Source organism: Vombatus ursinus, unplaced genomic scaffold (assembly GCF_900497805.2).
Source record: "Vombatus ursinus unplaced genomic scaffold, bare-nosed wombat genome assembly UNPS02007284.1, whole genome shotgun sequence".
Classification (NCBI taxonomy): Eukaryota; Metazoa; Chordata; class Mammalia; order Diprotodontia; family Vombatidae; genus Vombatus; species Vombatus ursinus.
The window spans coordinates 15,265,346-15,397,255 of NW_020947062.1; the positions used below are offsets into that span (position 1 = coordinate 15,265,346).

Below are 131,910 nucleotides of genomic sequence, written 5' to 3' on the forward strand. Positions count from 1 at the left end.
TGTGTGTGTGTGTGTGTGTGTGTGTGTGTGTGTGTGTGTGTGTGTGTTGGGATGGAGAATACTCCTTCATACCTTCCCTCTATAGCATCCCTGTCATCTTAGGAGTTTGGCATTAGCTTTATCATTTTGGGCAAGTCACTTTATTTTTCTCAAGTTCAGTGTCCTTAGCTATAAAATGGGATAATAATACTCAGACTACTTACCTCACTGGGTTGTTGTGAGGAATGTGCTTTAAAGTTTAAGAAGTTCAACAGGAATGTAAATTAGTATAATTATTATCTGGTTTTTGTTTGAATACTTCCAGGAACAGGGTGCTCACTAACTTATAAGGCAGCCCTTTCTGTTTTTGTGATGATTGTTAGGAAGTTCTTCTTTGTTTTAAACTGATATTTTTCAATAATTTGTCTGACTGATCCTAGTTCTCCTTTGTTCTCCATTGACTGAATTATTTTTTTTTTTTAACCAGGTTTGATGTAGATGAGGAGGCACCAATCTTAGGAGCAGTAGTGCTTGGGAATAGCCTTCTGCTTAGGGAGGGCTCTTGGCTTAGACACATTTCTGTTCCTTTTCGTTCTAGGGCTCCAGGATTCTCAGTGTGAAGGTAGTAAAGAAAAGGGAGAAAAGTCTTGAATGAAAGGCAGAATCCAGAGCAGAACTGGAAAGGACCTTAGGGATCACCTCTTCCAGTAGTTTCATTTGACAGATACAGTCTTCAGTCCCAGAAAGAAGTGACTTGTCCAAGGTCACAAAGCAAATTGGTATCAGGTCAAGATTTTTTTTTTCCTCCACAGCTTACTGGTAGAATTAAATGGAATAGAATGCTCCCAGAGGAATAGGTCTGGCTTTAAAAATCTTATTTGCAAATATATTTTAGGGGATTGGTTGGCAGCTATCTGAGAGTAAAGGCCTTTGGAATAGGTATGTGAAGAGCGTGAAGGAAGGCAGTCCACAGAAACAAATATATATATTTTCCCTAGTTGCCCAGATGCCCAGAGGACAGAACTGGGGCCATCTGGAAAAATCCTCCCTCTGACACTTGCTATTTGTGTTCAAATTCCTTAACTTCAGTTTCCTCATGTGAACAGTGAAAGATTTGGACTAGATGGCCTCGAAGTATCTTTAGCACTAAACTTAGGACACTAAGTTACAGGGAGGTGGAATAATAAGGAATAAACTTCCTAACCATTAGAGCCATACGAGAGTAGAAAGATTGCTTCATGAGGCAGTGGATTCTTCTCTGTTTGAAGTCTTTGAGGAAGATTCTGGATGGCTTTGTGTAATGGAGAAGAGATTCCTGCTCTGAGAAGGGGTTAGATTAGATGTCTTCTGAAAGCTTGGCCATTCTGAGGTGCTGTGCTTCACTGGCCTCTGAACCAACACCATGTGGATAGATCTGTGCTGAGCAGTATAATAAAATTTAAGTATTTGTTAAGCACCTAAATGTGTGCTAGATACTGGGTATACCAAGATAAAAACAAAAGTCTTGCCTGCCCTCCAGATTACATTCTGGAGTGAGATGCTTAAGATGCAAAGCATATATATGATTTGAGGTAATAGTACTAACAACTAAAGACTTCATATGAGTTCAGTTGTTGTTCAGTCATTTTTCAGTTGTGTCTGTCTCTTTGTGACCTCATTTGGGGTTTTCTTGGCAAAGGCACTGGAGTGGTTTACTATTTCCTTCTTTAGCTCATTTTACAGGTGAGGAAACTGAAGCAAACAGGGTTAAGTGACTTGCCCAAGGTCACACTGCTGGGAAGTGTCTGAGGCTGGATTTGAACTCAGGTCTTCCTGATTCCAGGCCTGGCCCACTATCCACTTCTGCCCCCTGGCTGCCCGTTCCTATAGAGGATAGAACATAAACTGAACCTTGAAAGAAGTCAGAGATTGTAAAAAGTAGAAGTGAGCCCTGGGGGACTGCCTGTGCCATGGCTGGCTCAGAGAACAGCAAATTGGCCAGTTTGGCTGCAACATGGAGTGTGTAAAGGGGTGGAATGTGTAAGAGTACTGGAAAGGTAGCCTGGAGACACATTGTGATAGAAGAGGAAACCTAGAAGGAGTGGAGAAACCTGGGCTTTCCCTGGGATCCCCTGGTCTGATTAAGGCCTGCTCTGAGTGGCCCTTTGACCAGACCCTGAAATTTCAAATAACTTTGTAAATCTAGCCTTTAAGCTAACATGCCTAGATTTACCAAGTGTGTCACATGGTATATTTTCCCATGTAGCATGATCTTGGCATTTCTGTAATGCTTTGTAAATTACAAAGAATCCAGCTTCACAGAGATGCCTCATGGAGTAGTGAATATTGAGTCAGTCAGTCTGTAAGCATTTATTAAGCACCCACTACATGCCAGGCACTGTGTTAAGTACTGAGGATACAAAAAGAAGCAAAAAGAAGGTCCCTTCTCTCAAGGAGCTCACAGCAAACAGATAAGTAAAAACAAGCTATATCAAGGTTGAATAGGAAATAATTAACAGAAGGAAGGCACTAGAATTAAGAGGGATCAGGAAAAGCTTCTTGTAAGAGGTGGGATTTTAGCTGGGACTAAAAAGAGAAAAAGAGAACTGCCCTCAGAGAGCTTATATTCTCTTAGGGGATGTGACATGTGAACAGAGAAGGTGATTTGAGGGTGGAGAAACATTAACTCCCATGGATATCAGAGAAAGCTTCCTGGAGGAAGTGGAACCTGAGATGAGCCTTGGAAGCAAGGAAGTGCTATTAGAGGTGAAGGAAGTCTGGGGCACTTAGGAGGCAGAAATAAGGAGGGAGAGCATTCCAGGCATGGGGGACAGCTAGAGATGCAGGGATGGACTGTCTTGTTTTTGTTTAAGCTGGCTGTAGAGCCAAGTCCTATTTCTGACCCACAGTGGCTGTATGACTCTGGACAAGTCACCTAGGATACTATCTAGGATTATAAACTAAAAAGGTGGTGCTGGCCTACATGGTAGAGGGAGTTTCCTCACCAAGGTCAATGAAATAAGTCCAATCCTTATTCTATCTCCTTTATAATCCATAAGGCACTGTAGAAATGTCAGCTACTCTCATAATATAGTCAAGTCATCTGTGGGTCCTGGTTGGACTGGAGCCAGGAAGGAGTCTTGTTAATTTAGGCCAGACTCATTGTCCTAGTGATGGAAGAGCAGCATTGCACTCTGGACTAGGGTCTTGGCCCCTAGGAAGCTTGGGGTGGGCTGGGAATTTTCCTGGTCCCCAAATGATCAGGCAGCTGAATTGGCAGGCATCACAAGGCTGTTGTGATGATTTCAGTGCTTGCTACTGTGCCTCTCCTGGCTTTTCCTGGAGTGAATTATCAGACGGTATCAGTACAGAACCGTTCACGTTAAATAGGAAGGCCTGTGTTCAATGAAGCTGTGTTCTTGATAACCTCCAACCCACTCCCCCTCCTGGACAACAGGCCTGACCATGCTTATCAGCTGATGTTCCATGGCAGGAGCTAGAGTTACTCCAGCCCTTGGCTGGCTCATGATGCTGGGTGTCTCTGAGGCTCGAGGCCCTTACCCAGGGTATGTGGAGGGGAGAACAAGGTGGGACCAGGCTCAGGGGCCTTCAGGGAGGAGCATGCCCCTCCCCCACACAGGAGATCTGAATGAGAGAGAACTAGATGCTTCCTTTGGTCAAAAGGAAGAAAGAGGCCTGTAGAGGTAGTATTTGGCTTTAACCAGGGTTTTAAGACAACTCTTTTCCTACTGAATCACTTTCTTTTTTAAAATAAGTTTTTATTGATGTTTTCTGTTTCTTACATCACCGTATATCCTCTGTCTTGCTGAATCAATTTCTAATATGCCTAAATGTGAGAGAGGCAAGGGCAGAAACATGACCCATAACCCAGTCTGGTGTGTTGGGTACCAGATTGGACCTGGAGTCAAAGCTAGTGATGATCTAAGAGCAGAAGAGGAGAAAAACTCTAGGCTTGAATCTCTCTCTGCTATTTTCTGTATGACCTGGGGCAGTCATTCACCTTGTTGGGCCTCAGTTTACCTACATACTAAAAGGGGGAAGCGAGAAACAGTGGAAAGAGCACTACATGTTGGACCATTCTGGACCTCTGTTTCGTCATCTGTAAAAATAGGAAGCAGGTTTAGATCAGGAGTTCGGCAAACTACAGTAAAAGACATTGTCAGGTTAAGTGCTATACAAAAACAAATGGTAGGATATGGTATTTTGGTTGAAGCTTACTAACTCCTGCTCTAGATGGCTTCTAAAGTCCTATCCAGCTCTAAATCCTAGGAGTCCATGATTAGTTAATTTCTAAGGCCCCTTCCAGCTCTAAATCCCCTCTATGATCCTATTACTGAATTAAGATTGTCTGGTCTCTTTACAATCCTCAAAATTAGGGAGACTCCCCTACTATCATCCAAGACATACACTGGGCTAGAATGTGGTTTTTCTGCTTCCAAATGCTGACCTTCATTCAAGAAATAGCTCAAGTCTCATTTCCTTTCAGAATCTTCCCCTGCTTATCCCCAGCCTCAATGATCTTTCCTCTAACCCTCTATTCAGTTACAATTACAAGGCATACCCACTCCCCTCCTTTCCTCATGAATTGTCCATTAACTAGGGTGTTTCCTGAGGGTGAAACCTGGATCCTTACTCACACTGGGACCACAATCCCCAAGGGCAGAATTTCAGTCTCATGCTTCTCCTCCTCCCTCAATTACGAGCTCTCTGTGAGCTCTTCTTCTTTCATAGCAGAGAACAGGGTGAAACATGTCTGAGGGTCCTTGGCCTCCACTCTATGGCCTCATTTGGGGACTGGCAGTCCCTGAGAGAGTAGGTAAGCCCTAGGCAGTGGTTCTACATGAGTTTGTCTTGATCAAAGATATACATCCATACATATATACATACATACATATATACATATATACATACATACATACATACATACATACATATATATATATTTGGTGCTACTGGAGAATAAGGTGTATTAAGGAGTGGAAGGCTTTTTTCTATATCATACATAGGATTTAGAGCTGAAGGGACTTTAGAAGCCATCTAGCACGGGGGTTAGTAAGCTGCAACCAATAGTCCATATCCTACGATTTGTTTTTGTATAACATTTAAGCTAAGAATTGCTGGTTCTCATCTTCCCTGCTGGCCTCAAGGTATACATCTAGCTATGAGCAGAAGCCTTACTCATTTCTGTCCCTATGCTGGCCCTGCTTCCTCCCTGGCAGGAAGCCATCCTGGGTTGTAGGAATCACATAAGATCCCTATAATGCACTTATCATGTAAGATTGTTTATTATAGTGATCAGGGTTTGTGTCCCTACTGGATGGTGAGCTCTGTGAGGGCAGGGAGCTTGCTTTATTTAAACTTTATGTCACTTTGAAGAAGGAGGCTTTATATGCAGCAGGTGCTCAATAAATATTTGTTGAATGAATGAATTATAAGGTTTTGAGTTGGAGGGGACCTTAGAGATCATTTAGGCCAGAGATGTCAAACTAGGGGCCCTCCAGGACTGAAAAATACTGCAGTCATTGGGAATCAGATTAAGATGTAATTGAGAATTTAAAAAAAATACAATACAACATGTTGTTATTGTTGTTCAGTCATTGCAGACATGTCTGACTCTTTGTGACCCCATTTGGGGTTTTCTTGGCTTACTGGAGTGGTTTGCCATTTCGTTGTCCGTCTCTAGATGAAGAAACTGAGGCAGACAAGGTTAAGGGACTTGTCCAGCATCACACAGCTAGTAAGTATCAAATTTGAACTCATGAAAATGAGTCTTTCTGACTCCAGGCCCAGTACTCTATCCACTTTGCCACCTAGTTGCCCATAATACAATATAGCTAATGTTAATCTGTGGTTTTCTAATTCAGTGTAAAGTCTGCAGGGATCTATTTTTATTTGAGTTTGACACCACTAATTTAGGCTAATCTCATTTTGTAGATGAGGAAACTGAGATTCAGGTTAAGTGATTTTTCTCATGCTTTCACAAGTAGTAAGTGAAAAAACCAGGATTTGAACCTAGGTCTTAAGGTCCAATATCTCCCCCTGCCCTTTTTTTATTTCAGAAAGCTCAAAGAGGAAGTGACAGCTAACAAGATGAGTGTGACATCATGGTTTCTGGTGAGCAGCAGTGGCACCCGCCACAGGCTGCCAAGAGAAATGATATTTGTTGGCCGGGATGACTGTGAACTGATGCTTCAGGTAAGTGTGACTTGATGGAAGGGCTGGTTTTCTTGAATGGAATGGGTCTTTCATTGAAAACTCAGCCTTCCGATGCCTCTTGTGTCAGCTGACCCCCTGAGAGTGCTGATCAGTGTGCTCCCATGTTTAAAGGAATGGGGTGAGATGCTCCAGAAGGCAGTGATTACCTTATCACTTGGAGGGCTTCAAGCATATCCATTTGTCTAGTATATTATTGGTGGCACTTCTGATGTAGTGTTGGTTTGGGGTGGAATCTCGGAGGTCCCTTCCTGGTCGGAGATTTTGTGATTTTGGTGCCTGCTGATTCTAATTCTCAGTCTTTTAGCTGCTGTCAAAAGGGGCAGTTACATACTGACAGTTACGGTAACCATGGCTGTCCCTACAGAATAAAACACAGATGCATTTTCTGGAGGGGAACTGAGTTAGAGACTGGGGCAAGAGAGAGAATGAATAATTAGCTTATCACATAATTTCTATTAGATAATGAAGTCATGATGCTCAAGAAGTGCAAATTTGAATTGGGAAAGCTAATGGAACTGCATTGGATTGTGAAGCTCATTGAAAATGGGTTCTAGAATGGACCATCCTTCTAGTTGCTATAGAGACAATCTAGCTTAACTCCCTCATTTTATAGAGAAGGGAGGAGGCCAGAAATTTAGTACAGCTATCCTAAAATGCCAGCTCAAAGAGACCTTGGAACAAAGATCATGGAATGTTAAAGCTGGAGGGACCTTTAGAATATGTAGTTTATATAATGTATACTATATATAGTACATAGGATTTGTATATAGTATATAGGAGATATATATGTAGGAGATATGTGTATAGATGTATATAGATGTATATATACATATAAACATATGTATAGATGTATATATATGTATATATATGTATTGAGAGAGAGAGAGAGAATATATATAGGATATCAGAAATGGGAGAGCCCTTAAAATGTAAAACAAAGAATGTCAGAGCTAGAAGGAAATTTAGACCTTACAGCTTAAACTTTTAAGGTTCTAATGATCCTTAGAAGAAAGAACACAGAATGTTGGAGATGAAAAGGATGTTTGGAACATAGAATGTTGAACATTAAAATAGGAAAGGCCTTAAAAACCATTTAGTGGAGTCTGACCCCTTCATTTATAGATGAAGGAACTGAGGTCCAGAGAGGGAAGGACACTTGCCTCAGGTCACACAGAGGTAGTGGCAGAAATGAGATTAGAACCCAGGTCACTTAATTCTCAGACAAACAATCTTTTTTAACCTAATTTCTGTCAGTTCCTGACTTTGGGCCTGGGTTAGATTTGCACAGTATTCACACAGCTCATGCTCTCCCATTATGTTTTACCTTGGCAGTTCATCCTAGTTTGTGGCTGGGAGTCTGTGTTTGTGTTTTTCACAATGAGTCATGCCAAGGTACTGGCCTGCCCAGCCTAGCTCAATCTGCCTGGGGAATGGGTGAAGCTCAGTGTGTTGCTGCTGGTGGTTGAGACCTGGGCATCAATTCAGTTCTGTTCAAAACAGTGAACATTTATTAATTACTTATTATGTGTAGGGAATACAAAGATGGGGAAAAAAAAAAAAACCCCTCACATTGCCTGCCCTCAGGGAGCTTATAATCTAGTGGGGGGAAAGGCCATGAGTGGTGTACAAATAACTATGATACAAAGAAGAGAATAGAGGCCCTGGTGAGATCCAAGCAAAGTGCTCTAAGAAATTTTGAGAAGGAAGAGCTGGTTTTCAGCATGAGGCAGTGGTGTTTGAGCTGGGCCTTGAAGGAAGAATATGATTTTGAAAGGAGTGCATTCTAGCCAATGGGGAAAGGGCAACATAAGCAAATACATGGAGGCTGGGAAAGTCAGGATGAATTAAAGGAGTGGTGAGCAGGCTAGGTGGGTCAGAATATAGGGTGTGTGAAGGTGAGGAATGTGATAGAAGGCTGGAAAGGTATGTTGGAGTCAGGTTGTAGAGGACCTTGAATAGCAGGCTCAAGAAGTTTTTCTTTAGTTCTGGAGGTAATAGGGAGCCACTGAAAGTTCACTTTAGTTTGTTTTTTTTTTTTAAATTTTTATAAGAGAATGATGTGATTAGAGCAGGGGGTTTTAGGAAGATTGTTTTGTCAGCTCTGTGAATAATATCCTGGAGAGGGGAGAGGCTAGAGGCAGGGAGACCAGGTAGGAGGCTATGATGATGATGATGATTCACATCCAAACTAGAATGAGTTAGAATGATCAGTCATCCTATAGAATGTGTTCATTTAACAAAATTTCTAAGTGTCTTTGGTTTGCTCATTGTCAGTGGCAGGAAGTCCAGTTTCCTGTCCTCCAGACTAGAAGGGACTCCTGATTTTACAGATGAGACCCAGTGACTTACCTAGGGTCACATAGCTAAAGTTCTCATAGGGCTACGATCCAAGCTTAGGTTTTCTGATGTCAACTTCAATTCTCTTTCTGCGATAGGCAACAGGGAATACAGATATGGCACTGGATTTGGAGCCAGGAAGACTTGAGTTCAAACCCCACCTTGGATACTTATTAGCTGGGTGACTGTGGGCAAGTCAGCTCATCTTTGTGAACCTAAGTTTCTTCATTTGTGGAATGGGGATAATAATAGCACCTATCTCCCAGGGTTGTTGTGAGGATCAAATGAGATAGTATTTGTAAAGTGTTTGACAAACCTTAAAGTGCTATATAAATGCTAGCTATTATTATTGTTGTTACTATTACTTCTACTACCACCATCGCCACTAATACCACTACCACAAACCACTGCATGATGCTATTGAATAAGGACAGTGGTCTGCTGGTAAATGTTTAACATCCAGCTCTCTAAAAATGTGCCACATACTTTTAAGTTTAATATGCGTTCTTAGTGTTTTCTCCTTCACTTTCTTAAGTCTAGATGAGCAAACAAGTACTAAATCAAGCCCTGATTTGTAGCTTTTGCTAATTTCCAAGGTTTCAGTGCTCCCAGTAAAAACTTAACAAGATAGCTTCAGGACCCCCCCTGAATAAGGGGGAGATCAAACATGGGTACAGATGAGTGTGATACCAATCAGAATGTGATACGTGCACAAGAGTTTAAAATGCTAAGCAAGGTGGTGCAGTGGATAGAGCACTGGCCCTGGAGTCAAGAGGACCTGAGTTCAAATCTGGCCTCAGACACTTGACACTTACTAGCTGTGTGACCCTGGGGAAGTCACTTAACCCCATTGCCTAGCAAAAATAAAAACAAACAAACAAAAAATGCTATTGAGATCAGGTGAGGGAGACATCAAGTCTCGCTGGTTAGGGTGAGCTCTTGAGAATGGAATGAGTCATCATCTTTTCGAAGAGCATTTGGGCCCTGCCTATGGAGATGGCCCAATGCAGATATCAACAGGACAACCCAAGTGTACAGTGTTGGGACACAAATACAGACACATAGCACGTCTGCTAGCCCCTTGGCATGAAGAACTCCAGCCCAGGAAGAGACCTCAGTGGGTTCAATCCCTACTTTGTTACAACTTCCCTCTCAAGTGGTGATCCAGCCTTCATAGTGATGGGAAACTCATTCTTCTGAGTCAGCCCATTCCACAGTTGGTTATCTCCAGTTGTAAGGAATTTTTTTCTTATATTTAGCTGATTCTGCCTCCCTGTAACTTCTGTCCTCCCACACACAACATTATTTCTAGTTGTGCATTGGGAGGCCCAACTAAGCAAGTCTAACCCTTCTGTGATACAGTAGCCCTTCCAACGCTGGAAGGCAGATATTATGCCCCTCTCAGGCCAATTGTTAAATGTATCTAGCTCCTTTAATTGATTCTCATATGGAAAAAGTCTTCAGGTTCCTCCTATCCTCTTCTGGATGCAATACAGCTTCATTTAGCAAACATTTGAGGCAACAGATAATGCGCCCCAATTCAAATCTGGCCCTGGGGAAGTCACTGACCCTCAGTTTGCCTCAATTTTCCCATCTGTAAAATGGGGGATAACTGTAGCGCCTTCCTTTACAAGGTTGTTAGGATCAAATGAGATAATAATAATTGTTACAGCGCTTAGTGCAGTGTGGTACATAGAAGGCACTATGTAAATGTTAGGTATTTGCTAGTATTGATGATGATGATGATGATGGCTGCTGCTTCTCTAGGCAGATGAGACAGTCCCAATGGATGACCAAGAGATAACGAATGGATCTGTGATTTCATTGACGTAGGGGATTTTCAGATAAGGACACTCCCTCTCCTCCTGAGGGTCATCTTCTCTGCATCCTTGTGGTTTTAGAGTATTGCCCAGAGCGATGCCAGGTTAAGTGATTTGTCATACAGCCTGCATGTTTCAAGGGTGGCGCTTGTACCCAGATCTTCCTGGGATCTGAGGCCAGCTCTGTATTCCCTAGTGAATCTGGAATTACTCACTGCTTGTCTTATTTCTGCTGTCTCTGCAAAGGAAAATGATTTTTGACTAGAAAAAATTGAAGAGAAATGGACAATAGAGAATTGAAACCTTCAAAGAGTAGGGAGATAGTAAGAGCACCTGGCCGTTTTTGATAAGTTTCAGTGCTCAGACTCTAAGGTAGTGAGTGCCCCAGGAATCTAGCCTTAGTCCCGTGGTGTTTGACAGTTTTATCTGTGGATTAGATGAAGTCCTAGAGGGAATATGGTAGAATATAAGGCCCCAGAGGCCAGAAATTGTTTAGATTTTGTCTTTGTATCACCAGAGTTTAGCTTGGGTGCCTTGTACAGTATAAACACTTCATAAATATTTGTTGAATTAAATTGGATCAGATTTGCAGATGATGTAAGCAAGGAGGGTTTAGTAACATGTTGGGTCATAGGATCCAAAAAGAGCTCAACAAGATGGAATGTTGGTCTGAATCTAGTAAGATGAAATTTAATGAGAATAAAGGTAAAGACATACTTAGAATAAAAAAAAAATTCAAGTTACAAGTACAAGCTGGGGGAGGTGAGAATGCATACACATGTAAGCATATACAAAGTTTATGAAAAAACAAATATAAGGTAATTTTGGGGGACACTAGTAACTGTTGTGAGGATCAGGAAAGACTTCATGCTGGAGGTGGTATTTGAGCTGAATATTAAAATAAAGTTCACAAAAATAATAATAGCATTTTTATGGCACTTTGTATATGCTGTATCACTGTATCCTCACAGCAAACCTATAAGGTAGTGTTATTATTATCCCTGTACCACAAATGAGGAAACTGAGGCTGAGAGATGTTAAGTGACTTGTCCAGGGTTACACACCTGGTTAGTGTCTGATTTAATCTCAGATCTTCTTTACTTCATATGCAGTGCTTTAAAACTACCTAGCATTTATATAAGGCTTTAAGGTTTGCACTGCCTTTTACAAATATTCTCTCATTTAATCCTCACAAGAAACCCCATTTTATAGTTGAGGAAATTGAGGCAGCCAGAAGTTAAGTGACTAGCCCAAGTGACTATCAAATAAATGTCTGAGGTAGAATTTGAATCCAAGTCTTCCTGACTTTAGATCCAGAACTTTAACCACTTTACCATCTCAATTGCACATACCCATCCTCACAGGTTTAGTGCTTTGTGCTTTGCTTGGGGACTTCTAACATCTGACAGGTTCCCAGTTGATTTTAGGCACATTGTCTTCTGAGACCTGGCTGAGGTTTTGCTTCAGGCTACCCTCACATAGTAGGAGAAGGGCTGACCCCCTAGGCACTTGTAGCAACAAAATATCAGTATTAGAAGGACAGTGTCAGAGCTCATCAAATCCAGGTCAAGGCCACATTTTAAATTAGTGGCAGATCCTCGCCAAGGGCCTGAGGCTTCTGACTCCTGGTTCTGGGCTCAGCCACTGTCCCTCTTTGAGCTTCTCCTTCATAGGGCTGTTAATCTCTGTAAGTAATCAAAGCATTCTAATACATCAGCTCATCTCTCAGATGTGATTTACAGTTCAAGAATCTCTTTAAGTATCTCCCTGCCCCTACCTTTTTTGTAAAAACAAATAAACAAAAAAAACCCCTCAAACCCAACAAACTCAAGTTGATTGCTAATTTAAAACAGATTTGACTAAAAAAAAAAAAGCATTCCATTCCTAACCTAATCTCAGCATTCAAGGAATGGTGGTGATTGTTTAATATTGGTGTCACATGGGACAGGACATATATTGAGGTATGACTAGGGGGCACAAATACCAATGAATACTCCAGGATTGTCTCTTTCCACAAATAGTAAAATATGTGCCATTTTCCAGATAAAACTTAAAATTAACAAAAAAAGAAATACATAGTTTTCTTATGAAACGCATAGGCATAAAACTTTACAATTTATACCCTCCAAGCTGCCAAAAAAATTTTTTTTTAATATTGCTGCTTTTCTCCAGGATACCTGGGTCTAAAATATCTTAGCCCTCTGGAGAGGAGGGGTCAAAATCCCTTGCTTCCCCAACTTGACAAAAATGGCAAGCGAAGTTGTATGGTAGTGTATTCTACTCCTTAAAAATGACCAAAACCCAGTGTTATCATTGGTGCCACCACTGGTAATGTATACTATTGGGGACACTCCCTGGGGTTGTTATAAGGAAACCTGGGAATGGTAGTGTGGATGTTCTGAAGCTTCCTTTGGTGGGGCTGTATACTTTGGTGAAGGGGAGCTGGGTTGACGTTGGCTGGCGCAGATTCCCTCCTCCACAGAGGATCCTTGGGTATGGCTTTTTGTCTGAGTCCAGGTTTTATAGAACAAATTCTTTTATTAAGGGGATTTGTTCTGTGAAGCTCAGATTCAGTCAAAGGGCTGCACTTGAGGACCTGGAGGGCCACATGTGGCCTCGAGGCCACAGGTTCCCCACCCCTGGCTCAGGCCAAACCACTAGCTAGGTTGGGTTTGGGAAAAGGCCTTAGGCTTCCCAGGTGAGGCTTGGAGGAGTGGGCAAGAACAGGAGGAAGGGGCGCTACAGGGCCTGGGGAATTCACACCTGTCATAAGAGGAGCCAGTATTTCTTGTTTCATGGTGAATTTGTGGTGGGGGAGACTGAAGGAGCCAACATATTGGCTCCAGTGGTGGGAGAGATCTCATCCTCTTTCTCCACACCCTTCCAGAGAACAAGACAATTATTTTTATCACAGGCACAGACACAGTCAGCCTCATCTCCTCCTTTTTTCATTCTTTTGTTTAGCAATTGTTTATTAAGCACCTACTGTGTGGTATTCTGGGTTGGGAACTTTGGATAATAGCTTTGTCACTGTGAGGGACTTCAGAGATTATGCAATACCAACTTCTCATTTTACAAATGAGAAAATTGATGCTCAGATTTAAATGACTTTCCTAGGGGCAGCTAGGTGATACAATGGATAGAGCACTGGCCCTGAAATCAGGAGGACCTGGGTTCAAATCTGGCCTCAGACCAAATACTAGCTGTGTGACCCTGAGCAAGTCACTTAACCCCAATTGCCTAAAAAATAAATAAATAAATGACTTTCCCAGGGTCACACAGGTAAGTAGGTGGCAGTCAGGATTTGAATCAGGGCCTTCTGAGGATGCAGAGATAAGTCCTCAGAGGACTCACTTTCTACTGGAGATAATAAGAATGTCTGCAGATCTTATCCACGTGGGATTTGGGAGGGGGATGTCTTTTAGAGGAAGGACCTCTGGGCTTAAGGGATCGAGTTTCTTTGTGGAGGTCTGGTTTGCACTGAGTGTGGAAGGATGAGGAGAAATTGGATGGGAGGAACTCAAAGAAGGGAGGCAGGACATTCCTAGGACATTTCCCAGCTTGGAGTTGGGAAAGCACAAAGTGTAGATAGAGGTTCAGGATGTCCAGTCAGCTGAGCTTAGAATTTTGGAGGGGCAATAGTAAGAAAAAGTTGGGAAGTTCAGTGAGACCCAAAACTTGCAGAGCCTTGAATACCAGGCTGAAGGATTTGGACTTTATCCTGTAATAATAATATTAAAAATAATAATGATGATGGTGATAATTTAAATTTCTACAAGTCTTCAGTGCTTCCTTCATCTCAAGCCTGTTAGGTAGATAGTGTAAATATGAGTACCCCCATTTTGCAGATGAGGAAACTGAGAGCCAGGGCAACAAGGTGATTTGCTCATGGTCCTGTGGACCATGTAACTTTTAGAGCTGGGAATTGAGAGTAGGTCCCCTGATTCCTGAGGCCAGGACTTTTCTCTTGCCTTAGCTTTGTAGCTTCTATATCTAGGCAGTAGAGAACAGATCTTTGCATAGAGGAATGACTATGTCAGCTTTGCACATGGTGTGTTGAAGACACTGGAAAGCATGCTGGATCTAGAATCAGAGGACTTGGTTTTGAATGCTGACAGAATGAGAGTATAATCTGGGCTATCAGGGCTAACCTTGTGAAGTAGAGGGGTACCTGCCTTACCTTCCAAACCGGGCAGACAGCTGTGCCATTTCTCCCTTGCAGTTGTTGGTTGATCTTTTGAGAATATGGTTGCTCAGTGGGAGCTGTGGCCTGGTTCCTTTGGCCTGCCAATGAGCAGACCTCCGGTGGATTGGGAGTGGGGGGTGCTGCCCCTCCTGTCCTCCTGGGCATGAGAGAGAGCTGCCTGGGTGGTGGTATTCATTCTTTCTCTATGAGACCATCCCTGTTGTCAGCCATCTGGCTGGCTGAGAGGTAGCATCTGCCAAAGTGCATACTGAGGGGTGTAATTTAATCTGCCCGGAAATCCTCAACATCTCTTTAGGAGATTAGCCACAGTGAAGGAGCTTAGGTGCTTCCTAAACAAGAGAAAGAGGTGCTGTTTCCACCAGGGCTCCTGGGTCAGCTGTTTATCACGGCACCTAAAAAAAAGGCCTGTACAAAGAGCTCTATTAGCTCTCAGAGTCTGTGCTCAAAGGTGGAGACCTGTAGAGTGTTAGAACAGGAAGAGACCTTAGAACACAGAATCTCATAGATCATGGAACATAGATTGTAAAAGCCAGAAGATACCTTAGGATGCAGCATGGCAGAGCTGCATGAGACCTTAGGACATAGAATCACAGATTTAGAGCTGAAAAGAACCTCAGATGTCATCCAGTAGAACCCCTCATTTTACAGATGGGGAAACTGAGGCCCAGAGAGGCTAAGATTTGTCTAAAGTCACATTAGAAGGGTTAGAGCCAGGATTTGAACCCATGCCCTCTGACTTCAAATTCAGTGCTCGTTCCACTGAACTACTGTGCTTCTAATGTAGAATGTCAGAGCAAAAGGTCATTACACCCTCTTTATTTTACAGAAGGAATGGAAGCTTTTAAGTATTGTAGAAATGTGGGGAAATTACTATTAGTAAGTAGCTTGGGTTAATTAATTAACCTTAATTAATTAGGAAGCTAGATGGTGAAGTGGATAGACCGCCCACTTTGGAGTCAAGAGGACCCAAGTTCAAATATGGCCTCAGACGTTTACTAGTTGTATGACCCTGGGCAAGTCACTTAACCCTGTTTACCTCAGTTCCTCATCTGTAAAGTGATCCGGAGAAGGAAATGGCAAACCACTCCAATATCTTTGCCAAGAAAACCCCAAAACAGGTCACAAAGACCACTGAAAAACGACTAAACAACAGCTTGGGCATTCTCTCTAGACCTCAGTTTATCTTTTTGTTTAGTGAGAGAATTAGACTAAACGGTCTCTAAGGTCTATTACAATTCTAATGCTCTGACTATCTCCCCTCCATTCAGCACCAAAGTGATCTGTCTTCTACAAGTGCAGCTCTGACCTTGTCATTCCCATACTCAGTAAACTCTAGTGGCTCCCTATCATCTCCAAGATCAAATACAAAATCCTCTGGATGGCATTCAGATCCTTCCTAACCTAGTCCCTACCCCCTTTCTGGTCTTCTTGCACTTCATCCCCTCCCTCTACCCCAGATGTACCGTGGAGTCGGTGACACTGGCCTCCTTTCTGTTTGTCCTTGCATACAACATGCTGTCTGCTGACTGGGCATTTTCACTGGCTGTCCCCCCTGCCACAGTGCTCTCCTTCCTCATCTCTGGCTTTCCTGGCTTCCTTCAAGTCCTGGCTAAAATCCCACCTTCTGCAGAAAGCCTGTTCCAAGCCCCCTTCGTGCTAATGCCTTCCCTCTGTTGATTACCTCCACTATATCCTTTCTGTAGCTTGTTTGTACATGGTTGTTTGTACATTGTCTCCTCCATTGGACTGTGAGCTCCTTGAGGGCAGGGAGTGTGAATGAGGTAGAATTTTAGAGCCTAACCAAAGAAGACCAACTTTATAGATGCTACTCACAGCTAAGTGGTTGGAGCTAACAACAGTTCACATGAGAAAGATCTGAGGGTTTTAAAAATAATAATAGAGACAGGGCCTGGACCTATGATTTCATTGGTATAGGGAACTCCCAGGTGAAGACACTTCCTCTGCCCAGGCAGGTGGGCACTTTCTTTGCAACTTAGAGTCCTAGAAAGCTAGCTGGGGGGGAAAGGAAGGGGACACTCATTTTTAAGTGCCTGTTTTGTGCCAGGCATGGTGCCAAGCACTCTACAAATATCTCTGATCCTCACAGCAACGTTGGGAGATAGATTTTGCAGTTGAGGAAACTGGGACAGGTAGGGGTTAAATGGCTTGTCCAGGGTCTTTCAGCTAGTAAATGTCTGAGGCTGGATTTGAACTCGGGTCTTCCTGACTACAGGCTCAGCACTCTCCACTGTGACACCTCACTGCCCCTTGAAAACTTTAGCTGCATTAGCCAGAAGTAGAGTGGTCAGAGGGAGAGGAACAAAAGCCCTGCTCCCTCCTATCCTGGTCAGGCCACATCTGGAATATTATTTTCAGCTCTGGAGATGATGTCTTAGGAAGGTCGGTGAGACACGAGGCTGTGCCCAGAGAGAATGGGAGAGGAAGGAACTGGGGTTATTGATCTTGGAGAAGATGTGATTGTCTTTTTCAGAGTTTTGAAGGACCCTCTTGGAAGAGGGATTAGAATTCTATTTGTTTGCCCCTAGAGGGGCAAACTAAGAGCAGAGGGGAGAGATAAAGGGAGACAGATTTCAGCTCACTGTAAGGGAAAAAGAGTCTTCTTGGGGCTGTCCAGCCGTGGCATGGGTTGTTTCAGGACGAGTATAGTTTGATGCAGGGGTAGGGAGCCTGCATCCTTGAGGCCACGTGTGGCCTTCTAGGTCTGTGGATGTGGCCTTTTGACTGAGTCCAAGTTTTACAGGACAGATCCTTTCATTAAGGGGATTTGTTCCGTGAAGGGCCACACTTGAGGACCTAGAGGGCCACATGTGGCTTTGAGGCTGCAGGTTCCCCACCCCTGGTTTGACCACTACTGGGGGTCTTCAGGCACAGGTGGGATGGCCTCTTGGTGGGGAGATTGCTGATCTTCCTCAGATTAGATGAATGTCCTCTCACATTTCACCCAACACAGTGAGATTTGGTGGTTCTGTGACTATTCTTAGTCTCAGTGAGGCTTAGGCGTGATGATGATGTCCTTGGTCTGCATCTTCCTTTCAGGGAGGGTGGGGATGGGTGGGTGTTCACGACAGACTGTATCCTGTGTCCACATGATTTCTACAGATGATTACAGCACAATCACAGAGCTTCAGAGTTAGAAGAAACTCATCTATGCCATCTGTTCTCATAGAATAATAGCAACCACAAGAGTAATAATAGCTCACATTTATATAATGCTTTAAGGTTTGAAAAGTGCTTTATATATATTATCTCTTTGACTTCTCACAACAATCCTTTGAGGTATGTGCTATTACTAGCCCTATTTTACAGATGAGGAAAACTCAGAGATGTTGAATGACTTACCAGGGGTCACACAGTAAATGTCCAAGATGGAATTTGAACCTGGGTTTTATACACTCCAAGTTCAGTGTTCTGTGCGCTACATTTTATTGTTTCTAGGTTCCTTTTCACTTTCCTTACAGGTTTGCTTCCTATGAATAGAGACATGTTAACCAGAATCCTATGGCCATGGGTCCACTTGTCTGTCAGCATCTTTGGGATTTGTACTCTCCTGGCTCTGTTTTGATTGGCCACATTTAGGGTTAGGGTTAGGTGAGTCAGTGGCTGGACCTAAAAGATCTTGCCAATGACTGGGTGGTGATGGCAGCTTTGGTTGTCTAGAGCCCTGGGGTGCCTTTGCTGGTTGTGGAAATACCTGTTTGTTTTGTGTCCTGCCCTACAAGATGGGCAAAGGGACCCTGGGCGGGACAGGGCAGAACTAGTGGCACATGAGGTATGTTGTGGGAAGGGAATATTAGAAATCCTTGGGTGTGCTTTCCTCTAATTCAGCTTTAGTTTTCTCTATAGTTTCCTTAGACTTTTGGCCCACTCCAACTCTCTCTGTCTCTCTGTCTTTCTCTCTGTCTCTGTCTCTCTCTTTCTTCCCCTCTTCCCTTCTCTCCCTCTCCCCTCCCTCCCCCCTCCCCTTTTCCTTTCTTCCCTCCTTCCCTTCCCTATTCACTCCCTCCTTCCCCTACTCATACTCACACCCACCTCCTAGACACAAATGTGAAAAGGGAGAGACACTCACACAAAGCCTTTGGGATATCCAGCATGTTTGTTTTTCTGGTTAATGCCAGATCCCTTTTAAATAGAGTAGTTACGTGGAAAACTTCCTGGATTGAGCTCTCTGTGGACAGTTTCAACCTAGGCTACGCTGACTTTAAAAATTTTCTTTCATTAAGTTCTAGGAGAATATAGAAGGGGATGTAATATTTTCCTACCTTAGAGAGTTCTTGGTCTGAGGCGGAGCCAATATTCTGCCATAATAATAATAACAATAACAATGAAGATGATAACTGGTATTAGCATTTATATAGTGTTTTAAGGTTTGCAAAGTACTTTACAAATATTATTTAATTTGATTTTTACAACAGTCTTGGTAGGTGGCCTCATGTTACAGATGACTGGGGCGGACAGAGGTTAACTGACTTGCCCAGGGTCATACAGCAAATATCTGAGGTTGGATTCGAACTTAGGTCTTTCTGTCTCCGGTCTCAGCACTCTATCCACTGAGCTGCCTTACAGCCATTAGGGAAGTGTCCGGTGTACTAGGGAGAGCCAGAACATGTATGATGTAAAATATACTGGAAACATGCCAACAAACACAAAGCATATACATAGAGTCTCTATATATAGGATCATAGATTTAGAGCTGGAAGGGATTTTGGAAGTCACCTGGTCCAGCCCCTTCATTTTACAGATGAGAAAACTGTGGCCCTGGCAGGTCAAATGATTTATCCCAGGTCACATAGGTGGTACACATCAAAGCAGGAATCCGATCTTAAGACCTCTGACTCCAGAGCTGGGGTTCTTTTCTGCTGTAGCTCAGTATATGCTGGTGGTGTCTGTACTTTTATGTACACTTATACTTCTAGGTCTCTGGTGTGTGTGTGTGTGTGTGTGTGAGCATGAGTGTGCACACGCGTGCGAATGAGAACATCTATCTGTACGTGCTTTAATGATGTGTGATACAATTGGTGTGGATACTTTTTCCCACAAACCCAGTTTGCACCCTCTCTGTCACTGGAGAGGTGGGCTTTGAGATGTGCTGTGTCTAATCTGTCACCCTGAAAGTGACCCAGCCTGGTGAGGAGCCACTTTATACTTGGACCACGTGGTACATGGTCCTCGAGGCCTGTCCAGCTGGGTCGGACCTGCTGGGCTTGTTTGTGTCTTCGATGAACCTTTAGAAAACCAGGCTTACATGCATGCTGTGGTGGGCATGAGTACATACATACACATGCATACATGGTCATATAGAGGTGTGTGAAGTACAGACATTTGCAGGATACACTGAGATACAGAGGAAAAGAGCCTGGGCTCTGGATTCAGAGGGTTTTTTGATGCATACTAACCTATGTGACCTTGGGTAAGGACTTTGATAGAGGATAAATATTTTATATATAACAACATATATGTATATAAGTATATGTATATATACACATAAGTTGTATATATATAGTTGTCATTGTATTCAGTTGTTTTCAGTCATGTCCAATTCTTTGTGACCCCATTTGGGGTTTTCTCGGCAAAGATACTGGAGTGGTTTGCCATTTCCTTCTCTGGCTCATTTTACAGATGAGGAAACTGAGTCAAACAGGGTCAAATGACTTGACCAGGGTCACACAGCTAGTAAGTGTCTGAGGCTGAATTTGAACTCAGTTAAGTCTTCCTGATTCCCAGCCCAGTACTTTATAAGGGCAAACAGTAGGTTTACTGTGAGGGAGTGAAAGAGGTAGCATGGGACGTTGGAGTAAATGTTGGATTTGGAGTCACAGAAACTAGGTTCAAATCCTAGGCTTGTCATTTACTGTCAGTGTGACCTTGGCTAAGGTGCTTAAGTTTTCTTGACCTCAGTTTCCTCATTTGTAAAATGAGACGGTTAGATTGGTTCTCTTCCAGCTCTGAATCTATGGTCTCATGATGAGAGAGATGAGATTAGGCGGTGTGGTTAGAGAGAATTTCAAAGTTCAAGGTGTTGGAGGTAGTGTAGTTCTGGTGTTCAAACAACTGCATATGTGTACATGTGTAATATATATACTGTAGATATATATAGATATGTATTTACTTGTAAGTTATGTTTACATATATGTATAGGTATATACTTATACCTGTGTTTATATGTTTATATATGGTTGTGTAACTCATCCAGCTCTATGTATTAGTGTGTGTTGAGTCACATGTATTTATCTGTCTCTTTACTTATATGTGTAGATAGGTATATGCTAGGTAGGAGGCTATGATTTACAGTTACCAGACTGAGATAGGGGTTAAACCAGGAAAGCCTTCTTGAAGGAAGTGAGTTAGAAGTACAGAGTTTGAAAGGTGGGTAGAGAGACTTTTTGGCAGGGAGAAGCAGGGTTCCTCAGGCTCACAGTCTAGGAATCATCTTGGATTCCTCACAATCTCTCAATCCACTCCCCCCCCCCCCCAGCCATATCCAAGGTGTTACCAAGGCCTGTTGATTTCACCTTTGTAACATCTCTCCAATACACTCCCTTCTCTCCTCTACCATTGCTACCACTCTGATGCTGGCCCTCATCACCTCATACCCTGGCTATTGCAGTAGCCTGATGGTGGTCAGCCTGTCTTAAGTCTCTCCCCACTCCAATCCATCCTTCGTTCACCCACTAAAATGATTTTCCTAAAATACAGGTTTGATCATGTCACCTCCCCCAATAAACTCCAGCGGGTTCCTATTGCCTTCAGGATCAAATTTTAAAATGCTCTATTGGGCATTCAGAGCCCTTTATAACTTAGCCCACTCCTACCTTCCCAGTTTTTTTATACCTTACTCTCTGAGATGTGTTCTCTGATCCAGTGACATTGGCCTCTTGGCTGTTCAGACACTCCATCTCTGCTCCAGGCATTCTCCCTGGCTATCTCCCATTCCTGGAATGTTCTCCCTCCACCACTCTGACTATTGACCTCCCTAGCTTCCTGTAAGTCCCAACTAAAATCCCACCTTCTATAGGAAGTCTTCCCCAATTCTTCTTAATTCCAGTGCCTTCTCTCTGTTAATTATTTCCTATATATCTTGTGTATATAGCTTGCTTTATATGTATTTGTTTGCATCCCCCATTAGATCGTAAGCTCCTTTAAGGCCGAGATTGACTTTTACCTAGACTATCTTTTGCCGAGCTCTTAGCACAGTGCCTTATACATAGTAATACTTAATAAATGTTTATTGATTGATTGAGGCAGAGATTAAGTGACTTGCCCAGGGTAACACAGCTAGTAAGTGTCTGAGGCTTGATTTGAACTCAATTCTGACTCCAGACTCCTCTTAACATATTTGAAGAAAATCCATTGCTTCTTGCTCTCCCTCCTCACAAATAATCATGACAGTAAGGACTGTGAAACCTACTAGCAAAGAAAATGGGTTGTCTGAAGCTAAAAAATCCTTTCATCACTTCAGCTGCCTTCACCAATAGTGGTCCTGGGCACTATTGCCAGTCACCCCATTCCCCTCTGCCCAACCTGGCCATATTTTCCTTTCTCAATCAGTAGTATATTCTGATGAACTGATATTTTTCCTGTTCTGCATCAACCATGGATCATCCCCAACATCCATTTTCTACTCTCAAACTCCTCAGGTGCTATATGTTACTGAGGACAGTCATGCCACCATGTTGGCTGGGTCTACCACAGATTCATGGTACGAAATCTCAGTTGGGCTCTCAATTCTGCATGGAAATATTTGTTTCCTTGACTGATTCTCCAGGATGCTTCCTGTAGGGGTCATTGCACACATTCTCTTCAAACCCCTAGTGTTTTCCCCATCCCTCTCTTTTACAGCAAACATCTGCTTTACTGAGAAGACAAAGACCATCCAGTATGAACTCCCTTACCTCCCTTGCCCTACACTTCAAATTCTTTCTACAGCACCACCCATCCAATCCTCCTTTCTTCCAGTCTCTGAGAGAGGGATGGCCTTTCTCCTTCCCAAGGCTAACCCTGCTACCTGTGCTCTTGGAGCCCACAGCCAACCTGTGCTCTAGGAGGCAACAACTTCTTGTGCTCCAAGTAGTGCATCCCTTGTGTATTGGAAAGTATATTGGGTTTACAGCTAGAAGACCTGGCTTTCAATCCTAGTTTTAAATATTTACTGTGTGACAATGGAAAAAGAACTTCATTCCTGTAGGCTTCAGTTTCTTCATATTTTAAAAAGGGGGTTGGATTAGGTGCCCTGTGAGGTACATTTCATTTCTCTATATCAAGATCTATGATCCTATTCTCTTACTATGAATATTCCTATGATAGCATTAGGAGAGGGTAAGAGATGAGTAGTGATGATTGGTAACTGGCTTCCTGCTAAGCATACTGATGCAATTGTTTGTCAATCTGATGCTAATATTGGGGAGATCTGTCTTCCCAGGCCATGTAGAGATAAGCTGTGACAGAGAGTCTCCCTAGATTTGAGAATTCGGACAAACACCACCCACTTTTGGTGGATGTATTTGAGACCAAACAATAACACCAAAAATACCATAGATAATAGTGTTAGAAATGATGAAATTCTGAGCAGCGAATTGAAGAGCTTAAGGACCCAGGTGATGCTGTAATTTTTGTTGCCAGTTGAAAGCAGGGGCTTTAGAAGAGTGATTAAGGTTTTGGAAGCAAACAGCTGGTTAAGAAGATCTTGTCTATGAATGGTGAGAGCTCTATTGAGGTCAAGAGGAAGATCACAGACAAAAGACCCCTGCTTGGGGTAGAGGCAAGGTTGGCTGGTGGATGTCAGAGAAGGCAGAACTACTCAGCTGAATAGAAAAAAAAAATGCCTAACTCAAGAGAAATAAGGAAATTGTAAGAAAGCTTTCTGCAGCTTAGTTGTCAAACACATAAACTACAGCTTACTGAGAAAAAACAAACAAACTGGCAAATGTGATTGCTGAGAGGCTGCTGGTGATTTTGGAAAGTTCACAAAGAATGGAAAAACTGTTGAAGAAATGGACAAAGTCCAAATTTTCAAAAAAGTAAAAAAATCAACCAGTGAGTTTGACTTTAATTTCTGGCACAATTCTATAATATATCATTAAAGAGAATTTGTGTGCATTTAGAAAGGAAATCAATCATCATTAAGAGCTAATATGGCTACATTTTTTTTTGACAGGTCTACTAGATGAGTAGATCAGGAAAATGTGGTAGAGATTATATACCTACATTTTAAGAAGGCTTTGAGAAAGTCTTTCATGCCATTCTTTTGGCCAAAGTGGAGAAATGTCTGCTAAATGATAGTTCCCTTCGAAGACTTGGAAGCAGTTGAATATCAGAGCCAAAGAGGAATCGTTAAGGACTCACTGTCAACTTGGGGGGAGGGAACTGGTGAAGTACCTTCCGTGGCCATATGTTGTTTAACATTGGGTAAAAGCATAGATGGCATACATATCAAATTTCTAGATTGTATAATGTTGGGAGGAATAGCTAATCTCTAGATCCTAAAAGATATTGACGAGCTAGAACAACGGTTCAAGTTTAATGAGATAAAATTTATTAGTAATTGTGGTAGGAGCAGTATTTTAACTTCTCTGCCCATGCAGGTTAGGCTAGTTTGTCTTTAAAATGTATTGAGACATTTCTGGAGACTTGGTTGGCTGAGGGGTCTGAGGGCTCAAACTGTTGATGTCACTTCTTCATTACCTAAGTATGAAGCAGCTATGAGGATTTGAGGTGGGGGGTGGGGGTGGGGAGTGTATCAGAGTTTTTTCCTGGTTGGCCTATGTGGATAATGCAAGCAAGGAGTGCCTCAGTGCCTATCCTCCATTGCATATCCTCCAACCATGGCTAAGTAAATCTCTTTTTGTTAACTACTGAATGATCTATGAGTGTCTCATTTTGTTCCAGTATTCTGTACCTAAACTGTGACGGGTCTGGCCAGAGTCCAGCCCAGCCCAGAACAATTGGTATGGTCTTGCTAAATTGGAACATAAAGAGTTTGTTGAAGTGGTCTATGGGCAGTGCAGAAGAAGGTGAGATGGACTGGGCTTTCTGCGTCTGGTGGTGCTTTTGATGATGCCTCTAGAAATGTGGTTCTTCACTGTGGGATACTCCCACTCCTGGGAAATTAGAGAGTAAACTTTCTGTGACTGTTCAATGAGAAAAGAACAATGTGTATATTCTCTGTGTCCTTTAGAACTGTACCTTGAAGATAATGATTGTGCTAGTTTAGCTGGCACCTGCCCTCTTATACTTAGGGAAAGACACAACACAACACAAAAAAACAAAAATCGCTCTTCCTGGCCAGTACCTGTGCTCTATCTCCCATGCGGAAACTAATCATTTACATTGGATTAGGGAAATGTACCTGGGACCCAACATCATACTATCTAGAAACTTGTTAAGTATGGCACCTATGCTTTTACCCAAATCACTGATAACAATGTTGAACAACATAGGGCCAAGGACAGGTACTCCAACAGTGCCCTCCTTCCAAGTTGACAGTGAGTCATTAATGATTCTTTTTGGGTCTGATCCTTCAACTGCTTCCAAGTCTCCTGGCAACTATCAATTAGGCAATGTTTCTTCACTTTGACCAAGTGAATGGCATGTACTAGCCTAGCGCAATTATCTTCAAGATACAGTTTTAAGGGCACAGTTTTGTGGGTCTTTAACCCAGCTTCAGGTTCTACTATCTCATCAGAACTCAGGTTACCTTCCAAGCAACCTCATTAGAAAAAGACAAACTCAGAAGAACTAGTTGTGCTCTGCCCTTGCTAAGACTCCATACCTCTGTATAGCTAATGGTCATCATCACCCAGTTGCCTTAGGAAAGGCCACCTGTAAGAAAGACTTTACCAGCTTGAAGGAAGTTAAATCTGTATAAACTGATTTTAAATGGCTTTTTGGAAATGACAATGCGATTGAACCAGCCTTCCTTGTATATGGCCATAGCCAGCTAGTGAGGGGTAGGGTACTATGAAGGATCCTAACAGTAAAAAATTACAAACCAAGGCAAGTTCCTGGACTTTTAGTAATGTATAACAACTGTGCTCACAAGACTGTTGGAGTTTTGTTCATTGTTTATGCTTTTTAATTTGAAATTTGAGAGACTAGTCATAATTTAGTCACAAAGATTTGGTTGTGATTCTTTGGTGCAAGCCATGGGGAGGCACTTGACAGGACAATGCCAAATTCTCTCCAGGAGCCCAGAGACGTTTATGGTGATATGGATGGACGTGCCATTTGCACCCCATTTAATTAATTGCAGATAGGCTAGGGGTGCTTCATTGGTTGAAGAAGTTTGCACTCTCATCACCGAACTGTGAAGTGTGAATTCTAATTCTCTTTCTGGAACTTTCAATGAGGGGTCCTTGAAGAGCAGAGAGCTCAGGTCCCAGGTGCATTTCCATAACCCCAACATGAGTGACTACAGTTTTCACATGGGAGAAAGAGCTCATATACTAGCTTAGAGGAGGCTCTGACTTTTTGCTTTTTTATTCTGTTGTATTGTATCTTTCCCCCCAGTGTAGGAGGACAGTCAAGTACCAGCAGTAACAGCACCTGAGCCCCTGCTAAACATGGGAGGGCAGTAACAATGAAGACCGGGAGCAACCTTTTGTATGGGTTGGGGTGGGGGGGACAATCAGGCCTGCCATAGTGGGGCAGAAATCAGCAAGGCCAATCCAGCAGGGGCAGGGCCATTGTGCTCGGGCCCATAACAACACTGTCCCAGATAGGGCTGAAGATCTCAGGCCTCAGTAGTAGCAGTTGTCCTTCCCTAGAAATGGGAGTAGCAGTTGACGGAGCTGGCAGTAGGTAGAGACGTGACCCTGGGGCATTGACTAAGGCCAGTGGGCAATGGGCACTATCAGTAGTGGACATTAGATCAGCTCCTAGAAACAAGGGTAAAAAGAGAGCTTACTGGAACATATGTTACAAACAAAAGGCAAGCCCTCTCATTGCTGAATGTAAAACTGATGGGCTCCACATTGCTGCCAATAGCTACTCATTGAGTATTGTATGATTACTACCTAGGGAGGGCTTGAAGATAACCAAAGGGTGACATTATTGGGAGGGTGCTGGCTTCGTGGCATCAAGGGAGAGGTATCTTACCAGAAGAAAGGGGGGCAATCCGTTTTTTCAGAAGCCTCTCATGGGATTCTAAACCCTTAGGGAAGGGGAGGTCCTAATTGGTGGGTTAGGGAACACTAAGTAGTTGGTGGTATGTTTGTTAACTGACTCACTGATTGGTACAGAGCAATTGTCCTTCAGGAAATGCCATCATCTTTGCTATAGGTACTGCTCCTCTTTATGGTAACTTTTTTTTTTACATTGACAGACCCCCTTTGAACTGCAAAGATTTAGCATCATCCACCATGTGGATCTGGTCATTTAGACATGGGATTCAGTCCTCCCTGAGATTTCCAGATTCAGTCACCTTTTCAGGGAACTATTACATTGTTTCATTAGTTTGATAAGCATTTATTAAGTGCATACTATTTGCATGTACTGTGTTAAGTCTTGAGGATACCAAGAAAGGCAAAACAAAATAAAACAACTCCAAAACCTAGTTCCTGTTTTTAAGGAGCTCACAGTCTAGCAGGGGAGGCAATATGCAAGGAAAACTACATACAAACAAGATAGAGACAGGATAAATTGGAGATAATCACTGGGAAAGGCACTTTGGGGAATCAGGAAAGGCTCCTTGCAGAAGCTGAGATTTTAGCTGGGATTTGAAGGAAGCAGGGAAGCCAAGAGGTAGAAATGAGGAAGGAGAATATTCCAGGAATGGGAGATGACAGAGGCTGGAGATAGAGTATCTTGACAGAGGAACAACAAAGAGGCTGGTACTGGTATCACTGGATCTTAGAATTTGTGCAAGTGAGGAAGGTGTAAGAAGACTGAATAGCTTTAAAAACCAAACAGAGGATTTTCTATCTGCTCCTGATGATAATGTGGAGGCACTGGGATTTATTGAATAGAGGGATGACATGGTCAAACTTGCACTTTAGGAAGATTGTTTTGACTGCTAAGTGGGGGGTGGACTGGAGTGGGGAGATACTTGAGACAGGGAGTCCAACCAGCAGGCCATTATAATAGTCTTAAGGGTGAGGTAATAGAGCCTGAACTGAGGTGATGGCAGTGTCAGGGGAGAGGAAGGGGTGTAAACTAGAGATGTTCTGAAGATAGAATTGTCAGGACCTGACAGCTGATTGGATTTGAGGGTCAGAGACAGCGTGAGAAGTTGAGGATGACACCTAGATGAAAAGAACTTGTGTGACAGGGAGAATGGTGGTACTTTCTATAGTAATAAGGAAGGTAAGAAGAGGGGAGGGTTTGGGGGAAAGATGAGTTCAGTTTTGTACATGTTGAGTTTTTGATGTCCATAGGACACCCATTTCAAGATGTCTAAGAGACACGGAATAGCTGTGTGACCTGAGCAAGTCACTTAACCCTGTTTGCCGCAGTTTCCTTATCTGTCAAATGATCTGGAGAAGGAAATGGCAAACCACTCTAGTATCTTTGCCAAGAAAACCTGAAATAGGATCACGAAGAGTCAGACTTGGCTGAAAAACCACCGAACAAGAGGCAAGGAGATGTGAACCTGGAAATGAAGAGACAGATTAAGGGTGGACAAATAGATCTGAGAATCATATGCACAGAGTTGATAATTGAGCTCACAAGAGCTGATGAGATCACCCAATGAAATAGTATAGAAAGAGAAGAGGCCCAGGACAGAGAACAGTAGAACACCTAGGGTTAGTGGTCCTGACCTGAATGAAGATCCAGCAAAGAAAAGAAATGCTCAGACAGATTGGAGGAGAACTTGAAGAGAGTCATGTTGGGAAAACCTAAGGAGAGGAGTGTGGTATATGGTGTCAGAGGCTGCAGAGAAGCCTAGAAGAAAAGGCCATTTGATTTTGTTTTTCCTATGTTTCTGTTTTAGTTTTTCTCTTTTTCTTTTAATGCTGTCTGTATCAAGCTTCTTAAATATGGGGCAGAGTTGACCAGTAACAGCCCTAAAATCCTTTAAGTGGTAGAAAGTCCTCTAGAAACCCTTAAGGGCCTTCCACCAAGGGGCAGAGTGTTGGAGGAGCAATATCCTAACCTCTCCTCAAAAAGCCATGCTTCTGTTGCTGTCTCATCCTCGAATTTTCCTCCAGATCAGGAGGATCCTTGATTATCCAATCACCTCTGTAGACTGCATTCCCCCATCTCCCCTCTTTTCCCTCTCTTTTGTGTATGATCTTATACTCCAACTAATGTATATTATCTTATAACTCAATGAGGCACAGGAAGCTCACATAAGAAACAGACAATAAACACAATGTGAATACAAATACAAAGGAGGATTTGTGCCAATGGTGGTCAAGGAAGGCTTCTGGAGGAAGATAAGTTTGTAGCTGGATTTCCAAGGTGTTCATATTGCTATGGAAAGCTCAGGGTGTCTGAACTACATGTCCTAACTTCGTGTGAAAGAGCTGGGCTCTGAGGTTGGAATTTCCTCTCATGTCCTGGTTGGCCTCATTGGGCCCCTGATTGTAGTGGAGTAGAAAGCCTTGAATTTGCATTCTGAGGACCTGGGTTACTATGTAGCACATCACTTAGCCTCACAGGTCACAGAATTCTCATTTATTAAATAGCTTGAACTAGATAATCCTTCTGACCCCTTCTAGCATCGAATCCCATAATATAACTCCCATTTATATATGGCACTTTATAAAACGCTTTCCTGAACAGTTCCAAGAGGTAGTAGTGGAAGTATTATCATCCCCATTATACAGATAAAGTTGAGGCTCAGGTTCCAAGAGAGAAAGTAACTTGCCCAAGGTTATGTAGCACAGAAATGGAAGAGCCAGAACTCATACCTAGATCTCCTGACTCTAACAAGTTCAACACTCTTCACATCTTGCTGCTGCTTGTGTTCTCCAGATTCTGGTCTCACTCCCCCTAAAGCTCACCAGCTGTAGAGTACAAATGGGTCAGTTGTTACATCAGTAACAAGATGTGAGTGCGGATTCTTTTACTAAATTGTGCCCATGGCATGAATGTTTGCTGTACATTACAATGCGGCCCTTTATACTGTAGTGTGATAAGCAGTCCTGCTTATCGAGGATGGGCCATGTGAGCTCACTAATCACACCATGGGTGAAGACTCAGAAATTTCAAATAGTGCAGGTAGATTTTCAAGGGTTATTGTGAGATAAAAATTGTTTTTGGAATACCAAGAACTTCAGAGGCTTGAATTCAGAGCTGAACAGAATAGAGCTCAGACTCAGAGGTCGGGAGAACTGGATTCTAGTCCTGACCATGCTACTGATTGTCTTTATGACGTTTAGCAAGGGCCTCTCCCTCTCTGGGTCTCAATTAACCCCTTAAAAGGTGAGTGAGAGGAAGAGGGAGAAAGGTTGGACCTGATGGTCCACAGGGGTCTCCTTAGCCATCACATTCTAGGAGTCTCTGAACAGTTCCCTTGTCAGGATTGCTAGTATCCTTAGGGATACAAGAGCCAATTTTAATAACAATAACAAAAATAATAATAGCTAATATTTATCTGGCATTTACTATGTTCCAGGCGCTCTGCTAAGCACTTTATAATTATCTCACTTGATCCTTACATCAACCCTTCAAGGTATTTGATTCCCTATTCCCTCTTATGATTCCCATTCTACAGATGAGGAAACTGAGGCAAACAGAGGTTAAACAATTTGCCCAGGTTCATGAAGCTAGTAAGTCTCTGAGGCTGAACATGAACTCGGGTCTTCCTGACAACAACAGGCCTGGAGCTGTATCCGCTATGCCACCTAGCTTTCATCAGCCATGAATGTGTGTATTGGGTGTTTGTTCCCTGGCTTTAGTTATAGCTATAGCCATTTTCATTTAAAGTGAGTGGGTGCCACATTTTAGGAAGGACAGTTACAAACTACATATACATGTAATAAATAGCCGTATTTATTTTCTGAACAAAACGACTATATCCTTATGGTAGGATGAGTCTTGCCACTGTCGAGATTAGGGTCTTGGGGTCTTCCTCATGTAGACATTCTATGTAGTATCATAGAACCATAGCATTTCAGAGCTGGAAAGGACCTTGGAGGTCTCTGGTTCAAACACACATACCTACCCCCTAACCTGCTTCCCTCATACCCTACTCCACCTCCCTTCAGCCGCATACTCAATAAGTCTTATTCAGGTTCTGCTGGAACACGCTCAATGATGGAACACGATCAGCCTCCGATACTCCACTGTCAAATTGATTTTCTTGCAGCCACAGGTTCAACCATATCCCCCCCTTTTCCCCATTCGATTAACTCCAGTGGCTCCCTATTACCTTCAGAATCAAATAGAAAACCTTCCCTTTGGCTCTAAAGTCCTTCATAACCTGCCCCTTCCAACCTTTTCTGTCAGACCCTTAGTTCTTCCTGCTTCAGCTCCATCCAATATGGTTGCCTGGCTGTTGGCAAATGTACAAAAGTATACATGAATGTCCATAGGGCAACTAGGTAGTTTAGTGGATAGAGAGCTGGGCCTGGAGTCAGGAAAACCTGACTTCAAATGTGGCCTCAGACACTTACTATACTGGCTGTGTCACCCCGAACGAGTCATTTAACTCTGCCTTAGTTTCCTGATCTGTAAAATGAGCTAGAGAAGGACCAATCCAGTATCTTTGCCAAGAAAACCCAAAAACGGGTCATGAAGAATCAGGCACAACTGAAAAACAACCAAAAAACAACAAAACAGATGCAGTGAGAAAAAGAGCATGAGATTTGGAATCAGAGGATCTGGGTTCCAATCCTAGCTCAGTTTGTACCTTTATGACCTTAGGCAAATCTTTAACCTCTCTGGGCCTCAGTATTCTGATTGTGAAAATGTGAAGGTCCAGATCAGGTTTACTCTGAGGCAGCAAATCTGTGATCTTGTGAAAAAAAAAAATGGAATTGTTTCAGTTTTTATCTGTGCCAAGTCCTGGGCTGGCCTTTCCCTGGAGCTCATTAGCAAGCTTCTGGACTCCTTCCTCTTATTGGCTTTTTCAGAGAAGGCAGATTCCTTTGGTGACCAGTCAAAACAAACAGAATTAGAAAAGAGTGGCTAGCACCAACAAGCCAGCCATGCCTTTTAAAATTTAACCCAGCCCTACCCTTAAGAGGATTACCACTGTTTAGCTTTACCTGTTCCCTGGGAGAGGAAACCCAAGCCCTAGTTGGAGAAGACAGTTTATATAATAAAAACTTTGAATGAATTGCCCAATGAGGCAACATTGTTGCTATGGCAACCAAGAAAACTATTGTGATCCTGATTGAATTCAGTTTGCCACAAGCACCTATTACAGGCAGAGTAGTCACTGATATGTACTGGAGTCCCATGTGCTGATGAAACTACAGGTCTGGTGCAAAAACAAGATGTCTTGCCCCCATGCAAGGCATTATGGTAGATAAAGATGAGGACCTGCTTCAAAGTCAGGAAAACCGCTGGCTGTTTGACCCTGGGAAAGTCACTTGAGGCCTCTGGGCACTCTAGTCAACTCTAATTCTCTAAGGTACAGAGCATGATGAGTTGGCAGTGGGAGTTTTTTCACTGAGATTTCCTCCTGCTGATGAAATCACAGTTTAGCCTCTGCTTCTCCTTTTCCTTGCCCTCCGAAGCAGCTAGGTAGGGCAGTGTATATAGAACACTTTGAGTAGGCCCTGACTTGAGTCAAACCCTGAGTTCAAATCCAGCCTCAGACACTAACTAGGTGATCCTGGGCAAGTCACTTAATCTGTCTGCTGTGGTTTCCTCAACTGTAAAATGGAGATAATAATAGCATCTACCTCCTAGGTTTTTTGTGAGGATCCAATGACATAAGATTTGTAAAGTGCTTTATATAGTGCCTGGCACATAGTAGGCCCTTAATTAATGCTTGTTCTCCTTCCCTCTCACCTCCCTTCGGGTGGGGGGGAGAAAGAGGGAATCATTCTAGTAGGCACCAGGGATACAAAGAGAGAAAAACAATTTCTGCTCCCAAGGAACTTAGATTTCATTGTGGGAATATAATAAGTCAGTTAGCATTTATTAAGGGCTTACTATGAGCCAGACACTGTGCTAAGCTCTGTGGTTGCAACGAAGAAGGAAAATAAAAAAAAAACCAGACCCAGTCCCTGCCCTTTATGAGCTCACATTCTAAGGGGGGGTGGGGGAGGGAACAATTCTACGTAACTAGGTACATGTAAACAGATACATATACATGATAATTGGAGAGAAGAGAGTATTATCAGCTATGGGGGTCAGCAAAGGCTTCTGGCAGGAGGTGGTGCACCAGGGGAGATAAAAACGAAGCTGGAGAGTTGAAGGAGAGAAGGGAGTGCCAGTTCATGGAATATTAGGTAGCACAGTTTGGTATAGAGTAGTATAGAGTACTGGAAGGTAAGGAATGTACAATCAACCTGAGAGTAGATTGTAAAGAGATTTAACTGACCAAGTTATGAATGTGTATTTTATCCGGCTTCAGAAACTCAGACAACTGTGTGACCCTGGACGAAGTTCTCTCATGCTCTCTTCCCTCTGTTTGCCTCAGTTTCTTCAACTGTAAAATGGGGGTAATAACTGCACCTATCCCCACAGGGTTGTTGTGAGGATCAAATGAAGTAATATTTGTGAAAAAGTGCTTAGCAGAGCTCCTGGCATGTAGTAGGTGCTCAGTAAATGCTTATTCCCTTTTCTCCCCCTCCCCTCATGTAAGGAGTCACCAAAGGTTGAATAGAGCCACTGATATCATCAGAGTTGTACATTAGAAAGATTATTTTGGCAGGTCTTTGGAGGCTAGATTGGAGAAGGAAGATATTGGAAACTGAGAGTCCAATTAGGAAACTGTTGCAAGAGACATGTGATGGGAACCTGAACCAGGGCCCCAAATGGGACATGTAAGAGTGAAGGGGACCAATACAATCATAGAGATCCCAGATTTAGAACTAGAGGAGTCCTTACCAACCACCTAGTCCAAACCCCTCATTTTACAGATGGGGAAACTGAGTCCTAGAGAGGGTAAATGATTTATCAAATGTCATATGGCTAATAAGTGGCAGAACCCAGAATTAAATTTGGATCCTCTGTCATGGTCAGTGTTTTTCCCATGGTACCATGCTGCCTGAAGAAGTAGATTAGACAAAACATGGCCATTGATTGGATATTGGGGCTACCTAGCCTCTACTTTCTCAGTAAAGTAGGTGAGGCTCTCTGCTAAGAAGGAAGGGGGAATGTAGGAAACTTGAGAAGAAATTTGGTACAGCCACCACTATGAGGGGTGTGATAGAGAATCAGTCAAGGAAGAATGAAGACTCTCATGCAGCAGTGAAGACCTAGTTGAGTAAAGATCAATGTACAGCAGACCTAGTCAGCAAAATTGTGTGACTTTATCCAACAGCATTCAAAAGCTGTAGAATAGAAGCAGAGAAGGTGGATGGTGGAGGTAACCCATTGGTGGCACTCAGCAAGGCCCAAATACTGATGGGACAAGGGGAAAAAGCTTTGAGAGTAAAGGAGATTGTATGATGGGATTGGTCAATTATAGGGTGTGGATTGCAAAGAGGGGAAAGTGAGGTTAGAGCAAGATGGAATGTACTGGGAGGGGTGGAATTACCAAAGTTTGCAATGAGGACGCCATTGACTTGGTTGGTAGAGAGAGATGGATAGATAGAAGGCAGTCATCAGAGAGAGGAATTTCAGAGTTCTTGAATCATATAGATAGAATAGTTACAGGTGATGGTGAGATGAAAGTGTGTGTGGCTGAGCTGTAGTGAAGGTGCAGGATATGGGAACTGAGGAGGAGTATGAACTGGGTGTATATGGAAGTCTTCAAGGGAGGGCAGGGTAGAGAAGAAGAGTGAGTCAGGGACTGAATTTTAGGAGAGGCAACATGGTGTGGTGGACAGAGCACTGCGCAGTGCCTGGCATGTAGCAGGCCCTTGAAAATGTTTATCAATTGATTGATTGGTTCAAATTCTACTTTGGGTACTTACTAGCTGTATGACAAGTCATTTAGCCTCTGAGCCTCACTTTTTTCAACTATAAACTAGGGAATTATAGCATCTATGTTACGGAGGCAGTTAGGTGGCTCAGTGACTAAAGTTATGGGCCTGGAGTCAGGAAGACCTGAGTTCAAATCCGGCCTTAGACACTTATTGGCTGTGTGACCCTGGGCACCCTGGGCATATCACCTAACCTCTGTTTGCTTTAATCCACTGGAGAAGAAAATAGCAAACCACTCCAGTATCTTTGCCAAGAAAACCTCATGGACAGTATTGGTATGCTGTGCTCCACAGGGTCACAGAGTCCAACGAGACAGAATAACTGAATAATAGCATCTACTTTACAAGGTTGTTGTGAAGATAACTGAGAATGTATGTAAAGTGTTTTTCAGACCTTAAATAGCTATATAAACATGAGCTAATCTTATTGAGACGTGAGGAAGATTGGCTTGAGGGCCTCCAAGTAACTCTAGCTGGAATCTGAATAGGATGCTACGTGGGAGTGAACTTTGGAGGAAAAGAGGGGCCTGAATGATGGTGGCAAATGGATGGATGATCTGGAAATGGCAGTGGGGAACAAGGAGTATGCGTGCCCAATTTCTTGGCTTACTATGTTGGAGGATCTGAGAGAAGGTATACCTGGTGCTGGATAGGGTGGTTAGAGATATGGTATAGAAACTGCACAAATTCCAGTGAGAAGCCAGGTCTCCAGAATGGGGAAGGTAATACTCCTGCTGTCTTTTGCTCTTGTCAGGTTATATGTTGACCAATTGTGAGCCTATATTTAGAATGAAGGATTTTGGTCACCCTAGGGACACAACCAAAGGATGGTGTCCAGGGTGTTGAGAGGAATAAAGGCCATGTTCTGTGAAGGTCAGGTGAAGCAATGCTTCCTGCAGGGAGAAATGGGTCCCCTAGGCTGATACCCGAGTGGAGGGGCCTGGAGTTGGGGAAGATGGTGGAGCTACCAGCATGACTATGGCCCTGGTTGGCTGGCCAGCATGGAGGGTGCTGTCATGGTTGATGTTGGAGCTGGCCCTGAAATTCCTTCCCTTAGCTCAAATCTGGAAGCTCCTCACTAGGCCTGGGTCCCTCTGTGCATTCTGCCTGGGGGGGGGTATCTTGGACTGAGTCTGATTTAGGGTAAGGGGACAAGGCTAAAAAATAGGTGGGTTTGGGCATGGCCAGGGTTGGGAACAATGAGCAGCAGAACAAGATTTCTGCTGGAGATTATAAAGCCTCCCTTGGCAGGAGTGGCATTTTTTCTTCTATGGGAATTTATAGGGCAAACCCTCCCCACCCTCCCCCTGAGGCTTAGGTCTACTGGAAACTCTGAGGTTAACCAGGCAGTGGGACACAGCCTTGGGAGATTTGAAGCAAATATTGGTGTGGTCCCAATTTACACAGCCTTACAGATCTGTAGTGTAGTGGTTAGCCAGTTTTGCAATCAGAATGGCCTGAGTTCAAATCCAGTCTATGATACATACTAGCTGTGCAGCCCTGGGGAAGTCAGTTATCCTTTCAGCATTCCAAACAAATCTCCAAGACCCTGCACTGCAGGGAAGTTGATGATCTGAATTGGTAATAGTAGCCACCATTTGTAGAGCACTGTATATTTTTTTTTTGCATAGTGTTTTCTAAATATTAACTCATTTGAACCTTGCAACAATCCTATGAAGTAGGTACTATCATTATTCCCACTTTACAGATGAGGAAACTGAGGCTGTGAGCAGTTAAGAGACTTGGCCAGGGTCACACAGATAGTAAGTGTCTGAGGCCAGCATCTTCTTGAATCCAAGCTCAACACTGTCCATTGCTTTACCAACTCCATCACCTCATGGAGATAGTTTCCTCTCAGGAAGTTCACCATGCCAGTGAAATTACAGGAGTGATTGGGGCAGGGTGGGGTGGGGTGGGGAACAAACCTAAACATCTGTAGAAAGAGCCCTGGTCTGGAATTAGAAGACATGGGTTCCAGTTCTTTTTCTTCTGCTAGATTGCTGTGTGATGTTGAGTAAATCACTTGTCCCATCTGGACCTCAATTTCCTCCTCTATAAATTGAGGAAATCTTGCCACATTGACATTTTAGGTTCCCCTCCACCCCTTTTAGAGATCATGGAGAAGGGATGCTGCAGGTTTTTTGGTGTAATGTCCTGGGAAGAGCAATTTTCAGAGCAGAAAGGCAGGGCTACTAAGTCGTTGTAGGAAGGTTGGGAGGCAGAGGAGGAGGGGTCTGCCTGGGGGAATACATGGATCTGACTCTCTCTCTCCCTCCCTCCCTCCTCAGTCTCGAAGTGTGGACAAGCAGCACGCAGTCATCAACTATAACCAGGATAAAGACGAGCACTGGGTGAAAGATCTTGGCAGCTTAAATGGGGTGAGTTGACCTCTGGGGTCTCCAACTTCCCTGAGGACTGGTCTGTGTTTCCTCCCTTGCCTCCAGTCCCCTGTTGCCATAGCTGCTGAGGGGGCAGTAAGGAGGGTGGGAAGAAGGGGTATTTTTCCAAATAGTTCCTTCTTCAGGTGACTCTAATTCTGTTAGGGGAGAGGGGGATATTTCTTGAGGGCATATCACTAAGCAAAGGCAACTACAAGTCATTAGAAAGAGGGTTGGGGAGTGAGATCTTTTTGGAAAGAGAATCAGGGGACTGGAGGGGTCTTTAGCCTAGATAGAGGGAGGAACAAAGGAACAAGTGTTTATTAAGCACTTACTGTGTGCCAGGCACTGTACTAAGCACTTTACAAATATCTCATTTGCTCCTGCCCTACAGGAAAATTGAAGGGGAAGGGGATAAGAGAAGGGGGGGGGAGAGATAGAAGGGAGGACAGATTAGGGAAAGGGGTATTCAGAATGCATGCCATCTTGGGGTGGGGGGAGGGATGAGATGGGGAGAAAATTTGGAACTCAAAATCTTGTGGAAATGAATGTTGAAAACTAAAAATTTTTTAAAAAAGAATAATGTAGCAACAAATATCTCATTTGCTAGAGAAAGCTTTGGGGCTACCAGGGTGGGAGAAATAACCTGTGATTTCCCTTTGAGTTGAGATAGGAGAAGGGGGGGTCCACTGTTCTGTGGGTAGCAGAGGAAAAGTGCTTCATCTGCAGCAGGAATTATTTGGGCTAGATTGAAGAACTTTGCCCATGTGTGAGGTTGAAATGGGGAGGATGAGAAGGTGGGTTATAAGTGACCCCTTTTTCCTTGCCTTGCTTGGAAGTTTTCTGGACCTGTTTCCCCTCTCAGGCTTTCCAACATTTTTATCAATAACTTGAATGAAAGTGAACTACTGGAATGGTGGTGTGCTCATTAGATTTGCAGATGACACAAAACCTGAGGAATAACTAACCAACACACTGGATGACAAGAGTCCATGCTCAAAAGCATTAGACCTCATGGTTAAATGTCTGAGCTGGATCTAATAAAATGAAATGCAATAGGGATAAATGTAAAAGTCTTGCACTTGTCTGTCAAAACAAAACAAAACCCTCTTCACAAATATAAGATAGAAACGTTTTGAAAAAAGATCTGGGGATTTTAGTGACCTACCAGACCAATATGAGTCTGCATTGTAATATGACAGCCAAAAGTGCTGATGGCATTTGGAACCTGCATTAAGGGTGCCATAGCTTCCAAGAGTTAGTGAGGGAGCTCATAATCCTGTTGTACTCTGCCCTCCTGAGACCTGACCTGGAGTACCATGCTCACTTCTGGGTGTCATATAGTTTAAGAAGGACATTGACAAACTGATGAGTGTCCAGGCAACCAGGATGAAGAAGGGTCTTGAGTCCATTGTATATGAGGATTGGTTCAAGAAACTGGGTGTGTTCAGCTAGGGGAAAATGATTCAGGAAAAACACGATAGCTGCTTAAAAGTATTGAGAGGGCTGTTATATAGGTGACTCTTCAATTACTACCCTCATTTTACAGATGAGGAAACTGAGGCAGAGAAGAAAGTGATTTGCCCATAATTGTATATCAATAAATATAAAAGTCTTACCTTTTTAATGCTTCTTTTGAGCCTTAAATAAAAAATAAGTAAATGTCAAAGCCCCTTGTCCCCTATCCTCCCACTGTCCCAGTTGCTTTTCTAAAGATCTAAAGGACAGCTAGGTGGCACAGTGGATAGACGGTGGGCCTGGAGTTAGGAAGACCTGAGTTCAAATCCAGCCAGACACTAGCAGTGCGACCCTGGGCAAGTCACTTCACCCTGTTTGCCTCAATTTCCTGATCTGTAAAATGAGCTGGCAAAGGAAATGGCAAACGCTCCAGTATCTCTGCCAAGAAAACCCCGAATGGGGTTGGACGTAACTGAACAACAACAACAACAATAACAATGACAACAACAGCTAGGTCAGGGGTGATTGAATGACTATCTTGTAGCTAGTGTCTTTGAGTTATTATTTTAAAATTTTTACAGGGTCAGAATGTGCTCAAGGAAATAGTGGAGTATAGAGAAAAGGATGCCAGAATCAGAAGACCCAAGTTCCAATTCTGGTTCTATGACAATGGGCATGTCACTATACTTCTGAGTTTCATAGGGTTATACAGGGTGTCCCAAATATCATAGTGCAGTTTAAAGCTTGAATAGCTTAGCTGCATTGTATGTAGATTCAAAGTTGGAAGGCTGGCTCCTTTATGGTTCATCTAGTCCAAGAATTCTTAACCTTTTTGTGTGTGTTATAGTCCTCTCTGGCAGCCTGGTGAAGCCTATGGGCCCCTTTCTCACAAAAATGCTTTTAAATACATAAAATAAAATATTTAGGATTGTGAAGGAAACCAAGTATATTGAAAAACTATTATCAGAATGTTAAGAAAACAAATGTGTGGACCCATGGTTAAGAACCTGTCATCTAGACCAAACCATTCATTTTATAGATGAGGATATTCAGACACAGAAAATTAAGTGACTTGCCCAATGTCACACAGGTAGTTAGTGGAAGAATTGCAATTTGAACCCAGGTTCTTAAACTCCAAAACCAGTTTTCTTTTCCCTGTACCTCATCTTTAAAATGGGGGTATTAACAATTATATTCAACTTACTGGGCTGTTACAAGGATGCTTTATAAACACAAAGGGTTAAATATATGTGAATTTTATAAAGTATGATAAAATATAGTTTTATGCCTGTAATTCCTGCTATTGAGGAGGTTGAGGCTGATGGATCCTTTGAGCTTAGGAGTTCTCAGCTTCAGTAGGCTAAGCTGAAATGATGTTTAAGCTGAGTTAGACATCAATGTGGTGAGTCTCCAGAATGGGGGTGGGGCTACCCAAGGAGGGTCAAACTGGCTAGGTTGGAAACAGAGAAGGACAAAGCTTCCGTGCTTATTGCTAACAGAATCTGGCCTATGAGTAGCTATGGTTGAGATAGAAGTTTATAAATGTGAATTATCATGTTTTTCCCCAAAAGAGATAATCCATCTGTCTGGAGCCACTTGGTGTAGAGACAAGCAGGAACAATTCTCAGTCACTGCAGAAAGCATCACTGTGTCCCTTTTTGAGCTCATATTTCTATAGTGCTTTACAGTAAACTAAGTGTCCTTCCTGATAATAGTCCCTTGTCACCATTTTTACCTATAGGGACCCTGAGGCCCAGAGAGAAGAAGTGACTTTCCAAAGATAGTAGTTGGTTTATATTTATATTGATGACCCACATCAATAAGGAAAAAGCTAGAAACACTGTCCAGTGACCTTTCTTTAAGGTTGTCAGGGACATGTGTGGTATATTTTTGGAAGTTTTTCAATCTGAGTAATTTAAAATAATTTTTAAAGTCTTATTGCTTAGAAAGGTGAGACTTTAGATACCTGGGAAATTTTCACTGTGGCTCATGTTCCAAGGTTTCTGGAGAGCCTGGAGTGTTACTGTATACAATTTTGGCAACAGGTTCATGTTCTTTATGTGGAATTTCACAAGAGAATTCTGGGGCCAGTCTATTGTGTTGTAGTGGAAAGAGTACTACTGAATTTGAAGTTAGGAGAGACCTGGGTTTGAATCCTGACTGAAATATTTAAAACCTGTGTATCCTTGGACAAGTCACTTCCTGTCTTGGAGCCTCAGTTTTTCTCATCTCTTAAATGGGGCCTCTGATATTTTGTGCTTCCTCTCGAGGCTATTGTGAAGAAAGCACTTTGTAAACCTCAAGTTGCTAGAGAATGCCAGTCATTATTCAGATGATTTATCAGGCTTGCCGTGTCGTAGCCCTGGCCTCTGCAAACCAGCTTTAACTTGTGTTTATTCCAGGACATCAGGAATGATAGGGGAGAGGGAGGCAGAGAGAGAGTTCAGCAGGGTCCTGGGAGGCATTACCTGCCTACAACTCAACATCTCTCTACCCAGGATAATCCTTCTTTGGGTAAAAAGAGAGTTAGCAACAAGGCCTCTGCTTCAGTCTAACCCCCATCTCCTTTTTCCACACAGACGTTTGTGAATGACGTGCGCATCCCTGACCAGAAATATGTCACTCTGAAACTCAACGACGTTATCCGCTTTGGCTACGATATCCTTTTTTTGTGGTCTGGGTCTTCCTGGGGTTTCCCTATTTTTTCCCACCCCCTCTGTTTCTGCCTGTCTCTCACTTCTCTGAGAGCCAGACTTTTTCTGGTCCTGCAGAGGCAGCCCCAACACGTCAAACTGTGAAGTTCATCAGGTGATATTCATTCATGCAGCAGCTGGATGGTGCGCTCATAGCTCATTCAGGTAGTTAGAGGGAAGTGATGAGGCCAAGGTCACGTGTTCATCCCTGTGCCGGCCACTCAGCCTCCCAGAGAGAGAGAGAAGACCTATTTCTGGGCTCCTGACCTCTGAATAAACATTTTTGATTGACCGTTGGCCCCAAGGGGGACCAGGTGAGGAAGGGATAGATAGCTTAGCGTGTACGTCCCTGGGGCTAGAAACTGTGGTTGACAAGTAGAGGGCTAGGAAGGTCGTCACCATGTGAGATTGTTATTTATCCATTTTTCTGTTATTTATCCTATTTTTCGTATCCCTCCTTCTCTTGATGTCCTTACTATACCCCTTTATTTTTGTGAATAGTTGAATACATTTTAACAAGCATTTCCCAATTGTTGCTTAGCCTTGTGTTTGGCAGTTACTCTGTGGGAGAGATGGGAGTTCATGATATGGGAGAGGCAGAGAAGGAGACTTGGGCCTTGCCTTCAGAGAGCTCATCGTCTGGGAGGGCAACAGAGGAGGGCAACAAACCAAGGCCTGGGTGGGGGAGTGGAGTGATGGAGATGTGAAGCAGAGAAGGATAGCTGGCATGTTGGGTGATATTCAGGAGCCAAAAAGAACCTAAAGGGATAAAATAATGGGTCAAATTGAATAAAGTGAAATGTTTCCTTCAGTGGATCTGCGGTCCTCATTGATGTAGTCTCCCCAGCAGGAGCAGATCACAGCCAATCCATGTATCCTCATCCTTTATGAATCTTGTCCATGTTGTCTCATAGATGTTGAATGAATAAATAAATGAATGAAAAAGCACTTAAGTACCTAAGATTACAAAACACTGTGCTAAGCAATGGAGATACACAAAGAAAAGTAGGTCAGGCTGGAAGCAAGGCTGGTGGGAGGGGGAGGATTTGGGGGGATTGGAGGGGACAGATGGGGAGACTTCCAATACCTTCAGACTCACTTGTCCGTCAGTGGCAGCTGGTCCGCAGTTGGTGATGGTGAGTGGTAGGGATGGTGGGCCTCTCCTCCACAAGCATTACTTCCTTCTGTGATAGCTGCAGGAAAGATTGAAGGCAAAAGGAAAAGGGGACGGCAGAGGATGAGATGGATAGATCGTGTCATGGAAACAATGAACATGAATTTGGACAGACTTCGAGAGATAGCAGAGGGAAGAAGGGCCTGGCCTGCTCTGGTCCATGAGGTCATGAAGAGTTGGACATAACTGAATCACAGAACAGCAATAACAACAAATAGTAGCTGTGGCTGACAGCAGGGTCGGTAGTCTGGGGGATGCCGCAATTCTCAGGGCATTTGGATTCGGGGGAGGGTCACTAGAGTTCCAGGGAGGAGAGAGATTGAGATGGTGGTGGTGTTGCAATCTGCCTGGCGCATCATGCCTTCTCTTATCTCACTCTCAGGGTGCCTTGCTGCCATAGCTTGCCAGCCCTAAAGGTAGTAGTTATTTTGTTAGTTAGCCGGGATGGCAGGGTCCTTTTCCACAGAGGTTGCTTCCCTCCCTCTATTCTGCAGAAGAGCTACTGACATGCTTGGAGGACTTTCTTTAGGTCTCCTTACTTACCTATGTAGTGCTTGGGCTGTTCATTGGTTATCCCTTATTCTCATGACCTGGCCAGCGCACCTGCTGTGATCTGCACTGCTGGAGAGACTGCATCAATGAGGACTGCAGATCCACTGAAGAAAACATTTCACATTATTAGATTTGGCCCATTATTTTAACCTTTTAAGTTTTTATTAGCTACTGAACATCATGCAATACACGAGCTAGCCTTTGATTCACATCTTCACCCCACCACCTCCACACTCCCAGGCTATGAACTCCCCAAAACCAAGGCCATGGTATGTTCCTTGGTAGTCTTTTTGACACCACTACTCATACATTTCCTCAGCTCTATTCCCTTTATATTACTTGCATGTAGGTCACCATTGGAAATATACAGAATCCTACTTGAACTCACCATGTGTCTCTCCATTGCTTTCTGGGGCACTCACAGCTTTAATCGTTTGGAGATTGAGATTTTTGAAGATTTGTAGCCATGCAGCATTCCTAGAAAAAACATTTGAGTTAAAAAGTTAGGGATTTGTGCCATAGAGCACTTTGGGATTACTTCTCAAATGCTGCTCAATTTTCCAAATTTTCTGAGGCTGTGGAACAGAGACACTTTTGTGGTGATACTTATCAAGAAATCTTGTTTGATCATAGATTCAGGAGTGGAAGGAACCCTCGAAGCCATCTAGTTTATCCCCCACTTTTTACATATAAGGAAACAGAAAACCAGGGAGATTGTGACTTGCCCAGGGTCATACCAGGTAGTAAGTGCTAGAGGTGAGATTTGAACCCAGGTCTTCTGACTCTAGAACCAGTGCTTTTCCTCCTGATGTATTCTGATCTTACATATGCATAAGAAATATTTTGTAGGAGGAAAATTTTTAATGCTGTGTTTTACATTACCTCATCAAATGCTTTTTGGTAATCAGCAACTAATAAACACAATGGGATCTTGTATTCTTTTTAACTTATAGCCAATAAACACATGATCTTTAGGACAAAACAGTTTCTAAAAATCTTTCTATTTTCATTCTTGTATTTTTGTCTAGAATATCCTCAGAACATGTCTAGATCATTCTCATAAAGCTGTGATCAAGATGAGAAAAGGGTTGGTAGTTATTGATGTCTTCTCAATCACATTTTTGGGCTAATAATATCATGCATATTCTCCCCCACTCCTATTCTTTTGGTATCTTCCCTTCCCTGGTCTGTCTCACAAAATGTTTCTTCTGTGCTCTCAAAATTGTGTTAGCAAGAGCACACATTCTCTTGGTGTGTACTTGCTCAGGCACAGCCGTTGTTCCAGACTTTATCCTCAAATGCCATTTCTACTTCCTAAAATAGCATATCAGAGACTGAAATTTCAGGGTCCAAATATGGTGTTTCCTCTGTCATTCTTGGTGAAAATAGATAATAATTAGAAACATTGGCAAATTGGTTCCTTTTCTGTCTTTCTGTTCTGCTGATTTCAGCTAAGCATGCTCACAGGATGATGTGGATCAATCATATTTCAAACCAAGCTTCCATGTTCCTTTGTTTTATGGGGTGAGCTTGGTCCTTTTCCTGTCCTCCTATGTTGTTTTGCAAATGAGTTTGTGTTTTAAACTGGTGGTGTCCTTGGACGCCATATTGCTCTGCTGAGCACAGAAATGAAGTGGGGTCTGTGCTCTGTAGGTCTACTTATTCTGGAGATTGCTTTACATTATTAAAAACTTTTGCATAAAATAGTGATGATTAAAGGTGACATCTTTGCATTTTTCATTTAGTATTTTTTTTTTACAGCATCAATGGCTTATTTTGAATAGGTCAGGTTGAAATTATCATATATATTTGGTATCTCCTCGCCCTTTATCCTTTCTTCTGATTTGATGTTGACTTTGACTTTTGGTTTAACTAGTCTGGTCTGACATGACTCCCATAGAGGATCATAGATTGGAATTGTCCTTATGAACCAATCATAGCATAAGATCATAGGTTTAGAGTTGGAAGGGACCTTAGAGATAATTTTTCAGATGGGGAAACTAAGGCCCAAAGAGGTTAAGTAACTTGTCTATGGTCACAAAGCTAATAAGTATCTGAGGCAGGATTTAAACCTGGGTCCTAATGATTCCAAATCCAGCAATCTATCCATTACACACCCTGCTACTTCTCAGAAACCAGTTGTTTCCTACCTTCTAACATAATCAGGGCAGTCAGGTGATGCAGTGGATAGAATGCCATTTCTGAGTCAGGAATACTCATCTTCCTGAGTTCAAGTCTGGCCTCAGACACTTACTCACTGTGTGACCTTGCGCAAGTCACCTAACCCTGTTTGCTTCACTTTCCTCATCTGTAAAATAAGCTGGAGAAGGAAATAGAAAACTGCTCTAGTATCTTTTCCAAGAATACCCCAAATGGGGTCATGAAAAGTTGGACATCATTGAAACAACTGAACAACAACAACATATAATCAGTTTCATTTTTGGGGGGAGGTTGATCTTTGCTGCTTACGATATCTAGCACCTTCTGACCTTTTTCTAGATTATCTATAAACTTTGGACCTCTTTTCTCAAATCTGAACCATGTTTTCCAACACACTGTTCACATTTCTCTCTTGTGCCTCCTGCCATATTGAAATCACTGAATATCAAAATGGATGCAGACTTGATATGAAGGAGCATGTCAGGTTGTTTAAAGAATTTCTGTACCTCTTCATCCTCTACAACAGATGTTGGCACATCAGCTTCAGCTGTCTTCAGTGGTGGCATTTTTGCTTATATTCATCATGAGCTTGGCAAGACAAGATGACCCAATGTCCCAGGAGACTGTGATTCTTGACTTTGGGCAGACAGCAGAACCCACTTGGTCAATTCCTTTGTTTTTCTTTTCAAGGAAAACCTGTTAATCATCATTCTTTGTAGTTGAAACTTCCTTCTGACTTTGGTTTTGTTTTGTTTTGGTTTTAATACCATTGATGTTTAAGTAATTTGAGTGTTCTGATCATATGTTGGTTTGTTGGTCGTTGGATAAAGATCTCACATTTAGAGGACCAATAGTTGTTATTTTTATAGGCAGTCTAAAAACTGTGGTTCTTAGGGGCGGCTAGGTGGTGCAGTGGATAGAGCACTGGCCCTGAAGTCAGGAGGACCTGAGTTCAAATCCGGCCTCAGACCAAACACTTGACACTTACTAGCTGTGTGATTCTGGTTAAGTCACTTAACCCCAATTGCCTAAAAATTAAAAAAAAAACCCAAACTGTGGTTCTTAGCACCTTTTGTCTTCCTTTTTCCATTACTCTGCCTCTGCAGAAGGGAGCCACACAGAACTGAGGACCTGGGCAAGTCATGACCTCTGTTTTGCCTCAATTTCTTCATCTGTAAAATGGGGATAATAATAGCACTTATCTCCTAAGGTTGTTGTGAAGATGAAATGAGATAATAAATTATAAAACACTTAGGTGCAAGGCACATAGTAAACTTTGTATACATGTTAGCTATTATTATTATTGTTTTGTATTTTTCTTTGTGTCATGAATTACCATTGCCAAATAATTCATCAGAGGCTAACTTTTTTGTCAGGCACATCTTCATACTTAGCAAATCTGGTTCTTGGATAAAAGAGTTGCTTTTTTGCCTGGACTGTAGTCAAAACCTTTTCAGTCTGGTAGAACCTGACAGAGCATATACCTTGCTGGCATAGGACCTGGAGTCACCTTCATGCCATGGTAAGGCATCCAAGGAGGACTTGGTGGAGGAAGATGAAATGTAGTAGTCATAAATATAAAGTCCTTCACTTGGGTTCAAACAATCAACTTTAGAAGTACAGGATGAGGGCGGGGTAATTAAGCAAGTTTGTGCCTGAGAAGATCTTTTAATGGAAAGCAAATGAGTAAACAATATGACATTACATCCAAGAAAACTAATTCTTTCCTTGACTCAAAGAGAAAGGCATAATAGATAGCGTGAGAAAAGTGGTCATACTACTGGCCTTTATCCTAGTCATTAGAGTAGGATGTTCAGTTCTGGATGTTTCAGGAAGGACCTTACCAAGTTTTATTGTGTCTAAAGGACACTGGCCTGAAGATTGAGGAGACTGGAGACTATGAAATGTAAATATCAGTTGAAGGAATGGGTGTGTTTAGTGTCTTCTAGTATTTGAAGGGTTGGAGGAATTAGTTTTATTCTATTTGGCCCCAGGAAGCAAAACCTGGAACAATGAAAGGCATAGAAAATGCAGAGACTGTTTGAGTTTATCATAAGGGAAAAATCCATAGTGATTATAACTGTCCACAAATAGGATGGGCCGCCTCAGGAGGTAAGGCCCCTCTACCCCTGGAAGTTTTCAAGTGGAGGATAGGTCACCACTTGTTGAAGATTGACAGGCGGTTCCCCATGCCTTAAATGACCTTCCTCCTCAAGTCTTCCTCTTAGAGACCTTTGTTTCCTTCCGAGCTCATCTTAGGTACTCCCTCCTATGTGAAGCCTTTTCTGATTCTCTAGTCACCCCTCCAAAAAGCCCCGCTTTTGTATTTATTTCATATATGTTTGTATATGCGTTGTCTCCCCCTATAAAATGTAAGCTCCTCAAGACAACTTTGTGTCTTTGTGTTTCTTTTGCCTGTGATGCCTGAAACACAGTAGGAGCCTTACCAAATGTTTCATTTTTCCAGGAAGGTCATAAACAAATGGGCTTATGAGATACCTTCCAAATCTGAGAGTGTGTGATTCTCTGGGAAGGGAGGACTCTGCCATTGCTTATTAAAGTCTAGAGGAAGGAAGACTCATGATTAAGACATAGACTGGGGTCCATTAAGTACTAGCTACATAGATCTGGCTCTAGGGTCTGAAAGAAGTGAGAAGAGAAGGGAGAAATATCAGCTGTGGGTGGTGGGGCTGGAGAGATGTGGGATTGCCAGAGAACCATCCTCATCGAGCCAACACCTGGAGCATCTCTCTAGTGGGCAGTTTTGAAGGTGCCAGAGTACCTTCCCATCACCCCTTCTACTCTTGCCTCAGTCTTGTGGCTCTGGTCAGTCAGAGACTGGGAAGGCAGAGGCTGCAGAGATAAAACCATTCAATTTTTCTGCTTCTAGGGCCTTTGAAATAGCAGGTTATAAAACCTTATAGAATCATAGATTTAGGGTTGGAAGGGACCTTAGAACCCAATGAGTCCAGCTGCCTCATTGTACGGATCAGGAAACTGAGCCCCAGGGAAGCAAGTGACTTGCCCAGAGTCATAGCTAATGTAACATCCCACAGCAATAATTAACTCATTTTAAGAGTACAGGCAATATGGTGACCCATTAAGTCTACTTGGTTCTCTCCTCTTTGGCTTTGGGGAGTTGATTTTAGAGAAAACTTTCTGAATGGTCACAATCCCTCTGAGCCCCTAGTTAAGAAAATTCCTAACATCTGAACAGAAGTTGAGCTCTCTGCCTAGCCTTATATTTGTACTCATCTCTAGTTAACCCTTTGTGGTTGAGGCAAAATTCAGTTTACTGGAATTTGTAAAATGACGGGGTTGGACTAGACCACTTTTGAAGTCTCCTGGTTTTAGATCTGCCATTCTCCTGCCACCTAACAATTCGATTAAAAAACTTATATTAAGTGCAGTTATTTGGCAAGGCTCTCTGCTTCATGCTGGGCATCCAGAGATGAAAAAATACCTGTCTCTTCCCTCCAGGATCTTACTGTTGAATCGAGGAGTAGGGAAGTAAGTATGATGTAAGGAGCAATCCAGACATGTTCGAGGAAAATATCAGGAAGAGAAGGTCGTTTTCATGAGGTGGAGAATAGAGAGAGAAGCAAAGAAGGCTTCAGAGAGCATCTGAGCTGAGCTTTGAAGGAGAGTATGATTGCATCAGGTGGTGATGAAGAGAGAATACATTCCAGGAAATGGGGATGGGCTTGACTGAATGGAATTAGGAAGTAGGAGAGGGCAGGACGAGATCGAGGAATGGAGGTGAGTCTTTGGCTGAATCAGAATCTGTGAGAATTTGTATGAAATAATAATGGAAATGGAGGTTAGAGCCAAATTGTGTAGGGCCTTGAGTGCCAGACAAAGGAGTGTGTATTTTATCTCATTGGCAATGGGGAACCCCTGTTGTGAGGAGATGGGTGGGGATCATCGGGTCTGAGCCGTTTGCTGTTGCCCCAGTAGCACCCCACGTTAATGTGATTTCTTGTGAAAGAGTTTGTTGGTAGATGCTATGGGGTAATGGAAGTGGGGTCATGGGACTTGGGAGGCCTGGGCTCCAATCCTGGTTGTGTTACTGTGTGATTCTGGGCAAGTTACTGCTCCTCTCTGAGTCTGTAAAAACAAACCAAAAAATCCCCCCCCCCCGAAAAAAACAACTAAATTTGTGCTCCTCACCTCGTAGGATGGCTGGGTTGAGAAGAATGCATTTTGTAAGCCTGGATGTTCCATGGTTCTGAGCTGCCTTTTTTTCTTCACACCTTTACAGTGAACAAAAGCCCTCTGCTTCCTCGAGGTGCTTTGTCTCTGTGCTCATAGGACAGGGCCCCTCACGGCTGTACTTTCCTTAATACCTTTGTCTACACTCCAACCTGTATGTGTTAGAACACGTCCAGCACAAGGTCCCTGAAGAGGCTCTGAAGGTAAGTCACTGGGCAGCTTCTGGAGGGGAGGCCAGTGCCCTGTGGCACAAGCCCAGTGCTGGCCTTTCTTTTAGTCCATCACAAGGCAGTGAGGGAAGTCTTTCTTCTCGTACACGGGGGCCCTTCTTTCTGCCAATCACTGTCTGACCTCTGGCAAGTTCTTCTCTCCAAATGGGTTTGTCTCCTCATCTATAAAATGAGGATAATAATAATCCCTGCCTTGCTTCTCTCCCGGGGCTGTTATGAGGCTCCAATGAGACAATAGGTAAGGAAGATGGTGTAGCTTGTAAAGCCCTTTACTCATGTTCCATTTATTTTAATATATAGGATTTAGATTTGAAAGGGACTGTAGCAACCATGTAATCCAACCCCCTCATTATGTAGTTACATAATTGAAGCCTACAGATGGAAAAGGGATTTTCCCAAGCTCCTGCTTTCAGTAAGTGGCTACCAAGATTTGTATAAGATAATGGGATTTTGAGATGAAAGGAACCTCAGAGATCACTTTCCCCCTCTTTCCCCCATTTTGCAGAGTAGGAAACCAAGACCCAGATAGGGAATGTAGGAGCAGCTAGGTGGCACAGTGGATAGAGCACTGGCCCCGGAGTCAGGAGGACCTGAGTTCAAATGCAGCCTCAGACACTTGATACTTACTAGCTTTGTGACCCTGGGCAAGTCACTTAACCCCATTGCCTAGCCAAAACAAAACAAAACAGATAGGGAATGTGACTTGTTCACAGTCGTATGAGTAGTTCGTAGCCAAGATTCGGGGCTGACTTTCTACTACACTGGCAGTGAGGTATTAATTCTGGGCCTCAGTTTCACCATCTGTAAAATGAAGAAGTTGGACCAGGTGGTTTCTTCTTGTTTTTTAAGTCCTGTGAAGTAGAGACAGATGAGGATGCCATCTCATTCCCTTGGGAGTTCTGGGCTTGTTGTTCCTGGATCTCATGCCCCTTCCTCTTTCTAGGGTCAGCTTCTAAAATGTGGCTTTTTTTTTTTTGAATGAATGATGATGCATCCTTAGAATTCTTCCTCAGCACCTAAGAAAAAAACCCCACCAACAACTATATGGGATATTTTCACTTCTGTTATTTTAATCCTGGCAAAGTGCTAAGAGTTAGGGCAGGGGAACTATTTCTTACCTCAGTAATCATAGGCTCGAGATCTGGAAAGGGACCTCAGATATCATATAGTCTAATCTCATTTTATAAATGAGCAAATTCAGGTAAAGAGAGAGGGAATTGACTTGTGTGAACATCTGATAAGTAGCAACTCCTCTGACTCCAAATTGCAAGCTGCGTTTTGGTAGATGATAAACCTGTGAAAGCAGCAGCATGGTGTGTTTGGAGACATGCTAAACTGGGTATTGGGAGACCTGGATTCTGGTCTTGGCTTTGTCACTGGCCCAGTGTGACCTTGGAATGATGCCTTTCCTCTTGTGGGTCTCAGCTTCCCCTGCTGTTAAATGGGGGTAGGGTGGGATTTGGACTAGAGAGTTGCTGAGGTTTCTGCCAGTTTCTTGAACTAATTGACTGGACTAAAAATCACTGCCTTCGTTCTTCATTCACTCCAATCACAAAACAGCCTATCACTCCCGTACCCTCTGCCCCTCTGCTTGGTGAAGGATTCAGGGAAGGATTTAAAAGCTGGGCATTTTTAGACCCTTGAGTTAGGCTAGGTGGGCTCAGGTCTTGACTCCTGAGTATTGTGTCCGGGACAGAGTGTAGAGGAAAGAGCTTTAGATTTGGAATTAAAGAACCTGAGTTTCAGTCCTAACTCTGCTGATGGCCATCTGTGCTTTCAGACAAGTCAAATTACCCCTATGGTCCTTGGTTTTCTCATCTGGGATTTTCTTCATCTGGAAGAGCACTAGAATTAGGAGAGTAACTTCTGCCACTTATCAGTTGTATGAGCTTAGATAGGCCTCTTCCCATTTCTGAGCCTCAGTTTCCTCATCTGTAATATGGGGATAAGGATTCCTTTTTGGGAGGGGAGGTGAGGCAATTGGGGTTAAGTAATTTGCCCTGGGTCACACAGCTAGTAAGTGTCAAGTGTCTGGTCTGAGGTCAGATTTGAACTCAGGTCCTCCTGACTCCAGGCCCTGTATGCTATCCACTGCGCCACCTAGCTGCCCCAGGGGATAAGGATTCTTACCTTACTGACACAAGGATTGTGGGTAAGGGGCTTTATGAAAAAAGAAATTACCTTAAAGTGCTATATAAATATAAGTTGTTATTTTTGAAAGTCAGTGCAGTTTAGAAGAAAGAAACCTAGACTTAGGTTTAGGAGATCTGGGTTCAAATCCTGTTTTTTTTCCTTTGTAAAATGAGGATAATTCTTTTACTGTGTATCTCACAGTATTCTTTTGAGGGAAGGGCTTTTTAAAGCATTATGGAATGGGAGCTCTTATTAAGGTATTGGTGTTTCCTCCTCTTCACTGTCCCTAGCACTTCATAATCACAAAGTAATATGGGTAAAAATTAATATTTTTTTCTTTTCATCGTGGTGGTGGAATGGAGCTCATTCTCCTTACCTTTGCTTTCTGACCCTTGCCTTTCAGCACGAGAAATATACCAGCCAGCTGCAGATGAATTTTAAGGGCACAACTGTGAAGCGAGGGGACCCCCCACCAGACCTTGGTCCTTATTCTGAATCCCCACAAGCCAAACCAGAGAAGGGAGACCGGAGACCTGTCCCAGGTAAAATCCTCAGGGATGAGGCATGGGGCAGGGCAGGGAGGAGCATATGTGTCCCAGATATAGACACATGTTTATCCAGAAGCACACTTTACTCAGGTGCACATGCAAGACTCCATCTCTGCCTACATAGATTTGCATTCGAGTCAAATTTGTGAAAGACCCTTGGTAAATGATATGGCTGGAGGTGGGTGAGAGGGAGAGGTGATTCAGGAGGGTTCTCTCCCTTCTCCCCTATCTGTCTCCTCCTTTCTCTTGAGGGCAGCTGGGCCAGCCTGGCACAGGGATCAACCAGTAAATATTACACAAGCACCAGACACTGTGCTAGGCTGGAGATATAGACAAAAATGAAAAAATCCCTGCCCTCAAGGAGTTTATGTTCTCTGGGCCGCATAGGTTCCCAAAGTGGGCGAATACCACCACCCTGGAGGGTACTAGAATGATCCAGGGGGGTGGTAGTAGCCTTGGGTGACACAAATTTCAAAAACACTTTTAAAGGGTTAAATAAAGTAGATTTCCGGGGGGGTGCTAAGTAATTTCTTTTTAAAAGGAGGCGGTAGGCCAAATAAGTTTAGGAACCTCTGCCTAGGAGAAGACAGCATGTACACATAGCAATATATACAAAATATATACTAGTAAATACTAGGTAATTTTTTGTATGGGAGAGGCATTAGTGGTTGGGGGGATCAAAAAAGGCTTTATGGGGAGAGCTGAGCTTGAGGTGAGTTTGGAAGGAAGTTGGGAATTCTAAGAGGTGGACGTGAAGAGGAAGCATGTTGCAAGCATGGAGAATAGGTCTTCTGCCTATGCAAAAGCGTAGAGATGAGAGATGGGAAGCTATATGTGAGGAGAAGCGTACTTTGCAAAGTGGATGAAGGGCAATGATGTGTAATGAGCCTAGAAAAGTAGAAAATCCTAGAGCCAGGTGATAAAGGGCTTTAAATGCCAAGCAGAGGAGTTTGTATTTGATCCTAGAAATTATAGGGACAAACTGGGACTTCTTGAGCTGGGAAATGAATGGAAAAGTTGGAGTAGAATGAAATAGTTGAATATGATGCACCTGCAATTAAATATTTATTAAATCATCTACTTGGTGTAAGGGCTCTGTGCTTGGTGTTGCAGTGGAACCCAAAAAGGTATGCTTGGTCTTCAGATAGCTTATAGTCTAGGGGAGACAAAGGAGGAACAGATCTAAGCCCTGCTCTCAGGGAGCTCATGGACTTACAGAAATTTGTTACAAAGAACGATATACCAGGCAGAGAGTTCATAACAGCTAAAGTAACAGTAATAGCTAAAATTTATATAACTCTTTAAGATTTGCCCCTCAGTTTCTCCAGGGAGGTAAAACCCATTTCAGCCCCTAGCTCTTGCCTCTTAGTTAGGTCTGGTCACAGGCTCCTGAGTAGCTCACCAGAACAGTTAGCAGCATTAGGCTGCAGGGCTGTGGGCCCCATGGTGTGTTGTCTATCATTTACCCTCAGTCTCCTTTTCTCTAAAATAAAGATAATAATGTTTGCAGTACCTATATTACAGAATTATTGTGAAGACAGATTATTGTACATCTGGTAACTTGTATTAGAGGCTGCTAGATTGTTGTGTCAACTTTGGAGGATGGCATGGCTCCATTCTCTGGAAGTGTTTATTAAGTACTTACTGTATATCAGGCACTGTACTAAGTGCCAGGGATAAAAATAATGCAGAAGATAGACCCTGCCCTCATGGAGCTCACCTGGGAGGTAGTGTTATTATTACCCCCATTTTGCAGATGAGGAAACAGAGGCAAATTGGTTAAATGATTTACCCAGGGTTGCATAGCTAATAAGTGTCTGAGGATTTGACCTGAGGGCTTCCTTACTCCAGGTTTAGTGTTCTATCCATTGTGCCACCTTAGTGCTGTAATTAATAGTTCTTATCTCTATAGTGGAGAACTAAGAATCATAAGAGTTGGGGCTTTTCTTGTTTAGTTGTTTCAGTCATGTCCAGCTCTTCATGACCCCTTTGGGGTTTTCTTGGCAAAGATGTTGGACTGGTTTGCCATTTCCTTTTCTAGCTCATTTTATAGATGAGGAGACCGAGGGAAACAGGGTTTAGTGACTTGCCCAAGATCATACAGCTGGTAAATGTCTGAGGCCAGATTTGAACTTAGGAAGATGAGTCTTCCTGATTCCAAGCCAAACACTCTATCCATTGCATCACCTGGCTGTCCCTAAGATGGGTCTAAATTAGATCTTAGAGAGAATCTATTTCACCCTTCCTTTATTTTACATTTTTCAACATTTATATACTTTGTATATTTTCCCCAAATTTTTTTCAATTAACAAGCACTTATTTTTTTCCTCCCATTCTCCCACCCACCTACACTAGGAAAGAAAAAGAAAACCCTTGTAACAAATATGCATAAACAAGATAAAAACTTTTCCAAATTGGTCATGTATGAAAATGTCTGTTTTATTCTTCATTTTGACTCCATCACCTATCTGTCAGGAGATGGGTGGCTTCATTGTTGGTCCTCTGGCATTGTGATTGGTCACTGTGTTGATCAGAGTTCTTAAATTTTTCAGAGTTGTTTGTCTTTAGTGTTGTTGTGTCATTCTGGTTCTGCTCACTTCACTCTGCATCCGTTCATACAAGTCTTCCCAGGTGTCTCTGGGAAGGTTTCTTCCCTTCATCATTTCATCAGTATGGCACAATAGTATTCTACTACATTTATGTATCAAAATTTATTCAGCCATTCTTCAATTGATGGTCATTCCCTTGGTCTCCAGTTCTTTGTTACCACAAAAAGCTGCTATAGATATTTTTGTGCATATGGATTTCCCTTATTTTATAGATGGGGAAACTGAATGCAGCTAGTAAGTAGCAAACTCAAGATTTGAACCCAAGCCTTCCAATTGCAGATGCAGTATTTGTTCTCTTCGGTATCTCTTTCTGTATGTGGCAGAAAGCTTTCTACTTCTAAGGCCCTACCCAGCATCCTGAGGGTTGGGCCTTCTCATAGTCCAAGCTTTTCCCTGTAGTAGCCTTTCCCTTTTCTAGTTTTTCTCAGAAATTCTTTGGGTTTGAGGTGAAACTGAGCTTAGCCTTGGCCCAGGCTCATTTGCTGCAGCCTGTGATTATTGAAGCCTGGTCATCTGAGGAGGCCTGGGGAGGGTGGTGAAGGGGACAAGCTATGTTTGTGGTGCCCCTGCCTCCACTTCTGGGCCGGTCTTCTCCGACTTCCTCAAGCTTCTCTGACCCTGTGGACAGAGCCCAACCTAGGGGGAGGGGGAGGGAGAGGGAGAGGGAGAGGTCTGAGAAAAAGCCTTTTTGCTCACTGTGGATAAATTGATGTAGGATTCTTTTCTAAGGAATTAGTGTTTAGAGAGGGAGATACTGAAGTCCCTCTTCACTGTGAGAAAATGTTCCTAATGAATATGTACAGCTTATATCAGATTGCACGCCATCTTGGGGAGGGAGGTGGGAAGGGAGGGGGACAAAAATTTAAAACTCAAAAGCTTATGGAAGTGATTGTTGATAAATCAAAATAAATTAATGAAGAGAAAAAGAAATGTTCCTAGCTGGAGAGAGAGACAAACATTACCAAGAACCATTGCCTGTCTATGAAAGAGGGTTGGTATCCATGCCAATTATAGAATCCTAAAAACCTGGAAAGACTTGTATGGTCTGATGCTGAGTGAAGTGAGCAGAACCAGGAGAATGTTGTACACAATAACAGCCATCCTGTGCAATGACTAATATTGATAAACTTAACCCTTCCCAGCAATACAGGGATCTAAGACATCTCCAAAGGCCGCATGATGGAAAATGTTATCCACAAAGAAGAAAGAACTATGGAGTTTGAATGCAGATCAAAGCATGCTATTTGCTATTATTTTTCTTCTGTTGTGTTTTGTTTCCTCTTTCCGGTGGTTCCTCCTATTGGTTCTAATTCTTACTTACAACATCACTAACGTGAAAATATGTTGAATAGGAATGTATATGTATAGCTTATATCAGATTGTGCACCATCTTGGGGAGGGTGGTAGGGAGGGAGGGGGAGAAAAATTTAAAACTCAGAAGCTTATGGAAGTGAGTGTTGATAAATCAAAATAAATTAATTAAAAATAAAAAAATTATAGAATCCTTTCCAATATCATAGGTGCTCAACAAATGTTGATTGAACCTTGATCTGGTTAGTCTCTTGTTGTCTCTGGGCCTCAGTGGCCCAGAATGGGTTGGACTTGGACAGATTCTCGGATGGCTCCTCCTGCCACTGATGTTCTGTGGCCTTTTCTTTTCTTTCTGTCCAAACCCATGATTTCACTGGTGTACGGATTGCCTAGGGTTCTGTAGCTTAGTCCTAGACAGCTGTGTGGGGCACTCTGAGGTTAAATGGTTTGCCTTGGTCCCATAGCCAATGTGTGTCAGACAGAGGATTTGAACCCCAGGTTTTCCGGATTTCAGGGCTGGCTCTTCTTCACTAGGCCATAGCTGTCTCTATGACTATGAATAAGAATGTGTGACATGAGTAGTCTCTATTTATGAGCTGCTGTCTTGATTAAACATTGACAATGATAGTAGTACAGTGCTTTGTACACAGCTGATGCTCAATAAGTGTATGTTGAATTGTAATCAAAAAGAAAAATATAAAAAGACCCTTTATAGAACTAGAATACTTAGATAAAGTCTAGCCATAGCCCAACTTTCTTGTGGCAAGGTGTGTCTTCCCTCAGCCTAGAGATTATGATATATTAACAATCACTAGCTAGCATTTATATAGTTCTTTCAGGTTTGCAAAGGATTTTACAAAAATTGCATCATTTGATTCTGACAACAACCCTGGGAGGTAGATGCCATTATTATTCCCATTTTACAGATAAGGAAACAAAGGCAGACAGAAGTTAAATGACTTGCCCAGCATCACACAGCTAGTAAATTTCTGAGTCATTCATTGAATGCAGTTCTTACTGAATCCACATCTAGTGCTCTATCCACTATACCACAAAGCTGCCACAATTAATAATAGCTCCCATTTGTGTAATGTTTAAGCCTTACAAACTTTTTTTCACAATAACCTTGTGAGTCAGTGCAATTCATATTGTCCCCATTTTAAAGATAAGGAAAACTGAGGCAGGTGAAGTAACTTGGCCAAAGTCAATAGACTAGAATTCATGGCTTATGCCTCCAAGTCCAGTTCTCTTATTATTGCACTCGAGGCTGTGTATCTGCATATGTTCATGAACAGCATATAAACTAATATTTCATTGTTGGTGCAGGAGATTTTGGGAGGGATCTGTCAGGTGGTGATGGATAAGGGAGGATGTCATGGTAGAGTAGAAAGAAGATAAGATTAGGAATCTACTCAAATCCCAGCTCTGCCACTAATTACTTATGTGACTTGAGTAAATTGAGTAAATCACTTTTTGGATCTCTGTTTCCTCATCTGTTAAATGAGTGGGTTCAGCTAGATCCTCTATAACGTCCCATTCTAGATGTTAAATCCTATGAAACCTATAAGTGCTTCCTGGCCCCTGAGTGAGTTTTGAGGCAGATGTTGAAAGGCAGGATATTAGTTACCTCAAGATATGGGTTCACAGTGCCCTCTAGTGGAGGATGTAAGCTCATCTCGTGGCTAAGCACATCTGGATGGTAGCTCATTCATTTATTTTGTTTATTTATCACCATTTTAATTTTTTATTTTAAATAAACATTGTTGTGAGATAGAGATCATCTGGAGTGATAAAATCAGTCTGTAGAAAATAGTTGAATGAGTTTCAACTGATGTTACCAGATACATCTTTTTATTGAAATTAAAATACACATATTTATTCAGAATTTAGCAAATATAAAATAAAATGGGAATTTCTTTATACATGGTAGTACAGAGAAAGAGGAGTGTACATGAAACTTCTAATCTCTGTTATTTATAGCTTGCTTTTGTTTTAAAATATATAACATATAAACTTGTAGCTTTCAAAGCTGTCCTGCTTATTTGTGATTCCTTTTGGCCAGGAATTTTTTTTTTCAATGCCACAATGACACACACACACACACACACTCTCTCTCTCTCTCTCTCTCTCTCTCTCCTCTCTCTCTTCTCTTTCTACCTTTTCTTCTTTCTTCCTTTCCTTCTTCTGTCTTTTTCTCTTTCTTCTTCCTTTCCTTCTTCTTCCTTTCCTTATTCCTTCTTTCTTTCCTCTTTCCCCTCTTTCCTTTCTTCTTCTCTTCCTTTCTTTATTCTTTTCGTCTTCCTTTCCTCCTTTCCTTATTTCTTTCCTCTCTTCTTCCCTTTCTCCCTTCCCTGTCTTCTTTCCTTCCTTTTCCCTTCCTTTAGCCATTAAAATGTTTTTACTTTCCTTTGTAGGATGCTCTCTGATCATTGATTTCCACTAGTGTCTTGCAGCATCCATCAATTTTTTCATTATCAGATATTTAAAGAGCACATGCACTAGGTGGATTTAGTGGCAGATTAGTGCAGTGGGAGACCACTGCATCAGAAAATCTGAGTGTGAGGTGGGTTTTCAGTGCTTTGTAACCATGTTGGGGCCAGTCACTCATTCCTCCTCTTAGCATTTGTCTCCGCCTGAAATCTATGTGTAAGCAAGCTATTGTTGTTCACAAGATGAGAGGAAAGAGAGCCAGCTTTGGAATCAGGCAGACCTGAGGTCAGGTCCATCCTCTGACACAGGTCATGGAACCTTGGGAAAGTCACTTAAAGTCTCAATGCCCCAGACAACTCTGGACCAGACGACTCAGAGAGTAGTTGCTGATCTGCTTTAATACAGAAAGTATCCTCACTGGGATTGTCTATATCAATGAACTAGCAGGTTCAGACAACCAAAAAAAGTGCATGAAGAAGTAAAATAAGGGTTGTAGAAGGAAGGAAACATTTATGTGTTAGGCACTGTGCTACCTTTAGATAAGGGTTGCATCTGGAGAGGTGTAATATTGGGATGATGAAAGACGGATTACTCTCTGTGTAATCTTGGGCAAGATTACACAGTTTTTTCATCTCTAAAATGAGGGGTTTGGGGTAGATGACTTTAAAGGTCTCTTGCAGCTTTTAGATTTAGATGTATGGTCCTAAGTTGATCTATAGCAGTCAGGAGGACTGGAAGAGATGAGAATCTCATTTATCTAGCAGGTTTTGGGGAATGAGAGTGCTCTGGATAATTTTGGTATTCTGGTTAAAAGAATATTATCTGTCCCCTGGGGTTGATGAATGTTTGCAGAATGAGAATATAATGAAATATAATGCACTATGGTCTCATGGAAAGAGAGCTTTGGACTTGCAGTCAAGAAAGACCTGAGTTTAGATCCTGACTTTGACTCTTTACTAGATGTGTGTCCCTGGGGAAATCTTTTAACCTCTTGGAGCCTCTATAAAACGGGGAAAATAATACATGTACTTCTTAACCCATAGGTTTGTTATGATCAAAGTACTTTGTAAACTTTCAAGTGCTCTCTCTTTTAATAGTCTTATTTTTAGTTGGTATCAATGCTAAGACCTTGCTATTGGTAATATCACTGTCCTTGGACTGGGAAGGTCCTTGAAGAGTTTGCAGAGCCCCAGGTATACGCCTATGGGTTTTAGGGCTCAAGCAACTATATTGTGTAAGGGGAAGACACAGGAATTTGAAGTCAGAGAGTTGGGGTTCACTTCCTGGCTCTGTTACTCCCTATATAAGCTTGGGAAAGTCTCGTCCCCTCTCTGGGGTTCCAGTTTCTTTAATTGTAAAATGAGTGGTTTGAACTAAATGACTTCTAAAGTCCCTTTTGGATCTATATCTAGGATCCCATGGAATGGACTTCTTAGGAAATGTCACCCTCCATATGAGGGAGGCTGCTGGCCTTGCTTTTGGAACTGAGCTATTGAAGTGACAGAAATTTCTTCTTTTCTCTTTCCAGAGCCATTGACCTACCGCACACCACTATATGGGCAACCTTCGTGGTGGGGGGAGGATGATGGCAACAACAAGTTGGACAGACCAGATGACCACCAAGAGGACCATTATCCAGGTAAGGGTCCAGTCAAGGAACCAGTGTCCAGGACTGGCTTCATGTCCCCAGTCTGAGGCCAACCCTAGACCAAGTCCATAGAACTGGCACTAGGACATCAATGCCTCTTGGCTCTATGGTTGACTCTGGTTGTATAGGGAGACAGGACCTCTGACCTTAGGAATCTCAAAAGTCTGGGGTAGTGAGAAGAAGAAACAAGTTTACTATCCTCAACAAGGTCATGGCCTGAGAGACACAAAAGAGGAGAAACCTCAGCCCTGCCCTGGGAGTATTGTGTCTTATGACAGCCCCAGTGAAATCCCAGGTTTGGTCCCAAAAAGTGCCTGAAAAAGCAAAATAAGGGTTATAGACACCAAATGTTTCAAATAAAGAAGCAACAGAGGAACAACCGCAGGCCCTGTACCCATTAATAATCTGGAGTGGAGAGGAACCACACTGACCCATATGGAACAGTTCCCTTAATAACAGAATGTGTCATCCAGTGCTGACCTGAGTTAAACCTAGCACATTTTGCTTGTAGGAGCTCAGTAACAAGGAAAATCAGTGAGAGAGTGAGGGAGAGAGGGACCAAGCATTTATTAAGCACCTATTATGTACCAGACACTATACTAAGCACTTTACAAATATTGTCTCATTTGATCCTCACAACAACCCTAGAAGGTAAGTGTTTTTATAATCCCAATTTTAAAGTTGAGGAAACTGAGGCAGACAGAGGTGAAATGATTTGTCCAGGGTCACACAGCTAGTCAATGGGAGAGAGTACAGACTCCAATCTAAGTCAGAGAGTTATCCACTAATAACATGGCCAGATTGGTCACACATCATGGCTGCCATATGAAGAGACCCATCTGACTGTAGCAAAGGCCCCATGATGAAAATGAGAGGGAGTTGAAGTTGGAGAGTAGGGGACTGAAAGCTAGGTTGTGGATGTCCTTGGATGCCAAGAAGAGGTGTTTGAAGTTGATGCAGTGGGATGTCTTAGAGCCATTCTGCTAGATAAGATTGGTGACATAAAAATTGTAGATAATTTCAAATTCTTGAAACTGGGCCACATATCTCAGCTCACATTAATATCCTCATGATAAATTGTTATAATCTCTTTGCTAATATTTTATTTAAAATTTTTGCATCAGTATTCATTAGGGAAATTGGTCTATAATTTTCTTTCTCTGTTTTGGCTTTTCCTGGTTTAGGTAGCAGCACTATAATTGTGTCATAAAAGGAATTTGGTAGGATTCCTTCTTCGCCTATTTTTCCAAATAGCTTATATAGTATTGGAATTAATTGTTCTTTAACAATTTGGTAGAATTCACTTGTAAATCCATCTTGCCCTGGAGATTGTTTCTCTTAGAGAGTTCATTGATGGCTTGTTCAATTTCTTTTTCTAAAATGGGGTTAAGTATTTTATTTCCTCTTCTGTTAATCTGGGCAATTTATGTTTTTGTAAATATTCATCCATTTCACTTAGATTGTCAGATATATTGGCATGCAGTTGGGCAAAATAGCTCCTAATTATTGCTTTAATTTCCTTTTCATTTGGTGGTGAATTTACCCTTTTCATTTTTGATACTGGTAATTTGGTTTTCTTTTTCTTTTTTTAAATCAAATTAACCAGAAGTTTATCTACTTTATTGGGTTTTTTTTCATAAAACCAGTTCTTAGTTTTATTTATTAGTTCAATAGTTTAATTACTTTCAATTTTATTAACCTCTCCTTTGATTTTCAGAATTTCTAATTTAGTTTTTAATTGAGGATTTTTAATTTGTTCTTTTTGTAGCTTTTTAAATTACATGCCCATTTCATTGGTCTGTGCTTTATTTTATTCATGTAAGCATTTAGAAATATAAAATTTCCCTTAAGAACTTCTTTGGCTGCATCCCATAAATTTTGATATGTTATCTCATTATTGTTGTTCTCTTTGATGAAATTATTATTTCTATTATTTGTTGTTTGACCCACTCATTCTTTAGGATTAGATTATTTAATTTCCAATTAATTTTTAATCTATTTTTCCATGGTCCTTTATTATACATATTGATAATATACATATTATACATAATGATATGAAAAGGGTACATTTAATATTTCTGCCTTTCTGCATTTGATTGTGAGGTTTTTCGTGTAGGTGCCATGTACCACTGACAAAAAGGTATATTCCTTTCTATCCCCATTCAGTTTTCTCCAGAGGTCTGTCATATCTAACTTTTCTAAAATTCTATTCACCTCCTTAACTTTTCTTATTTATTTTGTAGTTAGATTTATCTGGTTCTGAGAGGGAGAGGTAGTTTTGCTGTCCATTTCTTCCTATAATTCATTTAATTTCTGTTCTAAGAATTTGGATGTTAAACCACTTGGTGCATGTACATACATACATACGTACGTATGTATATATATGTATATATATTTAGTATAGCTATTCATTGCTTATGGTACCTTTTATCAAAATATAGTTTACTTCTTTATCTCTTATAATTAAATCAATTTTTGCTTTTGCTTTGCTGAGATCAGGATTGCTACCCTTGGTTTTTTTACTTCAGCTGAGGTATAATAGATTCTGCTCCAGCCTTTTACCTTTACTCTGTATATATCTCTCTGCTTCAAATGTGTTTCTTGTAAACAACATAGTAAAGTATTCTGTTTTTTAGTCCACTCTGTTATATGCTTCCATTTTATGGGAGAGTTCATCCCATTCACATTCATAGTTATGATTACTGTGTATTTCCCTCCATCCTATTTTTACTTTTATCTCTCCTTTTGCCTTGTCCCTCCTCGCCAGTGTTTTGCTTCTGACTACTTTCTCCCTCAATCTGCCCTACCTTCTATCAGCCCTTTCCTCTCCTCTCTTTTCTTTCCCCCATCTCCTCCTACTTCCCTACAAGGTAAGATAAATTTCTATACCCTACTGAGTGTGTATATTATTCCCTCTTTGAGCCAATTCCGGTAAGAATCAAGTTCAAACAAGGCTCACCCCCTCCCTTCTTTCCCTCTACTGTAATAGGTCTTTTGCACCTCTTCATGTGATGTAATTTACCCTATTCTGCCTCCCGCTTTCTTCTTCTCCTAGTATAATCCTTTTTTTCCACCCCTTAATTTTTTTTATATCATCACATCAAAGTCAACTTATACCTATATTCTCTGTCTATGTATACTCCTTTTAACTGCCCTAATAGAGATACTGTCCTCAAGTGTTATAAGTATCATCTTCCCGTGTAGGAATATAAGCAGTTTAACCTTATTGAATAACATGTTTGTTTTTTTCTTTCCGGTTTGCCTTTTTATGCTTCTCTTGAGTCTTGTATTTGAAGATTGAATTTTCTGTTCAGCTCTGGTCTTTTCATCAGGAAAGTTTAGAAGTCCCCTATTTCACTGAATGTCCATCTTTTCCCCTGAAAGATTATGCTTAGTTTTGGTGGGTAGTTGATTCTTGGTTGTAATCTAAGCTCCTTTGCCTTTTGGAATATCATATTCCAAGGCCTCTAATCCTTTAATGTAGAAGCTGCTAAGACCTGTGTAATCTTGACTGTGGCTCCTCGATATCTGAATTGTTTCTTTCTGGCTGCTTGCAATATTTTATTTTTGACCTGATAATTCTAGAATTTGGCTAAAATATTCCTTGGAGTTTTCATTTTGGGATCTTTTTCAGGAGATGGTTAGTGGATTCTTTCAATGACTATTTTACCCTCTGGTTCTAGGATATCAAGGCAGTTATCCTTGATAATTTCTTGAAAGATGCTGTCTAGGCTCTTTTTTTTTTCTTTGATCATGACCTTCAGGTAGTCTAATAATTTTTAAATTATCTCTCCTGGATCTATTTTACAGACCAGTTGTTTTTCCAATGAGGTATGTTACATTTTCTTCTATTTAGTAATTCTTTTGATTTTATTTGACTGATTTTTTTTTAAATTTTGGGCAGTTGGGGTTGAGTGACTTGCCCAATTCTGATTTTTAAGGAATTATTTTCTTCAGTTAGCTTTTGTTCTTCCTTTTCCATTTGGCCAGTTCTACTTTTTAAGGAGTTGTTTTCTTCAGTGGATTTTTCCCCATTTGCCCAATTGTATTTTTTAAGGAATTGTTTTCTTCAGTCAATTTTTGTCCTTCCTTTTCCAAGCTGTTGACTTTCTCTTGCATAACTCTCATATCGTTCCCCAATTTTTCTTCTATCTCTCTTATTTGATTTTTTAAAATCCTTTTTGAGGTCTTCCAAGAAGGCTTTTTGAAAGGGGCAGCTAGGTGGCGCAGTGGATAGAGCACCGGCCCTGACATCAGGAGGACCTCAGTTCAAATCCAGCCTCAAACCAAACACTTGACACTTACTAGCTCTGTGACCTTGGGCAAGTCACTTAACCCCAATTGCCTCACTAAAAAAAAAAAAGGAGAAGAAGAAGAAGAAGAAGAAGGCTTTTTGCACTGGAGACTAATTCATATTCTCCTTTAAAGCTTTGCACGTAGGCATTTTGACATTGTTGTCCTCTTCTGAATTTTTGATCTTCCCTGTTGCCATAGTAGCTTTCAGTGGTTAGGACTCTTTTCTACTTTTTGCTCATTTTAAATCTCTTTCATGAATTTTAAAGTTGAGCTCTGTTCCTGGGGTACAGAGGGCACTGTCCCATGCTTCTTACGCTGGGGCTCTGGGGCTTGGTCACTGGCTTTTTATGACACTGCACTAGTATGGCTTGGCCTACTCAAGCCTGTTGTGAGAGGGGTTCCTGGGCTGGCAGTTTGCCTTCTGTGCTGTGGCTGGAGGCCTCACAGCTGGCCTGCTGTGCCTCTAGCCTGCTGAGCCAGGACTGAGGGGCCTTAGCTGCTAATTTGTGCTGTGGGTAAGAACTTCCCGTTTCCTTGCCCAGACACTGCCTGTACTGGGCTGCGCTCTCATTTTACCCAAGTGAGACAGATCTTTCCTGAAGTCCTTCTAAGTTATCTGAAGTTGGAAATTTGTTTCATTCCATCTTTTTGTAGGTTCTGTCACTCCAGAATCCATTTAGAAGCTTGATTTAACATTGTTTCTGAGAGAAACTGGGGAGAGCTCAGGCAACTTCCTAGCTTTTCTCTGATGTCTTAGACCTTACAATTTCTAAAGCACTTTACACATAATTCCTCATTGGGGCCTCAAGGTAGATTCTAACCCGCATTGAGTAAAGATCAGGTCCTTGAAATATGGAAGTAGGTTCCTACCTCACAAAGTTGTTGTGAATCTTAATGCTGTTATCCTTATTATTAATGTTATTATTACAGAAGCTTGGTGAACAGTTCCCTTTCTTTTTCCCCTAGAGAGGACCAAGGAGATTCCCCAGCATGAAGAGGTCAATGGGAACATTCCAAGCTACCGGGATGGTCAGGAACCATCAGCATTCACCTTCCGGAGGGAGCCAAGCTATTTTGAGATCCCCACGAAAGAGTTTCAACCTGTTTCCAAGTCCGTGGAAGAACAGGTTCACGAAGTCCCCACAAAGGACGTGGAGCCGGGTGGGGTGCCCCCAGTGGTGCAAAGCCATGCCTCTTTCACCATTGAATTTGATGACTGTAGCCCTGGCAAAGTGAAGATCAAGGATCATGTCACCAAATTCTCCCTGAGACCTCGGCGGCCTCTTGTGAAGGATTCGGCCCCTACTGATATGGTGTCTGCTCAGAGCAAGGTAGCGCATTGGTTGGTACAGAATGATCCTAGCCTGATACGAAGGCCAGGACCCGGGGAGGATGGCTACAGCACCAAGAGTGACCTGCCCATCCATGTAAGGACACTGAAGGGTGAGTAGGACTTAAAAACATGAAAGTGTGACTTTGAGTGGGGAAGGGAAAGGGAAGATTTGTGTCTTTATGTAAGACTCTGTGTGAGACTGATTCTCTGTTTGCATGTGACTGAGGAAATAGGACACCAGGGTAGGAGTGTCACTGACCCTTTTAGCCTTTCCCTTTCCCTTATGCTGTACTCTTCATGGCTGGGCCCCAGAGCTGTTAGGGTCATCCTCTGCCCCCTCTATCTTATCACAGAATCTCAGAGTTGGAAGGAATCTCAGAGGGCATCTTCCAAGCCACACTTGAGCAGAAATACCCTTCACAAAAGTCCAGAGAAGAGGTCAGCCAGCCCTAGGCCCTCCAGTAATGGGAAGCTCACTATTCCTTGTGGTAAGACAGTATACTTTTGACCAGCTCTAATGGGTAGGATATTTCCCTCAGGTAGAGCTGAAATCATCTCTGCAACTCCTCTTCAGTGCTTCTGGTCCTGTCTCCTCAGACCAAGCAGAACCAATCTTATCCCATCTTTGTCTCATAACAGCCTTTCAGGGATTTGAAGGCCACTGTAATGTCCTCTCCACGACTTCTTGATCCTAAGCAAATGTCTTTACCAACCTAGTCACCTTTCTCTGGACACCATTGAGCTTATCAATATCCTTCCTGAAAAGTGACCTTCTGAACTGAATGCATTACTCCATATGCATTCTGACTAGGCAGGGGATGCTGCTTTTCTTCTCTGTATGCAACCTAAGATTCCATAGACTTTTTTTTTTAGACATTTGGGGTTAAGTGACTTGCCCAGGGTCACACAGCTAGCAAGTGGCATCCATAGACTTTTTGGAGTGGTGGTGAGCAGCCAAGGTGGTATTGACAAAGATTTCCTGGAGGAAGAGGTGGCATTTTGGTGGCATCATACTTCTGACTGATGTTGAGCTGCAATTCATTAAAATCTCTAGATCTTTACCATATGAACTTTCATCTTGCCACTTCCCCCATCCTATTCTTCAAGATTTCTTTAAATTTATTTTTCATCTTCTTAATTTATTTTTTTCCATCTTATTCTTGTACAGATGGTTTTTTGAGCCTGGGTGTAGAACTTTATATTTATCCCTGTTTTCATCGTAATAGATTCAGCAAAGTTTTTCTCAAAAGGATTTTTCTGGAATTTGAAGGAAAGATAAAATATAAACTTAAAGAGCATGAAATTGTCAAGACAGGGAACATAGGAATCTTGTCCCAAGTATCCTAAGATTCATGATCCAATCTTTGACCAGTAAGATTGTGCTTCCATTCAATAGCCTTCCTTCCCATTTAGCTAGAGATGGGCCTGGTTGTCCCATGACCCCTTGAGAGAGGGTCCTTCACAGTGCCACCAACTTCTGCTTTCTCTTCTCATTCAAAGCTGGTGCTCTTTTGACCTTTCCACCCACATCACAGTCATTTCATCCTTGACACTATCAACCCACTACATTAATAAGGTTCTGTCCAGACTGATTGAGTCACAGAAAGTCAGAGCTTGAAGGGACCCCAGAAATCTCTAGTCTAACCCATTCCTATGCAGAATCCTCTCTCTGACAACCCTGACAAGTAGTTATTCAGCCTGTACTTAAAAACATTCAGTGACAGGAAAGTCACTACCTGCCAAGTCACCCCATTCAGTTGTTGGACAGGTCTAAAATATTGTTTTCCAGTATTGCCTGTAGCAATATATAGTCATCTAATCACCAGCATTCTTCTGAGATAGGATATGTCGTGAGACTCTGTAGTGATATGTGTGTATGACTGTGTATGAGTGCCTGAGTATGTGTGAACTCCTCGTTTCTCTTTTCTACTCTCATTGGAATGCTGAGGGCTGTATTCCAGAAAAAAAATTCAAGTTCAACAAACATTTCTTAAGTACCTACCACGTGAACAGGCCTGTGCTAGGTGATGGGGAAAACAAAAACATTTAGATAAAATGCAGGTTTTCTTGCTTGGAACTCATGGTCTAGTAGGAGAATGAGAAACAAGATAGATAATTAAAATACAAAACATGATGAGGTTTAGGGTGGTAGTGGGCAGCCAGAGTGGTATTGGCAAAGACTTACTGGAGGAGGTGGCATATGTTTTGGGCTTTAAAAAGGTACATAAGAATTCAAATGGTGAAGAGGAGGAGAAAGGACATTTGAAGCATTGAGAACAACATGAATAAAGACAACAGACTCGGGGAAAGCGCAAGAGGGTACTTGGGGACAATGAGATACCTGGTGTGGCTATGGTACAGAATACATGGGAGGGAATGGTAGGAAATAAGGCTGGAAAGGCAGAGAGGCACCAGATTGCGGAGGGTCTTAAATGCCAGATGTAAGAATTTGATTTTACTTTAATTACTATTAAAGATTTCTGTGCAGAGGAGTAGGGACCATACAATTATAGACCTAGAATTGGAAGGGACCCCGGTAGCCATCTAAGCCAACTCTCTAATTTTATAAACTAAAAAAAAAAAACCAAGGCTTAGAGAAGTCAGGTGACTTGCCCATGTTACAGATAACATGTTTCAGAGTCTTGATTTAACCCAGTCCCTCTGATTTTAGAGTCAGTATTTTCTCTTGCACCATGATATATCCTTAATTAGGAAGATTAGTAAGGTAACAGTATGAAGGATAGAATGGGTATGGAGGGCCATGGGGAAAGTGAGTAGAGTGGAAGTGGGAAGGATTGTAAGGAGTCTATGGTAAAAGTCCTGGAAGGCTGGGACAGTGCCATACAGGAAACAACAAATATAATCCCACAGATGTCCTAGATCTAAGATTCCATTCCATTATGCTTGTCCAGTCCTTGAGTGAGTACCTTTGGTTTCAGTTTTACCAGTTATTACTGTTCCCCCAAGTGCAGATATACTCCACTAGGGGCAAAACTTCTGCACTAGAGAAGACAAAAAGGAGAAATAAGGAGTGTGTCGGGTACTTCTTCCTGGAGCTCACAGGTTAGGTGGAAACCAGACCCTTGGAGAGTTTTAGGTAGGAGAGGTAGGCAAGAAAAACTAAAGAAACATAATAACAAATATCTAAGTAATGATATAAATTTGTCCCCAGATCAACTGGAATAATCCATGCGGGATATTTTAGGTAGGAGGGTAGATGAGGACAAACTCTAAGGGTTTTGATACACTCCTGGGCTTGGGACAGAAGAAATGCCAGTAGAAATACCTCCCAGAAGCTGTGGGAGGAAATGCAGTATAGAATTGCTTTGGGTTTGAAGTCAGATCCCAGGATTTGGGATTAAATCCCAGCTCAGCTACTTAAAACCTGTGTGGCATTAGTCAATATTCCAGGTCCTCAGTTTTTCCTTCTGTAAAGTGAAGACGTCAAATCTAAGTTCTCTTCCAGCTCTAAATTTTATGATCCATTGCTTAGCACAGTATCTGCACAATCAATAAGTTATGAATGACTAACTGATTGATTGATTGAATGATTGATCCTATTAGTCAGGTTCTGATTGGGTGAGGCTTTATGGTAGCAGGGTTGTTCTCACTGTCTACTTCTCTAATTCTTAGGCCACCGGCATGAGGATGGTACACAGAGTGACACAGAAGATCCAGCAATAGCATCTTCTCTCAAGGCAGAAAAAAAGGCTTCCCCAGTACCAGTGGCAGAGCCCCCCACAGGGGAGCAAGTCCGACTGCAGCGGCAGATTAAACGGGATCCCCAGGAAATGCTGCACAACCAGCAGGCCTTTGTCATTGAATTCTTCGATGAGGACACACCCCGTAAAAAGCGTTCCCAGTCCTTCACCCACATGCCAGCTGACCCCAAAGCAGACAAGCGCAGAGTGCCAGGGCCCACTGGGGTCTGTGGGGGAATGGCTGCTGTCCCAGGTCCTGCCTTAGGCCGAGCATCTGGAAGCACTTCAGGCCCCCAGAGGGCCAGTTCACTCAAGCGAGAGAAGACGGAGGATCGGATAGGTTCAGTCTCAACAGCTGCCCGCCCGACACACCGACTCTATGGCAGTGTGGGGCGCAGGTCCCGGATGGCTCAGGATTTTGCTGCTGAGTACCTGCGGGAGACTACAACAGCAGGGAGGCCGGGCCCAGAAAAACAGCCACCAGGCTTGCCCGCACCCCTAGCTCCCCGTGTGGTCATCTCGACAGCTTCCCCAGTCCCCCCATCCTCCCCAGCTCCAGTGTCTGCTGACCCCCAGCTGACCAAGTCCCGGAAGCAGGAGGAGGATGATAGTTTAAGTGATGCTGGCACCTACACCATTGAGACAGAGACACAGGACAAGGAAGTTGAAGAGGCACGGAAAATGATTGACCAGGTAGGGGCCGGCGGAAAGGGAAGTGGCATGCTGTGATGGAAAGAGCATGGACTAGGAGTAAGAGGCCTCAAAAGACTTGTTTTTGTCCTGACTCTACTGCTTACCAGTTGTGTGAACTTGGATGAGTCCCTTCTCCAATGAGGGAGGGTAGATTTGTCACTAGAAGAGGGTTTTGGGGTATATGAGACAGGAGTAATAGTCCTTGTCATTGTTGGCAATTGCTCCAGGGTGGGATGTGAGATGAACAGGGAATCCCTCTTAAACCAAGTCTGTTTCTTCCTGTCCCCTTTCCAGGTTTTTGGGGTGTTTGAGTCCCCTGAGTTTTCCAAGATGACCTCAGCTACCTTCCGCCCAATTATCCGTGGAGAGAAGGATGAAGCAGGCTCCTCCCCACCCCCTGTGGCAGAGGCAGGGGTGGCTCAGCGGCTGGCCATGCTGCAAGAGTTTGCTTCTAGGACCTCAGGCCTGTCTCCTCCAGGCGAGACCCAGGTACAGTGGCCAAAGAGGGAGGAGAACAGGATTGGGTTCACATATGCTTCTCTCTCTCTCTCTCTCTCTCTCTCTCTCTCTCTCTCTCTCCCTCTCTCCTTTCCCTCTCTCCCCCCATCCCCATGGCCCCATTGAAGGTGAGCTTATAGAAGACAGGAATGATTTTTTTTCTTTTTTCTTTGTGTCCCTAATACTCAGTACAATGCCTTGTACTTGTTATTCAGTTGTTTCAGTCGTATCTGACTCTTCATGACTCCATGGGCCTCTGTCCAAGGGTTTTTTTTTGGCAAAGATATTGGAGTGGTTTACTGTTTCCTTCTCCAGTGGCAAACAGAGGTTAAATGAATTGCCCAAGGTCACACAGCTAGGAAGTATCTGAGGTCAGATTTGAACTCACGTCTTCCTGACTTCAAGCCCATTGCTCTATCCATTGAGCCATTCAGCTGCCTAAGTGTTTGCACTCAGTAAGTGCTTAATAAATGTTTCTAGAATTGGACAATGTAGATCTCAGCCCCTCTGTTCCTCAGTAGGTAACCTTGAATGAATAAATGAATGAATGAAGGGTCAAAAAATTGATCTGTCAGGTGGCCAAATTATTGATGAGCCTCTGGGCTTAGAGAGACTGGATTGATTCTTGTAAAACAAGCATATCACTTGTCCTGTACTGCTAGATGTCAAAGGGCAAAGCATTTCAGGTTTGGGCTTGCTGAACTCGTGCTCCATTGGCATAGTATTCTAAGACTCCAGGATCACTTCCAAGACAAAATGAGTCATTGGAGTGGGGCTTGAGTGGAGGAAATGAAATAATGATAGTAATTTTAATGCTATTAGCAATAGAGATTAAACCTTTGGTTTCATTGGAATAGGAACTTCCCAGATGAGGAAACTCCTTTTACCAATGCAAATTGGCACCTTCTCTGCCACTCAGAGTCTTAAAGAATTGTTGATAGCCCTGAGGTATTTCATTTTCTTGTTACCTACAGAATCAAGTCTAAACTCTTCTGCTTGGCTTTCAAAGTCCTCCACGATTCAGCCCTACCTCCAGTTCTCCAACACATTCCTTCCCTTCTCCCAGACATATTTTCTTCCCCTCCCTCTCCATCCATGGTAGACCAGTTTCCCAGGCACTCAAAGTCACATAGGCAGGGCTTGAACCCAGGTCTTCCTGGCTCCAAGGTCAGTTTTCTGTCCAGTATGCCATACTGCTTTTCAGTAATACTGTTGTTATTAATTATGATAATGGCAACTCTGTAGCATTTAAGGTTCACAAAACCCTTTCGTCACAACAACCCTGTCCCTTCCAGCATTGCTACTTACTACCTGTGCACCCCAGAGTCAGTCCTTCTCCATCTCCAAGCCTCAGTCTCTGCATGTGTAAAATCAGGGGGTTGATTAGATAGCCTGTAAGGTCCCTTCTTGCTTTGTATTTATGATTTTATAAGCTACAAAATGAGGAAGTTGGGCTGAGAGGCACAAAGTTCCTTTCCAGCTCTAAATCCTGTGACTATGAAATCCATTTTACAGATGAGCAAACTGAGATTCATGGAGATAAAGGGTCTTGCTCATAGTCATACAACTAGTAAGTACCCTGACTCCAGACCCATTGTTCTTTCTGAGTCAGGATCAAAGTCCATCAGAGAAAGGGGTAGGTGGGAATTGATCCCAGGTGGGGATTTTAGAGGCAGGCAGGAACACAGGAAGCCAGGAGATCATTGTTTAGGGGCAGGTGGGTATATGGGTTTCAAATGCCCCTTTGCCCAAATGATTGGATACAATGAGCTGGCCCCTCAGGGGTCTCCATCCGCAGTCACACCAATGGTCACCTTGGCTCACAAATGGGCATTTCTCTTTGTAGGTCCTGCCAGTGTCTGGCTCTCCAGCAAGTCAGAAATGGGTATCCCGTTGGGCCAGTCTGGCTGATAGCTATTTGGATCCGGGACCAGGGACTTTGCTCTCTGAGTCAACCCCCTCTTGCCTGGACTCTGAGACTGGTAAGTCCTTATTTGACTGGAGAGTCAGATGATGACAATAATAACTGATATTTCTCTAGTGGTTTAAGGTTTGTAAAGCCCTTTTCTCACAACAACCTTGTGAGGTAAGTATTGAATTATTATGGCCATTTTACAGATGAACAACTGAGGCTGAGAGAGTGAAGAGACTTAGCCACGGCCACATAATTGGAAAGTTACCTTTATGGATTTGAACCTACACCATCTCATTCTAAATTCAACTTTTTCCCCAACATCATGCTACTTCAACCCTTTGACTCTGTACTAGAGCCAAGTGGAGCCTAGGACTAGAGGAGTTATCATACCCAGATTAGGTGGTCTGGTTTTTAGGGAGACTCTAACAGTTTCCATCTGGGGAACAGCAATGCAGATACTGCCTCCCCCAGTCTTGATTGATTCAACAAATTCAATTTAGCACACGTTTACTGAGTGCCTAGATGTTTACTGAATGTAAGATGTTGAGGGTCCAAAGATAAAGTTAAATCAGGTGCTACCCTCAAGGAGCTTACATTCTAATGGGGAGGAGGGTTACAAAATGGCTTTTAGTTGCTTTCTCCACCCTTTGCATTTTCCTCAGATTCATAGCCCTCAGCAGCAATACTGCTAAAACTCAAGATTCTCCTCATCCCTCCATATCCACAAGCCCCATGCAAAGTAAAGTTGGAATAGAGAAGATTCATTCTATTATTAGGGCATCTGTTTGGCTTCCCTGTGGCACATGGCATGATTTTCATGTTTTTTATGCAACCTTAGACCATGAAGTCCTAGATACCAAAGCAGATAGTGGCAGCATCCAGTAATCCCTTTAATTGAGGCAATGAGCAGACTGTAGTGGGAATTTCAGCCTGGGGAAGGAACTGGTTCTCATTGTCTTACCTGAGCTCAGTCCTGCTTGGAATTTCCTTTCCTTTTACCCTCAGACTTCCTCTTGCTTTTCTTTTTCTTTTCTTTTTTAAAAATTTTTTTTTATTAATTTATTTTGATTTATCAACAATCACTTCCATAAGCTTTTGACTTTTAAATTTTTCTCCCCCTCTCTCCAAGATGGCATGCAATCTGATATAGATTATACATATACATTCCTATTAGACATATTTTCACGTTAGTCATGTTGTAAGGAAGAATTGGAAGTAATAGGAGGAACCACAAGAAAGGGGAAACAAAACAGAGAAAAAAATAGCAAATAGTGTGCTTTGATCTGCATTCAAACTCCATAGTTCTTTCTTTGGATGTAGATAGCATTTTCCATCATGAGACTTTTGGAGATGTCTTAGATCCTTGCATTGCTGAGAAGGGCTCAGTCTATCAACATTAGTCATCGTACAACGTGGCTGTTACTGAGTATAATGTTCTCCTGGTTCTGCTCACTTCACTCAGCATCAGTCTATACAAGTCTTTCCAGGTTTTTCTGAAGTCTACTGCTCATCATTTCTTATAGCACAATAGTATTCCATTACATTCATATACCACAACTTGCTCAGCTGTTCCCCAGTTGATGGGCATTCCCTCAGTTTCCAGTTCTTTGCCATCACAAATCCTCTTGCTTTTCTTGCCAGTCCCCTAAAGGGGTTGACTCTCCATCTCTCTGCCACTTCTATTAGCCCATGCCTATGTCCTCCAGTTTCTTTGGATTTTTCTGGCCTTGGTGTGTAGAGGCCACCTTCATCACCCTCTGACCTCTGACACATGGGTGAGGTTTAAAAAAAGAACTATCTGTTATAAGCAAGGAAGTAAAAGCAATTAGACTTAACAGAGCACAGAATGGTCCTGTCATACAGGCAAGGAGTCTTATTCTAAAATTCCCCTAACCTGTCCATAGACAAGATGAGAAGATTCAGCCACTGATGTCAGAGAGCTCCAAGCCTGGGAGAGATCTTGATATTCTGTCCTAGAGGTTCTTAATCAGACTGGGGAGATAAGAAGTGAGACAGAGAACAACACAAGACCATGTGTGACCTTGGGCTAAAGTATATGGGTTGGTTTCTCAGGGAGGTGGTGCAGGCTGGAATAGTCAGAGAGGACTTCCTGGAGGAGATAGGTTTTGAGCTTGAAGGATAGATAATGTTTAGATGATAGCACGGCAAGAGGAGAGGTTGGTGAGGAGACTAGCTTGCCTGGGATAGAGGGGGAAGGAAAAAAAGGACATATTTGGGAGGAGAGAAGGAAAGTTTAGAGTTGAAGGTAGGGCTGGATTTTGAAGATCCTTGAATGCCAGGAGGAGGAATTGGACTTTATTTTATAGGCAGTAGAGAACCAGAAAGATCTTCATTGGGTCCCTAATTTGGGAAAGGAGCTTAGTTCCCTAGAGGGGCTATTGATTTGATCCTCAGACATAGGAGAAGGTTCTCCTGGGACCCTTGTCTATCCTATTTCCTTCAAGCCATTTTTTCAGCAGGAACAAATGTGAGTTGGGGTACTTGGGTATCCCACAGTCCTAGTCCAACCTTGTGGATATGCTGGGTGAGTAATAGAGAACCCTGGATTCCATACACCCCTTTGGGGGAGAGAAAGTTGGTGATTTGGGGTGGGGATGATAAAACTTTGCAACATTGTCATAACCTAACTGTGCTCCTGGTTGGGGGGGGGGGACAGGCTGTGAATGGGCCAAATTTTCTTTTAATGAATCTGTCACTTCTGCTTTCACAGATGTCACCAACCACAAAGTTGGGGAGTTGGAGCCAACTTTGCCTTCCAGAACACGGAGATTACTCCCCCAACTACCCCCAAGTGACAAAGCAGAAAGTCCTGTGCTGACTGGATTAATGGGGACAGAACCCTACCCTGAAGTCACCAAGAGAAATGCAGCCAAGCAATCAGCCTCAGAGTCCTACGAAAACACGGTGGACCACTTGTTCATTCAAGAAGATCTGGACCCAGACAGTCTCAGTGATGGAAGCCAATCAGATGATGGACTTGGGCCTGGGGAGAGAAAGAATGATGGTGTCCAGAGGCCAGAGTGGCCTCGGGGTCAGCAGCATTCACCAGTGGCAGAGCTTCAGCATTCTAAACCCAAGATAGCAGGGGAGCCAGCCCCCATGTCCTTCTACATTGGAGATGAGAATAAAGAGCCCAGCTTCCCCTCCAAACTCTCCCCGAGTACCCCGCCATCCCGAGCCAACAAGGAACCTGTGGATCAGGAGTCATCCCCCTTGCGGCCAGTCAGCAGTTCCCCTTCCCTGAGGTCCAGAGCCAAGGAGGAGAATGGTACATATATCAGCATGACAGGGAAGATGACTATTTCCCTACAGACCAACCAGTCCCCAGAACAAGATAGTTCGGCAGGGGTAGCAAAGGAGGCCCTATCCTTTGTCCGTCAAGAGAGCTTTACCAAAGAGCGGGCAAGCAGTGGCATTGCCCCCAACAGGCTCCCCCACATATCCAGCCATCCCCTCCTGAAGGACTTAGAGGCTGCCCGGGCCACCCGCATGGACTACCACACTCAGGATACACACTTAATCTTGAAGGAGACGGAGACGGCTCTTGCAGCTTTGGAAGCCAAGATCCTTGCCAAGACCCCTGGGGAGGATGCCAGGAACACCCCTACGCAGCCAGAGGATTCTTTATCAGGTGACTCTGATGTGGACACATCTAGCACTGTTAGCCTTCTCAGTGGGAAGAATGGGTCCAGCCAGACCCAGAAAGGCAAGGTGGTGGTGGGCAATGGCCCACAGAAAGAGCGGCCATCATCTGCGCCTTCAATCCAGGATGCTAGTCATGGTCTCATGCCCAGCGCCCGTGAACGGCTTTCAGAGAAGCAGCGTCGCCCAGGGCCAGTTCCAGAAGGAACTCGGCGCTTCCAGGTTAAACGTAACAATGGAACCCGTGGATCTCTGGACTTTACAGATGATGAGCGGGGTTCTGGTCACACCCACATGTCTGGTCCAGATACTGTCGCTTCAGAACCTGAACATCAACCAGCAGCAACAGTCAGACCCACATCCCGGAGGAAGCCCACGGCACCGCCTCCTTCTCCTTCGGCCACTAAGGAAGAACATGGCCGGGTCTCTGCCAACGTGCAGAAGGTGCAACAGATTCTCACAAGGTCTAATAGCTTGTCGACCCCACGGCCCACTCGGGCCTCCAAGCTTAGGCGGGCAAGGCTTGGGGATACCTCAGACAATGAGGGGGCTGAGAACGAAAGGGCCACCACATCTAACCCTGAGGCCACGACCAAGCAGGCCACAGAGGGCAAGAAGCTGTCCCGCCTGGACATTCTTGCCATGCCCCGGAAAAGGGCTGGTTCATTTACAGTGCCCAGTGATTTGGAGTCAGCCCCAGCCCGGACAGGCTTCTCTGGAAGGAGTGTTGAGTCCTACTACTCAAGTCGAAAGTCGACCATGTCAGAAGCTCGAGCAGCAGCCAGGAAAACAGCAGCGGCTGTGGCTGCAGCAAAACAGCCTTTCAACAGGGCTCGCTCAGGCAGCGCCCGATATTCATCCTCTTCGAGTAAGTCTCTGCCTCTCGTGGGGCCACGGGTTGATCAGGTCAAAGTGTCCCACTTCTCAGACACCAAATCAAGATGGTAGACATTAGAAAAGATGGGTTTTGATGTGTTTTGGGGCCCTAAAGTCGTTCCCTAGATCCAGGAGTTCTTAACTTGGGGTCCATGAACTTATTTTTAAATATTTTGATAACTGTGTTTAAGTGTAATTGGCTTCTTTTGTAATCCTATTTTATTTTATTCATTGAAAAACATTATCCTAAGAATGTGTTCATGGGTTTTACCAGGCTGTTAGAGGGACCTATGATACAAAATGGTTAAGGGCTCCTATTTTAGAGGTAATCTCAGTCATTATGTTGTTACCTACTGGGTGCTTAGGGCTTAGCACTGGAAGAGAGAAGGAGGGTGAGATGTGGCCATACCCTTAGAGAGCTCTAGTGTGAGGAAGACATGGTCCGGCTCTCTCAAAGCTCTTTGTCTGATCAAAGTGGGAGAAACATAGATTACATGTATTTTTTACATCTGTAGATATACAAAAATGATAGCAATATGTATGCAGCCAACTGTGGCTTTTATGGTGGGATCCACAAAACGCTGGAGTGTTCTGGGGGTTGGAAGGGAGATTCCAGGTGCAGTACTTGTCTGGAGACAGTTGCCTTATTCTGTTTCCTCTGTGACAAGCAATATCTCTCACCTGTGCAAGCCTCACCTTGGTTTGCTTGGTCTCCTTGTGGCACCTATAATCCTTGACTCAGGGCTGAGTTCGTCTTATGACTCATTGGGGGACAACAGGTAATTTCTTCCCTGAGAGTGTCCTGAAGATCAGAGGGGCTTCTTAGATGAAGAGAGGGGAGGGGCATAAGAGGAGGGTATGGGCTCCAGGGAAGGAAGCAGAGGAGAGGGAGCAGTATTAGAGGTGGTCTGGGGAGGGGCATCAGAGGCGGTCCAGTGGCCCGGTCACGCGTCTGTTCTCTTGCATCCCTTCTGCTGTCTTATCTGTGAAAACAATGCCTTCCTCTTTTGTGTTCAGCCATGTGTTTGCCATATTACAATCCTCCTTTGAAGATGATAAGTATTATAAATTCCATGGGGCTGTCTTCACTCATCTCTGTACCCAGAGGGAAAAGCTAGGGCCCTCAAAGGCATATGCCCCTTGCCTTTCTTTTCAAATTGTTAATGAAGTTGGTCACTGCCAATGAATGACATGTAGAGGCCACCCCTGGGATATCCGAGACTGGCCCAGAACATGTTCCTGGCTCTTCATGACAGCTAGGGCTCACTCCCAGGTCATGCATTAAACCCCAGAAAAGAGCTAGCACTTCAATCTTATTCCAAATGAATTGGTTTTTGGTTTACAAGACCCTGGGGACTCCAGGCAAGAATTTTTGTTTTTTATCTTTTCCCTTTCCCCTTCCCTGCCAGCTGTTAGCAGTGCCTTGCTAACCAGACTCTCCTTCCTCCTAACAGTCAGCTTCTACTAACCACCTTCTCTGGTTGTGTGTCCATGCTGAATTGGCTTGAGATTTCCTCTCTCCCTTCTCTGCACCTCCCTGAAGAAGGTGGCCTTACTTGGTGTGGGCCATAGCGTGAGGTGGTTTTACCAGATCCCAGGCTGGAGTCTCTGTCTAGCCAGGGAGAGAGGCTGCCAAAGTGCAGAAGCTTGTACATTGGCTGAGCCAGACTTGTCATTACTTTCTGGGACCATTTACTGTTCTGGTAGGAAACTGTTCACCAGGAGTTGCATGAGGGGCAGCCCCTTGGGGAGGAGGGAGCAGTAGGTGAGATAGCCTGGCTTTCTTGGGAGAAGGAGAGACCAAATGAAAATAGAAGCTTTGACGTCTCAGTGCCTTCCCCCTCCTGGACTTCTGGGTGAGCACAGCCCCTCCTGCTGCTGCCATTGCTGCTGGAATTAAAATCTTTAAGAAATAGGCAGTTCATGGAACCTCAGAATCTTAGAAGTGATGGGACCTTAGTGACTGTCTAGTGCAGTTCTTTCATTTTACAATTCAGCTTAGCATCTATTTACTCATCCCCCATGTGCCCAATCCTTTGATTGGCAGGAGGAGCAGACCAGGTCCCTGTCCTTAGGGAACCCACAATTTATTGACGGGATAGAGAATAGGAGATCTGAGCCTTGTCCTTTGGGACCCACGGGGCTCAGGAACAGGGAATGATTTACCTAACAAGACAAAATACAGAATTCTTCAACAGTCAGAGCCCCTGTAGTTTGGGCGTGGTTCCTCTACCTTCTTCTTGGTTGACTTTCAGCAGTAATATACCTGCCTTGTTCCAGATGGGGCTAGTTCCCTCTACTGGATAGTTAGTAGACCAGGATGCCGCTTGGATGGGTTGGCCTGGGAGAGTCCAGCAGGTGGACCAAGGGCAGCCCACACTTGCCTGCATGAAGCATGGGGGAGAATGTCACTTGCCCCTCCTTGGGGAACCTAACTTTCTTTCATCTCTCCCAGGAGGGCCAACTTTCTCTCCCTGTCTGGATGACATGGGGTGACTTTGGGCTATCTCTAATTTTCTGGGCCTGGTTTGGGTGTCCATGGAACTTCTCTGGGAAGATGTGGGACCCAATGTAGACAAGAAACTCCCTGTCCTGATGATGGTGACTTTGGGGATGTCTGAGGAGCTCCAGTAGTAGCTTTGGTACTGCAGGTGTTCCTGTGAAGAAGGGCTGATGAGGCAGAGTTCACATGTGTCCTCTACTGACCAGCTCTGCTTCCATTCTAAGTAATTCAGCTAATTAGTGTGGGCAAATCATAGAATGTTTTAATTGAAAAGGACCTTTGATTTCCTCTAGTTCAATCTCCTCATTTCTTTTTTGGCGAAACTGCCTAAGACCACAAAGCCAATGTGCTGGATGAATCCTGAAGCCAAGTTTACTGACTCTTAAGCCCATTAATTGCTATGTCTTCTTGGTCCAGGAAGCTCATGACACCCAAACCTTTTCCTTCTCTTTAAGGCCCCCGAGAGATTCTAAGTGGCTCCCTCCCCTACTTTGTTTTGCCCTGTTTGATTTATTCCAGTTTGATTTGGTCTTGGCTGCCTGGGCTCTGAATTCCTTTCTGTTTTTGTTCTCCTTGTGTCTGAAACCAATTCATTTGTCTAAGACTCCCGGCGGAGGCAGCAGGGTTCAGATTGCACATCCACCTCGGAGGAGGAGTACGGCTCCACCCACAGTTCTCCCAAACACAAACGCTCCCATGCCTCAACAGCCACTCAGACCCTGCGGGCCACCGGCCAGGGCCGGCCCAGACCTTATAATGGGCGGGACACGGATGAGGATGATGAGGATGACGAGCCCGAGCGCTACAACTTCATGGTACAGACCGCAGAGATCGCTGAGATTGCCAGGTGAGTGTGAGGACTCCGGGAAGCCCCTAGAATCCTAGAACCTCAGAGAATATCTAGTTCAACCTAGAATAAAGCAGAAAGTATTTCCAAAATGATAATTGGGTTTAAATCCTGTCTCTGCCACTTATTTACTGTTACCCTAGACACGTCACCTAACTTATCTGCATCAGAGTGTCCACCTCTATAAAAAGCGGCTGGACTAATTATTTGCTGTGTTACCCTAGGCAAGTCACCTAACCTATCTGGGTCAGAGTTTCTTCCTCTATAAACACAGTGGATGGACTAGATCATCTCTCAGTTCCCTTCCAGCTCTAAATCCTATGTGACTCTATGGTCTTCCAAACTGTGCTCATAGGCTTGAATTGATAGGGAACTTATTACCTATGTGGAAGGGAAAGATATGAAGAGTTTGGGGCGAGGGATCCTTTATTTAGTGTTTGTCAAAAATGTGATGTGCTCATTTCCCCTCATTTCTTCATTTTCTGTGTGTGGACCATCCACTTGGTTAATTAACCTGTGCCGGTGGTAGGTTCTACAAAGTTTTGCCTAGTTCCTTAGATATACCCAGACCCTCTCTCTAATGTCATTTAATGCAAGTCCTAAGGAGAGGGACTTATTGTGGCCACAGAGTAATGAATAGTCAGAGAAAGGCTGCCTTTCCCCTGCCCCCATCACAATTTTCTTCCTCCTGTCAGTTTCTAACAGTCTAGCGCCCAATCCAAAAGACCTTGAATTTTGGATTCTTTGCTGTTTGGGATTGTCTGTGCCTAGATGAGGGAAGGCTACATTGAGAAGGTAGCTGGGCTTTGGAGGAAAGTCAGGATGCGACTTGCATGGTAGAAAAAACTCTTGGTTTGGAGTCAAGAGACCTAACAGTTACTGGCCACTTCACCACTATGAACCTCAGTTTCCTCATCTGTAAAAAGAAGAGAATAACTCATGTACTGCCTACCTCTTGGGTTTTATAAAGTGCTTTGTAAAACTTAAAGTGCTATTGCTGTGTTTACTAATATTATCAAAAACAATCAGCAGAGATGGTGGGGGAGGGAGTCTAGAAATAGGAAGCTATAGGACATGTTGGGGGAAGAAAGGAAAGTAAGCTATCCAACCTGACCAAGTGTTTAAATATGTGAAAAGAAGTGGCATTAGGCAGAGTTAGGAAGGTAGGTTGGTTTTGACATTGGAAACAATTTCCTGGGTTTAAAAGCCTTGCTTTGCTGGGATACCCAAATATAGGCTTTGAAGAGCCATTATTGTTGTTTTTCGTCAGTACTTAAATCTTTTTAGAATCATAGGATTATAGATTAAGAGCTAGAGCTCCCAGATCTACTTATCAAGCCCTAACCTCTCTCAGTCTCCCGTCTCAAGTCTCCAATTGCCTATTGGACATCTTAAACTGAATGTCCCAAAGACATGTTGAATTCAATATATCCAAACAAACTCATTACTTCCCCAAAACTCCCCCCCTTCCTAATTTTCCTATTGCAGTCAAGGGTATCACCATCCTCGAAGTCACCCTCACTCTCAACTCCCCATATCCAGTCAGTTAAGCAGTAGTGAATAGAATGCTGGCCCTGGAATCAGAAGACCTGAATTAAAATCCTGCCTTAGAAATTTAAGTGCTGTGTGACCCTAGGAAAGTCACTTCTGTCTATCTCAGTTTCCTCTATATAAAATGGAAATAATAATATCACCTACTTCCTAGGATTGTTGTGAGGATGAAATGAGATAATATTTGTAAAAGTGCTTAGCACAGTGCCTGACAGTAAGTGCTTAATAAGCTTGTTTCCTTCCCTTCCTTTCCCAGTAAGTCCAAAGTCCTGTCAATTCTACCTTTCCAGCATCTCTCATATACACCCCTTTCTCTCTTCTGACACTGCCACCACCTTGTATAGGTGCTCATCACCTCATGACTATTGCAGTAGCTAGCTAGTTGGTCTCCCTTCCTCAGATCTCTCCCCATTCCATTCTGTCTTCCACTCAACTATCAAATTTATCTTAAAGTACAGATGCAAGTCCCCTACTCAATGAACTCTGTTGGCTTCCTGTTGCCTCCAAGATCAAATATAAAATTCTGTTTGGCTTTTAAAGCTCTTCATAACCTAGCTCCCTCCTCCTTTCCAGTCTTCTTGCATTTTACATTCCCTTCTCTCCTCACTCCTCCTCCACCACCCATACTCTGTGATCCACTGGCCCTGGTCTCCTTTCTGTTCCTGAGAGAAGATGCTGTATCTTCAGACTGTGCATTTCCACTAATTGTCCCTCATGCTTGGCATGCTCTCTCTCCTTCTCTGCCTCCTGGCTTCTAGTTTCAGCTAAAATGCCACATTCTGCAAGAAACCTTCCCCAGTCACTCTTAATGTTAGTGCCTTCCTTCTGTTGACTATCTCCAATTTATCTTGTCTATAGCTTGTTTATACCTAGTTATTTGCATGTTGGTTGTCTTATCAGATCATGAGTTCCTTGAGAACAGTCTCTTGCTTTTCAGTGTATCCCCAGTACTTACATAGTAGGTACCTTAATAAATGCTTATTGACAGACTGGAGGGGACCTTAGAAGTCATAGAATCTATCTTCCTCATTTTGCAGATGAGGAAATTGAATGCCATAAATGCCAAGTCACTTATAGTGACATAGGTAGTAAGTTTCTAAAGCAAGATTTGAACTCAGGTTTTCCTGATTCCCAATCCCTACATTAAGGATCTGAAGTCTCATCAACCTGGGGATTTCTCTCCACCAGTGTAGATCATATTCCCTCTCTTATTTAGGAGATGGGCTTCAAGAGTTGTTGAGGAGGAACCTCATCACCCTGTGGCCAGCCTCTGTCACCGGGTCTGTATTTTCCAGCATGGCAGGACCAGCCAGTAACACAGTGACTCCAGTGATGTAGCCTTCAAGAACCAAGGCTCTCCCACCAAATAGCAGTGAGACATTGCAGTTAATGTTTTACAAAAGGGAAAATAGCTTTCTCTATATTAGCGGGGACAGGAGGGTAGATTTTTTTAGTGTAGGGAACTTTCTACTCTCTCCACTTTGGCAGCTTGTCTATAACCTTTAGCCTCTGAAAGCTGCTGGATCCCACAGAAGTTGTAACTTGCCATGGTCACACAGGTACTTATGTGTCAGAGGTGGGATGTGACTACCCTTGGTCTTCCTGACTTGTTTCCTTTCTTTCCTATGATAGCCCCATGGATAACTCAGTGGTTGGAAAACTGTTCTTGATTTAACTTTAATTCACTTTTTAACTAACAATAACCTATTTTTTTCTCCTTCTTGCCTCTCCCCATCGTTTTCATTTAAGCAAAACAAATTACTGCATTGCCATTTCCAAAAAGTGTATGTCTCAGTCTGCACCCCAAATCTATCACCTCTATGTCAAGAGGTAGATAACATGTTTCATCATCTGGAATCGTGATTGGGTCATAGCATTGGTCAGAGTTAAGTCTTTCAAAGTTGTTTATCTGCACAATGTTATAAGAGTTGTTCTTCTGGTTCTGTTCACTTTACTGTGTATCAGTTCATAGAAATCATTCCATGATTCTCTGAAACTGTCCCCTTTATCATTTCTTGGGAATTGTTCTCATAGGTTCCAAGTTATAGTTTTAAATATGGTTGAATTAGCTTTGTTTTATTCCCTAAACACATATTGATTCCTGGTCCCAGCCCCAGATTAAGCCCTAACCTGTTCTCACAAATGTTTGCTCTTGGTCAAAAGGAGGACTAAGTAAGTGTATGTGTATAGCTCAGTGTATCCTGAGCCCTACTGATACACTCAATTCAAAACTATATCCTATTGGCAGGTAGGTGGATAGAATGTTGGGCCCAAAGTCAGGAAGACCTGAGTTCAAATCCAGCCCCAGAAACTTACTAGCTCTGTGACCCTGAGCACTTAGCTTTTGTATTTTGAGGATTAAATGTGATAACTTTTGTAAGACACTTCAAATACTGCCTTATAATTGATAAATGCTTGTTTCCTTCCCATTCTCTGAACACAAATAAGTATGAAACAAAGTCTGATAGTGATAAAAGAGATCTAGACAATGTGTTCTAAGAAAATTTGAGTAAAGAGGGAAATCCTTTTAGCTGTGGGAAATTGGGGAATTCTTCATAGTAGGAGACAGCATTTGAGCTCACCTTTGAGGGAAGAGGAAGATTTCATTAAGCAGAGATGGAAAAAGAGTGAATTCTAGCATGGGAGGGTGGCTTACATAATGTATGATGGTGGGAAAGGGACAAATGAGATTGAGGAATAGCAGTCTAATTTGCTTGGAATATTATAGCTAGGAAGGTAGGAGCTTAATTGTATAGAAGGCCGTGAATCCTAAGATAAGGAACTAATATTTTTCTCCTGTAGGCAATAGAATGCTCCAGGTTTTTTGAGTAGGAGAATGACATGATCACTTAGGAATATTATTTTAGCAGTGGTCTCAAGGGAGAATGGGGATGTTTTGGGACTGGTTTGGGAGAAATCAACAAGTATCCCTTAAGTCAGCTGCTTTTTCTGGGATGGATAATATGACAGCTCTATGGATACCCAATGGTTAGAAAACTGTTCTTGTTTTAAATTTATAAGGCTGACTTTGTTCATGGCTTCATAGATAGGATTTAGAAGTGGAAGGGACCTAACACATTCATTTTACAGATGAGGAAATAGACCTAAAGGTGTTAAGTAGCTTGCCAGAGGTCACAAATGATAGTAAGGCTAGATAGCCGGATGTGAGGCCTTCCTACTCCAAAACTAGGGGCCGTTCCATACATCATCACCTATGATTTCTTCTGTTCTTTGTGGGGAATTTCATAACTCAAATCTCTTCTTTGTACATTTGTCTAATTATTGGTAAACTCAGGAAAAAAAACATTTAATCAGCAAGCATTTATTGAGTCTACTACTGACACGTTAAATCTTGAGCATGGATATAAAGTTACAGCAACATGGGAGACAATATTTACATATATAAGCAGCAATAAAATATATACAAATTAACTGCAAAGTGTTTGATGGAGGGAGGCACTAGCAGCTGGAAAGGAGAGGAGGGAAGGGGTTGGGGGAGTACTTCATATGGAAGGTGACAATTGAGCTAAACTTTTAAACTAGGAAACTAAAAATAAAGGAATTGAATCTGAAACTAGGAATTCTAAGAGGTAGACCTAAAAAGGGAACAGACTCTGGGCATGAGATAAACTGTACAAAAGCATAGAAATGGGAGATGGGGAGGGGTCTGTTTGCCTAGATTGAAGAGTACATAAAAAGGGAGTAATGAATGATAATCCTGGAAAGGGAGGTTGGAACCTGATTTTGAGGAGCTTTAAATACCAAAAAAAAAAAAAAAGTTAAATACAGAGAGGTAAGAGGAAGCAACTGGAGTTTATTGAGCAAGGAGTGATACAGTGAGCCCTGTGCCTTAGCAGTATCACTCTGGAAGCTGTAGGGAGGATGGACTGGAGAGGAGACAAGGCGGGGAGATCAATAAGGCTATTGCAGTAATCCAGGTTAGAGGGTGGTGGCCCTGAGATGAGAATAAGATGGGGTAGATGGGAGAGATATTGTTGGAGTGGAAGTGACAAGACTGGGAAACTTATTGGAATTGAGGATGACTTTGAATTTGTAGATCTGGGTAACTGGAAAGATGGTAGGGTCTTTAAGAGAAATAGGGAAGTCCAGAAAAGAGGATCAGTTTGACAGAAAAGGTAATGACACGTTGACATGTTGGACATTTTGAAATTGAGTAGATGCCTGGAGCTCAGCAGTAAAACTAGGGTTGGATATGTAGGTTGGTGAGTCATCTGTGTAGATAATCATTGTACCCATGGGAGTTGCTGAGATCACCAAGAAGGGGTGCAGAGAAAACAAGAGGACCCAGGACTGACCGAGCCTTGAGGTACACTCACGGTTAGAGGGTGTGATATGGATGATCCAGGAAAAAAGAATGGCGGTATGTTTATGTGTTGGTGAAGAACCAAAATAGAGTGTGTCATGAAATCTAGAGAGAAGAGAGCAGCCAGAATGACAGAGTGGTCAGCAACGTCAGTGCAGTAGAGAGATCAGAAGAAGGCTGAGAATTGAGAAAAGGCCGTCAGAGAGAACTTATGTCTAAAGAGGACAGTTTCAGTTGAATGATGTGATCAGAAGCCAGATTGTAAAGGTTAAGATGTGAGTAAGGGGAGAGGAGGTGGCAGCAAGGAGCACATATAATTTAAAGATATGGCAGGGTCATGTGAGGGTTTTAAGGATAAGGAGTATCCAGACATGTCTGTTTGCAGCAGAGAATCAGGTAGGTCTATGCTTCAGAGTTTGATGTGCTGTGAAAAGAAAAAAATCATCTCCTAGGGATTTGCCCTATGAGTTATATAGGGAAGCATTGGGCCCAACTCTACTGAGATTATGACATGTCAGGCCCAATGGTGTGAGTGTGACTTGAGTGACCTAGCCACTCTCAAATTGCCTACTTATTCTGGGAATAGGTAAAGCTGGTCCTGGTACCAGGGTTCAGGTCACTGCTATGTCTGTCCCTTTTTCCAGCCCCTCCACACTCCCCACTGGAGGACAAACAGGGCAGCTTCTTTCTTGGTCAGGGTTCTTTCCTAATGGAGCCTGCCCTGTCCCCTAAGCTGAATTGGGCTATTTTGGCCTTCTGGGAGCTTGGAGATATTCTGAACTGGCCTTGCCTATCTTTTTTGGCTGCAGGTTAAGCCAGACTCTGGTGAAAGATGTTGCCATCTTGGCGAGAGAGATCCAGGATGTGGCTGGGGATGGAGACTCCCAGAGTTCCTCAGGAACTGTCCGTGGCACCTCACTCAACTCTGTCCCCAGCACCCCAGCCTCCACTATTTCTGCCCGAGAGGAGGTGAGTTTCTTCAGTGGGAGTGGCTACCACTAATTACCAGAGCCTCAGATAATATGACCTAACCTTGCATAAATTCTGATAGGGAAGCCATGAGCTGAAGGTCCTTGTGAGGGCTCTTGAGATTTCTGTATCCCCTTGGTTTAACAAACATGATTAATAGGGAGGTGGTGTGGCTCAATGGATTAGGTCTCCTAGAAGAGATGTAGGTTCCAATATTGCCATAGCTTAGTACTGACTTGCTGTGTGACCTTGAACAAGTCCCTTCTCTTCTCTGAGTCTCAGTTTTTCTAGCAATAAAATGAGGATGTTGGACTAGATGGTCTTTAAGGTCCTGTCCAGTTCTCAGAAGAACAAAATTCTATGGCATTATGCTAGTTTGGGCAAGACTCACTGAGCCTCAATCAACTCATCCATAAATGTCCAGGATGATAATTCAATAAGCATTTCTGTTTCTAGAAAAAAAAAAATCTTTATTGCTATCTTTTGGTTTTTCATCTCACTTCCATTTCCAAATAATTACCTCCTTACCCTGCTATCTAGCAAGCTATGCCTTGTAACAGAGTAAAAAGAAAGGCAATTCATGAAAACCAATCAACACGTCAACTGTGTCCGATGGCATGTGCAGTATTCTCTCCCTTACCTCTAAAATGGGAGTGGTTCTGTGATTGAGCTATGTTTGGTGTCTCAGGACCATGGAGCCTGGAGCCTGAAAGTAGGATCTACCCAGAGGAGGACAGCTGTGTCCTGGAGGACTAGCTATGTGGCTTTGGGCAATTGACTTCATTTTTGCAGGCTACACTGCTTCCTGGAAAATCTTTATTCTCACTCTGGAACAGATAGAGACACCTAAATGCTTGCCATCAGGGCTTAGCTCAAGGTCTGGCACATATCTTTCAGTTATTTCAGTCATGTCCAACTCTTTGTGACCCCATTTGGGTTTTATTGGCAAATATACTGGGATGGTTTGCTGTGTCCTTCTCCAGCTCATTTTACAGATGAGGAAACTTGAGGGTTAAATGACTTGCCCAGGGTCGCACAGCTAGTAAGTGTCTGAGGCCAGATTTGAACTCAGGTCTTTATGACTCTAGGCCTGGTGCTCTATCCACTGTATCACTTTGCCACCCTGGCACATATTAAATGATCATTAAATTTTCGTTGATTGATCAGTTGGATGGAAACTTTGCCCCACTTTCTTAGAAGTTGCAAGATTTCCTCCTTTTCCTTGAGCCTCTGAGCTCATCACAACACCTCTGGGCTAAGCTGTAACTGGAGATGGAATAAAGCTCTGTGTATGAACCTGTTGTTTATCTCCCTTCAGAAATCAGATGCAGAGTAGCCTTTGATGGAACTGGGGATTTCTTATCTGGAATTCTATTTTTGTAGGAGGAGCCATAGAATCTCAGATCTAGAGGAAACCTCAGAGGGCATATAGTCTACACCCTGAGTGTGAATTACCTTTCCACAATCCCCTGCAAGTGTGTTAAGGGAGGATCCGACACCTATCAGTTAAGTTTAATTTTGGGACAAAACTAGGCACTTGTAAGTTATTGAACAGTAAACAAAAGGTGACTTTGTCCTAACACAGCAAGGATATATAATAAATATACAATGGCACCTAGCTTTCATAGACACAGTCTTGCATTTTCTCCAAATAGAAATGGCCACCAGTAGAAGTCATCTGGTCAGCAGGGCAGAGTATGGTGATTCACACGGTCTTCAGACATCCACCAAGTTAGAGAGGCTCCAACTCCATGTGAGTGGGACTTAGGTGATGAGGAAGCTGCATCAGTGGAAGCAGGGGCCAATCAGGTCCCAGAGACAGCTTTGCTGCATTTTTAGGGAAAGCTAGTACTTGTAATGGGAAAATAGAGGAGACTGTGGTCCTATTACAAAGCAGCTCAAACTTCCATTGGGAGCCCTCCATTGATAGGGAACTCATTACCTACAAAGAAAGCCTATTTTATTTTTGGAAAATTTTGATTACTAATCAGACAACATTTATTAAGCACCTACTCTGTTCCAGGCACTGTGCTGGGAGTACTGGGAGTTTCTCTGTGTAAGAGGCTTAAAATCTATCTCCTTTCTCATTCTGCCCTCTGAAGCCATGCAAAACAAGCCTGATTAATCTTCTTCATGGCAGCCCTTCAGGCATTTGAAGAAAGCTATCATCTTCCCCTAAGCCTTTTCTGAGCCAGTTCCTTGAACTGATCCATGATCCTGAGCCTGATCTCTGGTCCTATTGCCAGTCTGGTCTTCCTTCTCTAGACATGATCTAGCTTATCAGTGTCTATCTAAAATATAGCATCAGAACTAGACATAACAGTTAGATCCATAAAAGGGTCTAACAAGATCAGAACATGACAGGACCATCATCTCCCTTATTTTGAATGCTGTTCCTCTCTTCTTAATATGATCTAAGATAGCATAGATTTTTTTTTGCTTCCTCAACTTTTTCATACAGAATGTTTTATGTGATTTATAGGATTATAGGATTTAAAGCTTGCAAGCAACCTTGAAGATCATCTAATCTAGACCCATCATTTTGTGAATAAGGAAACCAATTTTGAGAAAGGGAAGTGATTTTCCCAGGTTCACACAAATAATAGGTAAAAGGACTGATATTTGAACCCGGGTCTTCACCCCATTCCAGCTATCGTTCCACTATTCCTCATGTCATTTAACCTCTCTGTATTTCTTTACTCATCTCCCAAATGGGAACAGTAATAGCAGCTCTGCCTACCTCAGAGGGTATTGGGGATGAGTGAGGCAATGTCTGGAAAGTTATTTTGGAAAAGATGAAGAGTGCTACAAATATCAGAGACAGATTGGAAATGCCTGTGGATTTGGTGAGAGGCATGTGTGTGTGCATGCATGCGTCAGGACAGGATGTTGGCTGTCAGGTCTGTGGCCTTCAGTCATTCTCCTTAGCTCCTGGAGAACTTCTCTCTCTCTCTATGTGTCCTTTCTCATTGCAGCTGGTACAGCACATCCCAGAAGCCAGCCTCAACTTCCAAAAGGTGCCACCTGGTGCCATGGGTTTGAAGGACTTTGACCAGAACATGAATGACAATCGGGATGACAATTATGCTTGGAGGACACGGCCCAGGAACCGAGAAGAGGCATGCTTCTTTCTTTAAAAAATTTTTTTTATTTATTTCATTAAACATTTCCGAGATATATATATAAATTTTTTAGAATTCATTTTTTAACATTTTGAATTCCAATTTCTCTCTATCCCTCTCACCCCTCCTCCCTCCTTGAGAAGGCAATTTTATATTGACTAGATGTAATTTCATGCAAAACATATTTCCATATTAGCTATGTTGCAAAAGAAAACAGCCAAAAAAGAAAAGAAAAGAAAAACAGAGAAAGTAAAAAAAAAAAAGTATGCTTCAATCTGCATTAGAGTTTATCAGTTCTCTCTCTGGAGGTGGATAGCTTTTGTTCCCCCCCAATCATGTATCCTTTGCAATTGTTTTAGATTAGGCTTAATTAGAGTAGCTAAGTCTTTCACAATTGATCATTCTTACAATATTGCTATTACTATACACAATGTTCTGGTTCTGCTCACTTCATTTTGCATGAGGTCATATAAATCTTCTCAGGTTTTTCTGAAACCATCCTGCTCGTCATTTCTTATAAAATAGTGTTCCATCACAATCATATACCATAACCTGTTCAGCCATCCTCCAATTGATGAGCCTTCCTTTGGTGTCCAATTCTTTGCCACCACAACAAAGAGCTGCTATAAATATTTTTGTACAAATAGGTCCTTTCCCTTTTTCTTTGATCTCTTTGGGATACAGACCTAGTAGTGGTATTACTAGGTCAAAGGGTATTCCCAGTTTTGTAGCACTTTGGACATAGTTTCAAATTGTTCTCCAGAATGGTTGGACTAGTTCACAACTCCAAATTTTCCCACATCCCCTCCAGCATTTGTCATTTTCCTTTTCTGTCATATTAGCCAATCTGATAGGTGTGAGGTGGCACCTCAGGGTTCTTTTAATTTGTATTTCTCCAATCAGTAGTGATTTAGAACATTTTTTCATGTGACCATTGATAGCTTTGATATCTTCTTCTGAAAATTGCCTAGTCATATGCTTTGACCATCTATCAACTGGGAAATGGCTGTTATTTTTATAAATTTAGATCCCTATATGTTTGAGAAATGAGGCCTTTGCCAGAGAAACTTGCTGTAAATTTTTTTTCACAGTTTTCCTGTTAATTTTGGCTGCATTAGTGTTGTTTTTGCAAAAGCTTTTTAACTTCATGTAATCAAAATTATATGTTTTTCTTCCTATGATCTTCTCTATCTCTTGTCTTGTCATAAATGTTTCCCTCATCCATAGCTCTGACAGGCACATTTTTCCATGCTTCCCTGATTTACTTATAATATGACCCTTTATGTCTAAATTATTTATCCATTTTGACCTTGTCTTGGTCTATGGTGTGAGATGTTGGTCTATGCCTAGTTTCTTCCATACTGCTTTCCAGTTTTCATAGTAATTTTTGTCAAATTGTGAGTTCTTACCCCAAAAGCTTGGATCTTAGGGGTTTTATCAAACACTAGATCACTATAGTCATTGCCTACTGTGTATTGTATACTTAATCTGTGCCTACTCCATTTCTTAGCCAGTACTAGTTTGTTTTGATGATTACCACTTTTTAATAGAGTTTGAAATCTGATGCTGTTAGGCACCTACCTTCACTTTTTTTTTTCATGGATTCCCTTGATATTCTTGACATTTTGTTCTTCCAGATGAATTTTGTCATTATTTTGTCTGGCTCTATAAAATAATTCTTTGATAGTTTGATTGGTGTGGCACTGAATAAGTAAATTAACCTATATAGAATTGTCATTTTTATTATATTGGTATTAACTGTTCCTTAAATGTTTGGTAGAATTCACTTGTAAATCCAACTGGTCCTGAGACTTTTTCTTAGGGTGCTCATTTATGGCTTGTTTAATTTCTTTTTCTAAGATAAGATCATTTAAGTACTCTATTCCCTCTTCTATTAATATGGATAGTTTATATTTTTGTAATATTCATTCATTTCACTTAGATTGTCAGTTTTACTGGCATATAATTGGGCAAAATAACTTAATTAATTTATTTTGATGATTGATTTTCATCTTCATTGGTGGTACAGTCACCCTTTTCATTTTTGATCCTGGTAATTTGGTTTTCCTCTTTCTTTTTATTTTTAATCAAATTAACCAATGGTTTATCTATTTTTGTATGTTTTTTTTTCAATAAAACCAGCTCCTACTTTTATTTATTAGTTAGATTTTTTTTTACTTTCAATTTTATTATTCTCTCTTTTGATTTTTCAGGATTTACATTTTGGTGTGTAATTGGTGATTTTTAATTTGTTCTTTTTCTAGTTTTTTTAGTTGCATGCCCAATTTGTTGATCTGCTCTTTTTCTCTCTTTTATTGATGTATGTATTTGGAGATATAAATTTTCCTCTAAGTAGTGCTTTGGTCGCATCCCACAAATTTTGGAATGGTTTCTCATTGTCATTCTCTGTAATGAAATTATTTGTTATTTTTATAATTTGTTCCTTGACCCACTTATTCTTTAGGATTAGATTATTTAGTTTACCAGTAATTTTTAATCTTCCACACACCTTTATTGAATGTAATTTTTATTGAATTGTGGTTTGAAAAGGGTACAGTTAATATTTCTGCTTTTCTATATTTAGTTGTGAGGTTTTTATGCCCTAATGAATGGCCAATTTTTGCGTAGGTGCCATGTACAGCTAAGAAAAAAGTATACTCCTTTTTATTCCCATTCAGTTTTTTCTAGAGGTCTGTGATACCTAACTTCTATAATATTCCATTCATCTCCTTAACTTTTTTCTTATTTATTTTGTGGTTAGATTTATCTGTCTCTGACAGGGCAAAGTTGAGGTTCCCTACTACTATAGTTTTATTGTCTATTTCTTCCTGTAATTCATTTAACTTCTCCTTTAAGAATTTGGATGATATGTCATTTGGTGCATATATGTTTAGTATTGATATTACTTCATTGTCTATGGTGCCTTTTAGCAAGATGTAATTTCCCTGCTTATCTCTTTTAATTAGGCCTATTTTCACTTTTGCTTTGTTTGAAATCATGATGGCTACCCTTGTCTTTTTTTACTTCAGCTGAAGCATAATAGGTTCTGCTCTAGCTCCTTATTTTAACACTTTGTGTGTGCCTCTGTTTCAAGTGTGTTTCTTGTAAACAACATATTTCTGGATTCCATTTTCTAATCCATTATGCTATCTGCTTCCATTTTGTGAGTGAGTTTATCCCATTTACACTCATGGTTATGATTACTAACTGTATTTACCTTTTCTTTATTATTCTCTCTCTCTTTTTATCCTGTCCTTTCTTTAAAGTCTCTTTTGCTTCTGACCACTGCCTTCTTTTATCCACCCTCCCTTTTATCACCCCCTTCCCCTTTCTCTTATTCTCTTCCCCTCTTTCTTCTCAATCTTCATCTTTCTTGACCTCTTTGAATCTTTTGACATTGTTGATCACCCTCTTCCTCTTTTATAGCATCTCATTTGGTGTATCTCATCAGCCCCCATGATTCAAATATCATCTCTATGTTGATGATTCTTAGACCTATTTATCCTGCCCTATTCTCTCTCCTTAACTCCAGTCTCCCATCTCCAAATACCTATTGTACATTTCAAACTGAATGTCCTGTAGACATCTTTTTAAAAATTTTATTTTCAGTTCCAAATTCTATCCCTCCTTCTACTCCCTCTCCAACCCATTGAGAAGGCAAGAAATACAATACCTATTAAACATATGAAGTCATGCATAATAGTATTTCCATATTAGCCATGTTCCACGTTTCCTCCCTCCCCCCAGCAAGAAGAATAAAGAAGGGTAAAAAATGCTTCAGTCTGTACTCTTGAGTCCATCTGTTCTCTAGCTGGAGGTGAACAGCATTTTATATCCTGAGTCCTTTTGAGTGTGAAGAGGGCCTAGGACAGATTCCTGGGGACAGTCACCTTTATCAGCCATGGTGTGGATGATCCAGCAAAGAAGGCTGAGAGAAGAGATCAGACTAGTAGGAGGAGAACCAGTAGGGAATAGTGCCATAGAAACCTAGAGAAAAGAGGGTTATCAAGATGAGGGTGATCAACAATGTCAAAAGCTTCAAAGAGGTCAAGAAAGATGAGGATTGAGAAGAAGCCATTAGAATTAGTCATTAAGAAATCATTGGTAACTTTGGAGAGAGAAGTTTAATTTGAATGCTGAGGTCAGAAGCCATACTGCAGAGAATTAATAAGAGAGTGGGATGAAAGGAAATGGAGGCACCAATTGTAGACAGCTTTAGAAATATAGCACAATAGCCAGTGGAGATAGGTCAAGTGAGGGGTTTTTGAGGATAGAGGAGAGATTGGTATGTTTGTAGGCAGTGGGGAGACAGTCAGTAGACAGGAAGAGAGTGAAGATTAGTGACAGAGTGGGTATGATAGAGGGACAGTCTTCTGCAGAGGACAGAATGAAATAGGATCACTTGGCAATAAGACAGGCTACCTCTTCATCTGAGACAGAAATGGAGGAGGAGCTGGGGCCAAAAAACATCTGAGTGATATAAGACAGAAGGAGCTCTTAGAGAATGGGCTCAATTTTTTCAGTGAAATATGAGGCAAGGTTCTTTGCTGAGAAAATAGGGGAAAGGAGAGTTTGAGAAGGGATGAAAAAGGATTGAAAAAACTGGTATGGTGAGTGGAGCAGTAAGTTGATTAGGAAGGTATGAAAGAATTGCTTTGTTAACAATTGAGATTAACATAAAATTTTAGTGGACCCAGTCAACAGTTTTGTGATTTTTCCACCTCCATCTTAGTTCGGCAGTGTGGGAACAAGCAAAAGCAGCAGTTGGTGGGAGTAATCCAAGGGTGTGGCTTGGCAGGGCAAGATCAGCAATAGGGGTAAGAGTAGAAAATAGTGTGTAGTTGAACTAGTTCACCAAGGGGTCAAGATGAGGAAGGAGGAGGAAACCACTGCATGGGTGATGGCCTGGGAAACAACTGAGGGATAGAGGGAGTGGAGGACACAGTGAAGTCAAAGAATAAGATAAGAGACTGGAAGGCAGAGGGAACAATAGAATCACCACAGGTTAGGATGAGATGACAGAATTTCACAGTTCCATGGAAGTGGAACATTTGAGGGTGATGGCAGGGTCAAGGATACGACCATGCCTGTGTGTGGTGGGGTAAAGGAATAGGGCATGCGAAATGAGCAAATTGAGGAACTAGAAAGTTAGGGTGTTTGAACTTAGTTTTTGTCCCTCTTAGAAAAGCCAAAAATGCACCTCCTTTTAAAATTAATAATATGGAGCTTATTATACCCTGCAGTTAACGCATTTGTTGACTGAGCCTCAGTCTGGCAGCAGCCCTCTAGTTTGGGGTGGCAGCAGGGGGCCAAGGACAGGAAGGTTTTGTGGATGCGGTGCTGCATTTGGAGACAGGAAGACCTGAATTTGAATCCTGCCTTGGTCACTTACTAGTTCTATGACCTTGGACAAATTATTTAACCTCTCTTAGTCTTAGTTCTCTCATGTGTAAAATAGGAATAATAAATAATAGAATCCATCTCATTAGATTTTGGGGAGGATCAAATGAGATAATATATGTAAAGTGCTTTGTAAACCTTAAGGCACATATAAATGCTAGTTATTATTTTGTTTTGTTGTTAGCATTAGCAAGCATTTATTAGGTGCCTTCTGAATACAGGGCATTGTGCTAGGTGCTGGGCAGGATGGGAAAGGGCAAAGATAAATTACATATCACATTCCTCGTATTAGATGGAAAGCTCTGTGAGGGCAGATCTTTGCCAAGTTTCATCTTGATAGTATCTGCAATAGAGCCTTCTCTATAATAAGTACTTAATAAATGTCTCTTGAATTACAGTAGGGAGGTCACAGTGTATCCTGAGGGCTGATATAGACCCTTGGGCCAGAAGTTCCCCACCCCTTTTCCACATTAACCATGCTCATGCTAACTTCCTTGCAGGTGATCTTTGATAACCTGATGCTGAATCCTGTTTCCCAGCTATCCCACACAATCCGGGAGAACACGGAAAACCTTGCGGAGAAAATGAAGTGAGTTTTCTGCCCTACGCCCACTGGGGTTGAGACTGTTCTTGCTTTGTCTTATCTGGATGGGGGTGGTGACCAACTAACGGAGGCCATCTGGAGGTCAGAGAGGGAACAGTTACTAAGAGGGAGCAATGTTCCTGGTGATCGAGCCTCTTGTCCAGCGGAATATGGGGCCTGGCCTTTCCTTCTAGCAGGAAACTCAGTCTACTTTCCTTATGCCAGGAAACCCTCAGGGCCCTGCTCTAGGATCATGGGATTTAAGAGCTGAAGTGGCCCTCAGAGATCACACTTTTTGGTTTCAAGATCCCAAGGACTCAAGACTTAAAAATTATTGAGCTTTTGTTTTATGTGGGTTATAGCTATCGGTACTTATAGCATTAGAAATTAAAAACATAAAATTTTAAATATTTATTATTTAATTTAAAAATAAGTCCATGATGTGTTTCATATAAATAATATATTTTTATTAAAAATAACTATTTTCTAAAACAAATAAAATTAGTGAGAAGAGTGGAATTGTTTTACATGTTTTTGCAAATCTCTTTACTGTCTGACTTAATAGAAGACAACAGTATTTTCTCATCTGCTTCTACATTCAATCAGTAATGATCTGTTATTTTGGTTAAAGCATATTAAGAAAATCTGGTTTCACACAGATATGTATGGGAAGGGGGTATTTTAATAGGCAAGTGACGTATTAGAATGCTTATGAAAAATAAGTTTGACCTTGCAAATCCACCAAAAGGGTCTTGGAGACTCCCAGGAGTCTGTAGAGAACTGCTGATCTAGTCCAATCCCTTTATTTTATGGAGGGGGAAGCTCAAGCTCAGAGGTTGTGACTCGCCCAGGATCATACAGATAGTAAGGATCAAAGCTGGGATTCAAACCCAGGACTCATGATTCTAAAACTCTCTCCGAGCCCTTCAAAAGGGTATGCTGGAGCCATTGTGAATGAGCTCATCAGAGCAAATTGTTAATTTTCGGTGTGAGCATTTATTTCTTGGAAATAGGCAAACACTTCCAATCAGGGCTTGATTTATTATTGATTGTCCAGACTTAAGAAAGTGATGGAGAAAATGTTATTAATTCAGATTAAACTTCAAAGTCTATCATGCATACATTGGTCTTTTTTTCTTAGAGAGCTAATTGTTAGAGCTGGTTGTTAAACATTTGGCAGCATACCCCTTGTTCTTCTTGGGAAAGGGAAGAAAATGTCAAGGGCTGGAGCTTCTGGGTCCTTGGCTTCAGACAGGACTGCCTCACATCCTACTGGCCATTGCTGGGGGAGCATGATGACATCCTGGGCTAAGAATCTGAAGAGCTTATAGAGCTAGAAGCAGTCTTGGAGACTATCTAGTTTATCTCCCTCATTTTATAGAGGAGGAAACAGAGAGAGAGAGGAAAAAAAAATGAAGTGACATGCCCAAATTGTCACAGGTTTTGGCAGAGCCAGGATTTAAACTTGTGCCTTCTGACATTCTTCTGGGAACTTAAAACTCAAGGGAACTTAACTAGCGATAAAAGATGGGCTGAGAGGGTGGTGTTTGTGAGTGTTGAGGTCTGGGGGTCCTATAGGGCTGGATCTGGGGGGAGCTGGAAAAGGAAACTTTGGGCTCCAACTCAATCTCCCACCCCATGTATCTATGCACAATGGTGCAATGTCTATGTGAATGCACACAAGGACACATAGCTACCCTTACACACATGTGATCACACATAGAGACATGCCCACAAACATCATATAATAACAGTGTGACACCTGCTACTTTATATCCTTTCAAAGTTCTGTGAGGCAGTGAGAGCAAATATTACCCACATTATACAGAGGAGGGAAGTCAGATTCACTGAGGTAGACTGACTTAGCTGGGCTTCCATGACCAGTATGTGTCCACAGTTCAGCTAGTCATAGTGAGTGACTGATAAGAGCCACAGTTCAAATACAGGTCTTCTGATTGTAAATCTCAGTCAGTGCCTTTAGAACTGTCACTGAGAATGTTCAAGGAAAGAAGGAAAGAAGGAAGGAAGGAGGAGGGAGGAAGGACAAGTATTAAGCACCTATTATATGTCAGATACTATAAGTGCTTTATAATTATTTCATTTGATCCTCACAACTCTGGGAGGTAGATGTTATTATTATCCTCATTTTGCAGTTAAGGAAACCGAGGCAGAGGTTAAGTGACTTATCTAGGGTCACACAGCCAATTAGTATTTGATGCTGGATTTGAATTCAGGTCTTCCTAGTTCCAGGCCCAGTGCTCTATCCACTGTACCACCTAAGTAGCCTCTAAAATACCTCAGCTTGTGTATTTTATACATTTTCTCCTTGTGTGTTCAAATCTGTGCAGACATCATTCCCTTCAGTATAACGAGGTTAAGTGACTCACCCAAGGAGACATAGCCAGGATGTAGTGGAGTCAGGTCTTGAAACCAGGCCTTCTGACTCCAAATCCCCAAGGCTCCTTATACTACTCTATGGGCATACATACTGATACACATACCCATGCTCACTTATTGGTGTTCCTTAACTGGAGAATCCCAAAAAAGCACAGAGGTTGGCAGTGTGGATTTTAGACCAGCCTCTACCTTTTCCTGGGGCTAAGCAGCAATGTGTCCACAGGATTCTCTTCCAGAACACAGAGAGGACCTGGGAAGACATGGAGGCCAAGATCAACTCGGAAAATGAAGTGCCCATCCTGAAGACATCCAATAAGGTAAGTAAACTACAAGGTTTGTAGCCCACCTTTGGCCTGGGCCCCTTGTAGGGGAAGGGAAGGGGACAAGCATTTATTAAGTACCTATTGTATGTCAGGCACTTTATAAATATTGTCTCATTTGATCCTTACAACAATCTGGGGAAGTAGGTGCTATTATCCATGTTTTACAGTTGAGGAAACCAAGATAAGCAGGCTAAGTGACTTGCCCAGGGTTACAACACAGCTGCTGAGTTCCTGAGGCTGGATTTGAATTCCCCCCGCCCTTTCTCCAGCATTGCTGGTTTAGGATGCAAGTACTGTGATAAGGTCTTTCAAAATGAATATTAATTTTGGCTTTTTAATTAAAAATTTAACAATTTAATGTCATTGTTGTAAAAAAAAAAAGGGTGCAATATTTTTTCTACCAGTGAAAAAAATAAAAACACTGGTCTGATTTTACCATTCCAATAAAATACTACATAATAAAATCTAGGAGCTATAAATGCAAGAAAATCTGACAAATAAAAAGGTATCTATGTTTGTTTAACCAGAATTCTCGGTGACATTAGGAGGGTTAGATTGATTTGGAAGTTATATATGTGAAATTTTTTAAATAGCTGTGACAGTAGAAATAATATATAATCAAAATATGGTGGAGTGAGAGGAAGCAATAGAATCTAGCTCTCATCCCCTTGACAAAATCTAAAGAATGCACCAGATTGAATTTTAATCAAGAAAGCCAAGAAGTCACAGTGAGTCATTTTTCCAGCCAGGGGTGGCTTAAAGAGACAGATACACTGGGATGGGGTGGGGTGAGGCAGGGGGATATCTGTACAGGATTATGGTCCAGGGGCAGTAAGTGGCAGTAGGGAGCATTCTGGCACCCAGGGTCTGAGAGAGAGCAAAAATAAGGTCCCAGAAAGAGATTCCAGAGGATACCTGGGCAAGGATTGAATGCAGGAACAGGGACCATCTGGTAGCTTTGTTGCTCACCCCCCAGTTTTAGGTCACCGATCCAGGGTAGAGAGGAGCAATCATGAATGTTGCCTCTAGGAACACCTTTCAGGAAGCAAACAGTAACTGTGTGGTTGTCATCTCTGGAACAGAGCACAAAGTCCTAGACCAAAAGAAAGTTAGCAATTCAGGTGCTCCAAACTAATATAATCTTCCTGCAGACCAATAGTGGCTGAGTCAAACAGCAACCTGCTGAAATTCTCAACCAGAAACAAACTGATAGAGCAAAACTTAGCTAGAAACTCGTGTAACTCAGACCAGGAAGTAGTAAACAGACTTCCCTCTGTATCACATCACTTTGAAAGCACTGAAAGCTTGCAGGTCCCTGGACTGAGCTGTGAAAGCAGCAAAAGGAAATAAGAAGGTAGAAGGTTAAGCCAGATATCCCCCTGGAAGTTTCCAGAGTCCAGCATTAACATAAAGTCCAAAGGACTGAAGGGCTTGGAATATGATATTCTGGAAGGTAAAGGACCTAGGCTTACAACCAGGAATAACCTACTCCGAAAAAAAACAAAAGTATAATCCTACAGGGGGCGAAATGGTTCTTTAACTATTAGAGTACTTCCAAGAAATCTTGATGAAAAGACCAGAGCTGAGCAGAAAATTTGACATACAAACATAGGAGTAAAGAGAGACATAAAAAGGTAAACATGAGTGAGAAATCATGAGGAACTAAACAATGTTAAACTATTTACATTCTTACATGGGGAGATGATATATGCAGCCCCATCAGAATTTTATCATTAGTAGGGGTCATAGAGGGAGTCTAATTGGATAGAGGAACTGAGTATGATTCTATTGTGTTTGGGTGATCTCAAAAGAAGAATGGAATGGGTAGGGGGAAAGAGTGTACAGAGGGTGAGGGGAGAAGGGAGAGAAACTGGGAAAAAATATGTTATGTAAATGGAATGTGAAAAGAGGAGTTTATACAACAAGGAGGAGACATTGTGTGTGTCAGGGGGAGAGCAGACAACACATGAATCTCACTCTCATTTGAACTAGTTAAAGGAGGAAGAATACATATACATGCAGTTGAGTACAAAAATACCTTACCCAGCAGGAAAGAGGAAGGAAAAGGGGAAAATAAGAACGGTAGAATAAGCCATTAGTCAGAAGCAAAACAGACTCTTAAAGGAGCAGGAAAAAAAAGAGAAGGATAAGTATAAGAGAATAGAGTGGAAGGGAATACACCATTAGCAGTCATAACTGTGAATGTGAATGGGATAAACTCACACAAAAATGGAAGACGATAGCAGATTGGATTAGAAACTAGAATCAAACAATTTGTTGTTTATAAGAAATACACTTGAAGCAGAAAGATATACACAGAGTTAAAATAAAGGGCTGTAGCATAATCTATTATGCTTCAGCTGAAGTAAAGAGACAAAGGTAGTAATCATGATCTCAGACAAAGCAAAGGCAAAAATAGACCTACTTTAAAAGACATAAACAGAAAAATTCCATTTTGCTAAAAGGTACCATTAGGTGATAGCTTAATATCAGTAATAAACATACATAAACAAAATGGCCTAGCATCTAAATTTTTCAAGGAAAAGTTAAATGAATTACAGGAAGAAATAGACAGTAAAACTCAAATAGTGGGAGATGTCAGTTTCTCTCTCTCAGGCTTAGATAAATTGAATCAAAAAATAAACAAGAAAGAAGTTAAGGACCTGCATAGAATTTTAGAAAAGTTAGATATGATAAATCTTTAGAGAATATTGAATGGAAATAGGAAGGAGTATATCTATTTCTCAACTGTACCTGGCATCTTCACAAAAACTGCCTTTGTATTAGAGCGTAAATATCTTACAAATAGATGTAGAAAAACAGAAAGATCAAATGCATCTTTTTCTGAACAAAATGTGATAAAAATTACATTCAATGAAAAGCTCTTGAAACATATATTAAAAATTAATTGGAAACTGAATAACTTAATTCTAGAGAATGCATGGTGTCAAAGAATAAATTATAGAAACACTCAATTTTATTTTATTAAAGATAATGATAACAATGAGACAACATACCAAAATTGGCCAATTTAACAGAATAGGAACAGAATATTTAAATAACCCTGTCTTAGAAAAAGAAATTGAACAAGCCATAAATTAACTCCCAAGGAAAAAAGTGCCAGGACCTTATGGATTTATAAATGATTCTGCCAAATATTTACAAACAACTTCAATACTACAGAAAGTATTTGAAAAATCAGGTCAAAGTAGAAAGTAATCTGGTGGAAACAAGGCACAGATTAACATCTCACACTATATACCAAGTTAAGCTCAAAAGATTTACGTGATTTAGATGTAAAAGGTGATATTATAAGCAAATTAGTGGAGCATGGAAGAAATTACCTGACATATGTATGGATAGGAGAAGAGTTCACATAGACACAAGAGACAGAGACATTCACAGGAGGTAAAATGGAAAATTTTGATTACATAAAATTAAGAAGTTTTTACACAAACAAAACCAATGTAGCTAAAATTAGGTGAAAAGCAGGAAACTGTGGAAAAAATCTTCACAGCAAGTTTTTCTGATAAAGGTCTCATTTCTAAGATATAGGGAACTGAAGTTAAATTTACATGAATAAGAATCATTCCTCAGTTGATAAATGTTCAAGAGATATGAATAGACAATTTTCAGAGGAAGAAATCCAAGCTATTAGTAGTCATATAAACATTCTCTAAATCACTAATTAAAGAAATATAAATTAAAGCAACTCTGAGGTACCACCTCATGCCCATCAGATTCACTGAGATGACAGAAAAAGTTAAATGACAAATACTGGAGGGACTATGGGAAAATAGGTATACTGAGGCACAGTTGTTGGAGCTATGAATTGATGCAGCCATTGTGGAAAGCAATTTTGAACCATACCCCAAAAAACTATTAAATTGTTCATACCTTTTTATCTAGTAATAATGCTATTACAAGATGTTTATACTTCCAAAGAGATCAAAGACAGAAGAAAAGGACCCATATATACAAAAATATTTGTAACATCTCTTTCCGTGGAGACAAAGAATTAGAAATTGAGGGGATGTCCATCAACTAGGAATGAGTGAACAAGTTATAGTATATGAATGTGATGGAATATTATTGTATTATTAGAAATGTAAGGAAAAAAGGATGGTTTCAGAAAAACCTGAGAAAACCTATATGAATTGTTGCAAAGTAAAGTGAGTAGAACAATTTATACAATAACAAAAATTATTGCTAAGATAGTAAACTTTGAAAGAGTGACTCTAGCTAGTCAACACAATGACCAAGTACAGTCCCAAAGTACTCATGATAAAAAAATAATAAAATTAATAAAATTAAATTTAAAAAAATTTTAAAACCTGATGGACTCAGAGTAAGTTGAAACATCTTTTTTCTTCCTTTTTACATATATATGTGTATGTATATGTATATATACAGATTAGACTTGGCTAATGTGGGAATTTGTTTTGTCTGACTATACATATTGTAATGGGTTTTGTTTTTCTTGCTTTCTCAATGGGTGGAGGAGGGAGCGGAAATAGAGAGAGAATTTAGAGCCGAAAATAAAATTGTACTAAAAAAATTTTAAAAGAAATACAGTGAATTGTGCTAGACCTTTGAGAGCCTTTCAAATTTTGACGTACCTCTCTCTTTTCCCTAGGAAATCAGCTCCATTCTGAAGGAACTAAGAAGAGTCCAGAAACAGCTAGAAGGTTAGTGACTTCAGACATTCTGCTCATGCAGATCCAGGTTGGGAACCCTACCTAGCCTAATATGGCCTAGCATAGCTGCTCAGAGATAGCTCACCTGCAGTGGAATGGAATGTAAGGCTGGGCATACAGTGGGACAGGATCTGTGGTTAGAAACAATTTTTTTTTAATATTGTATGCACTGAAAATTGCATCTACCAGCAGCACCAGTAGTGTTCCTTGGGTGTAGAAGAAAAGAAGGCTCATTAAGAGAAGCATAGCTTTAAAAAATAAGGAAGTGATAGTCCTCCTGGACTCTGCCTTGCCTAGACCACCTCTGGAGCATTGCATTCAATTCTGTATTGGGGGTTGAAAGAGGACCATGATAAACTAGAGAGGGTCCAAAAGAGAGCAGTGAGGACGTAAGGACCTTGAGCCCGCACTGTATGAAGATTAGTTGGAGGAACTGGGGATGTTTAGCAAGGAGAAGAGCAGACTCAGGGGAGACAAGATGGCAGTCTTCCAGTGTTCAAAGGACCTGTTATTTGGAAGATGCCTCAGACTTGTTCTGGATGATCCCAGTAGCATTGGTTGGAAGCTACACAGAGGTAAATTGAAGCTTGAAGTCAGGAAAAGCTTTCTGACAATTAGAGTTGTCCAAAAGTGGAAGGGGCTGCTGTGGGAGGTAGTGGGTTCCCCCTCATTGGAGGTCTTCAGTCAGAGGCTAGATGACCACTTGCTGGATAGATTATAGTGAAGATTCCTTTTGGTTGTAAGTTGGGCTAGATGGCTGCTGAAATTCTTTTCAAGTCTCAAATTCTGTAATTTTTAAACTCTTCAGTTTAATTCCATAAATATCCTTTAAGCTCCAATTTTTAACCTATTTCTGTGCTCACCTCTGCTGTGAGGAAGACAGGAATGGGAAGATATCCAGGCCTTGCCGGTTTTGGAGGGAACATAGCAACAGTAGACTAAGATCTCTGCCTTGTTGGGGAGATGGGACTCACACATGAGAAGCGATTAAATAATCAACAGGTGGTAAGAATCCAATGAGAGTTTTAGATAGGGCTGGATGCAGGTTCCCCACCCCTGGGCCCCAGCCAGCAGAGGAACTCAGAGAAGAGGGCAATCAGTATGTCCTGGGTTGAGATTCTAGAAAGTCTGACTTATGCTAGAAGGTTGGAAAAAGTTAGGATAGATTAGGTAACAATATGATATTCTATTTCTGAAATATTGGATCAATGACCTTGGCATTCAAACAATTCATCAACAAGCATTTATTCAGCAATAGTATGATTCTAGGTACTGGGAACACAAAGCCAAACATGAATTAGTTCCTACTCTCAAGAAGCTTTTTGGCTTCTTGAGGTAGGAGGGGCTGGAGGCTGGAAACAGGAGGCTAGATGAGATGCCCTTTGAGGATGGGGTGAGCAGAGGATCCTCTCTCTTGTGATTTGTGAATATTTACCATTCTCGTCTGCATTTAATGCTCCCTTTTTTCTGTTCTCCCTTTCAGTTATCAATGCAATCATTGACCCCACTGGAAACTTGGACATCATGACTGGCAACAGGCTGTCATCGGGGTCAATGCTAAGGCCAGCTAATAAGGTCAGGACTGCTATTAGCCCCACCCCTCCTACTGAGGAAGTGGTGGGCTCCCTGACACCATCCATGAAAAACCACACCCAGAACTCCACCTGCAGCTCAACGCGACTCCAGGACTCTGCCTTCCTTCCTGAGGCAGAGAAGTTTGTGATATGAAGACCTGTCCTACATCATTGCCGCTGGCCACTGGCCACCTGTGATTCCAGTGGTGTGGTAGTGTTGTGTGTGTATGTGTGATTGTGGGCTGTTGTGTCAGTCACTGGCACTTTGTACAAAGAAATTGAGCCTATTGGGCCTAAGGCAGTTGTTAGACAACTAGCTACGTCAGATATCCCACTTGTGCCAAATCGCTAGCCCAGCTGTGCACCTCTTCTGGGCTCCTCTGCCCTGCCCTAGTCTAGTCTAGTAATCACACCCCTCTCTTTCACTCATCATCCATGGCTGTAAGGTCTTGGCCTTGATGATGTGTTCCTTCCCAGGGCCATGGACACCCTTTAATGTTGGGTCTACATGGAATTGGTCATAAGCTTATGGATCTGATCCAGTGGCATGGGATGGGTTCCCAATCCCCTGACAGGCATGCCATGTATCTGGCATTAGCACCAGGCTGTGAGCTTCTACCCAGAGGGGACATCAGATAAGCCTAGGTGGCATTAAGGTTCTTGTAGACCTGCCTTTGGAATGACCTTGGCATTAGCTAGGCCGAGGGTCACTCTCTAGCCAAATCGTTGTCCTTTTAGCCTGATTTGAGTCTTGTCTTGGTATTCGTTCTTTAGCTTTTGCAAAGAAGGAAAAAAGTTTGCTCTTAGGAAGCTGGTGTCCCTTAGGGGCTAGAGAGCCATCTGCATGTGGTTCTTCAGGGAACAGGTGCTCTTCCCACAGGTTTTGGCCAGATTACTCCAGCAATGAGCCCTCCTGGATCTAGCCTTCACAGCAGCTTAAAGGATACCAGCATTATCGGGTCAAATAGTCAGTCAGCAGCTGTTCAGTGAATTCCTACTCAGTGTGCCATGTCCTGTGCTCGTGCCCTGACAAGGGGAAGATAGTAAAAGGAGACTCCCTTCCCTCAAGGAGCTTACACTCTGGGGGGAGACAGGAGATAGAAGCCCAGGCCCTGATCCAAAGGAGTTCCATCTGTGGGAGAGACTTACATATGGGAGGCCATTAGGGAATCACCCAGGATGAGGGTAAAGTGCTGTTAGTAAGTGTGGGAGCTGTTCAGTGGAAGGAGAGGTTTGTGAAGAGTGGGGTTTTCAGGGAGTTCAGCCTCCTGGGAGATGTGTACCATGGACACATGTCATCCTGCATTATTTGGCTTCATTTGGAGCAGACTGTTACTGGTTACCGGGCCACCCCATTTCCCCTTGACAGTCCTATCCTGGTGAGAGAGACCACGCTGAGCAAGGGGCTGTGAGCATCATTGTGCTCTGTGGTACCCATGTTAGTCAAACAGGACTGGTGCCTCCTTTGTGGTACCAGGGGCTGGTCAGTCCCAGCACTAAGAGATCAGGAGACAAAAACTTAGTTCATTGTTCACAGCAAAAAAACCACCCTTTGTCGCCATTCACCCTGCCAAATTGCCAGGCATTCAGGAGAGACCCAGTGCCCCTTGTTCTGCACACTCCTTAGAGAGGCTTCCTTTGCCCTGGCAACTCTAAGATGAGCAGACAAGGTGATAAATACAGAATGCAGTCATGTGTGCACCCAGACATGCATATGTACTCACAAGGGCACTTACATATAACTTGCATGTATATGGCATGCACAAAAGTATATTGCACACATAAACGCAGACATGTGTGTGTACCAACGTGTACTTGTAGACACACACACATGGTCTGGTTTCTCTGTGTTCACTTCTGAGTCTTCTCTCTAGTCTTTGCAGTGGTGGTTCTGCCTGGTCACCGTGCCCACAGTCAGAATGCTGGCAGGCAGGCTGATTGCTTAAGAGTCTGGGAAGAGAGGTCTCCACTCTCCTCTGGAAACCAAAGCGAGCCACTTCCCCAAGTTGAAGCATCAATGGGAATGTCCAGAGCCCTTGCCTATTCCAATATTCTCCTGTACTCCAGGGGAAAACAGGGCTTCTCTGCTCCACCTGTCTCCTGGCCTGACCCCAGCCCCAGACTCAGGACACTCCTTTGCCCATAAACCTGCCCTAGAGTCTGGCTGACTGCAGTTGGGGGAATGTCAACATTGGGACCCTAATTTTACTAGGCAGGGCCGTGGTCAGTCGTGACCCCCAGCTCTGGGGCCAAGGCACCTCTCAGTCTGTCCTTGGAAGAAGACGAGGCAGAGGAGGTAGTCATTTTTTTCATCTCTTCTTCCCTTGCCCAGATCCTTCCTCAAATAGCTTTCTTCAAATTCCCCCTAAAAGGGCACAATGAAGAGTGTTCTTCCTTGTGAGCCCTGCCCCTGCCACATCCTCTGCTGCTTTCTGAATTTTCGGGAATTAGATACTGTCATCACTGACTGACTGCCAAAAAATTATGGCATGGAAGTCCCAGCTGTAGACAGGAGGGCAGAATATACAGCACCATCTTACTGTGTGACCTTGGGCAAATTGCTTCGCTTCTCTGGGCTTGTGATGGGCTCTCCACCTGCAACATGGCGAGAATGACTCCTTCCTTCCCCTCCTTTCACCCTCAGTGCTATGACGATGAACCAGGTGCCTGGGGGCACTTGGGAAATCTCTATAATTGTAGAATAGGTCATTTGAATCTGAACCCGCAAACTTGGATTGGAGTTTGGAGACATTTTTACAGCATGAATATTTCTGTCGTTTTTTTCCCGGCTCTTCCTGGATTCTTTGCCAACAAGGCACATGCTAACTTAGCTGGGTCTGTTTCACACCTTTTCTCCCTCACTTTCCCAACCCAATAAGCCAAAGAGCTAGCCTAGTCTTATCCTTCCTTGGCTTCCCTGCCCCCATCCAGACCCAGGTGAGACCAGGACATGGACTCTGGGTGCATGTCCCCCCTCCTCTATTCACCAGGCATCCTGAAGGTCAGGCCTCAGAGGAGAGCAGAGTTTGCCAACAGACACTTGGCTGGATGGTGTTGGATGGCCCCTTTCTCCCCCTCCTTCATTGTCCTAGTCTAGGAAGATTAGCTGTATTGATGAGTGCTTGAGGTCAAAGTCCTCCTAATGGTGCAGATACTCTGACAAGGTCCAAATGGCCTGACAGAGTGTGAGTCTGATGGTTTCCAATGATCTGGGGGTTCTTTGGCCTATGGCCAGCTCAGGAGTGTGTCTATGTTTACATGCAGCTGTTTAAGAGCTCTGTTTTTAAACTTTTTAAAAAAGACTAAAAACAGAAGAAAGTATAGACAGATAAGTGTATGGCTTCTCCTGGTTCCTTTCTCTGCTTCCTAATTCAACCTTGGCAGCATCCCTGGAGTATGCTCGCCTAAGCTCATATTCCTCTGTGGCCCCCTCCAGGATTGGCTAGACTGAAGCATGCCTATGGTGAGGGAGGGGTCACGCTCTCTGCTGCCTGGTGCTTCCTCATTGCTGACCCAGCCATTGGGTGTATATATAATGAGAGAGATGGCTATACCCGCTGTCTTGGGCCAGCCATATGCATGAGTGTGTCCGTGTACCTTACAAATGATCAATGTCCATCTCTCCTCACTCATTGACTTGCTCTTCCACTGGTTGATTCTCCGGTTTTCTACCCCACTCCTTCCCCTCCATGATAGTTGTATAATTTTTTTGTTTTTGGAGGGAAGGAATTCACAAGCTCTCACCTTTCTGGTTTGGTTTGTTTCCCCTTCCCTTTCCCACTGAGTGGTAATTTATTTTGTCCGGATCGGAGGCAGTATCTGTACATTTGATTCCCAGGTGACACTGTAGATGTCTTTAAGAAAATGGGTTATTTTATATAATTTTATCATAGATTGTTCAAATAAATCATTCTTTTGTCACACAGCTTTGTGTCGCCTGCTTGCTCTGTTAAAGGGTTGTATCTCCAAGCAGGAGCTGAGGGCTGGGCTGGGTATGAGTCCCTGGTGACTTTGCCAAACTCAGTTCAACAAACATGGATAAAAACAAGTGATGGGAGAGACTCATAGTTTAGCTGAGGCACAGCTCCCACCCTTGGAGCTAGTCTAATAGGGAGTTACGACCACCTAAGGAAAGATGAGCCGCTTTCTCAGGTGGTGAGTATGCCATTCCTGGGGATCTTAAAGCAGTGGTTACCTGCCCACTAGTATATTGTTGGGGGGATTTCCGGAAAGTTGTGAATTGGACTGGAAGCCTCTCGGATGGTTTTAACTTCATAAGACTGAGATAAGAGAGATGCACAAGTAACTAAAATCAAAATGTACCTATACATATATTTATGGAGAGGCAGTGTCCGGTCATGGAGAGAGGGGTGGCAGAGGAATTGTGACAACCTTGGTTCAAGTCCCTCTCATTCTAGCCGAGGCACCCTGGACAACACACAACTTCCAAGTGCCCGGGGAAGCTCTTCCTACACGGATGAAACCACAGGTGAAATGAAATTAAATCCTGTGCCGCTAAGTATATTCAAGTGCTTGAGAGAGTTGCAGAGTATTCTGTGAAGTCTTGAGGGAGTGGGGGAGGGTTGGATTTTGGTAACTATTATTATGCCAGAAAAGGTGGGGTGAAGCGGGATTCAGACAAGACTTCCCAGAAAAAGTAGTTTTCTAGGATCAGAGCTGTGGTAACCTAGCCCACTCTGCATGAGGCTAGGAATCTGGTCAAGTTTGCTTCTGACGCTGAAATTTGGGTCTTTCCTAAATTTGGAGTTTGTAGAACAAACTTTCCAGTATTGGTTGTGCCTGAGCTGGATTTTGAAATGGTGACAGTCGTTTGACAGAAAGAAAGAAGATGAAAGTTACCGAATAGGGTCCTAGGAATATGGCAGCAGCAGAAAGCCTTACGCTTTCAGTGAATCTGAGTCCACTAATTGGCCAACACAGCCTTTGTGGTGTGTATAGTTTTTCTATTTTTATAAAGCTATAGTTTTCTCTTTACCATGTACACAAGGAAAACAAAGACCATTCTCAGCATTTCTCTGAGGGGCTGAACAGTTAGTCTGAATGACCCAAGTAGGACCCTGCAAAGGGGTTTCAAACATATCAGTGTTGGAGTCAGTGTTGAGTAATTAATGGAGGGAGTCATGAAGGAGGGAGATTAATGTCTGTCTTTGGAGAGAAGTGGAAAAAGCCCTAGGCTGACAAGTGGTGGGGAAAGAGGGACCCATGAGAGTTTGTACACCGTGGTTATGACCATACCTGATCTAAGATGTTATCCCACGTTTTTGGTACAAGATGAAGATCTGTGTATATACAAGATTCCCCATCTCAGTTATTTTTCAAAAGAATAGCCCCAGGGACTTCTGGTTAAGATGGTGACAGGAAAGGTCAGAGAGAAGCCCAGCTCACACACATATACTCCTGCAAAGATCTGGGATTCTTAGTAAACTGCAAGCTCCATATGAGTCAGTAGTAGGCCCAAAAGGTGAAAGTAACTTTAAGACTACAATAATTACAGTTCCAATGCCCAGATTGAAGGAGATTATGCATTTTAGGGAGGATGCTAATAAAATGCAGTGCATCCAGAAGAGTGGGACCAGAATTATGAGGGGACCAGAGACTGTGTCATACAAGGACCAATGAAAAACTCGGGGATGATCAGCCTGAAGACTTGAGGAGAGGGGTGGGGGAATTGTCTTCAAGTATTTGAAGGGCTGTCCTGTGGAGCAGCAATTAGACATATTGTGCTTGGCCATAGAACAGAACCAGGAGCATTGGGTACAAGTCATAGGTAGGTATATTTCAGGTCAATATAAGGGACATTTTCCTAACAGTTTGAGCTCTCATAAAGTGGACGTGTGGCTAGACGAGGGGATTGGCCAGATGATCTCCGCCGGTCTCTTCCAACGCTGAGCCACTCTATGGCTTGATGAAGTTATGATTGGGACACGCTGCCACCAGCTGGCCATAAGTGCCTCAGTCACAGAGTCCAAACTGCTTGGTTTCCATTAAAAGAGTGGGGGTGGGGGAAGAGGGGTGGGAGGGAAAGAGGAAGGAGAGAAGAGAGGAGAGGGAGGGAAGGAGGGAGAGAGGGAGAAAGAAGAAGACAGAAAGAGCAAGGGGTGAGGGATAGACACTTTGTTTAAAAAAAAAAAAGACTGAAAGAACTGAACAAAGGAGCATTAATGGACACTAAGTAACCATTCCTTCCTTGTGACTAATCTCACTTTTCTCTGCCTTGATTAGACGGTGTCTTAAAGTATTGTGCTCTGGACATTGTTTGGAAAGCTTCCTGAGGAGGAAAGTCAGGAGAGTGTAGTGCCTGGAGACCGTGCCATATTAAGATTGGTGGAAGAAACTGGGGCTGTCCATTCTGGGGAAAAATAGATGTGAAGACATGGCCTCTGTCTTCAGGTATTTAAAGGGCTGTCATAGAATTATTTTGCTTGGACCCAGAGGGTAAAACTAGCAGCAATGGGTGGGAGTTATATTCAAGTCGAGGTAAGGCTTGAGGAAAGGATAAACTTCCTAATTCTCAGCGGTATTCAAAAGTCAAATGTGTTGCCAGAGGAATTGGGCTCCCTCTTACTAGAGGGTGTGAAGTAAAGATTAGATGATTACTTATCAAGTGTGTATGTTATTGAGTGGATTCTTGGTTAGGTACAGGTTGGAATAGATGATATTTGAGGTCCCTTCTGACTCGGATTATACAATTTCATATTTTTAAACGAGGTATGAATAACAAGATTTTAAAACAGACGCAGGTAAAATTTTACAGCTTTCTCACTGTGCTTTAACAATATGGATTTTTATTAATCTCTTGCTTTTATATCACCTATATTTCCTTCTGTATCTCTCTTCCTCCCCACCCTCAGACAGACATTTCTTAGCACAAAGAATTTGGTTTAAAAGGGAGAAAGGAGAGAGAAATTCATCAAAACTAGTCAAAAAAAAATCTGGTATTAGATGCACTGTTCCATACCAATTTAAGAAATTATTTTTTTTTAAATTATCAAGGATTTTTCTCTCCCTCACTGGGAGAAAAAAAGAAAAAGAAAGCACTTGTAACAAATACACATAGTTCAACAAAACAAATCCCCATATTGATCATGTTTGTTCTGTATATTCAGTCCATCTCCTCTTTGTCAGGAGGTGGGTAGCATACTTCATCACTGATCCTCCAGAATCATTACTTCTAATCACTGCATTAATTGACATTCTTAAGTCTTTTGAAATTGTTCTGTTTACAAGTAACAATGATTATTAATTCGTAAGGGCTATAAATTCAATCTTTCTCTTTGCTTCTTTTTCAAGCAGTTGTCTGGGAATTCACTTGGGGTTAAAGTCCTAGCTACAAATTGAACTTATAGTCATTTAATTCTTTTATGACTTTGGTCAAGTCATTTAAATTCTTTGACCCTCACTTTCTATCAGTAGAACCGAAGGGACTAAATTAGATTATCTCTAAGTTCCCTTCCAGATCTAAATGCTATGGGGTTGTCTGCTCTCCCACTCTCTCCTTCCATCAGCTATCTGAGAAAGAATGAGGAGGAAAAAGGAAGCTGAGGCCTGTATTGGAAGAGGTTTGGTTAGACACTAATTATAGGGGAAAAGATAAAGGGATTTTAGTGGATAACATTGTGGCTTTCCCTATGATATCACCATCATCCTGGAGATTGATTTGGCTTTGATGCTCAATCCCTCCTCAGAGCCATCAATTGCTTCTCTCCACTTCTCAGAGGGCCTGAGTGTGCAGCATTGAACTTCTCCCCAGGCTTCCCTTTATAAAGAGGTCGAATTTTCCCAAGTAACTTCATTCCCCATCAACTGCTCTGTTTGGTTCCTACCCAGCACCAGATACCCTCTGGTGCCCCCCCCAACTCTGCTTTCTTTCATATATTATCTTCCCCCATTAGATTGTAAGTTCCTTGAGGGCAGGTACTGTCTTCCTTTTTCTTATTTGTATCCCCAGTGATTAGCACAATGCCTGTCACTGAAGGGTTATTGCATGGAAGAGGGGACAGACCTATTCTGCTTGGTCCCAGAAGGGCCACACCGAGGAGCAGTGAGTAAAAATTGCAGAGAAACAGATTTAATCTTTTAATATTAGGCAAAACTCCCTAGTAATTTCTTTCCTTGATGCAACTTGCAATTTGATTAGAGTAGCCCAATAAGAGCTTGTTGTTTAGTCATGTCCATCTCTTTGTGACCCTGTGTACCATATGCACCCCATGTCCATGGGGTTTTCTTGGCAAGGATACTGGAGTGGTTTGCCATTTGCTTCTCCAGTGGATTAAGACAAATGCTAGAGAAATGTCAGTTACAATAGGGACTTAATACAAATTTGAAGAATTGAACTGAAATTACAAGTAGGCAGATTTGGGCTCAATCTAAGAAAAACCTTTTAATAATCAGAGCTGTCCAACAAGGGAACAGACTACCTCTGAAAGTAGCAACTTCCCATCATTGAGATGAATGTATCTGTTATGTCAAAACAAAATATAATATAATCAATAAAATATCTTTAAAATTAAGTTAAAAACCATCTGCTTGATAGTTTAGCCCTGCTTGGGGGCAATAGTAAGGTTTTTCTGATGCCTGGGGCCTGAAAAAGAAGTGACCACATGAGAGCTCAACGTTGGTAGCCATCTCATCTTCGTAGCCATATAGTAGGTTTGAGCCATTCCAATTTCTTCTCCAATTCTAGATTCCTATGAACTAGTTGGGGGAAAGCATATCAACTATCACACTAGATATAAAACATTATGCTTGTCAAAGACATTCATGTCTTTGGAAGCTGTCCTATACCAGGCCCAAATGGGAATTTTACTCATGATATATACGGGAAATACTGAATAGATAAAAAATATATATTGTTGGTCACATCAGTCAATCAACAAGCATGCATTAAGCATCTATTATGTTTCTAGGCATTGTGCTTAGTGTTGGGGATATAAAGACAAAAGTGAAAGTAGTCCATACACACACACAGCCACAGACAGACGGACACACACACACACACACACACACACACACACACATGCATATACAGGTAAAAGCAACATAGTTATGTCAGATAAGTTGATTTGGGAGGGAGAAAGGTACTAGCCTCTGGAGGGTAGTGATGAGGAAGACGCTTATGTAGAAGTTGGTACTTGAGCTGAGACTTGAAAGGAAGTAGGAATTCTTAGAGACAGAGGTAAAGAGGAAGTACATTGCAGGCCTGGGGAAGGCTGGTGGGAATGAAGGCTGCAGATAGAGCACCATATGAGTAATAGTAAGAAGGCCAGTTTGGCTGATGATATGAACTCTTTTCAAAAGAGGAAACACAACTAATAATTGCTTTAAAAATGTTCATCCTCACTAATAGTCAAAGCAACACAAACTAAAGCAGCTTTGAAGTACCACATCACACCCATCAAGTTGGCAAAAATAATTAAAAACAACAAAATTCCATGTTGGCAGGATTGCAATAAACAGGTATACTCATTCATTGTTGGTGGAATTGAAAACTTGGAAAACAATCAGGCAGAATGCAATAAAGTTTACACAATCATAACCTTTGACCCAATAGTTCTTTATTAGAAAAGTATCTTTACACATATAATAAAAAAGAGCAGTCTATGAGGATATTTTCCTAATAGGTGGCAAAGTAGATAGAGTGCTGGGCCTGAAGTCAGGAAGACATTTTCCTAAGTTCAAATCTGTCCTCAGACGTTTACTAGCTGTGTGACCCTGGGCAAGTCACTTAACCCTGTTTGCCTCAGTTTCCTCATCTGTAAAATGAGCTGGAGAAGGAAATGGCAAACCACTTCAGTATCTCTGCCCAAATGGGGTCACAAAGGGTCCAATGTGACTGAAAATGACTGAACAACAATAACATGGGAATGGTTAAATAAATCATAGTATATTAACATAATTGAACATTGTAAAATGATTAAAATGGACAATTGAGATCACAAGGAAATCCATAAAGAACATCATGACATAATGCAGAGTAAATAAAAGCAAAACCAGAAGAATGGAGTGAGCCTAATTACAGTAGCGTGAGGAAAAGTGAATGAGAATGAATGGGCAGAGAATCCTGATGTGGATTTCAAGGAAGAAAGTAAAAAATGTTATGACACTTAATTTAAATATAAATAGTCATTATGTAAGTATAGTTGTTTGCATTAAGTTTCTAATAAAACATTTAATTTAAAAAAGACATCTATTTTGCCCAGGTTCAGACCTAGGGTAGCATAAGCTGTCCATTGAATCCATTCAGTACACACATCAAAGAAAAGTACCAAAGACAAATAATGAATTGGACCCAGAATTGTACAGGAGGAAGAGAGCATGTGAGATCACAATTTGGGACATTGCACAGTTCCTCCTAAGGGGCTTTTTGGATCCCCAAACCCCATCCTTTAATACATTTTCCCAGTGATTTTGGGATTGCATATTTTAAAACATCATAATTTTCAAAGAAACAAAATGGCAGGTAATGGAGCTCTGTACACTATTAGTCTCATAATGCAACCTCAAAATATATGTATATATTTTTGGCTACCACGTCACATTATTTACTTCCATTCATCTTATGGTCCACTAAGACCTTCAGGCCATTTTCTCATAAACTATTAATTATGCTTACTCTTGCTTATTTTCAATTTCTCCCTGTCTACTGACTGCTTCTCTGCTGCTTACAAACATGCCCCTGTCTCCTCCATTCTCAAAAAGCCCTAACTTGATCTGTCCATCTCCACTACTCTTGTCCCATTTCTCTCTTCCCTTTTGTAGCTAAACTCCTTAAGAAGGATGTCTACAATCACTACCTCCAAATCTTTTCTTCTTATTCTCTTTTTAACTCTACAGTCTGGCTTCTGAACTCATCATTCAACTGAAATTGCTCTCTCCAAAATTACTAATGATCTTCGTTTTTATTAATTTATTTTGATTTATCAACAATCATTTCCATATGCTTTTGAGTTTAAAATTTTAAAATTTTTCTTCCCTTTTCTCCCCACCCCCCTCCCCGACGGCACAAAATCTGACATAGGCTATACATATACATGCCTATTAAACATATTTTCACACTAATGATATTTAATTACCAAATCTAGTGGCCATTTCTTAATCCTCAGCCTTCTTAACCTCTTTGAAACTTTTGACACTGTCAGTCTTCTTCTCTTTGATTCTTCTTTCTCTCTAGATTTTCCTACTTCTCCGCCAATTCATCTGATATCTCTTCCTCAGTTTCCTTTGCTGGATATTGATCTGGGTCATGTCCAGTGACATGGGTGTTCTCCAAGGCTCTGTTGGTGGTCCTCCTTTCTTCTCCTGTACTCTTTGTCTTGGTGTTACCAGCTCTCATGGATTCAATTTTCCTCCCTGAGCTGATGATTCCCAGAACTACATGTCCAGCTTAATCTCTCTGCTGACCTCCAGTCTTGCATCTTCAACTGCCTATTAAACCATCACAAACTGGATGTCCTATAGCCATTTCACACTTCACATGCCCAAAACTGAACTCATTATCTTCTCGCTCACCCCCGAGTCCTTCCCCCTTCCCAATTTTCCTATTACTATCAAGGGTACCACTATCCTCCCCAGTAATCCAGGCTCACAAACTAGATGCCATCCTCAACTCTTCCCTTTTTTTCACTCCCCAGATTCAATCTGTTGCTGAGTCCTATCAGTTTTACCTTTGTAACATCTATATACCCCCTTCTCTCTTCTGACACTGCACTCATTGGTACAGACCTTCATTAGCTTTTTGCTTGGTCTCTGCCTCAAGTCTCTCCTTAATTAGTTCAACGTTCACTTAGCTGTCAAAGTAATCTTCCTAGAGAATAGATCTGACTTTATCACTCTCCTATTCACCCAACTCTGGAGGCTCCCTGTCACCCCAGGGTCAAATATAAAATCCTGTTTGGCCCATCATAACCCTCCTATTTTTCCAGTCTTATTATTCCTTACATCTCTCCCTCTCATGTACTTTATAATCCAGTGACACTGGCCTACTTCCTGTTCCAGGACACTCCATCTCCCACAGCATCCCCCATACCTGAAATAGTCTTCCTTCTCATCTCTGCATCCTGGCTCCCCTCAAGTCCCCACTAAAAAAAGGAAGCCTTTCCCCATCTCCCTCTATTCTAAAGCCTGTCCTCTGTGGATTATTTCCACTTTATCCTGCATTTTGCTTGTTTGTACATAATTGTTTATATATTGTCTCCTCCGTTAAAATGAGAGCTCCTTGATATCAGTATCTTTACATCCCAGTTCTTAACACAGTGCTTTGTACATAATAGTCATTTAATAAATGCTTACCAAGTATTATCAACACATACCTCTCTCATCTGTGACTGATTTTTTTGAACACAACTGGAGGATTTACATTTTTCCTCTATTAAATTCCTAATTATATTTGGCCTATTGTTTTACTCTGTCACAATTTTTTTTGGAACCTTAACTCTATCCTTCAAAATAACTGTCCATCCCAGCTTTGAATCATCTATAAATTTAGTAAGCATGCCGTCTACTCCTTCATACAAGCCATTGTTAAAACAAACAAACAAGAAACATTGAACAGTGTGGATCAAGGACTGATACCTGAGGGACTTCTTAACCACCGCTCTTTGGGTGGGGACCCATGTAAAGAGTACAGTTATCCCTTCCACATTGTGGGGGGTTAAGGATAAGGTGCCCCCCACGATTCGGAAAATCCGCATAAAATTTTTTTGGCCCTTCGTTTGTACCAGAGAAGTCTGAATTAATATGGTATTAAAAGATAAAACAGGGACAGCTAGGTGGCGCAATAGATAGAGCACTGGCCCTGAAGTCAGGAGGACCTGAGTTCAAATCTCGCCTCAGACTAAACACTTGATACTTATTAGCTGTGTGACCCTGGGCAAGTCACTTAACCCCAATTGCCTAAAAAAAAATAAAAAAATGTTTTAAAAAAAAAGATAAAACATGTTGATATTATACAGTACTATACATATATTTTATGCATTTCTGAGTTTCTAAACTTTTTCTGTATCACCTTTTGACCTTTGTGTGTCATCTGTGGCTTCGACAAAACTCCCTCAAAATTCCCATTTAATTTCTTGTGCCGACCCACGACATATCGAAACCACAATGGGGAAAGTCGTGATATGGAAGGGATAACTGTAGTTCCAAACTCAACTAATTATGCTATCATACAGCCCAGGTTTTCCATGTTATTATATCCTATAACCCTACAATAATTAGCTTGCTTTAAGCCTTCTCTGTGGATACTTGGGAATTTATTTTGTACAAAATATTATGATTTCAGTCCTGTCAACAAGCATTTATTAAGCACTTACTACATTTGGGACAGCTTAGTGATGCAGTGAATAGAGCACTGGGCTTGGAATCAGGAAGACTCATCTTCATGAGTTCGCATCCAGCCTCAGACATTCACTAGCTGTGTGACCCTGGGCATGTCACTTAACCCTGTTTGCCTCAGTTTCCTCATCTGGAAAATGAGTTGGAGAGGGAAATGGAAGCCACTCTAGTATCTTTGCCAAGAAAACACCCAAATGGGGTCACAAATAGTCTGATGCAACTGAAACGACTGAACAACAAATGTTCCAGGCACTGTGCTAAGCACTGGGAATGCAAATATAAGCTGGAAGAAAGAGTTCCCACCAGGTGTGTGCTGCAGCCAACTGAAACCAGCTTGTGAGACCTGATTGTTAAATTTCCAGTGTGAGGATTTTCACTTTGAAAATCAGCAAATGCTATAAATCAAGACTTGATTTATTGTTTCTTTGATTGTCTAAACTCTCGACTTAAGAAAATGGCTAATAATGAAGATTAAACTTAAATGTGTGTCAAGTATACATTTTTTCCCAAGAGAACTGGTTGTTAAACATTTATCAGCACACTACTAGACCTTGCCCTCAAGAAACTTACATTCTAGTGGGGAAGACAACATAAAAGGAATCTGAAAAATGGGCAGAGAGGATACCCATTGAGGGCATGGTAGAGAATGTCTGGAGAGTCAGTAGCTCAGCCTAGGCAGAAATGAAGACCTGGTCATTTTCTCTTAAAATGGAGGTTCTGGGAAAAACTAGACAATCAGAGAAAGTCCATAGAGTCAGGAATGCAGCCCAGAGAAGAAATTACAATCATTCTGAACCTCCTCAGGAAACTCTAAGTCACTCCAAGGAAAATTTTTTAACATTTAGGAAAAGGTTGGGCTCTTTGTCTTAATTTACATATATTTCTATCTCTGGTTAACCTCTGACTTTTTGTGGTTAAGACAAAATTCAGGTTTTTGGAATGTTTAGATAAAGAAATAAGATTATATTATATATACTGTCAGGCACTGGAAGGAGAAGTTGGGAAAAGATCTAACCTTTTCTTGGGATTTCACTCAGTCCTTGAGGATGTCTGTGGATAGGACATTTGCTCTCTGAGATGCCAGCAAACCTGTCACAGAGAAATTCTTCTTCTTCTTCCTCCTTTTTCTGGTTGCCTCTGGGCTGCTGGTTCTTTCTGGCTCAGAGCTATATATCCCAGCTCCTTCTTCTCTGGTTCAAGACCCTCAGAATTGCTAGATGATTCTGCGACAGTTCCTCTCTTTTGTAAAAACTGCTCAGCCTGAGCAAGTGAAGCAAGTGGTGTGGACTGATTTAAGGAGGTGTATAGACCCTGTTTATACTCAGTTCTGATTGAGTCAAGAAGCGTTCTTACTCAAGGTAATTGGTTTTTTTGGGGGGGGGTTGAAAATAATAGGGGCTCACTTTTTTTTAAAATTAATTTATTTTGAATTATCAACAATCACTTCCATAAGCTTTTGAGTTTTAAATTTTCCCCCTCCCTGTCCCCCCTCCCCAAGATGGCGCAAAATCTAATATAGGCTATACATATACATTCCTATTAAACAGATTTTCACATTAGTGATGTTGTAAGTAAGAATTAGAACCAATAGGAGGAACCACCAGAAAGAGGAAACAAAACTCAACAGAAGAAAAAAAATAGCAAATAGTATACTTCGATCTGCATTCAAACTCCATAGTTCTTTCTTTGGATGTGGATAGCATCTTCCATCTTGAGGCCTTTGGAAATGTCTTAGATCCTTGTATTGCTGAGAAGGGTTAAGTCTATCAATATTAGTCATCGCACAAGTGGCTGTTACTGTGTGCAACGTTCTCCTGGTTCTGCTCATTTCACTCAGCATCAGACCATACAAGTCTTTCCAGGTTTTTCTGAAGTCGAGGCTCACTCTTGCAGGGAATTTGTGAGAGGTTATTAGGGATAGATTCTTAGAGGAGGCTGATTTGGGGCTGTATTTTGAAGAAGGCCAAGGCCTTAGAACTCCCTTCCATTTTCCCAGCCCACCCCCCAACTTTGAAGTTTTCCTGAAGTAGGCAGAGGTATGTCAGAGAGGAAGATGCCCCTCTGAGACAAGGGAAATATTCCCCACCCCCATCATCTGAAGCTGGGGCCCCAGGTAGTGACATGGGACCAGAGGCAAAGGGGAAGGAATCAAAAAGAGGAAGTAACATATGACCGAGACAGACAGGAGGAGGAAGCCAGAGACCTGAGTTGGAGCTGAGGCTGTGAACTGGCCTCTCTGCAGTCCTGGCGTCGCAAGATTCAGAGATGGAAGGACCACTCGGGGCCCTCTGATCTCAGCCTTTCATCCTATAAAAGAGGAAACAAAAGTTCAGAGACTGAACATTGATTTTCCCAAGGTCACACAGCTAGGAAGGAGCAGAACTGAGATTCAAATCCCCGTCCTCTGACTCGGATTTTCTACCCCACGTTAGGCTGTGACTAGATGGGGGTGGACAGGACCTCGAAGGTAGCCTCGAAGGTAAGTAGCTGTGGGAGGTGGGGGTTAGGGAGAGCCTTACTCTCCTGAAGACAGTGGGCAAAAGAACTGCAGGTTCCCAAACTGTGATCTCTCTAAGGAAGGGTCTGACCCATGGGTGGTGGGGGAGGGAAGCCACCTGACACTCGCTATTGCAGTGTTCCCAGAGGTCCTGGCCCTGAGGCAAGGGGCGTATTAAGAGTTATAGCACAAGCCCCATGGTTGACATTCTTATTATCCTTTAATTCCAGGGGACCTGTGGTCAAATCAGGGGCCTCAAAAAAATCCTAGGGGCAGCTGGGTGGCTCAGTGGATAGAGCACTGGCCTTGGAGTCAGGAGGACCTGAGTTCAAATCTGGTCTCAGACACATGACACTCACTAGCTGTGTGATTCTGGGCAAGTCACTTAACCCCAATCGCCTCACCAAAACAATAACAACAACAACAAAAAAAATCCTAGAAACAAAGAGTTTAATTACCATCTCTATGCTGATGATTTTCAAATCTACATATCCTGCCCCAATCTCTCTACTGACCTCCAATCTTGTCTTTTAGATATCTTGATGTTCGGTAGACATCTGAAACTCAATTATGTCCAAAAGAGAACTCATTATCTTTCCCCCTAAAACTTCCCCCTGACTTCTACCTTCCATATTATTGTAGAGCAATGCCACCCTCCCAGTCCCTCGGGCTGGAAACCTAGGAGCCATCCTTGACTCCTCATTATCCCTCACACCCTATATCCAAGCTGTTGCCAAGCCTGTAGATTTCACCTTCGTACCATCTCTTGAATGTCCCCCCTTCTCTCCTCTGTCACCGCCACCAATCTGGTGCAGGCCCTCATCACCTCACACCCGGACTATGGCAACAGCCTGCTGGTGGGTCTACCTGCCTCCAGTCTCTCCCTGCTCTAATCCATTCTCCATTCTGCAATTACGGTGATTTCCCAGTCATGTCAACCACACCCTCCAACGCCCCACTCAATAAACTCCAGTGGTTTCCTAACCCCTCAGGATCAAATACAATATGCTGTTTGGTATTCAAAGCTCTTCATAACTCAGCCCCCTCCTATCTTTCCAGTCATCTTACACCTTATACCCCCCACTACGTACTCTTAGAGGACACAGGCCTCCTGGCTGTCCTGTGAACAAGCTCCAGACATTTTCTCTGGCTGTTCTTTGTGCCTGGAATGTTCTCCTCCTCCGCTTTGCCTTGACCTCTCTTGCTTCCTTTAAATCCTAAGATTCCATCTTTTACTGGAAATCTTTCCCATCCTTTCTTAATTCTAGTGCCTTCCCTCCATTAATTATCTCCTGTTTATCTTGTATATGGCTTATTTTGCATATATTTGTTTGCTTGTTGTCTCCTCCATTATGAGGACAGAGACTGTCCTTAGCTTTTTTTTTTTTTCTTAATCCGTAGTCCTTAGCTCAGTGCCTGGTGCTTAACAAATGTTTATCAATTGGTTGACTGAACATCAGAGCATAGCTTTAAGGCTAGTAGAATCATAGAACATAGAATGTTAGGGCTGAGATCTGGAAAGGACCTCAGAACATAGAACATGGATGTCAGAGCTAGGAGAGACATTAGAAGATGGGATCATAGGATCACAGATTTAGAGCTGGAAGGCATCTTAGTGGCTCAACCCTCTCATGTTACAGATAAGGAAAATGAGGCCCAGGGATAATATAGATAGCATTTATATAGCACTTTATGGTTTAGAAAGATCTTCGCACATTTTATCTCATTTAATCCATGAAACAACCTGGGAAGTAGGTGCTTTATTATCCCCATTTTATAGATGAGGAAACTGAGGAAGATAGAGGTTGTGATTTGCCCAGGCTCAGGCAGCCAGTAAGAGTCTAAGGCTAGATTTGAACTCAGGTCTTCCTGAGTCCAGGTCCAGCACTGTATCCAATATACCACCTAGATGTTAAGTGGCTTGCCTGAAGCCACACAGATTCATGCTAGGATTCATTTCCAGTTCCTCTAGTGTACACTACACTACACTTTTTTTGTGTATCCTGGCCCCTTTGTGAAGCCTATGGGCCCCTTTCTCAGAATAATGTTTTTAAATTCATAAACTAAAGGGCACAGGATTACAAAGAAAACCAGTTATTTGGAAATAAAGAAGTTCCCTTTTCCTCATCCAAATTCATAAAACCCCTGAAATCTGGCCACAGATCCCTTGGTTGGGGATGGGGGGGGGGGGTCTGTGGACCCCAGGTTAAGAACTCTTCAGCTCCAAGGGTCAGAAAAGGCCTCGTGCAGGTTTTGTTTGAGCACCTCCAAGGGAGCTAGAGATTCTAAGAGTTGCACTTGATACAGTGCCTGACACATAGTAGGTGCTTAGTAAATGGCAGTTAATTGACTAATAAATGTTAGTTGGCTGACTATATTCTGGCCGGTGGGGAATGTGTGCCTTTCTACAGAGACTGGAAATGGATTGTTGTGTGTGAAGAGCAGCAATCAGGCCAATTTGGCTAGCACATAGAATCCATGAAGGAGAATAATATGGAATAAGAGTGGAAAGATGGGCTGGAGCCAGACTAGGAAGGAATTTAAATACCAAACAGAGGAGTTGGCATCTGATCCTAAGGGCAATAGGGAGCCACTGGAGTTTACTGAGCAGGAGAGCAGCATGTCAAACCTATGCTTTAGGAATGTTGTTTTGGCAGCTTTGTGTAGAGTGGTTTGGAGAGAGGAGAGACTTGTGGATGGAGGGCCCATTAGAAAGCTACTATAATAGTGCAGGGGAAAGGCAGCTGGGGCATTACTTGCTTACTATCCTAAGTACCCAAATAATTTCCCACAAATCATTGAAATCATCATTTATTTATTAGGATCCACCATGATACAGCCAAGGAAACCACCCAAGTCAGTTTTCAAGTTTTCAGCTATATTAAAAATTTACAACAAAGAGCAAAATATAACATGCAGAACTTTAGGATATTTTCTGACAAATAATTTATTATTAAGAATGATGAAGGGACAGAGGACCTGAGTTCAAATGCAGTCTCAGACCAGACACTTGATACGTAATAGCTGTGTGACCGTGGGCAAGTCACTTAACCCCAATTGCCTCGCCAAAAAAAAAAATGATGAGCCAGTTGAGTCTAGAAAAATGTGGAAACACTTGCATGAAACAAGGAAAAGTGAAGTGAGCAGAACCAAGAGAACATTGACTACAGTAACAACAGTATTGTTCAGAGAATAATTGTGAACAACCAAGCGATTCTGAGTACTAGAAATACTCAAATCAACTATAAAGAATCTATGAATCAAGATGTTATCCACCTCCAGAAAAAGAACTGATAAATAGAAGTATGCATAATATGGTTTATCATATATTTATAAATCTGTGTCAATAGTGGCCTTCTCTAGTGTGAGGTAGGAAGGGAGGAAGAGAGACAATTTGAAACTTAAAATGTAACAAAAAACAATAAATTTTTAAAAATGAAAAAATGAACACAAAATAACAGACAAAAGGGAGCTTCGAATGTAGAACTCAGAGGTAGAAAACATCGTCTTCTCTATCACCTCAATTTTATAATAGGGAAACTGAGTCACATAGTGAGCCAGCTGGAACTAGAACCCAGGTCTACCCATTTGCTTACCCCTATATATGACATATGTATTGTATCCATCCAGTACAAGCACTCAGTAAGTGATTGATAATAGCATGGCTCACTAACCATAGGACAGAAGCTCAGTGTGAAACCTAAAGTTTCTGTACAGTATCCAGCCAGATATGAGCAAGCTCCAGAAGGGCAGGGCTGACCTGATCCATAGGTGAAGTCAGTGGCTGTCCCCAGGCATGAGACAATGCACATAAAGTGCCTGCCCCTTTAAAGGAGTCTGTAGATGTCATTGACGATAAATGAATGTGAGGGACAGCAGGAATGTCTGCTCACTAGCCTGGCCTAGAGCCTGAAATTTTCCCATGAGCACTTTTGTTTTGGAGCACAGGAATCAGAGATCTAGAACTGGAAGGATCCTCAGAGGTTATCTCCTCTAACTCCCTCATTTTACAGATGAAGAAACTGAGGACCAGGGAGGGTGAGTGACTTATCCTAGGTCACTCAGACAGCAAATGTCAGAGGCAGGATTTGAGCACAGGTCTTCTGACTCCAGGGGCAGCAAGAGGTTCAGTGGATAGAGTGCCAGGCATGGAGTCAGGAATTCAAATTTGGACTTGGACACAGTAGTTGTGTGACCCTGGACAAGTTAACCCTGTTTGCCTCAGTTTCCTCATCTGTAAAATGAGCTGGAACAGGAAATGGCAAATCACTCCAGAATCCTTGCCAAGAAAACACCAAATGGGGCCACAAAGAGTTGGACACTGCCAAAAAACCACTGAACAACTACTTCTGACTCCAGAGCCAGTGTTTTTTCCATCGTACTAGACTGCTTCTTTATACCTCCCCTCCCATTTAAGCATTGCTCTCCCTTGGATCTGTATTGAAAATGAAGCACCCCCTGGGAGGGGTAGTGAGCCCCTCTAGGGAAGTGAATTTTTGTGGACTCTGGGAAAAGGAAGCCCTGGTCGAAGGGTACTGAAAGTATCTCAGAAAAAGGTTGACTGGGACATGGGGTTGGGGGTGGTCTGAGGCAAACCTCTGAGGTCGTAGCTGTGGAGACGGCTGGCAGACTGATTCCTCATCTGCCACTTAGGGAAAGGCCAGGCTCAGGACGTTCATGACCTCTGAGAGAATCAGCTAATCACCGAGCATTTATGTGCTAAGAGGCTGAGAATACAAATACCAAACGCGGAAACAATCCCTTCTCGTGAAGTGCTTACATTCTAGCCAGAGGACGTCAGAGAGGGGAATCAAATTGTCTGAAATGGGACCCAGAATCCTAAGCTGGAGGGAGTGTGGTAATAGACTGAGTCAGCCTCAGAGTCCAGCAAGTTTACCCCTCCCGCAGTCACAGAGAGGGAGGCTTAGACAAGGTGACTTACCCAGGGTTACACAGTGAGTCAGTGGAACAGCTGTCATCTGGGACATAGGGTTGGGAGCGGTCTGGAGACAACCTCTGAGGTTGTAGCCCTGGAGATGGCTGGCAGACTGATTCCTCATCTGCCACTTGGGGAAAGGCAAGACCAAAACCTCCCAGCTCCTAGGCCAGAACTTGCCCCTCACCATCTTTGCTCTTATCCAGACAGGCAAGAATGGGATTGGGCTTCTGCTTTTTTTTTTTTTTTTTTTTTGGCTAGTGGGGCATAAGGATTTATTCCTGTTACAAAGGGGGATTCTCTGATTAGAGAGAACAAAGGTAAACTGTGAATCAAGGCTAAAGAGCTAGAAGGCTCTGATCCCTTTGACTCTTGTGATGTTGTCTCTGGTACCTGCTCTCTCTCTCTCTCTTCTCTCTCTCTCTCTCTGTCTCTCTCTCTGTCTCTCTCTCTGTCTCTCTCTCTCTCTCTCTCTCTCTCTCTCTTCTCTCTCTCTCTTCTCTCTTCTCTCTCTTCTCTCTCTCTCTTCTCTCTCTTCTCTCTCTCTCCTCTCTCTCTTCTCTCTCTCTCTCTCTCTCTCTCTCTCTCTGCCATCTCTCTCCTGCTTTTTCCCCCTTTCAAAAGCTCCTAGGCCCAAGCTACCCACAGCCTGCACTCTCCCTGTCCTGTTTGGAAGTATAATGTCTAATCCCTTCCCTCTTCCTGTGGGGGGGGGGGGGTGAGAATGTTCTTTCCAATGAGTTAACATATATGTAAAGCAATCTGCAAACCTTAAAGCACTATATAAATGATAGTTATTATTGTTGTTGTTAATCCAAGAGGGTTTGTGTGTAGACACAGAAAACTGAAATCCTAGGGGGAAGTGGCTTGTACAGGGTCACACTGGTCCTAAGTACAGGACGCAAGATTTGAACCTTAGTCCTTTGACTCCAGATCCAGCATGGAGCCTGAAATGCTGAGCTTCAGCCATACCCTCCACATGCTGTGTGGTCATACTATAAGATCATCGGTGGGCCTCAGGATTGATGGGACTGCTCTGAACTCAGGGCGGGGGTGGGGCCTAGAGTTCTAGGGAACTGGGAATGCAGGGAGAAGCCAAGGGGGGCCCCCAGAGTGAAACTAGGTTCAGAGAGTCACAACAAAACTGCAAGTGATTTTAAAAATAAAATGAGGACGTGAAAACTGGAAATGGCCCTTTTCAGGCCTTGGTTATGGTGGCAACTTAAAAACGTAACTGAAACACACACAGAGGATGTGCTGCTAGTGAGACAGACCCACACACACAGAGTACAGTGTAGTGGACAGGCCCCATCAGGTGCACAGTCACAGACTCTCAGAGTTAGAGAGCTCTAGGCCCATCTCTCTACCCAGGAATCACCTTACAACAATCTCCCTGGTGATTTGGAACTTGCTGCAGAACAAAGCATCAGCATTGGTTTATCTGTATCAGATTGATCTCATCATTGATGAGAGTGTGGCTCACCAACCATGGGACAGATAGCTGCTGGGGTCTGAAGACAGTGTCAAGCCAGTTATGAGCAAGGTCACAGAATCACAATATTTGGGAGATGGGAGGGATGTCAATAGTGATCTGCTCTAATACGTGAACCAAAGGACGCCCCCACCACCACCCACACACACATACCCAACCAGAGATTGGCCAGACTGTTCTTTTTTTTTTCTCATTAAGGAAATCTGGGTTAAGTGACTTGTCCAGGAGGTCGGATTTGAATTCAGGTCCTCCTGACTTCAGGGCCGGTGCTCTATCCACTGTGCTCTATCTACTGTGCCACCTAACTGCTCCATCCAGATTGTTCTTGAAGTCTTCCAGGGAGGGAATATTTGAGCCCCTCTCAAGGTGGCCCATTCCACATTTGGACACTTCTGGATTGTCAGGAAGTTTCTCTTGACATCAAGCCAAAATTGGCTTCTTGGCAATTTCTATTTCTGTCCTTTGAGGCCAGATGGAACAAATATAAGTCCTTTTCCACTTGAGAGCCCCTTGAATACTTTGCTACAACTTGAATTGCCCTCCTAATCATCTCTTCTCTAGGCTAACCATTGCCAACTCTTCAGCAAATCCCCATATGATTCAAAGCCAAAGCTTCTGCACCATTCTGATTGTTCTTCTCTGAACACTTGCCAGCTTACCAATATCCTTCTTGAGATACGGTTCCTGGAGCTGAACCCAATACTCTAGTTGAGGTTTACTGAGGGCAGAGTGCGATGGGACTCATTACCCTATTCTGGAAACCTATACTTGTCCTAATGCAGGCCAAGGTTGCATAATTTTGTTTTATTTTTTGGTTGCCATATCACATTTCTGATTCATGTTGAGTGTGCAGTCCACTAAGAGTTTTTCAGACAAACTGCTCTCTAACCATTGCTTGTGGTTGTGGAGTTGATTATTTGTACCCAAGTACAAGTTGATTTTTTGTAAGACTTTACATTTATCCCTATTACATTTTATCTTATTAGACTCTGGCCAAGAGATCCTTTTGGATCCTAACTGTTATCTAGCATGTTAGCTACTCCTCTCAGTTTTGTGTCCTCTGCAAATTGGATGATCATGCCCTCTAGGCCTTTATGCAAATAGCTGATAAAAATATTATAAGCACAAGGTCCAGGATAGATCTCTGGAGTACTTCATTGGAGACTTCCTGCGACATTGACATTGAACCTTTAACAACTAACTTTTCTTTGAGTCCAGCCATCCAATCATTTTAAAAATAGATAATTATATTACTGCCTAATCAATTTCTCTCCATCTTCTCCACAAGAACACTATGAAACATTTGATCAAAAGTTTTGCTAAAACCTAGATAAACTATATAGACAACATTTCCTTTACCTTCTAGTTTAGTAGTCCTGTCAGAAAAGGAAATGAGGTTAGTCTGGCACGACCTCTGCTTGGTGAAGCCAAATTTGGGCTCTTTGTGATCATGGTTAACTCTTCCTAGATGTTTAGCAATCATATCTTTAGTGATCTGTTCTGGATTTCCCCAGAAATTGAAGTCAAGTTCACTGGCCTATAGTTTGTAAACTCTGTCCCTTTCCCTCCCTCCTCCTTTTTTTTGGAAAATCTGGACATTTGGCTTTCTCCAATACTGTGGTACCTCTCTCATTTCCCATGCATGGTCTTTCAAATATCATTGAATTCAGTAAGGAAAGGGCCAACTTTGGTCATGAGAGAAACCAGTGGCTATCTTCCAGGTATGACATGATAACATGGTAATACATAAATTATAAAGTGTATATAAAATATTTTATAACCTTAAAGCTATGCATAAATGTCAGTGCTGATTAGATGCTGATGTGAAAGGCAGCAAGAGTGTCCTTTTAACTGCCTGCACTAAGGCCTGATGCCAAGGCTTCCTGACCCTACTAGAAACTGAGATCAGGGATATGTAATCCCATAGTCTGAGAATGGAGCTTATGAATCAAATGAGCCAGGCTGTGGGAAGGAGAGGAATTTGGTCCCTTTGTGATCCTTATACTTCTGAAAATGGCAGGTGGGAGTTTGAGCCTATCCATCCTTCTAAGGCAGTTCGGGGCATCCCTTGCTGTAAATCCCTGTCTTGGACTTCAGATCAGATCCTAGCCCTGTGGTATGTCCTCTGATCTTCAAATACCAAATGAAAGGTGAGGCAGAGGATGGGAACTAGGATTCCTATGACTTTTTTGCAGCCAGATTTGTGCATGGCTCAGTGGGGGTGCCCCCAAAATAAGCAGTTTCATCAATCATGGGGCATGTATATAGAGTAGATGCCTTGCAGTCCCTGGGAGAGGGGAATGTGAATGCTAGCCAGGCTGGACAGACATCTGGAAGCCTCATCTTCTGCTGCAGACTCCTGCAGAGTATTCCTATGTCCATGTCTGGGCCTAGGGGAAGAGAATGGCAGCAGGGAATCAATTATGCCTCTCCTGGCTGAATTCTTAAAGGACTCCAAAGGGAGGAGAAGGAAGCATTGATTAATTTGGGTTAGAATCATAGAATCCAAGAACATAGAATGGCAGACCTGGAAGGGGACTTTGGTTTATAGGATTTAGAGCTCCTATGTCCTTTAGCGATCATTAGGCTCAACCCTTTCATTTTACAGATGAGGAAACTGAGGCCTAGGGAGGGGAAGCAACTTTCCAATGGTCACCTAGTGAATTCATAGCAGAGCCAAACTTGAAACTCAGGCCTGATTTAGAAAGATCCCCACTGATCAGGAATTTGGTGGGGAAAGAAGGTTGAGGTTTGCCCAAAGTTCCCTATAGTTTCCTCACTTCTTCAGTTCTCCATATCTAGCTAGCCGTCACAACTTGCTTATCATAGGTTACAAATTTATAAAATTGTTTTTTGTTTTTGTCTTTGTATCCACAGCACAGTGCCTTGCACACAGCAAGTACTTAATAATTATTAATATTAAATAAAGCTTGCTGAATTTCTAGCTGAAAGGAACTTTGAGGGTCATTTAGTCACACCTTCTTACTTTACATGTGGGAAAACTAAGGCCCAGCTTATTTGCCTTCTGAGATCTTCTCTGGACTATGCAGTGCAAGGTCTGGCCCCTTTTATAAGCTCTTGGGTCCTCCCTTGGGCCCTGGGCCCTGTCTTAGGTTGGCCCTCCCTAAGTAAGTCTGCCCATTCTTGTTTCACTGACTCAGGTCTCCTGCCATCCATGCTTCCCTTACAGAGAGACCCCTGGCCTGGGAGATGTGTTCCTCATCTAACACACAAATACCTTTGGAAACCTGCAAGGCGGGACTCTAAAAGAGGCGGTAGATAAAGACCTCAGGATGATAGGAACAGACAGACAGAAGATGGATGGACAAACATAAAAAGAACACTTTCCTTACAACACTGTGAGGCAGAGGATGCCACTGTACTCCCCATTTTAAAGATCAGGAAACTGAGGCTCAGAAATAGAAAGTGACTCATCCATGGTCTAATAAGTAGTAAGTTTCAGAGGAAGATTTGAATATGATTCTAAATCCAGGCTTCTTTCAAAAGGATGAGAGTTTTTACCCATCAAGCTGGGGTCGGTAACCTAAGACCAAACCACTTCCCTCTCCCTTCCTCTCTCCCCTACCCTGAGCTTCAAAAGACCACCTAAGCTAGGCATCTTGTTGATCTCAGCAAATCTTAACCTTGAATTCAATTCAATCAAAGAACATTTATTAGGCCCCCACTACATTCAGAGCCCAATGTTTGGTGTAGGCTATAGAAAAAGACACACAGTATACCCTCAAGACAGCCCTTACTGTGTAATAGGGAGGATAGAATAATTAAGTATGCAACAAGGTAGAATGTCATCAGAACCAAGGAGAGATCCAGACAAAGTGATAGAGAAATTTGAAGGAAAAATTAGTTTGGGGGAAGTGGGGATGGAGAGAGCAATTTGTGAGTGTATGAGGGCCTGTGGGAAAACACATTCAGTGCCTGTTTCCATCTGTGTGTAAGTGGTTTCTTGTTTTTATTTCAACCAAATCTTATTTTGGTTAGATCTTTCATTTATTACTTATTTTACCTTCATTTCCAAATATATTTCCCTCTCCCACCAAGCAGGCTATCCCTTGTAACAAAGATTTAAAGAAGAATCAATCACATCTATCATATCTGATAGTGCATATAGCATCCCACACCAACAGTCTCCCACTTCTGCAAAGAGGAGAGGAAGGTGCATTTTCTCACTTCTTCTCTTCTCTGGGGACTGAGCTTGGTCATGATCTGTGTGTGTGTGTGTGTGTGTGTGTGTGTGTGTGTGTGTGTGTGTGT

The 131,910-nt window shown here is 42.4% G+C and overlaps 2 protein-coding genes across 3 annotated transcripts in view; both read left to right on the top strand.

Moving 5' to 3' along the window:
- Positions 1–6,041: 6,041 nt before the first annotated feature.
- On the top strand, positions 6,042–109,288 carry CEP170B (centrosomal protein 170B). Of its 2 annotated transcripts, none has more exons than XM_027849097.1 (18): positions 6,042–6,174; positions 36,851–36,940; positions 40,978–41,056; positions 49,334–49,392; positions 51,956–52,094; positions 59,979–60,089; positions 65,361–65,837; positions 69,361–70,121; positions 70,416–70,610; positions 72,466–72,601; positions 75,266–77,065; positions 80,180–80,423; positions 87,108–87,267; positions 90,243–90,386; positions 96,290–96,378; positions 98,993–99,086; positions 103,729–103,780; positions 105,273–109,288. In XM_027849097.1, exons 1-18 carry the CDS (start codon positions 6,070–6,072, stop codon positions 105,515–105,517), a joined length of 4,980 nt encoding a protein of 1,659 aa, XP_027704898.1. In that variant the 5' UTR covers positions 6,042–6,069; the 3' UTR covers positions 105,518–109,288. The 2 variants fall into 2 exon arrangements, with proteins under 2 accessions (XP_027704898.1, XP_027704900.1); XM_027849099.1 differs by having other exon boundaries at positions 80,285–80,423.
- Positions 109,289–120,871: 11,583 nt separating this feature from the next.
- The window catches only part of PLD4 (phospholipase D family member 4), a 34,057-nt gene continuing 23,018 nt past the window's right edge, over positions 120,872–131,910 (top strand). Inside the window, exon 1 of the mRNA XM_027849290.1 lies at positions 120,872–121,192. Within this exon, the coding sequence (XP_027705091.1) occupies positions 121,157–121,192 (36 nt within the window). The 5' untranslated portion in view covers positions 120,872–121,156. The remainder of the gene's footprint in view (positions 121,193–131,910) is intronic.

Excerpts from the sequence above, each read along its gene's own strand:
- CEP170B (XM_027849097.1), top strand. The coding sequence starts at position 6,070 with ATGAGTGTGACATCATGGTTTCTGGTGAGCAGCAGTGGCACCCGCCAC. Across the intron at positions 36,941-40,977 it reads ATCTTGGCAGCTTAAATGGG|ACGTTTGTGAATGACGTGCG; the intron begins GTGAGTTGACCT and ends TTTTCCACACAG. Across the intron at positions 70,611-72,465 it reads CTCCTCCAGGCGAGACCCAG|GTCCTGCCAGTGTCTGGCTC; the intron begins GTACAGTGGCCA and ends TTCTCTTTGTAG.